At 38.3% G+C, this 144179-nt stretch overlaps 2 protein-coding genes across 13 annotated transcripts in view; one reads left to right on the top strand and one right to left on the bottom strand.

Moving 5' to 3' along the window:
* Ocrl (OCRL inositol polyphosphate-5-phosphatase) overlaps window positions 1–43131 on the bottom strand; it is a 58261-nt gene extending 15130 nt beyond the window's left edge. For both annotated transcript variants that reach the window (XM_028887347.2, XM_028887348.2), the window contains exons 1-18: window positions 42891–43131; window positions 42563–42642; window positions 38920–38999; window positions 34870–34908; window positions 23317–23427; window positions 22840–22926; window positions 22150–22270; window positions 21901–22062; window positions 20930–21031; window positions 19440–19554; window positions 17612–17728; window positions 17330–17517; window positions 15382–15493; window positions 12372–12481; window positions 10588–10723; window positions 5190–5300; window positions 4429–4594; window positions 3985–4220 (exon numbers count right to left, since the gene is read on the bottom strand). In XM_028887347.2, coding sequence (XP_028743180.1) covers window positions 3985–4220; window positions 4429–4594; window positions 5190–5300; window positions 10588–10723; window positions 12372–12481; window positions 15382–15493; window positions 17330–17517; window positions 17612–17728; window positions 19440–19554; window positions 20930–21031; window positions 21901–22062; window positions 22150–22270; window positions 22840–22926; window positions 23317–23427; window positions 34870–34908; window positions 38920–38999; window positions 42563–42642; window positions 42891–42929 — 2112 coding nt within the window. In that variant the 5' untranslated portion in view covers window positions 42930–43131. The remainder of the gene's footprint in view (window positions 1–3984; window positions 4221–4428; window positions 4595–5189; window positions 5301–10587; window positions 10724–12371; window positions 12482–15381; window positions 15494–17329; window positions 17518–17611; window positions 17729–19439; window positions 19555–20929; window positions 21032–21900; window positions 22063–22149; window positions 22271–22839; window positions 22927–23316; window positions 23428–34869; window positions 34909–38919; window positions 39000–42562; window positions 42643–42890) is intronic.
* A 19382-nt stretch (window positions 43132–62513) lies between these two features.
* On the top strand, window positions 62514–132448 carry Smarca1 (SWI/SNF related, matrix associated, actin dependent regulator of chromatin, subfamily a, member 1). Of its 11 annotated transcripts, none has more exons than XM_037198842.1 (26): window positions 62514–62609; window positions 62982–63240; window positions 67857–67958; window positions 70602–70768; window positions 71071–71171; window positions 71282–71382; window positions 74418–74597; window positions 77703–77858; window positions 78978–79109; window positions 80032–80100; window positions 84754–84863; window positions 85488–85714; window positions 86714–86835; window positions 89363–89398; window positions 90300–90452; window positions 92181–92313; window positions 93039–93187; window positions 95180–95299; window positions 103928–104038; window positions 104304–104417; window positions 113422–113544; window positions 115817–115949; window positions 118789–118907; window positions 119020–119232; window positions 130774–130884; window positions 131967–132448. In XM_037198842.1, the coding sequence occupies exons 2-26, from the start codon at window positions 63067–63069 to the stop codon at window positions 132036–132038; spliced, it is 3228 nt and encodes a 1075-aa protein (XP_037054737.1). In that variant the 5' UTR covers window positions 62514–62609; window positions 62982–63066; the 3' UTR covers window positions 132039–132448. The 11 variants fall into 11 exon arrangements, with proteins under 11 accessions (XP_037054737.1, XP_037054738.1, XP_028743175.1 ...); XM_037198843.1 differs by lacking the exon at window positions 62514–62609 and adding an exon at window positions 62759–62825; XM_028887345.2 differs by lacking the exon at window positions 62514–62609 and having other exon boundaries at window positions 62894–63240; window positions 67857–67943.
* Window positions 132449–144179: the final 11731 nt, after the last annotated feature.

The raw sequence follows: 144179 nt of genomic DNA, 5'->3' as shown, positions 1-144179 counted from the left end.
AAATTATCTCAAACAAAACTATTAACCATGACTTTGAACTTAGCTATATTTTGCAAGCAAGTATACTTTCCCGAACACTAAATTACAAAAACTCACATAATCTCCATACTACTTTATATCCAGCATGTAATAAATATTGATGATTATTTGCTAGTTAACTATGTTAGTTAATAAATCAGAGAAGTGTGTCTTTGTTCGGAAAAAGAATATAAATAATTACAACAGCAAATAATTCTCATCTGTTCCCTCTTAACCTAACCCCAACTACCCTAGGAGTTGTAGAATCTCTATTATTGAAAATGGTTGGAAGAACAAAAATATTCATGCCAATTATCTCATTTTGCATTTGGCAGGAAGCAGATGTAACATAAGAATCTTCTTGAAACAGTACATGGAGACAGAGCATACGCACTGAACTTGGTCCTGGCTTCACCCTGAATTTATAGCACACACTACAATAGAGGACATGTACCAGTACTAAGGGCACTGTCTCATGGGCTTGGAAAGAGCCCATTGGGTCCTGGAAAAGCGTGAATGAACATGACACCTAAAGAAGTATTTCAGAGTCAAAACAGGCAGAAAAGTGTTCAGAAAGGGAAGTGATTATTTTAGATTCCTGTTTACTGCCGCACAATAAGACGGATAATTTCCTTACTGATGAGATACAGTAATTTAATAACACTGAAATGCAATAAACCATGGAAAGAATAAGAACCCTAAAGTCTACAAGATAAGAACTTTCAAAAAGAACAAATGATCATGCACGCATAATGTAATAAAAAGTCATTAGGTAATTACAAATGACCAAGGTTCTATTTCTTTAACCCTGAGTCAATTATGTTCTAAAAGAGCACGGAAGGCCCTCTACAGAGCCACTGATTCCTCTAATGATTTTGTCTACTTTCTATTTATGGGTGTGGTCGACTTGCCTGATAATATATTTTATATACAGGAAGACCCTTTAAAGCTGGTTGAGCCTCCTAGTCACTCCCAGAATATGGAAAAATTATGGTCAGGGTACTATTATGCTGCCACTGATTTTGATAAAAATAAGCCATGGTCTAGTTGATAGGAAATAAAAAGTAAAGAGAGGGTATACAAGGATAAGTTAAAAATACCAAGAAGAATTGTCCAAATTTAGGAAATAATAGACCTATGCTTGGGCAACTAAACTAGACTCTTAAAAAGCAAATGACAATAAAGAATGGGAATAGGGGGTAGGTTGGGGGGAAGGCTGGGGGGTGGGAGGAGGAAGGACAGGGGAATCCGTGGTTGATATGTAAAATTAAATTAATTATAAAATATAAATATTTATTAAAAAGAAAAAAATGGAGAATTGCTCTACTATGAAAAATACAATAGAAACCTTAGCATATATATGAATATATGTATACACATATATGTACATATATACACATATGTTATACAGCATGAACCAAGATTGCATTTTTGTTTTTAAAAATCTATAAAAGACATTAATAGAACTGGAAAAATACGAATATAAATGAGATGCTACATGGCATTGTGGACTGCTGTTTTCTGAAGTACAATAATAGTGCTGTGTGTATGCAAAAGTTTGTCCTTTTTCTTAAGAGATACAGGCTGAAGTGTTTATAGTGTCGAGCTGATATAGAGCCACTTAATTTTAAATGGTACAAAAAAGTGTGTGTGTGTGTGTGTGTGTGTGTGTGTGTGTGTGTGTGTGTGTAAGTCATGTGGGAGTTCACTGTATTATTCTGTTTTTTTCTTACACATTTGACATTTTTCATAAAAGGAAGGAACAGGGGTAGAGAGATGGCTCAGCAGTTAAGAGCCTTTGTTGCTCTTGCAGAGGCCCTGAGTTTGGCTCCCATTACCCAGACAGTGGCTTACAACCACCCAGTTCCAGAGGAATCCAACACCCTCTTCTGGCCTCTGTGGGTAGGCATGGCACGCACATGGTTCACAGACATGTGTACAGGCAAAACACACGTCTGTGTGTGTGTGTGTGTGTGTGTGTAAAACAAAAAACGTTTTCAAAAAATTAAAAATAATAATAAAATAAAAAGCAGAAACAAAGAAAGCTAGGAAATAGTGTTTGGGATAAAGTAGAAAAAAATCATGCATAATCTATTTTAACAGGTGAAACACAAAATTTGAAAAATAAGGAATATGGTGGTAAGCTCCATGCCCAACAGGAAATGGCCAAAACAAAATGAACCAATGGTATTTTTGTAGACTTTTTGTCTCATATTGCTTTGTTTGGGCATTTTTTTGTCCTACTGGCCTTTTGCATGGTTTCCCATCTTGTGTTTTCATAGTTTTTGTTTACATGTGTGTGCGTGCCCGTGTGTGTTTCTTGTGATTTTTTTTTCCTTTAAAAAAATTCTAGTTTGTTTTTGTTTGCCTCTTTGTTTGCTTTCTACAATCAGAGAGAAAGAACGGGTGTGGAGTTGGTTGGGCGGGGCGGGCAGGCTCTGGGAGGAGTTGGGGGAGGGGAACTGTGATCAGACTACATTGTATAATTTTTTTTTTTCAATACAGAAAGGGAATATGGTGTTAGGAGAAAAACAATTACGAGAAATACCAGGCTGGCGGGATATAAATTTCTGTAGTAAATGGTTTTCTGTCAAGCACAGGTAAAACCTTCCATCATGAGAGCTCTATGGAAACAAATAAAATTCCAGTGCTGTAATTTGCTGTCTGAGTCACAGGTGCAACAGTTCCATGGCAACGGCACAGATACATGGGAGCAGGCGGCTGCTGCTGCTGCCGCAGCCGCCGCTGCCGCCGCTGCTCTAACCCTTCCTGCTGGATGCTGCAATCACTAGCTCTGCCCAGGCCTAAGCACCAGTGTGATTTTATACACATGATAACATTTGGCTCTTCATTACATTTGGTTAAAAAGAACAGATAAGAATAAACGTATAGTGCCAACCTGTACACAAATCCAACAATAGTTTCATTTATCGTAAGTGCCTTTTAATAGAATGAACTTGCTATTAAATCATGTTTCTACTGAAAATAATATACTTTTTCCTCTTAAGAATATAGATATTATATCATAACTTGGCTTGGGAAAGGGTGGGAAATATTTCTCTTTTCCTTTCTTGAGTCACATGAAGTGAACGAGCCTCAGTGTGCATTGTCTATGGACTGAGTTTGCCTCTCAGTTGGCAGAGTACCTGCCTAGCAGGTATGAAGAAGCCCTGGCTTTGATCCCCAGCACTGCATAAACCAGACATATGGCATAGACCTGTGACCCCACACTGGGGAGGTGGAGACAGGAAGATCAGAAGTTTAAAGTCACTCTAAGTTGAACAGGAAATTCAAGTCCAGCCTGGGCTACCAAAAAAAAAATGCTTCTGGAATGTTAGTAAAATGTAGATTCATAGGCTCCATATCTGAAGAGTCTGTTATCAATGTTGGATGGGGATAGAGACCTCTACATGTAGTAAGCACCCCTAGGGTCTATGATGCAAGTTCTTAAGTTTCCCTAACAGCTTGTGTTCTCAGCAGCAGCAAAGTTTGATTTGATATACTGTAGGGAGGGATATTGGAGGGGAAGTCAGAAAATCTGGGTGGTAGATCTGTCACTAACTTATTGGACTATGGGCAACTGAATGCCTCTGGGCCTCAATTTTCTTATAAGCATAATGAGAATAATACTGCATGGTGCACTTGCCACACCTAGCATACATGCCAATTTATGTGAAAGAGTGTGACGAGCCTAACAAGCATTATAGCTTTAAGAGAGCCTTTAATCTTATTTTAGAATTAGAATATATTATCTACTATAGTCGCAACAAGAGTTAACGACACATTAGCCTCTTCTCTTCCCTTTCCAGCTTAATTGAATTAAAGTAGTGCTAAGATAAAGTGACATTCTTCTGTATCATTTGTCAGTTCCCCTGATCCCAGAAGAAGAAAGACGGCACAGAAATAATGGGGACAAAATGTGCAAATTAAATGTGAAGATGGTTTATGTTTTAGGGTACTTCTCACCAAGTCTATGAGTTTGGTGACAGGAACTTCTCGGATTGGCCTTTTCATTCGACACAAAGCCTCTAAGGATGTACCAAAGCAACTTGGGAGGTAATTCCCACTGATGGTTAAGAAGTAATCTTTGCCGCGATCCAGATGAAGGACGAGAATATCTTCAATCTTATCTTCACCAGAGTTCAGGATGGTTACAGAGTCTTTGCTGACGTATACATCAAGGGAAATGTCCACTGTCTCATCTGAAATGAAAGAGATGGTGCATTGTAGCACAGAGCTTCCCAGTGGAAAATCGACTGGCTTCAAAAACCAAAACCAAACAACCACAGGGGAGAGATGGGACACAAAGAGCTATCACTAATATAAAGACAGCGAGAGTCAGGTGGTTAGAGAACTAGAAGTTAAGCCGAGGTGGCGGCAAGCAGAGGCAAGGGTAAAGGGAAAACTCACTTGGCTCCAAGTAGCCCTCAAAAGGTTCAGCTCGAAGCCATGGCTTGCAGTATTGGCTGTCATTAAGTTTAGGGATGAAAGAAAAATGGCAGGGAACCTGTCCATTGTTGCTGATCTGGAACTTCTCCTTTTGCAGCTGCCGAAACTTCACATTCTCAAACATAAACTGGGGAATAACAGACAGACACAACCATGCATCACTAGTAGGGGAAGTAAGTTGGATTATTCATAGACAATATGAATCAAGAATAAGGTAATTATTAATCAGATGTGTAACCACCACATGTATTCACAGACCAAGACAACTTCTTAGCATTGGCTTTCATACATTATTTGGCTAACACCAGCAGAGGAGGTGTTGGGTAACTTTTGACCTTGTTCAAGGCTCCTCTGATTGTTCCAGGGATCCTGAGATGAAATGATCATGGTCCAGCACGCCAATTCTGTGACTAGGCTCTGTTCCCTCAGACACATGAACTGAGCGCCAAACAAGAGCAACCAATATGAGGGCTTCCGAGCTGGGAGGTGCTGTTTTAAGAGCTTATCACGTATTAACTTGTGTCCAGAAAAGGGAGCTGTATCTCTGAGAGGGTAAGACACTTCATGTGCTCCTCCATCTACCAAACTGCAAAGCTGACACTGGAACAGAGACAGTCTGCCACCAGTGGAGATGTTAACCTTGATGCACCTTCAAGTGACACACTTTCCTTTGTGTTAACTCAAAATGGACAGCAAACAGGAAGCTGTGTAGCTCTGCTTACCTCTCTCCTGCTAAGTTCTAATGAAGGAAGGAAGTCATTTTCCATTCTGTCCATAATGCGTACGATATCTTCAAAGACCTTCCGATACCTCCGTTCATCCACAACTTTCACCTAATGGGAAAGAAGGCACCATTTTCAGTTCCACAGGCTCCTAGCTCAGCTCCATCAGAGAGTATCTAATAATTTCAAACTGGGCATTATAGGAACACCTTTAAACTAAACTGTACTATAATCAACATCCTCAAAAACTTTAATATCCTGCTTTATCCATAACTTTCACCTCAAAGGAAATAGATTTTTATTTAGTTTTAGGTAATCTCAACCTTTCTATCTTTAAGAGTCTCTAATAAAATATAAAAGCCACTAAAACAAACTAAAACAATAAGCATTATTAAAAAATACACTTTATGGAAAAGAAAGTCAATTGGCTAAATTTCTGGAAAAGTACAATATCCAAGATGCTTGATAACAGTACATATCTGGGAAGGATTTTTCCTTGCTCCATTATTAATTATCTAACAGTGGAGAAATGAGATAATTGTAGTAAAAATGATTTTTTGCAGTGTGTAAAATGACAGTGCTAAAATGCATCCTCTGCTATTTTTAACAAGCATAAAGTGGTGAAACTGTAGAAGATATGATCAAAGCATTTAAATCCATTAGTTGCTATGCACATTGGCAGGAATCAGATAATTGCTCAGATTACACACCAGGAAAGGTATAGTGTTAGTAAATGGAGCCAGTGACCATTTTAGAAAAAGGCCACCACAAAATGTCCTGGCATAAAACCATGACAACAGACAAGTCATTTGGACTAATGGGTCAAGAAAGTTTCCAGGTGACACAGCACTTCCAACTTCCTGTTATAGCTGTATTTTTTAAAAATATTAAAACTTCATGTAAACTAATGTTACTATTTAGCATAAGTAATATAACATATTATTGTTAAGTTTGAGGCATCAGTTTCCTTTTTATATAAAGTATAAAATTTCACAAAAATCCATGTTAAAAAAGATTCATGTATACAGCAAGGGCTCTGAGGCAGATGTGGAAAACAGCTGAGCTAAACAGACTAGGGAATTATTTTTTAAAACACATTGGAGCTCGGCCTGGTGTTTGGCTGTGGATCTCTGCATCTGTTTCCATCAGTTACTGGATGAAGGTTCTATGATGACAGTTAGGGTGTTCATCGATCTGATTACAGGGGAAGGCCAGTTCAGGTACCCTCTCCACTATTGCTAGTAGTCTAACCTAGGGTCATCCTTGTGGATTCCCCTATCACCTGGTTTCTCCCTATCCCCATGATGTCTCCCTCTATCATGGTATCTCTTTCATTGCTCTCCCACTCCATCCCTGTTCCAGCTTGACCATCCTGTTCCCTTATGTTCTCATCCCCCATCCCCTACCTTCTATTGCCTACCCCTCATCCCCAGTTTGCTCATGGAGAGATCATCTATTTCCCCTTCCCAGGACAATACATGTGTCCCTCTTAATTTAAATCAACAGCAGTGGAGCCTGTATGGGACTGGACTAGGCCCTCTGCATATAGCAAGACAGTTGTGTAGCTTGATCTGCTTAAGGGGCCCTGGCAGTAGGATCAAAATCCATCCCTGGTGCATGAGCAGGCTTTTTGGAGTCCACTACCTGTGATGGATGGGACACCTCGCACAGCCTTGAGGGAGGAGGAGGGGCTTGAACCTGCCTCTCTACTAAATGTACCTCCCCATGGGAGGCCTTACCTCCCTTCTTGTAGGAGGGAATGGGGGGTGGTTGGGAGGAGGAGGCTGGAGGGGCGAGAGGAGGGAAGAGGGGAATCTTTGATTGGTATGTAAAATGAATAAAAAACTTTTCTTAATTAAAAAAAAAACACATCGGACCCATAACTTAGAGAACTGAGATTGATCACTTAAGCCCCACAGTATATAAGCATTAGGTTAAGATGAATCTTAAATTCTTACAAAATTTTGTAACTTTTTCAGAACTTTCAAGGCCACAGAAGTAAGGAATATTCTGAGAGTTGTACAGTTCACCTAACTGGGTCTTTGGCAAGATCTAGACTACCATGTGGATCCTTCCAGAAAGATGAGGTAAGCAACAGACTCAACCTGGCTGAGGTTTGAAATTACAGGTGCCCAGGCCTATTAATCACAATCTTTGAGGTGTGGGGTTCATGGGTTCATCCTTTTTTCTCTTTAAAAGTTCTCTAGGAAATGGGTATTTCCAGTGAAGTCTGAGAGCCAGTGCAACAGATCACAGAACCCAGTGCCGGGTGGAACACTGTCTGGAAGAGCTTCATGTCAGATAGCCCACAGCAAGTCTCTGGAAATTAACTGACAACAGAACAGTTGGCTCCTTTGTTACAAGTCACTGGTGCCAGGGGTGGTGCACCAATGTGTAATGTAGTTTGTAAAGCCTCTAATCATAGCTAGCCCAAGGCTCTAAAGTATGAAGTAGTTACTCAATAAAAGCAAGCCTTTTCTCAGTGGATTAATACTACTTAATGGTCCATTAGGGTAATGGAGGGTGGTGGGGAGAATTTTACCACGTGATACACTAATTTCAGAAGAGGAAATTCCCAGCAAATTAGGAATGCAGTATAAAAGGAAAATCATAATGACGCAGAGAGAGATAATACTATATACCACAAGCAAATATCAGATCAGCACATAGTATGAGACCACTTATAATACACACACATACACACTATTAAGCATAAAGACATATACTGAAGCCTAGCATGGATACAGGACATTTCCATCATCACAGAAAGTGCAATGATGACACACGTCTAGAAAGACAAATACTCCTAAGTGGTGTTGGCCTGGCTAGGAAGTAGGGATTTAGGGGAAGTCTCAAGTGGGAGATGACAGTTACTAAAGAATCTCAGCCTTCTGTATAATTTCTGCTTAGATCTCTATTTTAAAGAAAATGCAATTTTAAGTTTGTTATTTGTATGTTTTGTGTGTGTGTGTGTGTGTGTGTGTGTGTGTGTGTGTGTGTGTATGTGTGAGCATGTGCCATGACACACATGTGGAGGTCAGAGGACTGCTTCCAGAAGTTGGCTGATGTAGTGGGTAGCCATTCCAGCTTTGGTCTGGAAGTTCCAACCCCCATTGAGACTTCGGTAACTATCACACCTACAAGACAGGGCCAAGGGAGGGCCCTGAAGACCTGAGATCGGGATGCGCCTGCGCTCTCTTGTTTCCTGGACCCTGGACGCTAGAGGTAGACTGAGGAGAGTTCTCCAGAGAACACCGCTGGACTGCGCTCTGTCTTTCCCAGAACCTGCAACCTACCTATCCCTTCATTTGTAAGTTACGCCACTAAATAAATCTCCCTTTTAACTACGTGGAGTGACTTTAATAATTTTCCCCAATAGGCTGATTCCCTCTTTTCACTGTGGGATCAAACTCAAGTCATCAGGCCTGGTGACAGGTGCCTTTACCTACTAAGCCACCTTGCCAGCCCCACAAAGAGCTCATTTAAATTGCTGTATGATTTTAAATCAGAAAGAGAGAACTCTATTAAAGATATACAGACATATCAAGAGGTCTTGTAAATTTAAAAATATCTAAGTGGGAGTCTAGCAGTGATGTGTAGTATGAAAAATATTCCAAGGTTCTGAAGGCAAACACAGCAAAAATCCAAGCATGGCTGATTAAACCAAGGAGGCAAGTATTTAAGAAGTGATGCCTTCTTTAAACAGATTTGGGAGATCCAAATGAGGAAAAGAGGATGTCCTGGAAGTATAAACTGGATTCCGATGGGGTAGCTTCTGAAGGCCCATTGAATCAGTACATTAGAACTATTAAAGCACTGTGGGGGTAGTGGAAAGACCACAGATGTAGGAGTTAAACAGACTTAAGATTTGAGTCTTAGCTCTCTTTCTAATTGAATACTTTCAAGGAAGTCGTTTTTAAGCTCCCTGGGTTTTTAGCTGCTCATCTGTAAAATGGGAAATATTTATGTGAGTACTGTTGTGGTAAGTAACCGACATGCACAAATTACCTAACACCATTTCTAGCACACAGATGCTAGCTGCTGTATGTGGGAGTGGGAGGGGGAAGGGGTGGGAGTGAGCACAGCTGAGTGATCTGGCATGTGTTTAGAAGGCACAAATCCCTGTGTATGATTCCTAGCATCACATTAAAACAGCTATGCACACTGGAAAGAGAGAACCAACTCCTAGCAAATTGTCACCTGACCTTTATACATCATACAGCACATGCCTCACCACTAAAAATGTAATAAGAAACAAAAACAACAACTGCAACCCAAAAATGGATAAAAAAATAAAGTTGTTGGTTGTTTGAAAAATTTTAAATATACTTTAAGACCAAGAACTAATTTTGTTTCTCAAGGAAATGCCCTAAAGTCATTCTTCTTTAAAAGAGGACTAGGGGATGGGGATGGGGGTGGAAAGATGGCTCAGTGGTCAGGAAAATTGGCTGCTCTTTCAGAAGACCCTGGTTCAATTCCCAGCACCCACATGACAGCTCACAACTGTCTGTAACTCCAGTTCCAGGGGATCTGACACCCTCACACGGACGTACATGCAGGCCAAATGCCAACCTACATAATATAAAGACAAGTAAAGAATTAAAAAAAAGAGGACTCAGGATAAGAGTAACCATAAAAGACATGGGTAACACCTATGTCAGCAGTTCCTGAAACTGACATAAACAAAAGTAACCTGTCCCACTCTGCTCTTCGCATGTTTGAACTCAATAACTCTTACAAGGCGGTCCCATTACTAGCATACTTCGTAAAGTAGACTGACACATAAGGATGTTAAATAAATTGTCCAGTCTCCACAATTACAAAGTGGCTGACCTGGAATGCAAAACCAAGTAGTAGGCTACCCAAGTCATCCTAATGAGAATCACACTAATTATATCCTGACAGGTTACAAGACCACAGATGTGGAAAATCCACAAGAAATAGTCAAAACACAAATCAGCAAGCCTATGGGATAATTCGCACACTCACAACACAGCTAAAAACGGGAAAATGCAATCACAATAGAGGCAAAACATTCAATAACTGGCTATAAATTCAGCCTAAGATGCAGCCAAGTACAAAACAACATAATATCTAAGCTGTTTGAGAGGAAGATGCCACTGTAGTGGACAGGACTCCCTCTCTTTAATAAGTAGATCTGGTCCTATTCTGATCAGTCTGTGCCTACATGGCATAAAATACCTGTACATCAGTAAAAAGATTGGACCACAAAGAGAACTAAGGATAGCATTTGGGAGGGCTGAGGAGGGTGTTAACCACCCAACCCTGCAAATAACTATTTGTTTAGAGAACGTTTATGGCATGCTGAATTATGAATTCACTATGTATCTGGAAATAGCTACTTAATATGGAAACGAATGAGCAATCAACTATTTACCCCAATGTGGAACAGGGCGCTAACAGGTTTGTGGTCACTAGTTTTGAGTTCCATGTGACTCCGGTAATGAAGTTGATTAATATTTATTCCTCTCCAAAGAATTCGGTCACACCAGGCTGGAACTCGGCATTTCCCACTGTAAAAAAAAAGAATGAGTCACACACAGAACATACCACACTAGACTGTAGAAACATATATTGGTTTAGAAATCACATTAGGCCTCTTTTTTTTTTTAATACGCTTCCAGCGAACCACATACTTCTCCTTCCCAGAGGACACTTATCATCTTCTTCTCTACATTGCAAGTCCTGAGAATGGCCTGTCTGCTTGTAAGCCACTGAACTCCAGCACTACTGCCCAGTACAAAGTATGTGCCTTATATCAACTAACGGATGGATGGTTTTCCTAAATTTAGGTCTGCATCTTAAACAATGTCACCACAGAGGAAGATAGAACAGCGCCTTCTTAAAATAGTCTTCTCAGGTTAGAGTTCCATTCTGAATATTTACTCTTCCTTTGCTCCACCTGACTGCAATGGTACTTCATAATAGACAACTACTCGAGTGGAAAACTGCCATCCTCTATTCCTAGACTGGGTTTAATCTCTGGAGAAGAGTAGAGCTTTCTCTTCTAAGCCTGGACTTTTATGGACACATCCAGCTTCTTTGATAGAGATGAACTAACATGCATGCATGCAAGCCTGAGAGTAGAACAGTCTATAGAATACCCAGGGCAAAAAAAATTTATTCATCGTTCATTAAAATAAGAAATGCCTTGTACACTTGATCTAGTAGGGAACTCAAATATTCCTGATCAGTGGCTCTGGAGCTGGCTCTTAAGTGGCAGACTCTGAGCAAAGTGAAAGAGGTCCCTCGGTGTCTCTTTTCAATTGCTGCATTGCTCCTTAGAAACACTGGACCTTCTCCCCCACCCCTAGAATCTCATCCAATGCGCACAGAGTGTAAAGCAGATGAGTATGCCCATGGATTCTTTTGTCTTTCAAGATTCTGAGCTACCCAGGAAACTAGAAAAAAGAAAGAAATGGTAGGTAGGGGACAAGCAGTTAAAGATTTACTGACAGGGCTACTCTGCTTGGGAAATGAGGAAATCAAAGGGACTCCAAGGAGTAGTTCTCTTTTTTCCAACAACAGCAGGTGTGGGTCCAGACATTAGGATTTCTAAGAGATCACCAATGGATTATTTTTTAAGACCTATTTTCAAATTTTCATTTATGTGTACATATAAAGGCCAGGAGAGGGTGTCAGATCCCTTGGAGCTGGAGTTATTGAACTTGGGTCCTCTGCAAGAGCACCAAGTATTCTAGCCACTGAGCAATCTCTCCAGGCCCTTACCAATGGCTTCTAATGTGTTCTGAGGACCAAGAATGACTATACTAGAAGAACTGCTTATGACTCTTTGTTCTCACCTTCTGGTATCCAAAGTTAAGTAGCAGAGAAGTAGTTTGGGAGAGGGGGCTAAGAGCATTAGGTAAGAAAGAAGGGTAAGATTAGAAAGGCAAAAATCTAAGCTAGTTTGCAGAGGTGACATAAACAGGGAACCAGAGGCAGCTCATAAAATGTCACCAGCCCTGACATCTAATTAATACTTTCCTAATATAAGCTCAGTTTGAAATACTCTTCTGTAATAACACTGAGCCATTAGATTTCCCTCTCTGCATATGGAATGATATTAAAAAAAAATCCTAGCTTGTCAGGAGGGACATGAAAGGACACAGAAAAGATCAAGTCTTAACCTTTTCTGTGAGAAGGTTCTTATCACTTTACCTGGAATCCCATCTGTCAGTTTTAGAATCATACTTGTAAGTGGGAATAAACTTGATTTCCCCTTCATTGAAATCCACAAAGGCTTTTTTCTGTGTGCGCTGAATGTTCAACTACAGATAGAAAGAAACACCACATAAGCACAGTAACACCACATCAACAGAGCTGATAATCAGGCTGATCTGCTCCCTTTCTAGGTATCCAGTTCCACAGCCTTTTCAATTGTGGAAAAATACACAGATAAGATGGCTTATCTTTTGAATTCAATGTCAATACTGCCATAGCTTTAGAACTCACCTTCTGACAACACTTGTTATTAGCACATTGCCATTTTATTGCCAACTATGGCCAGGATAAAATTGTGGAAACAAGAACTCCAAATAATCCTACAATGTTTAGAACTGGGTAGGCACAACCGAGCATAATTATAATTATAACATCAACAACAAAAAACCCCACATAAACCTTGAAAGGATAATTTCTGAAATCAATTTCAGTGACTAGTTAACATTTTTCTTTCTTTTTTTCTTTCTTTCTTTCTTTCTTTCTTTCTTTCTTTCTTTCTTTCTTTCTTTCTTTCTTTCTTTCTTTCTTTCTTCTCTCTCTCTCTCTCTCTCTCTCTCTCTCTCTCTCTCTCTCTCTCTCTCTTTCGTGGGTGGGTTGGGGTTATAGAGAGGGTCCAGTGGTTAAGAGAGTACACTGCTCTTCCAGAGGACCCAAATTTGTTGGATGCCTCCAAGAGATCCACAGCCTTCTTCTGGCCTTCATGGGTACTGCACACACATGCACCGACTTATACTCAAACACACATGCACATAGTGATCCTCCTGTCTCCACCTCCCCCTGTTAATGCTGGGGTTACAGGTACATGTGACCATGCTTGGCTTTTTATGTGGCTGTTGGAATCCAAATTTAGGTCCTCAGGCTTACAAGGCAAGTACTCATTTCTCTAGCCCTATAATGTATTGTTGTAAAAGTTATCCCCACTCAGATATTTTACCAAAGTTACACACGACTCATCATTTATCCCAACTGTACCCTTTCTGGAGGCAAGAAAGAGGAAGCAATACAAACAAATTAGCCATTCAACCTCAGTGTAAAGGAAGATAGCTAAGAAAGGCTCACTATAAAAACTATTGTACTGCAAAACACCTGAATTTTTACTGTGTCAAAAGGTTAAAAGATTCTCATAAGGATTTAAAGACATGTGAATCAAGTCAAAACTTTGTCTTTCTTCATTAAGAAACATTTACTTTCACTCGTGTATCATGATGTTCTGGGCACATAATCAAAGGAAGTGAAATCACCATACCAAGGAGATATGTGTACACATATGTTTACTGTGGCATTATTTATAATAGTCAAATATAAGAAACCAAGAAAAGTGCCTGTTAATAGTGACTAGATAACGAAAATATGACACATATATATATAATTCAGCCATAATGAATGAAATACTATCATTTGCAGGAAAATGGATGGGACTAGACATAATTAGTGTTAAATACACAGAAAGATGTATGTTATATTTCAGCTCTCAGGCATGAAAGCCAAAAGAAATCAACCTGAATGTAGAATAGTGATAATCAGAAGGTGGGATGTGAGGGGAGGTCACATACAAATAACCTGGGTGATTTTATGGTGCTATAGATTGTACACACAGCCTAACATAGATTATGCAAGTGTTCTACCACTGAGCTACATCCCCAGGTCCCAGAGTCTGGATTTGATTACTATACTCTGACTCTACATGCTGATACATCACAATAAACACAAAGACTGTGTGCAATTAATATGTATTAATCAAATATGAAATGACATGAAACATTCATTTTTATTGTCCAGTACCTATATTCCAAAAAAATTATTTTTATGATCAAGGTGTGCTGGCACATGCCTATAATATATCACTTAGGAGGTACAGGCAGGAGGATCACAAGTTCAAGGCCAGCCCTAGGCTATACAACTAGTTCCATGCTAGGATAGGCTTCATAGAGATATTCTAGCTCAAAAAGAAAAAAACATAAATGTATGAAAATAAAAATTCAACTTATTTACCAGGTTTATATACTAATATAGTGGCTTATATTCATAGAGACTGGTTTATTGAATATCAGGTTTTGTCTGATCGCTCCATAATCAGTCATTTTCCTATAAGGACTTTTGTTTTTCTTGCTTGTTTATATGTGGGTTGGCATCCATGTGGGAATGTGCAGAGGCCTGAGGGTGGTATCAGATGTTTTCTTCAATCACTTCTCTACCTTATATTTTGAGATTGGGCTCTTTCATTGAACCAGGAGCTTACTATTTGGACTAGGCTGGTAGGCCAGTAAGCCTTAGGATACACCTGTCTCCCTCAGAGCAGGGGTCACAGATACATGCTACTCTGCCTGGCTTTTACATGGGTGCTAAGGATCCTAACTCAAGTCCTGATGCTTGTGCAACAAACACTTTTATCTACTGAGCCGTCTTCCTAGCCCTTTCCACTGTTTTTAACATCAACAGCTAAATAACAGTCAACACTAACTTATCAGTCAGCTCCTATTAGAATATAGCTTATGCTATTATCCCAAACAAACTTCTTTTAGTAGTTTCCCAGTCTCTTTCATAGGGCCTCCCTCTCTCTTTTACCTCCAAACTGTTGCTCAGCCTGCCAAATAATCATAGAACAATTTCCCCCATTCCATCCTCTAAACCACACCAACATGGCAGAAGGCCATTTCCTCTAGGAAGTATTCTCCAATTAACCTCACCCATTCTGCAGCCCATGTATACAAATCTCTAAAATCTCTGCCTGATAAGGACTTACTGAATGAATTTTATATTTGCTTTTTGTCACCAACATTATGTCCCTTGAATCTTAGCACTTAATCAAGGTACTCCAAATCTCTATATCCCCAGCCACAATATCTTGCAAGATAGTAAAACTTGCCATTTCTTTCTAGCATAAGTCATGCCAACCATGTGTCTATCTCATAATCCTCACAATCTCTGCCACTGAAACTTCACTTACCTGGTCGAATTTCAAGAGCTTCTGAAGGTCATTTTTATTAATAAGAGTTTTCACCTCATTGGCATCAGGCATGCAAAGTCTGTAGTTCAAGTCTCCCAACCAAATGACAACACTGAGGACCAAGACATAGATTAGAATAGCAGTAATTAACATTAAAGTCAATCAGAGGAGAACAGAGAGAAGAAAATGGGCAGACTCCTTATAAGGATCTATTTATCACTGACAAGGGGTTTAAAGATGTAATTAATTCTTTAGGGGCAAGTACTACCAACACCTAAGAAAGATAATAGATTGTAAAATAGCTAGGAAAATAGGCACGCCACATAAAACGGACTAAAAATGGGGCAATGCAGTATACATATGGGATTTGGAAGACAAGGAGTTAATGGACTGAGAAGCATGCAGTTTATTTGCTGGATTAGCTTCAAAATTTTGTCTGGCTGCCTGCCAGGTCTCTAGGCGAAGAGAATCTTAATGCTTTTTGCCTCCCAGAGCCCTGAGGTTTTGTAGGTGCTCTGTTACGGTTTGGAGGGTGGGAAGGACTGACAGAACCCACTAGGAAAATTAAGCCTGGCTTTTCAGTGTAGCCAACCTGACTAAATCTGTTGAAGATCTGAAGTTCAAGTTCCAGGAAAGAAGCAAACTGGCACCTTAGTCCTCAGTCACAGAAGCAGGACTTGAGACGTGCTGAGAAGACCCTGAAATTACCACATCAAAATGGGTCCCTTTTGAGTCACCTCAGGTTCTCAAAGACAACAGGAAAGTTTGGACTCTTGGAAAATCAATTTGTGGAATTTCTGGGGACTTCATGATCATAAATTTTAAGGCCTTGACTTTGTCATCGTCAAACAGAATCCTATATGATCCTAACTGTTGAGACAGTACAGACACATTCAAGTATCACTATCTTTCCCTATTCTTTCCTTAGTTCCCCTAATATCCACTGCTTCTAATAATCCTAAATTATCTCTTGATTTACTACAATTCCCACCTCCTACTATTTCTTCCAAATCACCCTTAGAATTTCAAAGAGAAAGTCATCTCTTTACAACTCATTATTTTCTATCACCGCCCAACCCATCCCTCAGTGGATTTCTGCTCCCGTCCTTAGGAAATCCCATTCTTCACAGAACTGCCACTGCCACTCCTGTTTTTAATAATCGCAGCCAGTAAAAGGAATAATGTAGATCTGCAGACACAAAGCTGGAAAGATAAAGAGGGCACTATGTTCTCATACAACAAGTATGTGTGTCTGTATATGTATGGAGAAAAGTCGAAAAGAGACTGTTCAATAAAATGATGCATGCCTCCACATCCTTTCATTTTTTCTAGTAGCTGCACTTAAAATATAAAAGTAAAAATAACTTTTATTTCACCCAATACACCCAAATCATTAATGTGTGATTAATATTTTGCAAATTAAGGTATCCCACATTTCCCCCAAGTAATCTTCAAAATCCAATATAGCTTTTGCTTACAGACCTCTCAGTTTGAGGAATGACTTTCAAATACCAGCAGCCAGATGCTGGCTATCATATTAGACAGTGCAGCCATAGAAAGGTCTACACTCAAATGTTAAATAAAGATAATCTCCTTTGGAGAGACAGACTGGCTAGGGGGAAAAGGAGGGAAGTAAAGGGTTTTAAGCCATGCTTATTCATTTTATCTTTTCTTATCATCACACTTACAGTGAACATTTCTATTTCATTTTTTAAAAAATGATGCTAATGTGCAGATTCCTTCAGCATTATTTTAGAAGTTACCAACCTTTTTTTCCCCTAATGCCAAACCTAATTTCTCTGCCTCAGTGAATCTGCTATTTCAAAATAACATTCTCTTCTTTGTGGCCCCAATCCCCAAATGGTAACCCCTCCCTCTGCATAGCTCCATAGCGTCTCCCCCTATTTAATCACTGTTACATCTCAAAGGCCACGGAGAGGCCACTTACTCATGCTTCATGATGTTCAGTTGTGGCACAGCCTGATTGGGAACCACAAAACTCATTCTTGCACAGATGTCTTTGTAATCCTGATTCCTTCTTTCAAATTCTTCCACATGGGCGGCCAGGTGGGAATTGACAATGCAGAAGGTGGTGTTATGAAATACAAATCGTACAGCTACTCCACCTTTGTTTCCCTGTTAGCAAAAGTAATTATAAAGGTATGCAACACAAGGTATCATCGAATTTCACATAGATATAAACAATAAATGAATTGCCAAAGTAACTCACCATTTTCCCCATGATTCCCGTTCCCACTGTTTCTGTAGCAATATCACGGATATACCGACACTGATCTCTTCTGGCAAATATAAGAAGCATCATCCCCACAAGGCGGACTAGTTGAACCTATGAATTCCAGGGAGTTACAAACAGCTAATGTGAGCGTCACTCTGCTACATAGCTACCTTCCTAGAATGACCCACAAAGTGATTACTAATGTCCACATCTGGATCTGTATCCTCTAATTTCCTATTGGACCCCATAAATTGGAAACCAAGGTTCTCTGTGGAAGCTCTAGTCTGGATTTGACTAATGAAAGTTGGAATCCCAGACGACAGTGTATAAGTCTCTCTCTCTCTCTCTCTCTCTCTCTCTCTCTCTCTCTCTCTCTCTCTCTCTCTCTCTCTCTCTCTCTCTGTTTCTATTTGTCAGCGCTGAGGATCAAATAAAGGACCTTGAGCATGTTGTGCAGGCACTCGATCACTAAGTCATATTCCCAGTTTTAGCTCTCTTTTTAAGTCACCCTGTAGCCTACTGAGAGCACATGAAAAGTTCAAACAGTAAAGAACAAGCTATTGCCCCAGCTTGTTCTCCCTTCTCCTTCCTAGACTCTGGGTTCTAGTTGTCTCAGATATTTAAATCTACAAACATTGATCCTTTGAATTTTGAGTATTTTTAGTCTCAACTTGAGCCAGAGAGCTGTAACATCGTCACGATTGATGCCACGTGCATAAACTGTTCAAAAGCATAAAAGAACATTAGATTACTCCTTCTGAGATTAGGACAGTCATCTTCAAATGAAAACGACTCTCCTAGTAGCTAAATGCCTCTATCAGATATCTTCTAAAGACCAACAAATTGGACCACCTTGCTCAAGTCAACTTTATTATTATTATTATTATTATTATTATTATTATTATTTTTATAAATGGGTGTTGTGGTACTTACCTTTTGTCTTTTTTCCAGAGCTGAGGACCAAACCCAGGGCCTAGTGCTTGCTGGGCAAGTGCTGTACCACTGAGCTAAATCCCCAACCCCGGCACACACCTTTTAAAAAAAAAAATATTTATTTATTTTTATTTTATGTGCATTGGTGCTTTGCCTGCATGTATGTCTGTGTGAGGGTGTCAGATCTGAGAGTTACAGACAGTTGTGAGCTGCCATGTGGATGCTGGGAATTGAACCCAGATCCTCTGGAAGAGCAGCCAGTGCTCTTAACTGCTGAGCCATCTCTCCAGACCCTCAACTTTATTCTTGACCTACAAAAAAGTATAGAATTTGTTTAAATCCCACAATACTGCTATTCTTGTTTTGAATCTAAGGCATACTTTATGCACTCCATAAGCTTCATTCTGCTTTTCTTGTAGGCATTTAGTTCTGGCCATGTTGGAAGACAATCTTAAACTTTTATTACACAGACAGATCAGTTAGCTTATATGTAATTATTTTGACTTAACTATTAATGCAAAACCAATACATTGTTTTCTTTTAAAAGTGATAAAAAAGTATTAACCAAAGCTTATGCTTTTTTTTTGCCCTCAGAAGTAACTATGGTAGATCAGGTCCCCTTAGCACAATATTTCACATGGGCGAGAATTCAATTCTTTTTTTTTTGGTTTTTCGAGACAGGGGTTCTCTGTGTAGCTTTGCGCCTTTCTGGAGCTCACTTGGTAGCCAGCTGCTCGAACTCACAGAGATCCGCCTGGCTCTGCCTCCCGAGTGCTGGGATTAAAGGCGTGCGCCACCACCGCCCGGCGAGAATTCAATTCTTTAAGAAACCTTTTGGAAGAGGTTCAGGTAATGGAATAACTGAAAAGGAGAATCCAGTGCAGCTTACTTTTTTATACTTGGCCTTTGAAGGCAGACCCCTTTCCACAGCCATGGACCATTCTTGCTCTTTTACAGACTCAAAGTAGAAAAAGGCTTCTGTGCTCAAATCCAGCTCTTGGAATCTGAGGGAAAAAATGGATGCAGGAACTATACACAGCCCACATTTTTTTTGGCTACCTCCTTTCCCATTTGGTAAGACATTAGAGTAAAGGGGAAAAAAGAATGCAAGATAAATTTTATAAAAGACACATAGTTTTTGTTTTTTTTTTAAAAGAATCTCCACCGTTTAGTCATGGCCTATACAAAAACTAAATAATAACAATAAAAAAATCTCATAGGGACAGTAGTGAAACTTCTCTTTTATAACCTTTGAATAATCACTGTGAGAACTGATCTCATTTGTTTCTACAATGAGCAGTTTCCTATGGGTTTCATATTTTCTTTTGACCCACAAATTAGCCCTCACATATAGTCCACATCACATTTTTACCAAACAAGTTTTAGAAAAAACAGGAAGATCAAGGATGGGGAAATGGCTCAGTCAGTAAAGTGCTTGCTGTACAGGTGTGAGGACATGAGGTCAATCCTCAGCATCCATGTAAAAAAAGCTGGGTGTGTAGGCATATGTCTGCAATCCTTGCACTGGGGAGAAAGAGACCAGGATCTCTAGGCAAACCCCTGGTTCAGCGGAGAGACCTTGTCTCAAAAAAAAAAAAAAAAAAAAAATAAGGTATACAAGGCTTTATCGTAGAAGTGGGTGGCAGTTAATGTAGAACTCATAACTGGCCAAAGTGCTGAGAACCAGTGATGGTGGAGTGCTCTGCTACTATGGGACAGCTACGTCACACATTCCCAGGCTCAGGGAACATGTGAAAGAGGGTCTGGAAAGAATGTAAGAGCCAGAAGATGGGGACATGTACAGCAAAAGGACATCTTCTGAATGATATAGTCATTGCTCCTCTTGAACTCACTACAGCTGTGGTTATCTGCATAAGACTTGTACAAGATTGGGCCCATCAACCTTTCATCATGGATAGGGGAGGGGCCATGGGCAGGTAACGGTTGCTAGTGGAAAGGAAACTTTCTTGGGTGGAATAGCCACTGATAAGTTGCTCATGCTCCAGTACATAACCTCCGATCCATGCTCACATGAGAAACTCCAACTAAATGCAATGGGTCCCGTATATAAAGAAGACATGAATGTAGGAGGGGGCCTTGTTGGGAAGAAAGATTTCAACAGGAGAGAGAGAAGGTAACAGGGACTAGAAACAACTAAGATTCATTATATATATGAACGAAATGGTTAAAGAGGAACAAAATGGAAGGAAAGTAAGATGGAGAGTGATTGTGGAATCACCTAATGACCTGGTGCTCACATGTACACGTTAACACATTTACATACACAAACACATACACAAAGAAAGGTGAGAGAGAGGCCAAAGTCATGGTCCATTAATACCAAATATAGGAAAAGGAAGGTGCACAAGCGGTCTTTACCCAATGCAGTAAATATCAGGAGGATTTGGATCACAGTTCAGCCAAGGTTCTAAGCTGCTATCTGGAGACTGGCCATTCACATTCCAAGTTCCAACAAAAAATCTAATATAGTACAACAAAAAAAATTAATTTGAAAACAAAGATAACGTATGAACAAACATAATACTGCTTTTAAGACTTCTATGAAAGGGTATCTTGATTAACATAACTCTTCAAAGTGTTTTCCCAGTTACACAAGAAAAAAATTTTGCTCGTAGTATACAAAGGCATGGATTTATTTTCTCTACATTTTATATCAAGTGAATCAACAAAAAGGAACTAGGTCTGTATTTTAAACAAACACACTTAACTGTTTGCCAAATTTCCACTCAATTGAAGTTCATCCAAATTCATTAAGGGAGAGCTTTAGGTTAGGATGGGAAAGAGGTATCTTTGTGCTGGACACAGTCTAATATGGACAACTGTTCTGTAAAGAGCTATAGCTAAACTGAAAAAACCAACTTACTTCTCGAAGCTCATGAGGACAACTGTTTGGGAAACTTCGATGAGCAGATAGTACACTAAGCGGGAAGGCAGAAGGGATGACTCACATGACTGTCTTAATTGTTCACATGTAAGCATTGTGTAGAATGTGAGGAACTGCAGTTGTGATTGAATTCGAGGAAATGATGCATGCTAGGATAGCAGATGGGACTGGAGTCTTGGATTAGAAAGGCATATTCTGCCCATGAGTAACACACTGGGGATACATGCCACACCTCATCACCTCCCCTTTATACCACATATACCAGGGTCCAGAAAAGGGGATTTTACTGAGCCAAGGTGAAATGAAAACTAATAGGAAAGGATTCAGGATAGACCTCCCAATCAAGGGGACTAGGTGAAACTTTAATGAAGCTAATATTTTTATAAATAAAATTTATACCATTATACCTAAATTTTTAGACCCAGTGAGTAGAAGACGGACAAACCTGAAGGATTGGAGGTTGACATATTCTTTTTCTCGCTTTGCAAGGAGATGTTTGATGAGACCCTCTCGCTGGCCAGACTGGGTATTTGGTACAAATAGCTTCCGCATGGTGTTGGTCACCTTGGGCTGCTCCTTGTTTGAAGCTTCCTTTTCACGTGGAGGCCTAGCAAATCAAGCAGGGATTCAAGAGGCAAATTGGCGAAAATGTAAGCCTCTTATGGGGGCAAGCATGTCACAACATAGGACTTACATTCTATTCACTGAAGGAGGTGGAGGGGGCGGTTCCCGATGGATCGCTGTGGGGTGGTTTTGTGTGTTCATTTTTTTATCTAAATTCATAGATGAAAAATTATCCTCAAATCCAAGCAGCCCTGAAGGACACAAGATCCAAAGTCAAAGTGAAGATACAGAGACCCTCCAACATAGCCAGGAGAGGCAAGGCTTTTATTTGCTTATGACTGCATCAGTAATGCCGCTAAACAGAAGGGTACCCCAGGGGTACGCACTGACACACTAACTGTAATGACAGAAATTTATACCAATCTGGACCCTGAATAATACAGGCCGACATTTACAGAAGGGATTATATATCATTTGTCCTTACATTTCAATAACTCATAAGGTATGTGCCATTAAAAATCTTCCCACATGGTAGAGAAGGAAACAGAAGTTCAGAGTTGTTGAGTCACTCAAAGATGATGACGTAATTAGTAAGTTTCATGTCAGTATTTTACTGACTTGACATTCGAATCTAGGCTGTCTGGCTGTGGGGTTTGTACTTTTTAACCCCCCCCCCCCGCAAGTTGGCTTGTAAAGAGCTACTATACCACAGAGGGAAGCATTAGTCCATGACCATGGGGTCAATAAAGCCACTCCACACAATCAATTAATCTGAACTAATCATAGCAACCAGAGATAAAAGAGTCTTTCCAATAAATACCTGAATAAGCAGGTTTATCCTTAGTGTCTAATTTCTGGTACCAGCTAGATGATTCTTTTTGTTCTGGAACAAGAAGCTGTGACTGAGCTGGAAAGACAAGATTTAGGTCAGACACTGGGAAGACCATCACTAAACTACAACCCAAAGCCATTTGTTTATTCAAAGTCCTTGAGTGCACGGTCAGCACAATTCTGGAAAGGAATGGAAGAGACTAAGGCAATACCGACAGCTCTGAGTCATCTGGGGGCAGAAGGAGGGATTACAGGCTGCAGGAGACTGCATGCCATGCCACTGACTTTCTGTTTAGAGCTGGATAGACTTGGTCCTTAATCTATCCTGGCTTCATTCCTGAAGGAAAAAAAAATCAGTTATCAGGGCTCAAGGGGCTTTGTTAATGGCTACATTCCTCTGAAACAGCATGTCAGTATTTTACTCCCATTGAAACAGTGGAAAGAAAATTGCCGAGTCTTGAGTTACCTTCCTGAGCCGCAAGAACTTCTGAGAGGAACTTTAAGCAGTGTTCTTCATCAGGAATTTCAAAGTGGCGCTCTCTGGTCCAGTCTCCCTGCACCCGAATTTTGCAGCCACCTTTAAAAAGAATTAAATCCACAGATACCTAGCTATGGGATATACTGCTTTATTGAGATAACATTCTCATTTTTTTGCTCAGTAGGAGGTCCAGATTACAAATATTCTAGACACTTAATAAGGAGCACATGTCTAAGAGCAAGGACTCTGGTACTGCAGTGGTAGATGGGATGAAGCAGCGAAGAAACCCTACAGGAAGACAGTACTCACAGTGCTGATGAACTGTATCAGTGAGCAGACTGATCTAGCAATAGGCACACTAAATCATAGCTTCCTATGTCCCGATCTCTCAGATGTCAGTGCAGGGATTTCTAAGTTCTATCAAGAGATAAATTCATCAATCACCCTCTTCCTATTTCCACACTGGAAATTACTACCATTTCAAGTCCAGATCATATAGTATTCTAAAGCATGAAGGTAATATGGGAAATAACATGGTTAGGTTCAGAGTAAATTAAAAGTAGCAAGACTGGTTTGAAGTGTTCTGAAAAGATGTACCGATGTCTCATTAACACAAGTGAAAAATCCCACAAGTAAAAATGAGTATCTTGAAGAATCTTGAAAATGTAACATAATGATCTATTCCAAGAGTGGGTTGGTTCAAGAATAGTCAATTGAGAAAGAGTAGAATTAGAAGCAAATTTACTGGGGCTGGAGAGACGGCTTAGCAGCTGAGGGCACTTGATGCTCTTGCAGATGATTTGGTTCAATTCCCAACACCCACATGTTAAATCACAACCTTCTGGAAATCCAGTTCTAGGCGATCCAATGCCCCTTTCTGGACTCTACAGGCACCAGGCATGCACATGGTGCACATACATACATGCATGCAAAACACTTATACACATTAAAAATAGTAATACTTAAAAAAAGCAAATTTACAAATGGCTTAGCTTTAATTATTAAAAAATATTATTTTTATTTTATGAGTGTTTTTGCTTACATATATGTCTGTGCACTACATGTGTGTCTAGTGCCCTTGGAGGCCAGAAGAGGCATTGGGTCCCTCTAGAACTGTAGTTACAGACAGTTGTGAGCTACCATGAAGGTTCTGGAAATTGAACTCAGGTCGTCAGGATAAGCATTTGAGCCATGTCTCCAGCCCCAAGCTTAGACTTTTGAAGGGCACAACATACTCTCTCCTGTTTTTGGATGCCCTAAAATTACCATCTGACTCAACTATTCGGATTTTGTGATCCAGGGAGCCTATGTACTTGTTTATATTTTTATTCTAATTGGTTGATTACATACATTGCTTTCTCGTGTTCCTTATATACTCCATAGGCAGGAGGCAGGACATATATACACATCACCCAATGCTCTCCACAGTCGAGGGTAACCAACAGTTTCAGAGTTGTCTGAAACTTAAGGGCTTCCCATGTGTGCCACAAGACTTTTCAGATATGAGGATGGAGAAAGTCCTGAGTTAGCTGGTCATTCTCTTGGTGACAATGATGGCAGACTTCAAAGCTAGCAGGCATTTAACAGATGGCTGTGGAACAGGATTTTTCTACACTTATCAATAATACAGAAAGGGGAAAATGGAATTCATATCCCACGCCTCACCTTTGGTTCTGTTTTTGTCTTTTTAAAAAAATCTCTTTTTTTTCCATCTTCATAGAACACAGTGATTTTTTTTTTGAAAATAAAATTACTGGTCAGAAGAATAAAAAGGATGAAAATGGAGAAAATGAAAGACAACCAAGAGGGCCACAGATAAGATACTCAATGGGGGGTGGGTCCACTGTACGGAGGAGAACAAAGGCAGGGAGACATATGTCAATTAGGAGCAGCCTTAAAGCTCCTGGGCAAAGCTTCAGGACCCGAGTCCTCCCTGTCTCATGTCAGTTACAATCAGAATAGGTAAACAAAGCCATCTCTATCTGACACAAATTTAGTACAAGAACATTTTATCTCTTTCCTACAACTCTTGAAAGATAGAATTTAGCAAATATAAAATAGATCTATTTGATGGCCAGAAGATTCCAGAAACTGTTTGCAAATTATCATTGGATGTTCTCTTACCATATTGCTTAGAAAATCTAACCAATTATTTCAAGACCCATCCTTCTGTTCTCTTTTCGTCCACCCTGCCCCAACTCTCAGCCTTCTGTGGGCAACAAACATTCCTATATCTTCCACTTCATCTGAACAGTCTTTGTATCTCTTGGTAGTTCTCAACCATGGCTACATTACATTACCAGAGCTTTATTTATTAGTGTGCAGGTGTGTGTACCTATACATGTGTGCACATACAGGTGTGTACCTACACATGTGTGTACCTACACATGTGTGCACATATAGGTGTGTACCTACACATGTGTGCAACTACACGTGTGTGCACATATAGGTGTGTACCTACACAGGTGTGCACATACAGATGTGTACTTACACATGTGTGCACATACAGGTGGAGGACAGAGGTTAAACTCTAGCACTATGCCTCAGGAGCCATTCACTTTGTTTTTTGAAAAATACACAGGGTCTTTCATCGACCTTGGACTCGTAGGGTAGTATAGGCTAGTTGACCAGGGAGCCTCAGGGATCTACCTGTCTCTGCCTCCACACGTTTGCCATCATACCTGTTTTTTTAATTTTTTTAAAAACATGGGTTCTGGGGATCAAACCTGTGTCTTCATGCTTGCAGAGCAAGCGGTTTTCCAACCGAGTCATCTCCCCAGCTGTAGGGGTGGTTTTTAGAGCATACGGACATGTGGGCTCCACCCCAGGACAATAAAAAGAGAATATCTAGGGAAGAAGCCCAGAAATGTCTCACTGTGTAGCCCAGGCTGGTTTCAAACCTGCAACCCTGCCTCAGGCTCCCAAGTGCTGGAATTATAGGCACCTGCCACTACATTTGACTCCACTAGGAGTTTTAAGTGAAATACTTGCTAGGGAGTCCAACATACAACCACATTAAAAATCAGAGGCAAATGCAAACTGACTGGTTTCCAAGTGGGTTACTCTTCCACAGCCTGGTCTTGGATTCCTGGTCTCAAGTGATCCTTCTCCTTCAGTTTTTCATGTAGCTGATAGGTACTATCATGCCTGGCTTAAACATATGCAATTCAATACCACCTGTAGACTACTCCCTCTCCATCTCTTTCAGAAAACTCCTCCTTCCTGAGGCTTATCCATTGGGCTATACTGCATTCTCTTTGTTCCTCTATGAGAGCACCACTCTCTACAAACCTCAGAATTCAGGATCCAACACCTGATACATAAGACCTCCACTCAAATTCCTGTCATTATTCAGTCTTGTTTCAAAATTGGTGCAGAAAATCCAGTTAACACCTTCAATTTCTTCACCCAATGACCTTCCCATTCCACTTCAGCCACCATTTCCTCCCTCCCTACAGTGACTCCCTCAATAAGATCCTAGATTTTTCATCATGGAAACACCATCACCTAACACACATCAAACCAAACATCTTTCTGTGACCTATTATTCCTCCCAATTTACTTGCTTATTATCTTTTTACTGTAATTGTTCTGGACCTCACAGAACCTCGGCCCATTAATCAATCCCTTTCTATCCATGGATCCCTTCTTGCTTTCACTTCCCCTTTTCTCAAACAGATGTCATCATCACAGTCTGTTGCAAAAATCCACAATTGCCTTACCTCTGGTCTCCCACAGCACCTATTTGGCTAAATTCCAACCCACAAAAGTCCAACTAATTGCCTTCTCTGTACTTCTACCAGAGCAACCAGAGGAAATCAGCACACACATACACATACATATTGTGCTGGCTAGAGTTATGTCAACTTGACACAAATTATAGTCATCTGAGAGGAGGAAACCTCGATTGAGAGAATGCCTCCATAAGATCTGGCTGTGGGCCAGCCAGGAGAGCATTTTCTTAATTAGTGATTGAAGGGGGAGCAAGCCATGATGAGCAAGCCAGTTAGCAGCACCCCTCAATGGTCACTGCATCAGTGCCTGCCTCCAGGTTTCTGCCCTGTTTGAGTTCCTGTCCTGACTTCCTTTGATGATGAACAGTAATATGAAAACAAGCCAAGTAAACCTTTTCCCAGACAAACTTTCTTTTTGGTTATGGTGGTCCATCAAAGCAATATAAACCTGAACTGAGACACATATATATTCAGATTTGTTATCATAATAAAATTTTGATCACCAACCTCAAAGGGACCCTCTAGCCTAGAAAGCAATTGTTCCCCATAGTTAACTAGTTTCCTAATATTATCTGGAATAACTATTTCACATCTTCCCATGTATTCTCAGATTGTGGACTAATTCTTTCTCATGTCCTCCCACCTCAGCAGGTTGCTTAACCTAGACCTCAAAGAATGAGAACCTATCTGTTTGTACTCATCTCTTCTCCTATCTGATCCAAAGAAGAACCCTTCCACTAAGATCCCAATCACTCCTCACATGTCCCCCAGTTCTCTCAGGAATTGTACTTACTAAGATTCTTTGGGTAGATGTTCTCCATTCCAAATTTACAAAAATATTCATCCAGTTTGTCTACTATGGACATTAGTTGTTACTACTTTTTTGAAGTGGCTCCTCCCAAATGCAACTTTGAAGAAACAGAATTCTTTGAATTAACTCAAATTATTTTCTCATTCTATAGAGCACTGTCCCAAATTTTCTGTGATGATGTGCATGCTCTAGAGCTGGGCTACCCAGTATGACACATACAGCTAGTGAGTGCTTGGGAAGTGTGTGCTGAAATGGAGCAGGGAACTTTAAATTTTACTTCTAATTCATGGAAGGTATATGCATTAGAACCCACTGTGTGACACAGCACAGCTCTCGACATAATCACATCATTGCTCATGGTTTGTATATCATTCATGTGCTAGTGGTTTAGACTTCACTTCTGAGTGACATCGGTTTGGCTGCCAATTTGTCATCCACACACAAGTGTCTCAGAGAAATCTCAGTCAAACAATGGCAAACACTGCATTCACTGTTACTGTAAGTCTAGCCATAAACACTTGGTGGGGGCACTCAAAAGCCCTAGGGGTACACCTACTGCTATTACTCCACTAAATAGACACAGTATCAACCTCCCTTAAAGCTCTCACTCAGCCTTTATCCAAAAGTTTGTGCAGTGGATAGTGGTTAAGGAAGCAACTCACAACTTGTCAAAATGCAAAGGGTAAGTGTCAGTGGCATGCTTGGCCACAAATGGGACTTTTACATCACACGCCTTTCCCAAGGCTCAGGAACCATCTGAAGGAGAGGATAGAAGGACAGTAAGAGCCAGAGGCTGAGGAAGATGGAAACAAAACTGTCTTCCTGACATGACAGGACCACATTGCCCTCGAGCTCACAGCAGCTGTGATTATGTGCACAGCACCTGCCCCAAATCAGCCAATCAACATTCTAGCATCAAGTGTAAAGGAGTTCATGAGCCCTTACACCTAACTGAAGAGCTATGGACAGTTGATGGCTTCAAGGGGAGGGAGAGTCAGTTTGCTTTAAGAGTGTGGCTCCTGGTAGGTTAACCACCCTGTAGTGGATGACTCCATGCCCAGGAGTAGGTAAAAACAATCAAAATGTATTGGTGATGGGATGGCCAAACACCCTAATTGTCGTGCTAGAAACCCCGTCCAATGACTGAGGGAACTGGATGCAGAGATCCACGGCTAGGCCCCGGGTGGAGCTCCAGGAGTCTAATTAGCGAGAAACAGGAGGGTTTATATTAGCGAGAATTGTTGAAACCAAGGTTGGATAAAGCACAGGGACAAATGGCCAAACGAATGGAAACACATGAACTATGAACCAAAGGCTGAGGGGCCCCCAACTCGATCAGGCCCTCTGAATAGGTGAGACAGTTGATTGGCTTGATCTGTTTGGGAGGCATCTAGGCAGTGGGACCAGGTCCTGTGCTCATTGCATGAGTTGGCTGTTTGAAACCTGGGGCTTATGCAGGGACACTTGGCTCAGTCTGGGAGGAGGGGACTGGACCTGCCTGGACTGAGTCTATCAGGTTGATCTCAGTCCTCGGGGGAGGCTTTGCCCTGGAGGAGGTGGGAATGGGAGGTGGGCTGGGGGAAAGGGGAGGGGGGAGAACAAGGGAATCCATGGCTGATATGTAGAACTGAATTGTATTGTAAAATAAAATAAAATTAAATTAAAAAAATTGGCAAACAAATAAAATCTATTTTAAAAGATGAATTTTTTTGTTTTGTTTTGTTTGTTTTTTTGTTTTTTCGAGACAGGGTTTCTCTGTGTAGCTTTGCGCCTTTCCTGGGACTCACTTGGTAGTCCAGGCTGGCCTTGAACTCACAAAGATCCGCCTGGCTCTGCCTCCCGAGTGCTGGGATTAAAGGCGTGCGCCACCACTGCCCTGCTTAAAAAGTGATTCTTGACGGTCCTCTCAAAGGAAAACTCATTCTATCTCCAATGTCATTATGTGAATGGGCATTATCATCTAGGTTCAGGTTAGAAAGCCTGTATTCATCCTTGACACTTCTCTTCCTCCCACTCCCCACACCCAAGCCAATTCTTCTTGATCTCACCTCCAAATTCATCTATCGAATCTGCTCACTTCTCTCCATTTCTATCACCACCATACTCTGCAGCATATGCAACCAAAGCAGCCTCCGAAGAGGTCTTTCTGCTTCCAGGCAAATGATGCTATATCAGCATAAAATCCTTAACTTCTCATTTTAAAAATCTAGAAATGCAGATTCAACACTGTGGCTTACAAGATTCTACTGGATGGGGCCATAGCCCTTCTTACCTTGGTATTCAAGCCCTATTCCAGGCACCCTAGCTTTTATTTCCCAGAAAGTGTCAGGGTACTTCTAAGTTTGGAGTCTCTTGGAATATTCTTTCCCCCCTCCAGTTGTTACCGTCTCTTAGTCCCACTGTTCCCAATCAAAATGTCTCTTCTTTGTAAATGCCTTGCCTGAATGAATACACTGCCCAATTTAGTAACCCTTCTTGCTTTTTCTTGTGTTTTTAAGAGCATAGCACAGTGCATACACCCAAAATGTACTCAGATGTTTATTGAATAAATTTGTGAATTATAGGCATCTCTGTGGTTCTAGCAACAAAAATCACAGAAGGAAAAACCAAAGCAACAGCAGGACTATTATCTCTGTTGTGCTTGGATGATTTTGTGGGATTTACAACCAGGTTTGACAAATAGAAGGCACTCAACAAATATTTGTGGAATAATGAATAGACTAGGTAGGGTAATATTTAAAAATTAGCATAATAGAGTTCATCTAAAGGTCATAAAGATATAAAGGAAAGAAAAAGGAAAAATATATTCATCTCCATGAATGGGGAGAAAATTTAATAAAATTCAGCATATATTCACAATGTTAAAGAACAGCAAAAACTAAACGCCTTTTTTGCTGTTGGTTTTGTTTTTTGGTAGGTGACAAGAGTTTTGCTAGGTGGCTCAGGCTGGTCTTGAACTTGCCATATAGCCCTAACCTTGAATTCATCACCATCTTGCTTAAGTCCTCCAAGTATTCTGACTACTGGAACATGCCATGTCTGGTTTAAATACAGTTTCTTAATTTTTGAAAAAAGAACCAGCAAGTCATTGAGCAAGAATGTCTTTAACTGGGAAATGCCACTTGAGGCATCCTCACTGAACCCCAGAGCCACCCAAGGATTAACACCATTACTTAACATTGGTCCCCAAATTCTCATTGGTCCAGTAAGGCATGAAAGACAGCAATGGCTGCAGCAATTAGATATAAGGCAGAGTAGTTATTTGAAGATAATTAAGGTTATCTAGCTACCAAAATGAAAAAAAAAACAGCAAAAAATATTAAAAATAAATGAAGTGGCTGGATAAAATATCCATGACTTATTAGTTACTCTATATGTGAGTAATAAGCAATCAGAAGGTAACAGAAACCCCCCCACAATATCAGCAAATCAAATCACCATTACATTCTTAACCTAAAAATCTGATGTACATAAAGAAACTACATGGTTTTACAGAGAGCTATAAAAGAGGACCCAAACATAGAGATGCATTATGTCCCCTCAAGATGATTTAATTTTATAAAGAAACTAATTTAATAAAACTATGACAAAATAGCTATGGTGAACTATTGGTTATTAAAATAATGTTTCAACAACCAGGCATGGTGGAGGAAGACATTAATCCCAGCACTGGGTAGAGGGTCAGTGTCATCTTTGATTAGAGTTTGACGCTTACCTAGCTTATACAGAATTCTGTCTCAAACGAAGAAGCAGAAGAAGAACAACAACATTCTGTTTAAAATGATGTGAAATGACATAGCGGACATGTCATGGTAAAGTGGTAAGTGAAAATCCATAATAAAAACTGTCAATAACGCAGTAGGGGCAAAGCTCAGCTCCTCTGGGGTCAAAGCTCAGCCTGAGAACCCTCCCACAAAAACTATGTAGAAGGATTCCAATTAAATGGAGATAACATCTAAACAGTAGGAAACACATATAAATGTTAGCTAGAGTATAACTTCAAGATGATAGGATAATTTTCAAAGATTTTATATTTAATTATGTGTGTACATTTGTGCACACAGAGCGCAGGTGTCTGTGGAGTCTAGAAGAGGGCACTGGATCCCTTGGAGTGGGAGTTGCAGGCAGTTGTGAGCCGCCTGAAGTGGGTGCTGGGAACTGAACCTGGGTTCTCTGCAAGTGCACTACTTACTCGTAACTGCCAAGCCATCTCTCCCATTCTACCTAATCATTTTCATTTGATTCTTCAGAACCTTTGGATGGTCACCCATTATACATAATCCAGATGTATGAACTTTACAACCAGAAGGACTATTTCCAAGCTGTTTACTAGTAGTATCTAGACAATACATATTTACACTAAAATCAGTCTTGCCCAGTAACAAAGGGTACTATTTTCTAGGCGTTGAGCTCAGGTTGTCAGTCTTGTGCAGGAAGTGCTTTTACTCACTGAGACTTTCTCCCTGACTCTATATTCCTCAACAACAACAAAGACAACCACAACAAAACAAAAACAAAAAAAAAAAAAACCCTGTTTTGAAGACAGGAAGGGTTTCATGTAGCCCAGGCTACCTCGGAACTCAATGTGTAACTAAGGATAGACTTGAAATCCTGATCCTCCTGCCTGCACTTCAAGCACTGAGGTTACAGATGTGCGCCACCACACCCGGTTTATGTCGTGCTGGGAATGGAACCAGGGCTTTTTGGATGCTAGGCAAACATTCTATCAACTGAGCTACATTTCCAACCTGGTGCTGTTTTTGCCTTCTCTTGTCTAGTTACAATGAAACACCGATTCTGAGTTAATTTCTCTTCAGGATACCTGCAACAGAAGCTAGCAGCTAGGTTTACATAGCATGTTAGGACTAGCCTTTACGATGTCCATATTCTATGATTAAAGAAAGGAATAATGAACCCAAACTAGAAAACCATTCAGTACAAATGAATAGCGTCAAGGGCACAGACTGTCTCCAAACAAAATTCTGTGCAACCTGTAGCCCCAAGCTAAATGGCAAGTTCTACTTATCCAAGGACTCAAGCAAGAGATAAGGCAAGCCATTTGATTTAGATTTATGTGGTCAGATACACTTTCCATAGCAACCACACAGTAGTCACAGTAGCAATTAAGTGCCCCCATTTTCTCCTCTCCAGAGCACAGTACAATTAGATGATAAACAAAGAACATCTTGCACAGAAAGTCAGTGATTTGCATCAAACTGATAAAAATGAAAGCACAGAAACAGCAAAAAGAAGAACATGTTCCCTTTGATGAATGGAGGCCTTGAGGGAACAGGGCTTTAAGTAGGACACAAATTATTTCAACAAAGAAAAGAGAATGCTCAAACAAGTAATTTAATGGACTCTGTGCCTTTCAACATAATATAAGGAACAGGGGAAAATATTGTCAATTTACACAAAAACATAAAAAGAAGGTGGGAGAAAAGTCTACGGTATAATAGCAGTCGAAAGATGAACATTTATTCAGCCACAAAGAAAACCAGAATCGTGACATTTGCAGGAAAATGGGTGTAACCAAATTACAATGACAGTGTTAACCAAGTATCTCAGACTCAGAAAGACAAACGCTGCATGCTTTCCTTCATATGCAGAGCCTAAATTTTAATATGTTTACAGGTGCATCTGTATGTGTGGGGGGTACAGAGTATGAGACTGGAAAGGGGATCACGAGAGAGATCTTAAGGGAAAGTGGGGGAGAGGAAGACAGGGTAAAAGAATATATGTGACATGCAGGCAGGAGGATCAGTGAGGTGAAGAAAGGGGTCAGCAGGAAGGAGGCAGGCTGGTGGGGGAGGAAAATCAATAAAACCAAAGTAATTTGGTTAGAAAATGTTTGTTTGAAAAGGCCACGATGAAATCTATTACTTTGTATGCTAACAACAACAACAACAACAACAAAAGAAAAGGCAACTAGTGACTATTGAGAGGGGGAGAATTAGCCTCACCCAGGGATGAGCCCCTAATTTGTTATCCAATAAAAAGTGGTCACCTCTGAACCCATATACACACAAACAACAGAAACATATTCAGCAGGTTGTATTTATATATGTAAAAATAATAATAAAAAAGAGGCTATCAATTTGAGAGTAGGGGTCCATGGAAGGAATTGGAAGGAAAGGACTTCAGAGGGGCGAGGGGGAGGATAAAGAAGAAGGATAAGAACGTAATCATATTAAAAAAAAAATAATATGGCCGGGTAGCTTAGTCAGTGTCTGACATTTAAGCTTGAGGACCTGAGTTTGGTCTTCAGAACCTACATAAAAAAGCTCAAAATGGTGGTGGATACGTGTAACCTGTGTTGGTGAAGCAGAACTAGGTAGATTCCTGGTACTTGCTGGCCAGCCAGCCTAGGTTAATTGGTGAACTCCAAGATGGTGAATCCCTGTCTCAAAAACAAAGGTGGAAAACATCTAAAAAATGTTACTTACTGTCACTGACCCAAGGTCTCAACACAAACAAATGCACACACATGTACATGTACACACACATGCATGCTCATCTGCATACACACAAATATAAAACACATGTGAACGTGGGTCCGTGTACACACACACACACACACACACACACACACACACACACACACACACACACCAATAAAAAGAAAAAAAATGACCTGTAAACCTTACGTGCTTTAAGCGTCTTTCTAGCTCTTCTTTATAATTAATCAGTCCTACAGCAGTGATGCACTTGGTAGCGACAACACTTGGAGCTTCAAGTGGCTTAAAGCTCTTCAGCAGCAGAAGAGCTGATCACATTTCAGGTTTGCAAGGATTCTTAGCAGCTACCTGTGTTTTCGCAGGCTCAGATGGAATGGTTTTGAGAGATGAGGATAATTTGTGCGGTAGCCTTAAGAAAATGGCGACTACAGAATGAGATGGCAAAATACAAGATATACCCCTGAAAGTTTCTTAAATATAGAGTAATAAAGTCAGTATATATAGAATGAAAATCAACTCCATTCAGAAAGATACTCACTGTTTGAAGCAATATCAATCAAAAGAGTTTCTTCTGCTTCTAAGGGAAGGAAAAAAACACAACAGAATCACAGAGGAGAAGAAAACCACTCATTACCACCAAAGCACTATTTCATAACTAAATAAGAACATCGCTCAGTCACCTCTCTTGAGTCTTAGAACACATTAAAGAATTCTTTGATTGTTTTTGTTTGGCATATTTTGAAAAGGAATTTTAATAGGCTCAGGTTATAAAGACTATGTACAATTCAACTTAAAAAAATTCTGATCAAGGACCCAACTGGAGCTCCTCAATGAATAGTAAGGGAGAGTGATTTAGTAGTACGAAACATGATAACATGTTCATGCAAGTGAAGGAAAGTTTAGCTGTGTTCTTTAGATCTTACAGAAAGTCAGGGAAGTGACTAGATGCCCCAGAACAGAATTATTCTCAGAACGATTCTCTCAACTCAGACATAGTCTCTGAAAATTTGTCAATGATCTCATTATCTCTGCTTTTGCCCTGTCTAAGAGTAGAGTATACTTAAAGTTCTTTTCTCTTAGGCTTCAGTGAATGTCTGTGGGTAAAACCTATCATACCCAATAAGAAGTTTCAGACTCTTACAGTACCATCTCAATTGGCGCACTAGTCACAAGAGCCACTTACTGAAGTGATCACAGACAGATGAATAAAGAAGATCTAGTGCATAACACACAGTGGAATACTATTTAAGGACAAAAAGAATGAAATCCAGTCCTTTGGGCCATTGGATGGAACTGAAGGACATTATGAAATAAACCAGTCACAGAAGGACAAATATTGCATGTTCTCACTTACACGTGGAAGTTTAAAAATGTAATCTCATAGAATCACAGAGTAGAAGCACTAAAGACTAGGATGGAGTAGTGGGTGAAGGGATCACAAGAGTGAATAATGGATATCAAAGTACAGTTAGACAGGAGGACTAAGTTCTAGTGTTCCATGGTGTAGCAGGAAAACTACAGTATATCACATATGGCTACAGCTCTTAGAATAACTAGATGACTTTGAGGGTTCCCAATAGAAAGAAACGTTATTACTTCAATTTGATCATAACATGTTTCAAATTGTTACACTGTACTCCCTATTGCTGTGGGATGATCTGTATGTCCTGTGGGAGCCCTTCTTGGGTTCTTTGTGGCTTTACCCACCAGGTCCGTATAGAGGATGATTAGGACCATGGGCCTGAGTGCAGGTGTTTGAGATGGTCTGCACTTGGCTGTGCTGGGGGATGGTCTGTATATCAAGTTGTTCTGATTGATCAATAAATAAAACCTGATCGGCTGTGGCTAGGCAGGAAGGATAGGCGGGACTAACAGAGAGGAGAAATAAAAGGACAGGAAGGCAGAAGGACTGGCTGCAGCCGCCGCCATGACCAGCAGCATGTGAAGACGCCGATAAGCCACCAGCCACGTGGCAAGGTATAGATTTGTAGAAATGCGTTACTTTAAGATGTAAGAATAGTTAACAAGAAGCCTGCCACGGCCATACAGTTTTGTAAGCAATATAAGTCTCTGTGTTTACTTGGTTGGGTCTGAGCTGCTGTGGGACTGGCGGGTGACAGAGATTTGTCCTGACTGTGGGCAAGGCAGAAAAACTCAAGCTACACCCTATAATATGCAGAGAAGTTATGTGTCAATGGGAAAAAAAAAGACAGCATAAGCTGTTTGCAAGTTTAGAGTTCTCTTTTCTCTCGCTGGTTTTCCTGGACTTCCTTCTTTTGCCCGAGTATCTGAACTTGACCTATCTTTTCCTCTTAGACTTCCCTAGATTTGAGCACAGGCTATTGCCTCAGGGCTGACCCTTGGTTCTGAGAGTTGGAATCAACCAGGACCTCTGTTGATCAGATGGGAAACCACACATTTTTCTAGCTCCTTCACCATACTAGATTCAACACCAGGTTCTACTATTCAGGTGCAAAGAAGCAATTAGTAAGGAACTAGCTGTCTAGTAGCAGAATGTAGTCTCGCTACTCTCTGTGCAGGGTGACTGACGTAAGTAGGAAATGAAGACATAGTCTATATTCACCATTGTTCTGTAGCACCCTTTGGTTCCACAGAACTCTGAGTGATTAGTTTTCCAAATAGAAACACAAGTCAGGAAATGGAAAGGAAGTGAAAACTCAAGGGCATAACATTTCAATTTGTCATGGGGGAAACAATGGCATACATGTTTTCCACTGCAATATAGCAACTGGCCATCTACTTCTTATTAAAAATAATAGAAATGAGCCGAGCGGTGGTGGCACACACCTTTAATCCCAGTACTCGGGAGGCAGAGCCAGGTGGATCTCTGTGGGTTCGAGGCCAGCCTGGTCTACAGAGTGAGATCCAGGACAGGCTCCAAAACTACACAGAGAAACCCTGTCTCGAAAAAAAACCAATAATAATAATAATAATAATAATAATAATAATAATAATAATAGAAACAAGACCCTAGAAGTAGTAGGAAAGGCCAAAACCATGCTAGGACACCAAAACCTTTGGCTCTTTTGTGTTAGGCTACCACTTACAAAGTAAGGTGAGTGCAGTAACCTGTTACAGCATGCAGGTGCCTTGTTTAGAAGGTCTCCCACATGGGGCAGACTCAACAGCTGACTTGCTTTTTGCCACACTGTAGACACTACTCCTGTAGGTATTTCAATTTACCCCCTCCCTTTTCTCTTCCTCCTTCCCCCTTTCCTCTCCTCTCCTCGTTCCTTCTGCTTTTTGTTGTTGGAGGGAGGGTCTCACTACATGGTCAAGTCTAGCCTGGAACTCTTCCTTGGCCTCTAATTTACAACCCTGCTGCTTTAGCCTTCCTCTGGGATAATAGGTATGAGCCACTATGGCCAGCTCAGTATTTTTTAGTTCTTAATACTGTGTTTTCTTTTCAGCATACTGTCTTAAAAGTCATACACACTTTACAGGGATAAATCCTGAGCAAATAATAAATATGTGGGAAGATTTATGTACAGAGATGTTCACTCCATTACTATTTATACCAGTGAACAGTAATCCAAATGTCAACCAGAGGGAATACTTAGATGATGAGCTATTCATAAAATGGAACAGCATATAGCCATCGACAGCATGGACAACACTCATAATACAGTAGCAAGTGGATGAGAAAAAAAATGTTGAACAGGATGAGTCCTGCTTAAATGATTTCTCTGTGTTATGTGCACAGAGAAAAATAAATGCTAGGTGTCTCTAAAGGATGAGAATGTAGGTGACTTGTTTTCTTCGTGCATTGCTGCTCTTTTAACCCTTTTACAGCATGCATGTTACTGTTGTGAAAAGATAAAGTTCAGTGCAGAAAGCACCCGTGCAAGGTGGAACTCAAGTTCTCAAGAGCCTACACTGAATATAGAATGCTTCTCCCTGAAAGAAACCCTGGACCTGGACCTTTGGGAGACATAATATATTTGTTCTCTAGAACAAATCAGTTTCCTTTCTAGAGCAATGTGAAGTTGCAGAAGCAATAACTCCTACACAGCTCTCCCAGGCTTTGAGTTTCATTGTAGCAAATGAAATAAGATTTTTCTATGCTCAGTCCTCAAATGTGAGGGCAGAAAGCCAAGTATTCCCTCCTCAGAGTTATGATTCACCAATGTCAAGGCTTAAGAACCAACATAACTGAGTATGAGACATTACAATCTGATACTTCATGTTGCCAAGGCAACTTAAATCCAGTACTTTGGAAACAAAGTGCCGAATGTGTGAATCCTTTACAATGGACAGAATGTTGGTTTAACTCAAGGTAGTCATTTAAATCCACATATATGTCAGTCAGCATAAAAGATTACTTACACATATCTCCAACCCTACTCAGGGAAGCAGGTTATATATGTATCTTAAAATATAATTCTTCAGTATTTTAAACATAGCACTTATCTTTTCTATGGCAGGTTAGAAGTGTTAACTTTTTCTGTGAAAAGCGATATAATTCATTTTACATGCAGTGACAAATTTGAATATGTATGACATTATACACTGCATTAATGACCGAGGCGAAGTCTTATAAAACTAGCTAAGTCATTAAAGCAAGTACCTTGAACACATCTGAAGTGGCTATTTATAGGGATGATATCTTGAACATGCTGTTCCTTCCCATGCAACTGGATTATTAACCTAGAACATAGAAGAATGTATTAACGAATAGCTACTGAAAATGCCAAATCTTCAGCAACAAAACACCTGTTGTCTTGCTACACAAATATAATCTGTGTTTATTAGACTTGCTGCATTTAGTCCACTCAATCTGAGCATCATGGTTGGTAGATGTTGCTCAAGGGCTAGAAGGATAATAGGGTAATCAACATCTGAACATCCAAACTGGCTTACAGGCCTAAAGAATGTATAATAGTCTATCTCCTAAAATCGGTCTTAAGAGCATGCATTGCAAGTTACACACCTTCAGTGTATAAACATCAGACTGAAGAACTTACAGCTTTAAGGGAATTCGTTGATGGCAGGGACTATGGCTATCTTTTTGTCATGGTATTTCTAGTGCTTGGCCCAGAGCCTGGCATGTCACAGACACTTACATGCATTGAATCAATGAATTAGACAACTTGTTCATTAGCTTTTCACATTCAGTTTCATGTATTTGACCAAAGAAGGGTTCTGTCTCTTTCACACATAAATGTAGGTTGCTGGAGGAATAAGAACAGTCATTCCTGGAACTGTCAAAATACACTAGCAACCAAAAAGGTAGCCAAAACCATAAGTGGGTTGTTTTCACACCCTTTGTGTATGTCCTCTGGTTTCTAACTTCAGGCTGGTATTTTTATGAAAACACAAATGAATCTGACCCGCAAGTATGAAGTGCAAGACTTCTAAATTCACATATACTCACTCCTTACATTGTTGAGACAGGATTTCACTACTGTAGTTCTGGCTGGCCTATAACTCAGTATATAGCTCAGGCTGATCTCAATCTCATTATCTTCCTGCCCAGACTCCAGAGTACAGGGATTACAGATGAATACCACCATGTTTTTTTTTTTTTAACTTCTTCTTAGTGGTACAGAATCAAGGTATAACCTAATTGGTAAACGGCCATTCTAAACATCAACTGGCTCTTCCACATCAAGTACTCTTCAGTTTTTTTTTTTTCAAGAATACCTCTTTTCTTCTTGAGCCCCAGTTGAAATATGACCTCCTCTGTGAAGCCTTTTCCAAATACTTCCAAGCAGAACCCCTTAGCCTGGCTCTCCAATAGAACACTTAAACAGCAGTTATTTATATTTCCCCTCATTGAATGGAGCTCCTTGAGAGCAAAGAACCTATTCAGTTTTGTCTACAGTCTACAGATACTCAATGACTACTGGTTGAAAAAGTGAACAACTTTAATTAGACTATAAGCAGAGGTAAACTTTTAAATGAAACTCTCTGAAGAAATAAGTTGTTTTTTTTTCTCCCCGAGACAAGGTTTCTCTGTGTAGTTTTGGTGCCTATCCTGGATCTCACTCTGTAGACCAGGCTGGCCTTGAACTCACAGAGATCCGCCTGGCTCTGCCTCCCAAGTGCTGGGATTAAAGGCATGCACCACCACCACTGCCCGGCCAGAAATAAGTAATTGTAACATCTGATTTTCTCCCAAACCTCCATATTTTTATTTTTCATTTTGGTCTCTCAAGCGAAGCCCTTCTATATTCAGAACCACAGAGCAAAATATGGAGATAGGCTTCAAGTTCTAAGACAAAAAGGCCAAAAGTAAAAACTTCTAGACATCTAGGTCAAAGAAGACATTAAGGGAAGAAAAACTTTTGAGGCTTATAGATGGTATTACAGTTTTAGGTGCCTCCAGTGAATGTTTTCAAAAGAAATTTCCCGGCTGCATCTTTAATCCCAGCACTCTGGAGGCAGAAGCAGGCAGTTCTCTGAGTTTGAGGCCAGCCTGGTCTACAGAGTGAGCTCCAGGACAGCCAGAGCTACACCGAGAAATCCTGTCTACAAAACAAAACAAAATACGAAATTTCTCAGTGGAATTCTGAATTATACTGCATAGGTTTAGATCTTAGCTATGCAATGTTGTAACTCAATGCTTAACTTAATCTCAATTTCTATATCTGTAAAGAGGCATGATAAGTGCTTAGAGCCATCATCAAGCCATCACACAGTAGCTGCTGCTACACCCTTATCATTTATATAGACTCAGAGCACAAGGATTTGATTTCTCTGTGGGGAAATAGTCAAGAGTGCTCCCCTTGCCAAGTTTAAAAGTTCTTCTAGTACAAGAGACTAGACAGAACAAATTACTTATCCCCAGACCTGTTGCTGGCTCCCTTACTAGAGTTTTAAACCCACTAAACAGGGGCGACCAATTCCTGTGCTGTGCTTATTTCAACAATGTAGCTATTCCACTCATTATAATTTTTTTTTATATAGAAGAGGAAACCAAGATACATAGAATCTACTGGTTTGTGCACTACTGGTTACACTTCTACACACCATTTCCACCTCTCGACATGGTAGTGGAATTGCATCTTTCAATTCCCTGCTCCATTGAATGTAGTTTAATAAAACTAGTCTTCTTGGATTTTATAAAGTCTAGGGAAAATAGCATGAATGTTTCATATCAATACAACCAAGCAAGTAGGATCTAGGAAATAGCTACTTTGCAGATCTAGTTGACAATCAGCACCCATAGTTACATGTGGTGTAACAATGGCACCCATAGGCTCAGGTAAGTTCAGGCCAGGATAGTGATACTTTTTTTCTGTGTGAATTAGACAGCTTGAGGCAGAGGATTTAAACATAGGGCCCGAGACAGTTTTTCATGCAGAATCCAATGTTAAGAGATGGTAGGATTTACGTGATCAACAATTGTTAAATGGGGAGGAAAACCGATACCCAGAAACCAGTGAACCAAGGGAAGTAGCTTGTACATATACAGTGACAGGGTGTTGTGATATATAATGGTAACCATGGAAACTTAAGATGAGTCATTAGTAGCAAGGGGGCAAGGTTAGCAGCTGTTCGACAGCTTATCAATATAATCTTTTGCTCAATCAGTCAACAGTATTTACTGAGCTCCTATCATCCAAGGAGGTGACATGCACTGATAAAATGTCAAATGTTGCTTTATTTCTATATATTTCCATTAGCTTTTCTTTCCAACAGTCCAGTCCAGTGAGACAGCTGCTGCCCTACGCCAACACATTAGTGAATTAATGAATATGCCTTCAAGCAAATGGAAAAAGAGGATCCAGGAACTGGAAGGGCCAGTCGAATGAAGAAAAGACAAGTCTGGAACATTAACAATACAGCATTTCCATAGCACTTTTACTTTGTAAGCCACTTTTTCATTTATGATCCCCCAGTCATACCTCCAAAAGCCACAAGTCAGTTTATGCTTTTATTCAACTTAAGAGGAAAGAAACCAAGGCTCAGAAAGCCTTATTAACTTGGTTACACAACACATGTCAGTTACAGGGTGTAGGAACTAAGAACCCAGTCTTCCTGCTTCCCTGTGCATTGCGCCCTTCCACTGAGCCACAGGGCCTGGAGTTATCTAGCAGCTTAGAAGTTGGTGATGGGAGGCATCTGCTCAGGAAGAGCTCACTCTTCACACCTGGCTGTGAACCTGTTGCCCGCTTGGCCAAGGTGGGTGGCTCCTTGTGGTTTTGGACTCAAGGAAGCTTATGGAAGAAAGCTCTCTCCTCCGTGGGAGTCAGGTGGTTACTTACTCATATTGCCCGTTCCTCTGGGCTAGGGTCAGGGCGCAGGGCTCCCGGAAGGGACCCTTCATCTCCAAACCCTCCACCACATGCAGGCACTGGTCAAGGGTCTCTCTCTTTCTCTCTCTCTATTTTTTTTTTTTTTTTTTGCAAACTCAGCCAAGGAGGGGTGACACGGGGCCGGGCGCATACCAGCCGCCCTCCTTGGTTTCCCCAGTGTCCCCTCCCGAGCCGACCCCATTCCCCTGCTCCGCTCGCCCCGGGACGTGCGGCACCCCGGCCCGCGCCCCCACCCGTGTGGCCTCCCTTCCCCTTCCCCCTTTTCTCAGACGGATACTGCCAGGGGCTGAGCTCCGATCGGGAGCTGTGGCTCCATCAGGGCGGCCTCCAGGCTCTGCGGGGTTGCGGACTGCCGGCGGATTCCACGACACCGCCTCCTGCGGCCTGCCGCCCACCCGCCTCGGCTAGGCGGACAGAAAGGGCTCCGGCGCCACCGGGCGCTGCAAGCCTGGGCGCCCGGGAGCCCGGGAGCCTGGGAGCCAGCCGGGGAGCTGGGGAGCTGGGAAGAGAGAGTCTGACCCGAGAGAGAGCGGCGCCTCCCGCCCCCGCCTGCCTGCCAGGCCGCCGCAGATTTCGCCCCCTGCGACCAACCTGGGGAACTGCAGTCAGACACCCGAAGGACTTCAGGACTCCATAGCTGGGCCAGCAGAAGGCGGGCTTCAGAATGCTTATCTGCAACACACCAGAAGGGTTCAGAGGACTTTGAAGACTGTCAGAGAAAAGAAACAGTCATACCAGATGAGCTGGGCTGATGGGAGCCACAGCATGCTGAAAAAAAAAAAAAATCCTTAAGGTTATGAAACCTTCTGTTGGTCATCCTCTAAGGTTTTTTCTTTTTCTGTATTTTTCTTCCATCCCCTAAATTGGGAAATTATCCATAGTTCAGCCCTCTGGCCCACCCCTATCCCTGCATTTCGTGCTCCTCAGGTGACTTCTAAGTATGTGAACTTCAAGCACACCGGCCTAGTCTAGGCCTCTTACTTAATATTGGGAAAATACTACTCACTGACAAACTAGCTCATCATTTCACTCAGCCATTAGCCCTGAAAACTCAAAGCTACATGCTTTCTTCCTCTCTCCTGGTCTTTTTATCCAAATAAACCTTATTTATATTTTCTTTGGAATGACTTTTTCAATTCCTTGTTTTCTCTCCTTTCACACAGCCCTATAAGCTTTTGTGATATCCGATCTGGGGTACTGAATCTCCCCTGACCCACCACCACCAAAGAAATTCTGTTCGTTTCAATCTCTCCTTTAATTTTTCCAGTCTGTTGATAGTCACCAAAAAGTACTACCACTGCAGTTGTGTTATTCATTTACTCCAGAGTCTATATTTGACTAGATATCAAGACTTACTTTAAAGCTATGCTAGTTAGGACTATAGTATGAACACAGACCAATGGAACAGAATATACAGCTCTCAAATAGACGCATACACGAATAGAAGATTGATACTCAGTATATATGCCATTTCATAGCAGTGAAGAAAGAATAGATTCTTCACTAAATACCACTAGGGATATTGATTTTTTTCCACGTGGAAAATTATAAAATTAGACCCTTTCCTCACACCATGGATGAAAAAAAAAAATCGAGCCGGGCGTTGGTGGCACACGCCTTTAATCCCAGCACTTGGGAGACAGAGGCAGGCGGATCTCTGTGAGTTCGAGGCCAGCCTGGGCTACCAAGTGAGCTCCAGGAAAGGCGCAAAGCTACACAGAGAAACCCTGTCTCGAAAAAACAAAAAAAAATTGATTTCAGGAGGTATTATAGTTAGGAGACAGCCTGAGCCCACCAGACAAGCTGTGCATGCTCCGGAGAGCGGAGCTGGGAGGCCAGGTTAACCAAGCACGTTAGAGCCCCGAGGATCACAAGTGAGTCCCAGATAGCTGACATTAAGCTTTTCACAGTGTTAGGCGTTTGCTTTTCCTTGACCTGACTTTAACTGTGTCCAGATTCTTCTCTCTGGCATACATAGATATGTAACTTGTTTTCAATTTTATAAGAGCCTATAGTTAAGAGACATTAGATCTTTAAAAAGAACGTAGGCTCGTAAAATAATTGGTATTTTTAAAAGACTGAAACTTTTGTTTTTGTTTTTCAAGACCAGGTTTCTCTGTGTAACAGTCCTGGCTATCCTGGAACTCACTCTGTACACCAGGCTGGCCTTGAACTCACAGAGATCCACCTGCCTCTGCCTCCCGAGTGCTGGGATTAAAGACGTGCACCACCACTGCTCGGCTAAGACTGAAACTTTTAAAAAGTTGTATTGAGATTAACATGAGATCCCAGAGAAAAGAAATAAAAAAAAAGAATGGTTTAAAATTGTTTAGGTATCAAAATTGACAAAGGGTGGAATGCTGTAGGTTTTGTAAGCTCAGCACAATTAGACATACCTAGGAGGAAGGAATCTCAGCTGGGAATTGCCTTTTATTAGATTGGCCTATGGAGTCATTGTTATGATTTCTGATTGATGTGGCAGAGTCCAGTCCACTGAGCAGATAGGCCTATGCTGTATACAAAAGAGAGCTAAGCAAGCCAAGGGAAATGAGCCAGTAGGCAGTATTCCTCTATGATTCCTGCTCTAGCTTCTGTTGATGGTTGATTCTAACCTGTAAGATGAAATAAGCCCCTTCCCTCCTCAAATTGGTTTTGGTCAGTGTTTTATCACTGCAGCGGAGAACAGACTAAGATCAGTAGATTAAAAATCAAACAGTGAAAAGCAAAACTTTGCAACTTTCAGAAGAAAGTGGGAGAGTAGGGGTGAGGGAGCTATGGGTCAGTGGTAGCACATATATTTAGCATGCACAAGTCACTGCAACCCCCAGCACCAAAATTATTATCTTAAAATAGAATGAGAATGGCACCTTTAGTTACACTATTTTTCACAATGTATATACTTTAAGACAATAGAGTGAGGCATGATGATATGTGCCTGATACTCAGTACTCAGCAGCTGAAGCAGGTGGATTGTGAATCTGAGGCTAGCCTGGGTAACACAACAAGTTTAAGGCTAGTTGAAGTTATATAATGAGAGCTTATTCCAAGGGAAACAAGGAGATGGAACTCATCTTAGTGGTAAAATGCTTGTTTACCACGTGCCAGGCTCTGGGTTTATTACCTAACAATATACATGCTCACACACATACACGTACACATGCAAACACGCACACATGCATGCATGCACACACACACCATCTAGTAGAAAATGACAAAATATATGAATATATATATGAATGAAATAATTACTTGTCAAGTTTACTTTAGTGACTGATAAAATATAAAAGGATGCACAACTTTATTACTATTCAGGGAAACTAAACTATAAAACCATGAAATAATGCTTCACAATCATTTGTTTGACAAAACACTGAAAAGTTGGGTAGCATCTGTTTGGTCTCAGGCCCGCCATATGTCTAGGAATAATCTCAAGCTGGACTATAGAAGGATTTCTGGTGGTTAGATAAAAGCCAGCATTCCTCAGAAACTTGTGAAACGTTGTTTTCCACCCCCCAAATGAATCCCTCCCTCCAGCTACCTCACAATCTGCACGGTTTGTCTACCCCCACGGTCTCTTGCTGCTCTCTTATTCTCTGCTCTCTCCCGCTCTCTCACTGTGCCCTACCTCTCCTGCTTCCTTAGCCCTGGCCAGTCCAGTCTGCTTTCTTTTCTCTCTGCGCTGGACTCTTCCAGATGCCTCTGGATATTTTCTTTGTTTTCCTCACAATAAAAACCTTCCCCCTCATGAAGCTGTCCTGTTGGCAATTTCTTTACTGCATTCCCTCGGATGCAGCACCAAGTGTCTTTGAGAATGTAGAACACAGAGAACTTGGACGGAATTTATACTAGATTTCTAAGTTGGTAAAGAACAATTGACAATATCTAATAAAAACGAGAACACACCCTGTGGTAGTTTGATTGTAATTGGTCCCCCTAATTTCATAGGGAATGACACTCTTAAGGAGGTGTGGCTTTGTTGGAGTGGGTATGGCCTTGTTGGAGGAAGCATGTCACTGTGGGGGTGGGCTTTGAGGTTTCCCAAGTGCAGGATAACACCTAGTGTCTCAGTTGACTTCTTGTGGTCTTCAAGATGTAGAACTCTCAGCTATTCCTCCAGCACTATGTCTGCCTGCCTGTTACCATGCTCCTCGCCATGATGATAATGGACTGAACCTCTAAAACTGTAAGCCAGCCCCCTCAATTAAATGTTTTCCTTATAAGAGTTGCCATGGTCATGGTGTCTCTTCACAGCAATAGAAGAAACCCTAACTAAGACACACCCTCAAACCCAGAGATTAATTTCTAGGTACAGACACTGGCAAAACTAAACTTTCTGAACAAAGAAATAAATGAATAATTTATTTTCCATTCTTTGTAACAGATGGAAGCAAATCAAATGCCTGTTGGAAGGTGAATGGCTAAATTATTGTTTTCGTGAAGGTAATACTACTATTTGAAATTAAAATGAATGAATTTGAGCTTTAAGTAGTAACAGAATTAAATTTCAGAACTATGAAGTTAAGCAAAATATGTGTCATATAATATTTATGCAAAGCCTGAAAATTGCAAAAGCATAATGTGTAAGTCACAAAGGGGCATGACCACAAAATTATAAGGGAGGAAGAGCTCTGAAGAGGATCATGGGACAAGTGTGAATGTTATTATCTTTTTCTTTTCTTTTCTTTTCTTTTCTTTCCTTTCCCTTTCTTTCTTTCTTTCTTTCTTTCTTTCTTTCTTTCTTTCTTTCTTTCTTTCTTTCTTTCTTTCTTTCTTTCTTTCTTTCTTTCTTTCTTTCTTTCTTTCTTTCTTTTAAGACAGGGCATGCGTAGCTCTGGCTGGTTTGGAACATACTATGTAAAGCATGCTGTCCTTGAACTTGTGATGATCTTGCCTCCTCTCAAGTACTGGGATCACAGGTATATGCTCTCATACTCAGTTTTTAATATTTATTTCTTAAAACACAAAATGAAAGTTGCTGCTGCAAGATTAGTTAAAACTATGTGGTGGGTGTGTATATTTGTTCTATTGTTCGCATTTTCCTGTATTGGCAATCATTTGCAATCAATGAAAATGAAAAGGGAACAATCTGTAGGAGAGGGTGAACAATTCCAGGTGCTAAAATTAAGCCAAGGAAAATGAAGGCCATGAGGCTTTCTTTGAATGTTGCAAGGAGTTCACTAGTGAACACCAAATGTGTGGTTTCAATTAGAGGTGAGGATAGAAACAAGATTACAGAGAATGCAAGGAGGGAGCTCTGTCTTTAGAAAGTGGAGACAAGAGACCACAAATTGAAGAACTTTGAAAATAAAAAGGAGAAAAGAAATTAATGTAACTAGAACTGTAAAATAGGCTTTTGACAGCGCCCAAGGGCACTTTAAAGCCAATGGAAAGGAGGCAGCACATGGTAGATTGAGTAGGCTGCAAGATCGCATGCAAATTCCCTCAGTAATTGGGAAGGACGAGGATCCAAGCTGGAGGTGGAGGAATCAACTTTGGAGAAAAGGCAAGATCCTCTTTCTTCCCAGTTTATAGACTCCTCTGAACCTTAACATAGTGCCTAGCAGACAGTGGATTTTGAGGTAACTCTTGGTTGGATAAAACATTAAGGGATTGCACAGATGTTGATGTAAGGACTCTAAAAGCTAAATCATCCATAAAGGTAATGATAGCTGCATAGAAAAGACATTCAGGGGCCGGGGATAGAGCTTAGCGGTGGAGTGCTTGCCTAGGAAGGTGTGAGAGTCCCATAAGGAGTTAAATGGTCATGGAACAAAGTTCAAGCAAATGTATTTTTTAGCTTTAAGGAAACACAAATCTCACCAGCATCCCAGTGTGACTGACTTCTCAGTGTGTATCTTTGATCTATCACACAGTGTCAATTAGAATGCACGGGATTTTCAGAGACAAAATGAAAACTTGAGATCTTAGGCAGAGCTCTTGGCTAGCATGTGAGACACCCAGGATTTCGTCCCTCATACTGAAAAAAGAAAATTGAAATCTTAAGGCTATAAAATACGAAATGAAAGCAGTAAACAAAAATGAAATAATTTATACTCGAGTAGTTACAATGTAACAATATAGTATGTTCTATCAAGTACACCAATTGTTATTTTTATCCAAAGCTCATTATATTTTGTTCTTGCTCTGTTTGGGCTTCCGTGTACTAGTTTAATCTCTCCCCCAGAGTGTCTAATCTGTGCTCCTAGCCCGGAAGCCCATGATATCTGAACTTGTTTTTAGGTTGGATCTCCCTGCTTCCCAAGTCGGCTTAATTATTATGGAGAAATCACAGCCATCATAAATTAAATTAGTTATGCACAGACAATTTCAAAAGCAAAATTGCAAAAGTCCTTTCAAAAATTTATAGTAAAATATAAATGTTTAATGTAGGAGGAGATGCATTTTAATATGTTTAATTTGATGCTGGCTAGAGCTTCCACAAGTGAGAGTACTTAGGGTCTGTGAAGGCAGAAACAGGTCTGCCTGACACAGATGAGGCCAGGAGGAAAGATTGCACGTAGGTGAGTCAGCAGCCAGAGGCTGGAAGGCAGGCAGAACCGAGGCATAAATGATTCATTGATTTTTAAATTACCACTAGTTGAAAAGCCTTGCTTTTCACACACAGAAGTCCAACTACTGGTATTGCTTTCCACACAGCGCTGCACGAAGAGCTCATTCTTATTTACATATTTCTGTTTTACATTTCTGTGATGTATTTCTAGTTAGGCATTTCGAGTTTGTTTACATATATTTTCCTTCTGGGTAGAATTTGCACCGAGAAAGGTTTGTTACCTGGGGTCACATATACTCTAGAGAAACGGTGAGAGGCCCAGCAAGCAGACACAACTAGCTCTCTTTCGAACATAATGCCCTCCAGACTCTCCTTTCTCACTAAGCCTCACCTCCCATTTCGTATTTCCTCCTTTCCTGGCTAAGTTCTCCATTTTCTGCATGCACAGTTCTCGTCTTTGGCCTTTCTTTCCCACATAATGAATCCCAAAGTCAGGCGTTATCCAGACCCACTTGTCTCCTCCTTCTCCTGGAAGCTAGAGAGATCCAACTGAAACAATATGGAATCAACTTGTCTTTCTAGAATCCAAGGATCTGTTTATGTTGCATTTTTGTTTGTTGGTTGGTTACATTTTTTCTTTATTTTTTTTAAAATTGTATTTGTGTGTGTGTGTGTGTGTGTGTCTGTGTGTGTGTGTGTGTGTCTATGTGTGTGTGTGTGCCTGTGTGACATGAGTGGTGAGCAGAGGACAATTTGCAGGAAGGCCTTCTTTCCTTCCAGCATGTGGGTTCCAGGAATTGAATTTAGGTTGTCAAGCTTGCCAGTAGATGCCTTTACACTTTAAGCCACCTCCTTGGCCCTGACTTTTGTTTTGTTTTTGAGACAGGATCTCTCATTCTACAGGTCAGGCTCTCTTCAAACTCACTATATAGAGCAGGCTGGTCTCAAAATCATAACCCTCCTCCCTCAAATTCACAACAACAACACTTGCTAGGATTACAAATGTGCATCACCACACCTGGCTCTGAATGTATTTTTTCTTCAGTTATATAAGGAAGAACCTTGAATCTTGCACATGCTAGGTCAGTGTTGTACCACTGAGCTTCATCCACAGTCCCTGAATATGTCTTTTCAGGGTTATTGCTTAAGGTTCCTCTTTACAGACTTTATGTTGTAGCCATCATGCCTTTGGAATTGAACATGCGCAGTAGTTTGACTCAACAAGATAGGATGATGGTGCCAGTCTTTGTTTATCCTCTTGAACACTGCTAACTTTCCATCTTGGTTTTGACCTTTATAGAAGGTTAAATTTTAAAAGTGATTTTAAAATACTCAATATCTTTCCAAAGAATATGAGAGATTGTGATGTTGAAATACAGAACATAAAATCAATAAAGGCTTCTGCAATTTGTCAAGATGATACTCATCAAATCCATAAGCTGATCAAAATTCTTAGATTGCATATTAAATTTTCTTGAGTACTTTGAAAAAGCCTAAGGAAAAAACAGAGTTATGGCTACATTCCAAATTGGTACCTCATTTATTGGTAATAAAATCATCCACTTTTGTAAAGTTAAGATCTCTAATTTCATGTACAAACAAAAAAATTTATCAAAGTGAGCAAGTTGGTATTTTTTTAAACCACAGAATTAAATAATTCTAGGTAGATTTTTTTTAGGGGGAGACATTTTATTCATCTATTACTATTATATTTTTATCCTTTAGTAATAGTACATTAGATACTTGAGCCAGGAATTTAACCCAGTGACTGGGGAAGTACCCACAAACCTAAAGTGTATAAGATCATATACCATGCAAAGTCACCACTGAGGGGCATTAGTTATGAGTTATAAACATCAGATGTTTTATTATTAGTTTTTAGTGTTAGTATGCAAAGTAATGGGTTTCATCGTGGCATTTTCACGCCTATGTGTCATCATACTTGGTTCTTAGTTACTCTCTTACCTGGCTCCCCTCCCTTATGTCATCACTAGCTGATTCTCTTCTTTTCCCAGGTCAGTCCTACCTTCTGTTTTGTTATCACAAAACACTATATTTTGAAAGCAGTTTCTGTTTGTGAAGGCTGCAAGGTCAAGTAATATTTAATCAACACTGTGATGAATACAGTAAGATGATCTATGAAGACTGCCTGAGTGCACCTACCCTCACCCTCATGACTTCTTGATGCAGGCAGTATGGTATGAGACTGGTCTCACATCCAATGTAGGTGTCATGGAGGGAGAGAACAATGTATTCTTGGCCTCCATTTTAAGTCTCAGTCCAGGGTTTAAGAAACAGATTTGGGAAGAATTCCGGCTGATAAATACATGTTACATCCCTCACTTCTATTTCTTTCACTCCAACAAGCAAAAGCCAAGGAAGTGATAAGAACATGAATGGGAAGAGAAGAGAAATTAGGAGTGGAGGTCTTGTGGGAATGATGAGATGAAACTGTGTTGGGGAGGAGAGGCCCTGCCCTTAGAGGCCTAGTAGAAAGATGGCTCCCTCAATGGATGGCAGTATGTGGGGATAACTGTACACCTCTGGGAAGGCCTGTGAAAACGACAGCCAGAACCCAAGAAATGGGCTCATCCCCTCCCCTCCAAATGATATTTCAGTCTTATTTTTTATAAACTCTGGAGTTCAAAATCAATATGATTGTCCTGAAGGAAGGAGAATAAATCCTAAATTTGATTGAGTCTAAGTAGGAAATGACTGAAAGAGTCCCCAAATAATGAATCGACTGAGTTTTAAATGGTTAACCTAATCATTGCTCTCAGGAAGAATGGTGCCTCCAGGAAGAAATCATGTCCAGATACAGGCAGTGTGAAGTCCAGAATTTAGTCTCTCTTGCTATGGAAGTATACTCAGGACTAAGTACCCCACACAATAGCACTTTCACTGGCATCTATAAAACATACAGTATTTTCATAGAGATCTGTTAAACGTTCCTTACAGAAAAAGATGAATGACTTAGAATTTTCCTTTGGGGGTTAAACATCAAAACAAATGGCAAAATGCTGTCTCATTTCTTGAGCACATACTCCTTACTTCAATGTCAGTATTAATTTAGCTTTATCTATTCTCCATCTCCTCTGTTATTTTACCCCATGGAACCCTCAATTCTTCAATGCTTACCTTAGGGCCTTCCTCTTTGAAGCTCTTCTCCCGTTACTGCTCAGCTGGAAAGGAATGCTCCCTCTTCTGATCAACAGTGCCTCTTTGTACCTTTTATAGAACTTCTTGGAACTCTTCAAGGTCTGTTTTGTATCATATTGTCGCAGAACGAAGGAGCACATGATGGCCTCTATTCATTCTTATCTCCACTCACCATTTTCTCAGGACTTTATAGTCACACTTTTTTAAAGTAAATGCTTGTAGGATTTCTGTTTATATTTTTCTATGGCTTTTTCCTTCTTTTAATGTTCATAAAATAGACAAGCACAACTAACAATAATTATAAATTAAATGCCCATGTAAATTCTACCTGGTAGAAACAGGACATTGAACACAGTTAGCACTTGGGACAATACCTCTAGAGTAAGCATCTCTCTCTTATCATGCCCCCCGCAACCCAGGATTAAATCTGGGCCAGTTGCTGAGACAGAATTCTCTGAAGTATAGAAATTTCTGTTTATTTTCATTTGTCAAAGTTTGTGCCATACTGTATGTTGAAAAAAATCTGAAGATTGGGCTATGAGAGTAGCTTAATGGTGACAGGCTTCCTTAGCATATTCAGGGCTGCAGACTTGATGCCCAGCATACCAACAATTTTCATATCACCGCTTTACATAAGCCACTGTCTTGATTTTTGTGATAATCTTTTCCTTGTTTTAATTTTTACTTTATAACATATGAATATGTGATACCGTATTCATATGAATATATTTGCCTGTTTGGGATTATACAGTATATACTTTATATTTTGTTAATTCATCTAATATTATGTCATGAAGGTTGATGTATATAGATGTTGTACATTTTCATTGATGTACAGGATATTGTATTGTATAGTGACTATATCACAATTCATTCTCTCTGATGAAAGACATTAAATGGTGTCTTGTGGCTGTCTTTTTCAAGCCAATGCTGTTAAGAATATTCTTGCATAGTTATTTTTTTCTGATGCACATAGATATGATAAATGATTTTTCTAGGGTATATTATCCTAGTGGATTTAGTGGTCAATAAGAAACAAAGATGCATAGATGGTGTATTATGTGCAACATTTTTGTTAGAGATCAATACCTGTGAAAGAGAGAAGAAGAAGAAGGAAAAGAAGAAGAAGAAGAAGAAGAAGAAGAAGAAGAAGAAGAAGAAGAAGAAGAAGAAGAAGAAGAAGAAGAAGAAGAAGAAGAAGAAGGTTTGGGAAGGCGAGATGAAAAGCAATATAAGAATGAAACTTGAACCAATCTTTGGAACAAGTAAAGCCCACTGGTATATTTTCTGTGTGGCTGAAATGATCTTTTTCATCCCTTCCTTCCTTATTCACCTTAGATGTGCAAGACCTTGGCCCAATAATCTCTCTGCAGCTGAGACAGACCCAGGAATCTATTAATTGAAGGCTATCCATTTACTTTGCTTTCCAAATCTGAACAGAATGCACTTCCTTGAAGGAGAATCTAGGTGACAAATCTGTCTCTACCACAATATATGTCTTCGACTCTAGTAACATAATGTAATGCTAGACTGGTTTCTAAAGTAGCTGCTGCCCTGCTCTTCATCCTTTTCGATTATTGTTAGTTTTGAAGGATTTCAGCCATTCTAGTTGCTGTATAGCAGGTCTATATTATATTTTTAGTTTGCCTTTCTCCCAGTGACTGTAGAGGTTAAACACCTTACATGACTTTTGCTTTGTTATGTCTTTGTTCTTCCAGTTGTGCTTGCTTTGCCTTCCTTAAATCCTAAATGGATATTGTTCAGGCAGGGTCTGCAAACCCTGATCAAAGGTCAAAGGCCACTCTTGACTTGATCATTTGTCCTTTGTTTGTTTGTTTAAACAGGATCTTGCTGTGTAGACCAGGTCGTCCTGGAACTTTCAACTCACAATCTTCTACCTCTCAAGTGCTGGGATTACAGTTGTGTGCTGCCACACCTGACTGTTTATCTTTTTTTTTTATTTTTTAAATAATTCCTTCAGGTGATGCTGATTTGCAAGCATGAAGAAACCCACTTATTTGGAGAAGACTTATTTTTTTGTTTTGGCCACCTTCCATGCGTAGTTTAAAAGGATATTTATTTAATGGGCTGCTGCGGAGAAGAATCTAACCGTGTTGACTATTGGAGGAATGTGGGAGTAAATGGAACTTTTGCCTAAAAGAATGCTTGAATTTTGAATCAGAGCTAGAGACCATTCCTGTAGGATTTTGGCAAAGAATCTGGTTGCCTTCCTGCTCTAAGAAGTTTCTTAAGGCTATATTAAAAAGTAACACTAATTTTGTTGGTAGAGAAAATTTCAAGGCACCCTAATGTTAAATCTGTGGCCTGGTTGTTACTGATAACGCTTATGTAGGTATACAATGAAAACGAGCAAGCAGGGCAGAGGAAAATACGAAATGCATATGTAGAGAGAAAAACAACACCAAGAAACTTAATATTCCACTCAAGGCATGTGATTGAAGAGAGACTGTAATTGTTAGTATTAGCACCATTAAGAAGAAGCTTCCTGCTGTATACTGGAACAAAGAGATGGGTGCCCTCAGAGTAACACCTCACCCAGCTAAGCTTCCACTTTGTGAAAAAACTGCCTAAAGAGTTTTTGCTCCTAGAAAGCAACTGAATAAAGAGGCTATTGCTCTTGTGATTCAAAAAGGCCATAGTCCATTCTAAGATGGCAGCCAAACTTGGCAGTGTTTATCTGATGCTAACTTTAGAGGGATGGAGGATGCAAGAGTAGTGGGCTCATGGATTCTTCTTTCTTGGTTTTCAAAGGGCCACTGAGGCCAGACTGTGTGTAGCAGGGTGGTCCCTGTGTTGAGGCTCTGAGACTGCAGGAGACCATTGGGTGAAGCTGTTAAAGTGAAGCCTAGGTTGCAGTAGAGATCCCAAGATTACAGAAATGCTGAGAGTGAAGCCATCTCAAGAGAGAGAGAGAGAGAGAGAGAGAGAGAGAGAGAGAGAGAGAGAGAGAGAGAGAGAGAGATGAGTGCTGGAGCCATCTAAGTCTTTTTGACAATGGATATGAGGCTACAGGATTTGCTGTTTGCCCTGATAGGTTCTGGTATTGTTTTGGTCCAGAATTTCTTCACTATATTCCCAATCTTCTCTTTGGGAATGGTGATACATATTCTGTACCATCATATGTTGTGTGTGGTTTGAATAGAAATGGCCCCCATAGACTTATAGATTTGAATGCTTGGTCACTAGGGAGTGGCACTATTAGGAGGTATGGCCTTGTTGGAGTAGGTGTGGCCTCGTTAGAGGAAGTGTGTCACTGGGGGTGGGCTTGAGGTTTCAAATGCTCAACCCAGGCCCAGTGTCGTTCTCTCTCTTTCTCTTTCTGTTATCTACTGATACAGATGTAGAACTCTCAGTTACTTCTCCAGTACGTCTGCCTGCATGCTTCCATGTTTGCCACAACAATGACAATGGACTAAATCTCTGAACTATAAGCCACCCCAATTAAATGTTTTCCTTTGTAAGAGTTGCCATGGTTATGGTGTCTCTTCACAGCAATAAACAAGTACTAAGACATTTTGGAAGTATGTAATTTGCTTTTGAGGATTTTACAGGGTGTTACAATTAAGAGTTTGCCTTTAGTCTCAGAAGAGATTTTGGACCTTTAAACAATGTTTAGACTGAGAAAGGCTATGGCCACTTTTCAAGTTAGTCTGAGTACATTTTGCATTGTGATATAGCCATAAGTCTATGGGAGCCTAGGAGTGGAATGTGGTGGTTTGAATGAGAAATTTCCCACATAGGCTCAGGTATTTGAACATTTGATTCCCAGTTGGTGGCACTGTTTGGGATGGTTTGGGAGGCATGGCCTTGCTGGAGAAAGTGTGTCACTGTGGGGAGGGGGGAGGCTTTGATATTTTCATTCTCATAGCATTTCCAATTTACTTTCTTTGCTTTGTGCTTGGGTTTAAAGATAAGAGCTCTTAGCTTCCCTTTCCAGCTACCGAGTCTGACACTTGCTGCCATGCCTCCCCACCATGATGGACTCTTATCACTCTAGAACTATAAGCCAAATTAAAAATCTTCCTTCTAAAAGTTACCTTGGTTGTCATATTTTATCCCAACAACAGAAAAAGTAACTGATACATAGTGTAAAGGAGCCCTGAAAATGTTATATGCATAGCTCTTTCTCTTTGCTGCTCCTAGGCTCTGAGTTTGGATTCTGTGTCCCAGAAGCTGTAATTCCCAAGTTTTATATGTTTTTTCAATAATAAAGAGAATGAATCCATCATCTGTGTAGTCATTGTCATTTGAGGATATGAATGTGAATATTCCCTGGGACAAATGGCATGGCCTGGATAATTACTCAAAAGATTCTGTGCAGGGACATGATGTTACAGAGAAATCTATAGCATTTTACTGTATTTATGGGAAATGGTACTAGATCTGAAGTGATCTTCAAACAAGCAAGAATCATGCTGGTAGACGGTTGAAGATATTCACAGTTTCCCACATGTCTAGAAAACGAATGGCCGACATTAAAATGTACCATGACATCTGAAACAAACGGTTGTGGTAACTTGTCATTACAGATAGCAACACGTCAACCAATGAGAACATTCATCCAAAGTAAAGATGTAAATTGAACTCAAACTGTATTTCGATGTGTTATAAGTAGTAGAAACTAGAGATGATGCCTGACTAATTGAATCATGTATTGTTTGTTATGCATGTGACATCTGGTAAAACTGGACACCTAGGATAAGATAGAAAAAGGGAAATGGGAGAAACAGGAGGAGCCAACCTAGAAGTCCAAAGGTATGTGCAGAGGGCGAAGGACCGAATGTAGTGGTTCAGTTAGTTCTTGGACTGAATACTCCTATGCCATTTTCAAAAAGTGAATCATTTCATTATAGTATTTGATATGTAAATTGTACTGTCATACACAAAGTATATTTTTATCAGATGTTTCCTGCTTTCAGGTAGGTGTCAGTCCAAGTTGGGAAGTGTCTTGATTCTCTTTTGCCTAATTTACTGCCTTTCTTTGAAACTTGCCTTTGGAAAAGTGCAATTGCACTAAATTGCTGACCCTTAAAATGATAATAGACTCAATTAACTTGGCAACTGTTTAGGGCTGACTTCCAGCCAGTTTTTTTTATATCCTTGGCTCAATCTGAAGCTTGAAGTGTTACCTTGAGTTTTGTCCTTTGGTTAATTAGCATTCACTGACTGCATTTTACACACTGAGATCATGGAAAACGTTTTTCATTAAGTTTTTAAAAAATATTTTTTCATCCATTTTCATGTTGCAGCTTTATTAACCACTTTAATTTACATATTATCTTATCTGTTTTACAGATGCAAATCTGAGGGCAGAGTTTGAACTCCAAGCTTTTGGACTACAGTGTCAAAGCCAATTACTATTCTGCCAGAAATAATTTTAACCATGCATGATATTATGCATTTAATAATCCCAGTTTGTATAATTTATCATGTTTCATGTTTTAGGGTATTATGGATGGATTGAATGTCAGGATTAGAAAGCACCTGAAGAACTTGTTATAGTTTTTTCTTGGACTATGTTTTACATGATAATTTCTAAAAGTAGAAAAATCTTTATACACATACAGCTTAAAATGGTTACAGTTAAAAGTAATTCCTCATCTAGCTCACATTACTGTAACCAGTAAAATAATTTCTATTGCTTCTGCTACTTTACCCACCATGGTTTCTTTAGGATAAAATGCTGTTGTTCTCATTATGTAACCCAGATTGGCCTTAATCTCTACAACTTTTAGCCTCACACTCCAGTGTGATTATTGGGGTATGCTACCATACTCTTGTTATCCTTTCCAGTTTTTGACTCATTCTACTAGCTCATACTTCTAGCTTTGAGGAATGTTTTGATTTTCATCCTTTATCATTTTCTTTATTCCTTTATACCTAAAGAAGCAACTTCATCAAGGAAAACTGATAAAATATAAAGTTAAAAAACCTAAATATAATAGAAAAAAATGGTCTCCCATAATCCTAGCAATTGCTGCAACTACTGCTAACATTTGGAGCAGGACTTTTCACTATTTACATAAATTCTTTCTTTGCTTTTTTTTCCTCTAAAATAAGAACTTTTATTCTTGACTTTCCTTTATATTAAAGTGAATATTAAGGGCATATTTTTGTGTCAACAAATACCTATTTACATAATCATTCTTTTAAAAATGTTATTTATTTATTTATTTATTTATTCATTCATTCATTTATTTATATTTTATATTTATGAGTGCTTTGCCTGCATATAAGTTTGTGCACCATATGAATGCAGTGCCCATGGAGACCAGAAGGGGGCATCAGATCCCTTAGAACTGTAGTTACAGATGGTTGTGAGTCACCATGTGGATTTTGGGAGTTGAACTGGGTCCTCTGAACAGCAGCTAGTACTCCTAAGTGCTGAACCATTTCTCCAGGCCCCACACACTCATTCTAATGTTTGTTTAGTATTCCATTTATGAATGTGCTTTGCACTTGTTTTCCAATCCCTTTTTGAATACATAAGTTGTTTCCCTTAGGGTTTCTCCTCTCAGCAGTAACTGTCCTAAGAATCATTACTGTTTGGGTAATTTAGAGGAAACACTAGGGAAAAAATCATTTTTTTTAAAAAAAATTATGTGCATTGGTGTTTTGCCTGCATGAGAGTGTTGGGTCCCCTACAACTGGAGTTACAAACAGCTGTGAGCTGCCATATGGGTGCTGGGAATTGAACACAGGTCCTCTGGAAGAACAGCTAGTGCTCTTACCTGCTGAGCCATCTCTCCAGCCCTCAATATAATTTACATTATCAAGGAGGAAGCCCCATGAAGAATAGGGAACTTAATAAAGATGAAATGGGAAAAAATGAGATGTTGAATGAGTTTGGAATTTGAATCTGGCTTATGACACTTGCTAGCTATGGAATCTTAGATGAATTATTTAACCTCCTTAAATTTCCATGATCTCATCTGTAAAACAGATGTGCTGATTTTTATTTGATGGAATTATTAGGAGCATAAGCAGTATCAGATAGTAAAAATGTAGCATACCAAGGCTCAGGGAACATTGGAGAAGAGGAAAAAAAGGATAAAAGAGCCAAAGGATGGGGAGCTGTGCAGCAGAAAGATGTCTTCAGGACATGTCATAGGCATTGCACGGAGGCTGTGGCTACATGCACAAGACCTGCACAAGACTGAGCCCATTAAACTTTTGTCATGGGTGGAAGATGGGTCCACCAGGCCCCTTCTTTTGGGGTGGGAGTGTCATTTTCTTCAGTTAGGTAAGCCACTGGCAAGTCACCCTTGCTTCACTAAATAACCTCCTACGTATGCGTGGGTAAAATTTCTAATTCAACTCAGTGGGTCACACACAAAAGGGAAAGTGAAACGAGCCGTGCTGAGAGGAAGGGTTCCAGTAGGATGAGGGATATAAGACAGGAGAATGGAGGTGAACATGACTCAAATTCATTATATAGATATACCAAACTGTCAAGCAATACAAAATAAATTTACTGTAGAAAAACTTTAAATAGTAAAAAGAATGTTGTACACTACCTTTTACAGTATTAAGTAATTAGGAAGTATCTCTGTTCAATAGGACCATTAGCTTTTCCTTAACATTGTCAGCATCAAGGACATATGGCTTTAAAAATGCCACTACCATGAATTAAAAAAAAAAATAGATGAAAAAGACTGTTGGTTCAAGCAGACTGGTATCATAGTTGCAACCAAGACACTATGACGAGAATTCTGTGTACTAGCTTCTAAAAGTAATGATGTTGTCTGAAGCCACCATGTGGGGCCCATGACAAATTTCAGATACAGGATAAGAGAAGGAACACCAGGCCCTTGAAGTGGCCTTTAGGGACTTAGTTAAACAGTTGAGCAACTGTGTGATCGTGCATTCTGGTAGTTCCTGGACAAGTATCAACTGCACAACTTCTACAATGTTCAAATCTGCCAAAATAGACATTTAGCACAGGAGGTGAGATTCATTTGGAGATTCCTACATTCGCATGGCTTCCATTTTTATAAACATTTGCCTTGTTCTCCAACCCCAATGGAGCAGTGCAATTAACGACCATTTCAGAAGACACGTTCACATTAGGGTGGAGTAGAAGCTGATAGAGCAGAGAATCCTAAGTGAGGGGACTTGAACAAAGTCTACAGGTCATGAATTCTAGGCAGATTCACAAATAGGAGGGTACACGCTCTGTAAACACCAGCTGTTGCCATAAGCCAAAGGCCAATATTTACACGAATCCCGTGGCAAAGTCTATTTACTAAGCATCGACCTTTCCAGGCAAATTTGTATACTTGAATGCACTTTCAGCCACACTGTCTTTAAAAGGAAGGATCACCTTATACATATGTGAGAAATTGCCAAAGTACAAATACATTCTATCTCTCAATCCCAAATCAATTCCCAAGTTCTTCCCTTGGAATGTGGAATGCATATTCACACAGAAAAAAAATGTCCCGATCAAAGTGCCTTTAATGCATGGTGTACCAGAACATTGGATGGTAGCAATAACCAATATGGTACCTTAAAAGCAGGGCCACAGCAAAAGATAGCAAATATTTCTTGGGCCTTTCTACTGTTACTACAAGCTGCAGGCAGCAAAAAGGGGGATTCTATTTTTTTTTCTCAGTTGCAGTTTGAATGAAAAGAGAGAGAGAGAAAAAAGAGAAAAATCCTCTACTTCCTCTGTTTGACAAGTATGTGTGTATATATCCTACTTTCCCCTTTCAGGTCTTCTGTAATTTGTCTACCAAGGGACATTATTGATTGATTGAGGAGATTGTACTGGCAGTGGGAAAGGGAATAAGAATTCACATTCCTTAGTGTATCTGTATATTTTAATAGAAAATTCATATTTTAGCGGTCAGTTAGTCCATTAATTCCCTTCTCCTTTAATGAAATCTGATGCTTCAGGAATACCAGCTGTTTTTATACTGAGACACACCATGTCCATTGGGTAGTGCATGTCTGTACTTCAGTAAGAAACATCAACAGTGGACTTGGATGGAGGGATCCACACATAATGAAGGTAAATGAGAAGATGCTATCATGAGATTCTTCTTCCATTTCTTTGGCACACCCATTCAGTCACTAGCTCACTAGCTTCTTCTCTGCCTCTTTTCCTGTGTTTAAAATCAGACCAAGGAATGGAGCATGGTTGCTTGTGCCTGTAATCCTAGGGATTGAGAGGTTGAGACAGGAGAATTGCTGCAAGGTAAAGGTCAGCTTGAGCTACAGAGCAAGATCCTCCCTCAAAAGAGATAGGTGGGAGACAGGAAGGGTAAGAGGGAAAGAGAGAAAGAGGCACAGAGAAACACACACACACACACACACACACACACACACACACACACACACACAGAGAGAGAGACAGAGACAGAGACAGAGAGAAACACACACACAGTGCGAAGGACAGAGAAACAAGACCTAGTTTAGGGACAGAATCTTACATCCACATCCATTCACACTAAGGCATCGGTGACCAGTAATAGTATTATTTGGGGTCACCCGACTGCTATGGCACTATTTACACAAACCACACTTTATTTTAGATGGGTTGTTTAGGAAGGTATGCTGATGGAAGTTAACCATGTGACAATTAATTTGGAAAACAGTTGCTTCATTTTGGAAACAGTATGCTTTGTGATTGTTTGGTGTACTGTTTCTTACATGTCTTGTTGTCTGTCATCTCTAATGCCTGAACTTTAAAGGGTAGGCTATCAATCTTTCCATTGTTGATAAATAATGAGGGGACACAGAAGCAATAATTAATAGTTGTGTGTATACACATTTGTCCCTTTCACAAAATTCATTCAGCGATCATTGATTAATAACAAGGATATGGACAGATCATAAGCAAAAAAAAAAAAAACAAAACAAAAAACCAAAAGCATAGCTGTTTAATTCAATGACCAATATAAGATAACCTATCGCAACTTGCCCTAGGTTTTGTGGAAGACTTTGGCATTGTCCCCTTTGAATTTTAAAATTCAGGGGTGCAGTCAAAAGAAGGACTCCTGAGTACTGGCCATCTGAGAAAACCAGAGACACATATTTCTAAAACCCGAGTCAGGTTTTGCCTTCTAAGGGAATATTTGTCATCAAGTGACTCAGTTCTTTTTCAGCAGAGTTTCTGAAGGTGAGTGTACACTGTCAATCTAACTCTTCCAGAAGCCTGCAAAAGGGCAATCCCCAGAGGGATTCTGGGCTTTCCAAAGAAAAACTGTATACTGAGAAAGACCTTTTATGGTGCACTCATAAGCAGAGGAGTTCTTTGTGCAAGAAGGGAAGAACACCCTGAGGCACAGAGGTGCAGAATAGGTAGAGCAGATTTGAGGGAAAGGGAATTTCTTCTGCACACATCTGTGAGGGGGAACTCAGCTCTCTGTTGGGGGCATATGGAGAAGTAGAATTTTTAAGGAGCCATGAGCTGTGTGGGTTTCGTCCTCCACCCCTGAGTTCACCCCACATTCAGGCAACAGTTGGTCGTGTGGGACCAGCCCGGGCTCTGGATGGGGAGGGGGAGTCTCGCGATTGGTGAGGGGGGGCGGAGGGGGGAGGGTGATAGGGGGGAGGCCATGACGTAGGGTGGGTGGACGGAAGTGGGGCAGGCAGGGTTGAGGGTTATTTAAAGAAGGTGGGGGGCGAGCGAAGGGGTTGGAAGCTAGTATTCTCTACCCCTGCTCTATCTAGCTCTTTCCAGTGCAGCCACTGTTGCCGCCCAGGAGCCTCCCTTCTCCCCTTCCTCGTCCCCCCTCATCTTTCCCGCTCCAACGCCATGGAGCCGGACACGGCCACAGAGGCAGCCACCGTGGCAGCCTCGGATACCAGAGCCACAATCGTGGTCATAGAGGATGAGCAGCCCGGGCCGTCCACCTTTAAGGAGGAGGGAGCGGCTGCCGCCGCCACGGAAGCCACCACGGCCACTGAGAAGGGCGAGAAGAAGAAGGAGGTAAATAGGAAAGGGGTGTGTGCGCGCGCTCTGTGTGTGCTGGTCACATCCTGTGCCTGGCCCCTCATAGGGGCCCAAATCCTGACCTTTTGGCGCCGACAGGTACCCGCGATCACTGCAGGGATGGGGGCAGCGGGGCGGCAGAACCAGCTAGCATTCCCTCCCCTCCCCCTTTCCTGCCGGCTGCCTGCTGGGCGGGGGCGGGGCAGGGCGAGGGCGCGGCAGGGTGGCGGGGTGTCCGATCGGGAGCCCCAAGTCTCTTCTAGCCCCGGGCCCCCCCACCTTCCCGGAACTGGGGGAACGCTATGGGGGATGGGGCTGTGCAGGAAAAAGCCTCTGCCTCTCCCTTTCCTTGCTTATTCTCCTACCCCCTTCTTCCCGTGGGCCTCTGCCTGGGAAATCTGGGCCCTTCAGTCCCACCATCGCTGAAGGGGGTTTGACTGGGGCTTATTTTTGTAATTTAAATTTCAAGGTGCTGGTGATAGGGGGAGCAAGACGGGGAAGAGGAAGAATGGTTGGAAGATAATGCTTGCTTTGATTGGCAATGTCTGTCTTTGGGATTACAGAAAAAAAAAATCTTCCTTGTTCCTTTGATCCCCGCCTCATGGTGAGGAGGGGTTGTCATGTCAAGAAAAAAAACCTCTCCGCGGTTTACCTTATAATCCTCACACTGAGGAACCATGCTTGCTGTCTTAGGAAAATGTCCAATCTTTGCACCCTCACTCTCTCCTGCCCTGCCCCGATGGTATAGTGTTTCACTCCAGGCCACCCAGATGATCCCCCCCCCCCCCCGCCCCTCCCACATCTGGTCTCTGGTCTTCTAGCCTTTCACTTCCCTTGCCTACTGGGGCACCATTCACTCCTTGACACAGGCAATTTTTTGTCAATGTTGTAAAGTCATAGTCTGTAGGATGAACTACTTCTGATACATAAGAAGGAATCACTGTCACACCCATTACAGACAAATCCAGGAAGTAGGTATTAATTCACATTAATGTGCAAGTAAAACTATACAATGCTTTCAAAATTTATATTAAAGGATAGGATGGAGCATAAGAAGTTTTGATGTCTAATAAAATTGCAGAACAGATCGTTTATAGGTGGATTTTTTTCCGTTTACGACACACATGATGATTTTAAAAGTGGTGGGTAATTGCAATTATGCTTTAGAGATCTCAAGTGGGTTTGTATGAATCATTGTACAACGCTATATGACTAAATGGACAGCTTTGGGAGGAAATTAACAGCCTTTGCTTTGTATTGGAAGAGTGGTGCTAAATCCAGCAGTTACTTAAGTCACATAGTTAACTGTTCCAAAGTTGACTCAAGAGAAGACAACTGTAGTACTAAGTGAAAACCATGGAAAACACTGGATGTAAGATGTGTGTAATACTTGGATCAGTAAGACAACATTGATGATTAAAGCTGGGCCAGATATCAAGTATCAGTATAAATTGGTTGAGAAATTCAACAATGTATCTAGTGCCTTTTATTCCCTGGACTGGGCGAATGTAAGTGCTAAGTAATTTTTCTCCTTCTTCTTTGGCAAGCTAGTCAATGTTGAATTTTGAAATTGTATAAGTTTTTGGATTTCCATTGTGAAAAGACTGGGGATCAATAAAAAATACATTTAACAAACATGAAATGTATTGCTGTATGTTCAGGAACTCTATATACTGCTCTGGTGGAACCTCATTTGTCCACTCAAGTTAGAAGCTGCATTTCCTGGGTCTCCAACATTTCCTATTTTGGTCAATCTTTTTTTTTTTTTTTTTCAATTTTCAGTTGTCCTTAAAAGCTTAGTTTGGGATGGGATGGGAGACAAGGTTAAGAGCCCTTGACACACAATCAGAACTAGAATTTGGGTTCCACCAACCAGGTAACACACTAGGCCTGCACACACCTGACAGCCTCAATTTTGAGCATGACAAAATGAGGAGGATTGCTGCGCGGGGGGCCTTGGTGGCTCTGAGTCTCGTGGGAAAATGGCAGCCCTGGGTTGAGGGAGAGACACTGCCTCAGAGGACGAAGTAGAAAGCAAAAGAGGAGGACGCTTGATGTTCTCTTTTGTCCCCTATACTTGATGCATGGAATCTTCACACTCCTATGTGCACACACCCAAACAAATGTATAGAAAACACACACACACACACACACACACACACACACACACACACACACATCCTTTAAAAACATTAAGTATATTTTGAATTACCTTGAATCTGTAAGAAGTACACATTTATCCTTCCCTTGTAGTCATTGGTTAGTATACTTTAACAGTGATACAAAGCCTGTTGACATTAAGCAGGTTGTTTCCTTTCAACTAAATAACCATTTCTCAGACTTTTTTTTAAAGTAATAATAGCTTCTTATTATTTCTGCTTCTAATAATTCTTGTCTCCTCAATAGCAGGGTATTTACTTTCACTTTTGAAAGAGTTCATCTACCTTCATCACAAAGAATGTATCTATCATACAGGACATAGATATAACAAAGGCATATGATCATTTAAAGCCTCTGTAAAATACAAAAATATCGGTGATGCTCAGCCCAAGGATAAAGGATGCTAATACAGAGAACAGGATGTCAGTTATGGAGTTCTGCCATCTCTTCCTGGTGTCATGCTAATACCTTGTTTTAGTAGTCGTTACTATGTCATTTAGTAATGCTTTCATTCCCTTGGGTGTGCAAAGCTGGACTATCAAATGAAATAGAATTGGATAGAGCTATTAGTCAACTGATTGTGACAGCCTACACAGGAGTATTGTTTCTTGCCTTCTGGTTCTTGAAAGAATTAAAAAATTTGTTGTGGATAGTAGTGTCAATGAAGTGATTACCCATATATTTTAATAGTACTGCTCAGGATGAGGGATTCAAGTAGTGTGTGATTAGATTTTTAAGCACAGAAGTAATGAATAGAATTTTTTCTGAGATCTAATCTTCTGATAGTGAAGTTTATTTCCATATATATATATATATATATATATATACATATATATATATATATATGATGAGGTAATTGTTAGTGTTTTAAAACTTGAAAACTCCATCTCATTAACCTTTTAAGATGATAGTGTGATTTTTTAAAGATTTATTTATTCATGTACTTTATGTATATTTTGATATCTAAGATTCTGTTGCTTTGAAAATGAGACTTGTAGTATATGTGACTTATTTTTTCTGAAACAGGATTTCTCTGTGTATCTCTGACTTTCCTAGAACTCACTCTGTAGACCAGGCTGGCCTCAAATTCAGAGTTCTTTCTGCCTCTGCCTCAATGCTGGGTTGAAAGCGTGAGCCATGACTCCCAGCAAATGTGACATGTTGAAAGTATGTTCTTCAAAGTGTCTTTCTCAGTTTCTATTCCAATACATCCAGAATTACATTCAAGACATCTCATACAGTTGATCAGATCACTATACCTGAGATGCTGTAAATCAACATAGTTGTTATGCGATCAGTGCTCCATAGTAGGACTCTGACTAAGGTCAAGTTCCATACTCTTTGTTTGAATTTCCTCAAAATAAAACTTTTAGCAAATGTTGGAAGATAGTAATTAATTATTGGAGGTATTTTGTTTTCTTGTTTAAGGTCCTATTCTGGTGCTGAATTATTATGGAAGATTTCAGAGACAGGTTGACAAAAGCTGTGATAAAAGTGACCTCATTTCTTTTGTTTTCACAGAAAAGATTTGTGCTTTAATTTCTGCAAAGTCTGTGTTCAAATTCAAATATTCTTGGTATTGATCTTAGTGAATAGATTTTTGTTTTGTTATTTTTATCTCTTGATTTCTCCCAGAGAAGGGTATTTACTCTATGTATGTTCTGATATTTAAATCAATAGGTTTGTTTTTATGTAAGACATTAACCATGTATTGGCAAGTTATTTTCAACTTCTCGTTACTAATTGATGCTAGTGTTCACTAAATTACAGCTTTAAAAACACCAACAGTTAATAGAGAATAGCTCTGACGAATCACTTGTATAAAATGTTTTTGTAACATGAATAGAATAGTTTTCTTTCCAGAGGAAATAAAGTGACCAGTTTGAAGCTGTACTATTGGATTATTTTAAGTGTATGAGATCATGTCACACTGCATAAAAATGTACATGCTTTAATTAGTCTAGGAAAACAAATTTCAAAAGTGTCGTTTCAGGAACAGAAGCCAGAGTCTTTTCTTCTGAAAGTCTGGCTGGTTTCCAGTACATAAAGAAGTGTTTGGGAGGGTTATTATTTACATTTCTTGAATTCTTTGGGTTGTGGTTGAGCATTGGCCTGTTCAGGATTTCTAAGTCTGCTATTTTATGATTGCACATTTCTTCTGCTTTAATTAAAAATAGACAAAAGGGCTTAGTGTTTTATTTTTGGTTTTTATTCTAATTAATGCCATCTCTCTGATATTTCAGTTTTTTTTTTTATTGGACCTCAGGTGCACAGAACTGGATTAATCATAAGCCCTGCTTTATAACATGCTCTCATCATTGCTCTGTGTATGTCCCTCAGTGATTTATTTATCAAGTTATTTAATTACTTTGGCTTTCTTTAAGGGAGAACATTGACCAGCTTAAAAACCTTGCTTTGCAATTGGCTGATATTTATTTCCTTTGAAATTCTAGAAAATCACTTCTCCATTTCAACTCAAACTTGCTGCTAAAGCTTCCAAGTCTGAAAAGGAAATGGACCCAGAATATGAAGAGAAAATGGTAAATATACCCTTGGTAAGGTAGTGAACACTGTAATTCTCTTGTTTGTTTGTTTGTTTGTTTGTTTGTTTGTAGACAGGTTAAAGATTTGTCTGTTTCTGACACATAATCAGATTTCAGAGTACAAATGTAATTTAATAATTCAATTGTCACAAGTGTGTGTGTATATGTATATGTATGTGTATGTATGTATGTATGTATGTACGTGTGTGTGTGTGTGTGTGTAGGCCAGAAGTGGATGCCAGTTATCTTCCTCAATCACTGCCTACCTTATTATTAATATTTTTTTTAAAATTCTGGCTTCCTTAACCTGAGGAAGGGTTTGGGTGGGTTTCTTCCTTAATCACTTTCCATCTTACTTGATATTTTTTTCCCACTGGCTTAACAAAGAGCTCATAAATTTGATGAAGCTGAATGGCCAGTGAGCTCTAGAGATCCAACTCTCCTTCCTGTCAATGCTGGGAGTATAACGTGTGTGCTGTTGTACCCGACATTTTATGTGGTGCTAGGCATCTGAACTCAGGATGTTATACTGTTGTGACAAGCACTTTAACCACTGAGCCAATAAATACTTTTTATTGCATAAATTCATGTCATTTCCAAAGGAGAACATTAAGGATCATGGAAACTATGTGGAATAGTTGAGATGAGAAGCTATGTCTCACTTTTGCTCAGTGTTCTTTAACCAATACTAAGATGATGTAAGGCAAAAATATTTTGTGTACTCAGTGATGAAGGTGTCAGTGGTGGTATCTTTATGGCTTTGTACCTTGAGCGTAATGCAGTCATGATGCCAGATCAGTATGTAGCCTTCTTAATTCGTATATAAATGAATGCTATACATTAAGGAAATATGTAGTATGGTAATTCATCTTTGGAGGCATATTCAGGTTTCTTTGCCCAATGCATGAAAGTATTACATACTTAAGTAGTGTAATCTTAGTTGAGCACCATATATTGCTTTATGATTTGTTTAAGTTTCAGTCACTGAGAACTGGATAGGTAGTTGGAACTGATTTTTCCCCCTGAAGGACTATTTTTGCAGTTTTAAAAATAAGGAGAGAGGAAATACATGTTTTAGTTGCTGATAGCTATTTTACAAGAGTCTGTGCCTTGATGTTTAAGACCACATCTAAGGAGACAGTTAATGTTTTAACAGTTCTAAAAACAACATTCCAGAGAGGATAACATGAAGTGGAAAACATTTGGCCTCCTTCCAGCTCGTCATCTGAATGTATTTTTTTTCTAAGTCTTGTATCTGTGCTAATGAATGTTCCTGTAAGTTTCTAGTGTTGTTATTAATTTTTCACCATTAATCAATTATTCTCTGCTGAATGGTCAGAAAGCGACTCAAAAAAATTAACTTCATTAATTCCTTTGCCTAGGATGAGGTATAAGTCTTTTGATCTTTTAAGGTTTCATAGTGAACATGTTTATTTTTTAAGGTTTTCCTAATTTTTTTTATTAAAAATAGATTTTTTACTGTATTCTGAATATGGTTTCCCTTCCCCTTATTCCTTAGATTATCCCCAACTTGCCTCCCATCCAAACCCATAACCCTTTTTTCTCTCTCTTATTGGAAGACAAATGGGCATCTAAAAAATATAGAGCTTATTGAAATTTTAGACTACAGATCAACATTCAGTGATTAACTGTATCACATATGTGTGTGCCTATATTTTTTTCTCTGAGTTCTATTCCTTTGGGTAGAAACCTTACATACTAATAGCATAAAATATAATTTTCCAGATCACCATAATTCAAAGCAATGTTCATTGCATTATTGTACCATGACACTGAAAATATTTTTGAGAACAGCTGATATTTGTATTCTTAGATTTCAGTTATTTCTAGGTGCAACTTCGTTATCCTAAAAGTTAAGTTTATAGTATATTTGTATCACAACTTATATGTGTTTTATTTATTTATTTATTTATTTATCTATATCTATCTATCTATCTATCTATCTATCTATTTATTTATTTATTTTGAGAAAAAGTCTTTCTGTGTAATCCTGGTTGTACTGAAGCTTACTATATGGATGGGTATGACTTTGATCTCATAGAAATCCTCCTGTCTCTGCCTTCTGAGTGCTGGAATTAAATGTGTTTGCCACATCTGGTTCCAATTTATATGTGTTTCTATGTTCAGGACATAATAACTGATATTTAATTTTATATTGTTAAGGAAGAGAGAATAATATTTTAGAGAGATGAATAAATAATATTTTCCAATTTTGATTTTTGATCCTTTTTTGTCATATTGGGCACTGGGAATTAAACTCTGGGCCTTGGCACATCCTCTACCACTGCATTACACCTCCAATCCCAAGAGTATAATTATTTGGGGGGGGCATTTAATAAATCGTTCAGGTCATTTTTCTTCTGTTCAAACTATTGGAAACAGCATTTTGAAATTTGGTTACTTACAAGCTGTGGAAGCTTGGGAATGTTCCTTGCCCATTCTGTGCCTCCATTTTATCAACTGTAAAATGGATATGACACTAGTGGCTACCTCATGGATTTCTGAAGGGAATTTGATAGACTAGTATGTTAAAAGCACTGAGGATATTGCATAAATTAAGTGGAATGTTTGCTAAATAACCTTGCATGAGTATAAAAAGAATATCCTTTTTTCCCCTCTCCTTTTGTAAATTAGAAAGCAGACCGAGCAAAGAGATTTGAGTTTTTACTGAAGCAGACAGAACTTTTTGCACATTTTATTCAACCTTCAGCACAGAAGTCTCCAACATCTCCTCTCACCATGAAACTGGGGCGTCCTCGAGTAAAGAAAGATGACAAGCAGAGCTTGATTTCTGCTGGAGAGTATGCATCCTTCTCTCTGCTTACTTCCCCTCTCTTTCTGCCTCCCCCTTCTCATTCCATTTGCTCAGTATAACTGTTTATAAATATGATTGTTGGCAATTTAAATATGTCTCGGAAACAACAATATTTGCTTTTTCCTTACCAGAACTTAATTAGTTAAAAATGCAGACTGCTTTTAGCATATCCTATGCCAGACAGTAGATAACACATTCCTTTTTCATAAAAGATGTTAACAAACCTAACTTAGTTGGTGCCTCAGCATTGACGTTGAATGTGAAAGGTTTTTTTTTTTTCTGCTTTAGCTATCGCCACAGGCGCACAGAACAAGAAGAAGATGAAGAACTGCTGTCAGAGAGTAGGAAAACATCTAATGTGTGTGTTAGATTTGAGGTTTCACCTTCCTGTGAGTACTTTTTCACAGTCATGTTGCTTTTACAGTTCAGTTTGAGAAAAACAAATTTCCTTGAGTATACTAGAGGAAGTACGAGAGGTTCTTCATTTCTTATTTTTCAGATGTGAAAGGAGGACCCCTGAGAGATTATCAGATTCGAGGACTAAACTGGTTGATCTCTTTGTATGAAAATGGAGTCAATGGTATTTTAGCTGATGAAATGGTAAGGTGCTGGTATTTAAAGTATGTTCTGAGTTACTAGAAGTTTTTAATGTAAATTTGAACCACCTGTGCCGGAGTTCGCTCAAACTCTATGTCTAGAAACTACATTTAGTGGTAAAATGATTCACCTTTTAGAGTTATTTATTTTACTTTATGTGTGTAAAGTATGCCTGCCTGTATGTGTACCATGTGTTTGCAGTGCCCAGGGAGGTGAGAAGAGGCATAGGATCCCCTGAAACTGGAGTTATGGATGGTTGTGAGCCACCACATAAGTGCCAGGAATGAAACCCAGGTCCTCTGTCAGAGCAACAAGTGCTCTTAACCTCTGAACTATGTCTCCAGCCTGCAAAAGAATGTTTGTAGTCTACAACTGTTCAAATAACCTCTAGAATATAGCCCTTTGCACAGCACAAAGATCAACGGAGATTTCCTGATGTGGTACAACACCTCTTTTTGCTTTTGCTTTTGTTTGCACTTTGGCTTCTAGGAAGCCCAGAGAAAAGTGCAATGTCAGAAGGAGCATCTCTTCACCCTTTAAGGTCTGCCCTTAGTGGTTTATTTCTTTTTCTTTTCTTAGGCTTTACCTTCTAGTATAATTTTCCTCGATAACTTTTCATTTCTGTTTTGCCATTAATTTATGTTCCATGTTTTATAATAGGCAACCTGGCATCTTCTTGGGAATGAGGTAGGATATATAAATGAAGCAATAAGTAAATGAATGAATGAAGGAATTCATACATAAATGAGTGTTGTCCTGTAATTCACTATGATAGGCCACTATTATATGGCCACAGACTAATGGGTTTCAATTCTTTTGCCTTAGCCTTCTGAGTGTTGGGATTATAGGCATAGCCACGATGTTCAGCTTCATTGTGGAGTCTCCATAAGAGTAGAGTGCCAAATGGCAGTCTTTTGATAAGCTAATGAATCATGGTTCATGCGTGTAAAATAACTGAAGAAAAAGTGAGATCATACAAGATGCTAATTGAGTAGATGAAGGGATTATATGAAGGCTCAGATTTGTATTTTAAGATAAAACTAATAAAATTAAAGAGATGACAGAGAGAGTTATAGACCTATTAACCCAGTATTATAGTATTTATAAGACTCAGGAGCCATGTTTTCAATCATTATTCCCCAGAAGGCCAAGTGACGAAACGCATTTTATGACATTTAGTCAATTCCATAGGCACTCATCATTGGCTGAGCAGCTATTAGTTGTGTGGCAGAGCATATTTCTTTTAAAGAAGGGTCAGTAACTCCTTACATTTACATTATTCTGTTGAGGGCCATATTCAGTTCAAAGGGCCTTGGTTTGTCTCTCACCAGAAGGACCAGGATTATTCACCCCAAGAATTTCTTGGCTACAACCTGTCTAAGACAAATAATGTAAAGATCCTTCAAGATTCTGCTGATGCCAGATTTGTTTTAATTCTATCTTATATTTTATTGTCTTTTTAAATTTCCTTTTCCTTTCCAGGACTGGAACTTAGACCTAGGGCCTTGTGTGTACTAGGCAAGCAGTCTATCACCATGTTACACACCAATCCCTTTTATATGTTTTGTTTTGAGATAAGGTCCCATTATGTGGCTCAAGTTTTGAACTTGTGATTCTCCTGCTTCCATCTCCCTAGTAGCTGAGATTACAGGTGTATACCCTCATGTCCAACTTGTTTTAATTAACAAAAGAGAGGAAGACATTTTTGAGAATATATGCAATTTAGAAAATAAAAAAAAATTTTTAAATTAAGAAATCAAGTAATAGTAATTCTGCCACTGAGAAATAACTACAGCTGACATTTTGGCATGTTTCTTTTTAAACTGTTTTTTTTCTAGATGTATAGTTGAGATCATATTGTATGTATAATTTGGCATTCTGACTTCCCATTCATATGTATTTTTCATATCATTAAAACATTTTGTCAAAGTAACTTTTTACTGTCTAATGGTCGTCAGGAGGTACCATTGTTTCTGCCCACACTTCTCTTGCTGCTGCTGCCCTTTGGATTGTTAGCTGCGCAGCAGAAATAGAGCTACTGTGACAATCTTGTCCTCAGTTTTTCTGTTCCTCTCAGATTGTTCTTATAGGCCTTCTGGAAGTGGCATTATTTTCTTAAACATTTTAAGGTTTTGGTGGATATTGTCCATAACAATCCATCTTAAGTGACTTGCCAGATAAGATATAGCCCATAAAAGTGACATTTAGTTTAGATTTATAAAGTGAAGTTCCGTGCTTTGCTTAGAGATAAAGGCAACAAGCTGCTTAATTATTTAGTGTTTACTTTTACTCATGAGGCTGGGATCAAACCCAGGACTTCATACTAAGCAGGGGTTCCCCACTGAGCCGCATCCCAACTCTTGTTTTAAAAAGCTGACTTTAAAAGGCTGGACAGCATACTGCATAGTTACCTTTCCCATGGGCTCGATGGCAGGTTCACGGGTGTTTGATATATTACTTTAAAAAAGCACACTGTACTAGGTGATCTCTAAGGTCTTTTCTCACTGCAGTGCTCTGTTCCCTTTTCATTCCTAAGGCCATTAAAGGTGTGAGGTGTAAGTAGACAGCTGTGAGCCTCTTGAGATGCACAGTCTGAATATTTAATACCTGGGCTGGAGTAATGTTGGGGACAATAGGAAAGAAAGGTCACTATCTCAGCAGGTTCTAGAAAGAAGTCTATTTTTGTGAAACATACACCTCAAAATTCCTAGTTCTGCATCTACCAGAAGAGATTACATAATCAGTTTACTTGATCCTAAACAGAGTCAACATATCCCAAATGGAAAGGTAATTTATTACACAATAATTTGACTACAGATTGTTGGTTCTTTTACTCCCTACTCACGACAAATACTGAATTGAAATGGTTTTCTGTCTTTCTTCTTTAAAAAAAAAAGTCCATTCTTACTTTTCGTTGGTGGGAACCTAATTCCCAATGTGAGGTAGTTGGCAACTATTTTTTTGAATGTTGTTTCTAACAAATGATTTCATTAACAAAGTGTATTTGTGTGTCTTTCCCCCTTGTGACGATGATGCAGGGTCTTGGGAAGACTTTACAAACCATTGCTTTGCTTGGTTACCTGAAGCACTACAGAAACATTCCGGGACCCCACATGGTTTTAGTTCCAAAGTCTACGTTACACAACTGGATGAATGAATTTAAAAGATGGGTTCCGTCTCTCCGTGTTATTTGTTTTGTTGGAGACAAAGATGTAAGAGTAAGTTGAGAAACAGCTTTCAAAGGGCTGTCAAGAATACCATTTCTAGACAGCAGTTGCATAATATGTCTGTTAAAGACACTTAAGTCAGCTTACTAACTAACACTCCGGTTGTACTGACTTTGAGCTAGGTTCTGTTGTATTGTGCACATATTAACTTATTTAGTTTCCACACTTGTGAACCGTGTTTATTTTTAGATAGTATGTACTATTAGTAACCCCATCATTTGTCCTGTTTTGGAGGCAGGAATTGGAATGAATTAAATCTTGCTGAAGTTTTGGCTCACTTGGTGCATTCACACACTCATCCACACACAGAAATCTTCTGTGGCTGCAGAGAACCTTACCATTCTCGGTTTAATCAAGACTTTGTAACACGTCTGTATATATTCTCAGATAATACCAGACATTGGGATTTTGGCAGGGGAGGGAGAGGTTATTTAAATTAGCTATTTGTCCAGTTAGTAAGCTATAATTATTTTAGGACTGTAGAATCAATCAAAAAGTAATAAATTATGCAAAAACACAAAAAGAATAATTTGCTTAGAAAGCATATTACTGAACTTTGTCTTTATTTTGCCCCCAGAGAACACAGTTTAAAAGAAAAGTTTATACTATTTTACATATTTAGATTAGATGGATTGTCAAGAGACACTCTCAGTGGAACAGAACCATAATGAATTATGTAATTTTATCATTATCATTTTGCTTGAAGAAAATTTACTTCAATTTATTTAAATTTAACTTATAAATAATTTAAATATTGAAATACTGAGTTCATAAATTTAGAATCACAAGGTTGATTCCTCCCTAAATCTACTATTTCTCCATAGCAAATTGGTCACTTCGAACTCTTTTCTGATTATTGCTATTACTTAATGTAGTACTATTGCTTACAAAATTGCATTTCTAAGATATTGATACTTTATTAAAATTATTTATTGAAGATTATAAGTAAAAGAGCAACATCTAGGCTTGGCCTTTCATAGTACAATAGTAAGATTGTATTTTTTTGAGATAGGCTCTTACTATTTAGGCCTGCCTGGCCTGGAATTCACTATGTAGACCAGGCTGGCCTCAAATTCACCTCCACCTACCTCAGCCTCCAGAGTACTGAGATTAAAACTGTGACCCACCATGCCCAGTATATAAAAATATAAATCAATGGCTTTTAATATGACACATAGAACCTAATTGTTTCATGAAATACCACTGGGAGTTTTAAAGAGATGGGGGGGGTACGTTAATTATAACTTCTCTGCCTCTTGGGAGGCTGGGATTGTGCTAACTTGAACAATCTCTTAGTCTATTAGCCAGTCTATAAAGTCAGTATTTTACAGATTGTGAGTCATCATCCATGAATAGGTTGTGGTTTCATTTTAGTTGATCGTGTCAACAATTTTCAAAACACCAGGAGGGAATAGCAGAGCAAGCAAGCAGAGTTTCATACCACGGCAAACAAAAGTGTTGCTTTAATAAATTGTTTCAGTTGCTTTTTGGATACACACACTCAAACATCTATCCATATGTTGGGTCACAAGTAAAATGCAGTTTATTATGGTTCATCATTAAAATTTTCAAAACCAGGAATTATCAATCACATAAGTAATTAATGTGCTAAATTCAGTTCTTAGAGATTGATGCTGATGTATCTAAAATTCCAGATGATCATTGTAGACCCATTTGAACCTTGGAATCATATGGGATACATGTGCTGACCCTCCTATTTTTGTGGCTTTCTGTAAATAACTTAGGAGGCCAATATTTGATAATGAAAAATTTAATTTCTATAAAGGCTTTTGAATTGTGAAGTTGTTAGAGATATCCTTCATCCTGTCTATGCAAAGAGAGATGCTCTTGATCCTGACTGATATAAAGTCATCTTGAAGTCTATTGCTTTTTCTTTGTGTATCACAGAGGAATCCATATCTACTGGACATGGAAACAGATATGGTCCTAATTCCAACATCACTACTGATTGTGAAGTTATGAATGAGTTTCAATGTGCATCATTTTATTTTTGGTTTTTGTCGAGACAGGGTTTCTCTGTGTAGCTTTGCACCTTTTCTGGAACTCGCTTTGGAGACCAGGCTGGCCTCGAACTCACAGAGATCCGCCTGGCTCTGCCTCCTGAGTGCTGAGATTAAAGGCGTGCGCCACCACCGCCCGGCACATTATTTTTAATACTAACAAAAGGAGAGCTTTTGGGTCATGTGGCTTTTAATATTTTATCAAAATATCTAACTCTGAATCTGCAATAATTTTGTAAGTTATAAACGTGAGTTAAGCTAAATAAAAATAAATCCCAATTTGACGGAACTCTTGAGAAACCATGAAATGGAATCTTTCAGTCAATGAAACAAGGATAAGTTGTTAGCAGGAATCAATGAGATCTAGTATCCAGCCCACCCCCACTAATGTTCTAATATTTTAATTGCCTTTTAAAATGTGACAGCTTCTCAGCATATGACTGAGGTGGCTACAAAGCTATTTTTCTGTCCTCTGTGTTAGTCTAGGAAACCTTTTAATACATACTGAAAACTTGTAAATGTCGTTGAATGAATCAAAAATGTGTTTGGTGCATATTTATGAATTATGAAGTAGAGACTTTGCTATAACCCATTGATTTTGATTTACACTACCAAATTGGTCCTTTTTTCATAGATTTTTTTTCTGCTTCATTTAACATGTTGTCATTTTACTTTGGCCTATAACATCTGGAATGAAGTTTGTACTAGTTAAAGATGTTTTCAGTCAAGGTGGCTACCATGTTGGTCACTGCCTGTGAATATTTAAAAATTGTTGTAGTGTCACTGTTTTTACTGCTTCCTTTACCACGTAGAGAAGAGTCCCTTTATGAAACCATATCTGTAGCCTTATAATAACATTTGGGACTTCACAAAAATATTAAGGAGCTTCTGGGACTCCTTACTAAAATACACAGTTCTTTTCTACTGGGAAATGACAGAATTTGTAAGATGTTGCCAAAGGTGGGAACTGTTACTATATGTTAAGTACTTTCTGTTCAGTAAATTAGATTATGTCAGTAGTGCTTGAATCTTTGTAACACTAAGGTGTTCAGTTATTTCATCCATGTCCTTTTAGGCTGCTTTTATTCGTGATGAAATGATGCCAGGAGAGTGGGATGTTTGTGTGACTTCTTATGAGATGGTAATTAAAGAAAAATCTGTGTTTAAAAAGTTTCATTGGAGATACTTAGTCATCGATGAAGCTCACAGAATAAAAAATGAAAAATCTAAGGTAAGTTCTTAATATCGTTATTCAAGTTTTCATTTACTTCGTAGGCTCATTTGTTCACTTTTCTGTGTTTAAAATAAAAACAAAGCACTAGAAGATTGTGGTTTTTTTCACAGAATGTGAATGATAATCATTTTTTTTAAAGTGCCCATAAAGGCTAAATTATTGAGTAAAGGACCAATAATAGTTGAGCATCGATTTTAATGCAAATTAAGTTATTTCTTTGCAATCTCTCCTGTTGCAGCCTAACTTTGCCATGCTACATTATTTTAATATTGCTGAGACTATTTGGTGTACAAATATCATTTGCATTGACTTATTTTTTATTGAGGAATTATGTGTATTCCTATGGATTAGAAAAAAATTTCCTGGAATTATCTGACTTGTGGGAATTAGAGTCTGGTGTTAACATTGGAAAGTATCAATTATTTGTTACCATTCAACTTCATTGACAGTAGGAAAAACCTCACTTTTAATGATGAACCTATCTTTGGATCGCTGGGCTACTTTGGGAGAAACAGGGACAGAACTGGAGCATAACCACCAGGTGGAGCATACTAATTTCACATTGGAACTAATACTTGAAAAGAGGACTCATGTTAAAGCATAATTGCTTCATTAAGAGCATTATCAAAATAGGAATTTTCTAAAATTACTGATTTTTATGTTTTTGTCATTGTTTTGTGATCTTAAACTTGAAACGTTAATACACAGTACCAGGGAAAATGAGCTCAATTCTGTTGCTGAATAATTGTGGCCATGTCGAGCTAGAGCTTAGCTATACATGTAGATGAATATGTTTGGTGGGCAGATTTTTTATATAAAGTGGTAGCTTGGACTCCATGAAAGAAGTTTGATTTTCTGAGACCCCATTGGAGAAACCAAATGTTTCATGATGGAGGAGGCATCTCAGATATAAATATGATTTGTATTCTTTCAGATCTGAAAATGTCTAGGATGCAATGCTACTTGAACTAGGATATTTTTTCCATAGGAAGTTAATTTTCAAGGCTTAGTGTATCACAAACGTGTTTAGTGAAGTATATAACTGAATGTTGAGCATACTAAGAACCAGAACAATGCTTATGTAACTACGATATGTATATACATTTTTTTTTTTAGCTTTCAGAGATTGTTCGTGAGTTCAAGTCCACTAATCGCTTACTTCTAACTGGGACACCTTTGCAGAATAACCTGCATGAACTCTGGGCTTTACTTAACTTTCTATTGCCGGATGTCTTTAATTCTGCAGACGTAAGTTTAAAACAGAGTATTTGTGTGAGGTGTAGTGGTGCTCAGGGTTGTACCCAGGGTGCTTAGCTGATACTTTACTACTGATCTCCAATCCCAGCTCCAAATCATACATCTTAATGTATTTTCCTAATGTTCAGAATCATTTGTGCTCACCTCCTCACTCTCTCCCCCCTCCTTACTTCTCTCTTCTTTATTATCATTGTTGTGTGTGCATAATGTGTATATGTGTGGATATGAGTATGTGTGGATATGAGTATGTGTGGATATGAGTATGTGTGGATATGAGAAGATAACTTGATCAAGTCACTTCGCTCTTTGTACCTTTATGTGTGTTCTCAGATCAAATTCATGTTGTTATGCTGACCCTGTGAGGCATCTGTTTTCAAAAATTTACACTTTTTTTTTCATTTGTGATTCTTCATTTGTGTGTTTTAGTTTTCTCAAGAAAGAACAAGAAAGCCCCAAAATTTTAGAGTAAGCATATTTTGGGAAATAGTGTATTTCTATTCTTTCTAATTCTTCTGTCATTTTGCCTACATCATGTTGTTACCACACTTATAAGACAGACTGAATCTAGAGTAGTATGTTCAACCTCTTCATTAAATTTGAAAGACTTATTCAAGGGTTTTAAGGCTTAATTTTTATATCCTATTCTTCTTAACTAGATGTAATGTTGTGTGATATAGTGAAGACCACTATTTTCTAAGGTGATTGTGATCCTTTATATTGTCATTAAAATTTTGTCAACAGTTGCAGTGTTCCCACCAATGATAAAAGTAAAACATACAACTATCACAATGACATGTTTTGAAAGTAATTTTAAAGTGGATTATTTCTATGTTGGTTGTACACAAATATATAGAGTATTGAGTTTATTTTTAAAAATGTATGTATTTATTGTAGAATTTTCACCCCTCCACAGGACTTTGATTCTTGGTTTGACACTAAAAATTGCCTTGGTGATCAAAAACTTGTGGAAAGACTCCATGCAGTAAGTAATAGTAGTCAAAAAATCAATAATACATTTAATGGAATATAATTGAGCAAGAAAATAAACATTCATAGAATCCGAGCTTGTGGGCTTCCTGCTGGTTTCAGTCTCCTTGGTTCCTCTTGTAGCCCTTTTAAGAGCCCTGTGGTCAGCAAAGCTCTCTTAGGTCTCTCCAGAATAACTTTTTCTTTTGGTCTCCGTGATTCTGTGGTCCTTCCTTGTGGGACTTCTTTACTCTCTCATCCTCAAATCCTCCAGATGGCATCAGTATTCTTGCTTCCCAGGGAGCCTTCTGAGCCACCGCTGCTCCGCTGTATGTATGAACCTCTGCTATAGAGTCCTGAGCGCTCTCTGGGTCCATCTCCCACACACTGTCTTCTCTGTCATCTGTTCATCTACAGATTCCCCATATTTATTGGTCAACATTTTCAATTCGTTGATAAACACTTAGATCCATATATTACTCATCCCATTTCTTCTGTAGCATGACAGAGACCTCCTGTCCCCGGATTCCTACTTCTTCAGTGTATCAATCTGAAAAACCATTTTCTATCACTCAGATCACACTTTTGTTAGTACTGTCAGGCCTTTTTGCACCATTTTCCCTCTGCTACCCCTGTCCTGACAACTCCAAACTGTAATAAAGTAATGCTCTCTGTCTCCTGCATTTCAGTTTTGCTGTTGCCCTGTATGAGCATAATGAGTGTTTTTGTTGTACTGGGACTTCTCAGTACTGACAAAGACAACTCTACAATTCTACAGGTAGGAACTACTGTGATTTCATGTTACTTAGGATAAGCTGGAAATCCACGGTACTGATTTCTTTAATATGACCTTATCCAGCCTTCTTTCCCCTTTCTTCTAACAGCTGATTCAGATCTCTCCAACCTTGAGACTTCTATCTCAGGTATCTCTTGCCCTCTACCTCTCAGTAGGTAGCACTATTCTTTTCGGAATGGCAAAATGGAAGTCATTAGGTAGGAATTCATTCATGTAGGCCTGTCTGTCAAAGCTAAGTACATTTTGATTAATCAGCTGCTTGAGTGAAGCATGATCTTTTCTCTGCTCAATGGCAAATTCTTCCATGTGAACTCTGAATATCATCATTTCTTATTTCCTTATGGACTTTACCCCATAGTTTTATTCTTATAACTGGTTAAATTTTCTACTTGTCCCTCTGTATTGTCTCCTATTCCTCAATACATAAACATGCTTAGGTAGCTACCTTGAGGTTCTTGAGAAGATGTTTTTCAGCTATAAAAGATAACAAAAGGGTTACAGCCCATTGTGCAAGGGTTCTGATTTTCCAAACCCATACCTATCTGACCTAATGCGCACGCACACAGGAGAGAGAGAGATTATCTATCTATCTATCTATCTATCTATCTATCTATCTATCTATCTATCTATCTATCAATCATCTATCCATCTGTGGGAGGTCCCTGCAGGATTTACAGCTGTCAGGGAAAATGATCCAGATGAGGGAAGAATGAAACTCGGTTCAGCCCGATTTAGGTAACTGGTGCTAGGTCAAGAATTCTTAGAGTCTGACATCAGCTTGTTTATTTTTACCATATTTAAGCATAACACAATTTTGGAAAAAAATTTTGATAGCAATTAACTCAGCTCCATGAGTACAACAAAGCTTAAGACACATTTACATTGAAGCTCTTTACAAAGTACATATGGCTTTGCCTGTAAGATGGGTTCTTCTGACTCAGAAACAGTGCTCAAGAAAAGGGTCTAGGGAATGACTGATGTAATCATAATCCCTGTGGGAGTCAGGATTTGGTCTGGCCCTGAGATAACAGAAATCACTTAGGCTGTTGTAAAGTACAAATGACATCTCCCACAAGGATGAATTTTATGGCCTAGAAGTAATGCTCAAGGTTTTAAGGGTCTGAGATAAGTAAAACATAATTCTAGAAGATATGGGCAGAGCCTGACTCATCAGACAGCAAAGGATTACCAGATTGTAAACTGCATGCATTCCCAGCATTCTTGGAGGAGGAGGATAGGTTAAACATCTGTTTCTTTTAAAGGATGCCTATGAATTTAGCTTCCTGGCTTCTTCAGTGTTTATCTGTGTACAAAAATACTTTTTGCCCCATCCATCCATCCATCCATCCATCCATCCATCCATCCACCCACCCACCCATCCATCCATCCATCCATCCATCCATCCATCCATCCATCCATCCATCCATCCATCAATGCTCCCTCAACTTTGGGTTCTTAACTATGATTTTCTTTTCTTGACAGCCAACTTTCTTGAAAGAGCAGTTTACCGCTACATCTTCACTGTCTAACCTATTTGCTCATAAAGGCACTGATCATTGATGTCTCTCCATTCCTTATGCGTGAAACCTATTTTACGTAGTTTTCAATGAATTTTCAGTTGCTAAATTCAGGATATACCAGTGGTAATTAGCACTAATAATCAATATTGGAAACAACTTGGTTTCTCTGGAGATCCACTCTAAGTGTCAAGTTCACTTCTCCCAACTATCTTGTAAAATCTATATAGTACCTCTCCTTTAGCTACCATTTTGCTTTCTACATTTCAGTTATCCATAGTCAATCATAGTCCAAAAATATAGAAAACCATAGAAGTAAAAACAATGATTAATCTCTATGCATGAACTACCACTAGTTTCTGTACCAATCTTGGAAGTATTATTATCCTTAATACAAAATACTTTCTGCTATTGAAAGAGAACATAGTCATATGACTTATATTGCTGTATTATATTTGTTCTATTTTATTATTATTATTTTTCCATATTTCTGTGCTGTATTTATAAATTAAATTTATCATAGATATACATGTATGAGACATCATATTATACACACACACATATATATACATATATATATATATGTATGATTCTATATAATTTGCTATTTTGAGAATCTTCTAGGGATCTTGGACTCTGTTTCCAATGGGACAATGGGAGACTATTGACCTTTAACTTTCTACTGCATTCTGTTTTTTTTTTTTTTTTTTGCCTCAAAATCTTACAGACAGCTTAAATGCTTAATAAACTTTTAGATAACTTAAGATGCTCAAATCAGAAACCAACAGTCTTATATATAGATATCTAATAATAATGGCTACGGCTTATTGCACGTCAACCACAAATAATCTCTTTACATGAACTACCACAAATTTCTATAGCAGCCTTGGAAATAGGTATTATTATTTTCAGTGCAAAATACATTAAAATATACATGCTGAAATATTTTTAGATAAAAGAAGAAATAAACTTGAAAAAAATTCAAGTCTGAGTGTTTAATTCTGCTTCTACTTGTTAGCATAGTGGGTTTGGTGAACTTACTGAAATAGAAATGATCATATTCAGCCAGGTGGTGATGGCACAGGCCTTTAATCTCAGCACCCAGGAAGCAGAAGCAGGAGGATCTCTGAGTTAGAGGCCAGCCTGATCTACAGAGTGAGTTCCAGGACAGAGGAACCCTGTCTTGAAAAACCCAAAAGCCAAAACAAAAACTAAAACAAACAAATAAACAAAAAAAGCCCCCAAACCCAACAACAAGGAATAATCATATTTAGCACTGGAGAGATGGCTAAGCAGTTAAGAGTACTTGTTCTCATGTAGAGAGGACTTGGGTTCAGTTCCCTACATGGTAGCTCACAAGCGTCCATAACTCCATTTCCAGGGTTATGTGATGCCCTCTTCTGGCCTCCATGGGCACCAGGCACACACATGTTGCACATATATTCATAAAGACAAAACACGCATATTAAATAAGATAAATAAATCTGAAAAAATCGAGAAAGAAATAATCATATTCCCTTCAATGATTTACTCTAAGGATTTAACTGCTACCTATGAAGTTAATGGTGCGGTATGTGGCACGTTGCTGGTAGGTACTCCATGAATTGCAACACCATTATTTTCCTGTGACAAAAATCTGTGTTTCTGGTCTACACTAATTACCTTTTATCTGTATTCATTCGTGTCTTAAAAAACCATTGAATTCTTTTCTTTTCATTCATTTAATTATTTTAAATGACCTGAATTTTAATTTTATTTTGAGGGAAACTGAAACTCTCATTTTCTATTTTCCCTGTGTTAAAAAGTCTTGTATTAAAAGCAGTATTTAAAGCAAGACTTCTTCATTGATTATTCAACAGACAATGGCCTTGTCTTAATTTTTAGCTTAATTTCTCCTGTCAACTAATGATTGTTTAATTTTCCTCCCTCATTTTTAGAGGGTCTGGGAATTGAGCCCAGTCTTGTGAATGCTGAACATCTACTCCTTTTTTTTTTTTTTTTTTTTTGAGCAACCCCAACCTCCATTTTGATGTTTTTTTCTTCCAAGACAGGGTTTCTTTGTGTAGCCTTGGCTGTCCTGGAACCTGCTCTGTAGACCAGGCTGGCCTTGAACTCACAGAGATTCCACCTGCCTCTGCCTCCCCAGTGCTGGGATTAAAGGTGTGTCATTCCTATTTTCTAAGGAGCCATTTTTTGGTGGTTATTTACTGAGAATTTAGGCTACTGTTGGTTTTTGTTATTGTTTGTTAGATTATGTATTAGGATGAAAGTTTTAACAGTTGATTAGTATTAGTGAAATACACAATTTGAAACTGTGAATGCTTTATGTGCTTTTATAATAAACATTGCTTTTTAGGTTTTAAAGCCATTTTTGTTACGTCGTATAAAAACTGATGTAGAGAAGAGTCTGCCTCCCAAAAAGGAAATAAAGATTTACTTGGGACTGAGTAAAATGCAACGAGAATGGTGAGATATTTTATATCCATTAATATTGATTTATATATAAGAATTTATTAAAATCACATTTGTTGATTGTTCAATATGATAATTACATTTTATACTGAAATGGTAAGTTATGCTGTTCAAATATTCTATTAGAAAACTGTTGTGTTTTATTTAAAACTTAAGTTGAGATTGCTTTTAGCTTCAACATGAATATAGCTCAAACAAGTCTGCTGTAAACTTTCTGCAAATATTATAATTAGTGGATAATTGTCAGATGTAGTTACATTAATAGTTGATGACAATTTCTAATAATGGATGTAGTATAGGGACATATGTTCATAAGCAATATATAAGTAAGTAGCATGCCAAACAAAATGTTCAAATCTTTAATTTCTTGTTTTTTTTCAGATTATATTTTCTTCCAAATCCAAAACTTTTTTTTTTTATTCTTTTCGGATTGAACCCGGGGCACTGTGCATATTAGGCATGCACTTTACCATTGAACAATACCTCCAGCCCTCACACCAAATCTGCTTTTATGTGCTTTATTCCTATTTAATAGGAATCTAACTGCAATGCTAGTAGAACATTCATTTATGGCATTAAGTGTTCTTAAAATTGATTAATTATGATTTAACATTTTAGGTATACAAAAATTCTGATGAAAGATATTGATGTTTTAAACTCTTCTGGCAAGATGGACAAGATGCGACTCTTGAATATTCTGATGCAGCTCCGAAAGTGTTGTAATCACCCTTATCTATTCGATGGTGCAGAGCCTGGTCCACCTTATACGACAGATGAACACATTGTCAGCAACAGTGGTAAAATGGTAGCTCTGGATAAGCTATTGGCAAAAATTAAAGAACAAGGTGAGTGTGGAATTTTTTTTTATTAGCATGGGATAAATTAACAATAATAGTTTGTGTGTGAATAAAATGTTTTGTATTCATTCATCTACTTGGTTAGTAGACATTGTTGATTACTTACTGTTTGTCAGGAACGGTCCCACTGGCTAGGAATGCAAAGATGAATATGATAATGGCCTTGCTTTGAAGAGGCTCGCAGTGTAGTGAGGAAGAGGAGCTGCAATTCATTGTCCTAAGTGTACTTCATTAGGCTGTTGAGAAACTGGGGGTTGGGAATGTCTTCACAGTGATGATGTTTGAAGTGAAGACTGGGGAACGCAGGTAGGTGTGGGCCATTGATAATAGGTGGGGAGTGCTTTTCTAGGGCAATACAAGAGGTGTGAAAGAAGGGAACACAGCAGAGGAGTTTATGGTATGTGAGGTAGAAGGGCATTTGGTGAAGTTGATGAGGATAGATGGTGCCAAATTATGGAAGGTCTTTAAAACCATGCTTCAAAAATTGTTTAGACTTTTACTTTGGATACATAGGAGCTACAGAGGACTTAGTGGCAGGAAGTAACATGATCAGGATTGTATGTCAGGAAGATACTGTTGGAAACATTTTGTGGGAAATTTACTGGAAATGAGAGAGTAAAGCCAGGAGACAAGATGGAAGACAGTTGCAGTAGTAGTCCAGTGAGAGATTATATGGACCATTATAGATCCTTGGGATAAAGACAAGGCAAGAATCTTAGTCTCGGTAGTGTGTGTGTGGAAGATTTTTGAAGACTGAATGGAAACCTTGTAGTTCAACAAATACACAATTATGTGTAACATTCTTTGTTTTTGTGTGTGCGTGCTTCTGTGTTCATGTGTCATATTATTTAGATTGTTTATGATGCTTTATTTTGTTTTTGACTTTCAAGTTAGCATATATTATTTGCACAAAGATAATGTGTTTCATTATGGCATTTCATACTTTACACAAGTCATGTAACTCAGTTTTCTAATGAAACATTTCAGGGTCAAGAGTTCTCATTTTTAGCCAGATGACTCGGCTGCTAGACATTCTGGAGGATTACTGTATGTGGCGTGGTTATGAGTATTGTCGACTGGACGGACAAACCCCACATGAAGAGAGAGAGGTGAGGACAAGAAATGAAGCAAGACATTGAAAATCAGAGTTGAGTTGTATAATACTTTAGCAAGTTGTTTTAAGCTTTGGTCTGGTCTACTTCTAGGTGGTACTGAATTTCTCACTGACATCATGATCTTTCTTCCATATTTATCTTCCATTCCACCAATTTTTCCAAATCATCCCAAGCTCTTCAAAGATATTCTTTCCTAAGAACACTATCTGATTCCATCTTCATCTCTTTTAGCCACTGCCCCATTGGTTACTGTTTGTCAACTTTTACCTTGCAACTTCTAACTGTGTTCTTTTCTTTTCTTGTCTCCCACTGTAGACCCTTGCCATTTATGGAGTTTAATGGTGGACATTTTGCTAATTTATGATTAACTAACTTTAATATTGAATTAAGGAACAGTTTTGGCTTTGGTGGGCTTTTGTAAAAATGAAGTGAGATAAAATAGGTGTAGGTACTTATGAGTTTGGCATTTTAGGACACTAAAATGTTGGTTTGTAAGCATGAGTAAGCACACCTACCTATCACCCAATGTCTTCTTCAGACTTGGAAATCCTTGTAAGTCTTTATTATTATTATTATCCATCACAAATGAAATGGTTTGAAGGCATTTAAAACTCATTACATCACTTTGTTGATGGCTTTGCTAATTCTTTTTCTCTTTTCTGCAATCCTTAAGGTCTCTGTCTTTGGTTTCTTTTTTAAGTCAATACTCATGCTCTGGCCCAAAGAACAAGATTTTATGATACAGTGGAAAATACATAGAACTTCGTTTGAAGACCTGATTTTTAGCAATAACACCACCACTTTCTTGTGTATACAGGTCATTTAATTCTGTGGGCCTCAATATCTTTCATATCATAAAAATAAAATTAATACTAAATGCTTATTCCCGATGACACTGTGAACACTGGTGGATATAATAGGTACAAACAGTTTAAAAATACACAGTGCACTATATATTGTGAGCCTTGAAATTGCACACAGGTCCTTGTATCTGTTCAGGGCACCTTCTTAGGCTGTAGGAATCTCAGCCCATGTCCCTCTCCTTCCACAGCTGCTTCCTTTGCCTCTTATGCACACCCTCCCTGAAGCCTGGCTATCACACAGTATAGTGTTGCCAGCAGCACACAGACCTCTGTGTTAAGGGGTTTCTGCTACCTGTTGAAAGGAAACAGTTGTGATAACCTTTACACATGAAAGAATGTTTAAATGCTTCAATTATTTCCCACTTTATAGTTTTAAGTCCTCTATGACAGTTACTTGAAACTTTTGTTGATTTAGTCCTGAGAACCTAGTCTTTCATTAAGCATGGCACCTCTAGTACAGTTCAAGATGGTTGACTCTTCTTGCTAGAATGAAGAGGATACCATGGCAGAATTTAGTAGGCATTATCTGACCTCAAAATGCCAGTTGTCACTTCTGACCTATCTCCCTGTTCATTACCTAGTGATGTGGAACAACAACAACTTCCTCTTTTCGCTCTTCTTCTTCCTCCTCCTCTTCTTCTTCTCCTCTCCAAATTGTTCTCCATTCAAAGATTTTGAATTATGTGCATCAAATTTAAATACTGAGAAGTCAGAGCCATTCTTTCTTTTCCCTGGGAGATGTCCCACTTATGTTTTCATTCATATAGTAATTTCAAGTCTTTCCTAATACATTTTGTTCTTTACTCTGTGTACCAGCCATAGAGATTCCCCCACCCCCACCATTAATAGTTCTGGATTCACCCTTTCCCTATGGTTAAATTAAGCTATCCAGGCCTCTAGTCATCCTCTGACTTAATTGGCCTCACTTTTATAGGGAAAGGGGTTAACATTTATAAGCAGCTATTTTATGTCAGACACTTTGAGGTCCCAAATGATTCTCCCAGTAGTCTGGGTAAGGTACTGATAGGATTTTTGTCACATGAAATTGTGTCTCAGAGAAGTTAAAGGCTGGTGTCTCAGATGTATACACATGGCTAAGTTGTGCTTCACTCCCAGGCTTTTGCTATTTCCTCTACACCAGGTTGCCTGTCACCAACCTTATTAATACTACACAGTTTTATGCTCTACTGATTGTGGTAATGCTGGTCACCTTGTCTATTGAGGACTTAGATTATATTTGCATTTAGCAAATATATTGCATTTAATGCAATGTCTATTGCATTAAAAATATATGTGCATTTTGTGAGTACTGAGGGAGATTTGCAAAATCAATTTTCTCTGGGAAATTTTTATGAGAAATAATATGTAAGAAATTGATACCATAATATATATATATATATATATATATATATATATATATATATGCTCTATATAAAATCCAGTATCCTAGTACTTTTAATCAGGATTATATTGTGCTTTGTCAGTAAGAATATCATTATAGTTTTAGGAAAATATTTAACCTTAATGATGTACTCTATGTAATGTGTCTCCTTATTGTTGATGATTTAGGTTGTTTCTAGTTTTTCACTGTTGTAAATAATGCTACAGTGAAAGTCCTTGTACATAAATCTTGTGCACATCTCTGATTATTTCCTTAGGATAAGTTCCTGGAAGTGGAATTACTGGGTCAAAGGGTATGAACATTATTAAGGCTCTTGGTGCATGTTGCCAAATTGCTTTCCAGAAAGATTGTTCCAATTTACACCCCCAGAAGCAATATCCCTCTGCTCCCTCATCAACATTGAGTATTATCATTTTTTTTATCATTAAAAATGTCATTATATTATTTGTTGCATCTATTTGATTACTAGTGAGAAATGAACATTATTCTTGTTATATATATATTTGTATATATATATATTTGTATATATATATATGCATTTATTCTGAGTTGAAGTTGCTCACTTTTCAGGTTCCTTTTTCTACTGGAGTCAGCATTTTCCTAATTAATTTCTATCAGATCTTTGTATAGAGGATATTAACAATATATTAATTTTTAAGTTTCTTTACTAAATATCCCTGAACATGTCATTCTGATTTTCCTGATTATTTACTCATTTTCCCTATCATTATAGTGATATTGATCATCTTACTCTCATTTGCATTTCTCAACTTTTCTCTCTTGATTGATCTTTGCCACATCTTGTTTATCTGTCCTCAGAATGATATTGATGTTTCTGTCATTTTACTTGAAGACATATTTCAGCTCCTAATCAATTAGAACAGTTTTAGTATTGTTTTCAAAGAATGCAAATGAATTATTATTTGTTTAATTAAACTTGTTTGTATGATTGCTCTATATTTGTCTGTATTGGTTAACATTTACAAACTTCATTTATAAAAACATCTTTTCTCCAGCTACTTATACAAATGCAGTATATAGCTTTGAAGAATATTATAAAGTATTAGGTTATGGAGAATATTATATATAAAGTATAAAAATATTTTCTGTGAGCATGTTAACTTTTCTATTTCTTAAGATTTGTAATATAATCCAGTTTTTCTCTTTTTATATTCCTTTGTTAATTAAAAAAGGGAGCAATCGAAGCCTTCAATGCTCCTAATAGCAGCAAATTCATCTTTATGCTGAGTACAAGGGCTGGAGGTCTTGGAATTAACTTGGCAAGTGCTGATGTGGTTATCCTATATGATTCAGACTGGAATCCACAGGTTGATCTACAAGCTATGGTTAGTAATGTTTAACAATACCAGGAAATTATTGAAGCTCAGAATACTATTGTTCATATAGCACAAAGTTAATGAATGATTAAAGGGTAACAATTTTGGAGTGATTTTGTAGAAGTTAGAATTAAAGTTTCTGAGTTTATATATATATATATTTGCTTTCGTCATAGAATAGAAATGTCAGCTTTTTCCTATTCTTGAATATTGAGGAGACTTCCTGAGTTTGTTTTAATGAGAAGAATTTTGTCTCATTATTTTGTGTAACAAGAACATATTAAAATTAGGCCAGGTGTGGTGGCATGTGCCTTTAATCTCAGCATTCAGGAAACAGAGGCGGGGGAATCTGAGTTTGAGGTGAACCTGATCTACATAATGAGTTCCAGGCCAGCTGGGGCTGCATGGTTTCACCCTGTTAAAAAATCTTTAGTACTGAAATTAGAAAAGGTCAGACTGTAACTTTTGTGATAAAATAATTGGGAAGAGAAGGTAAAAATGTCAGGAAAATGTGCTGTTTGAGGACATCATCTGAAAATTGTGTGTGTGTGTGTGTGTGTGTGTGTGTGTGTGTGTGTTCCTGAGAGGGCGTATTTGAAAGCCAGAGACTGCCATGAGGATTTCTTCCTCAATTGCTTCTTCTTATTTTTGAGACAGGTTCTCTTACTGAGCCTGCAGCTTGCCACTTTGGATTGACAGCTTGGTCAGTGCGCCCGCCCCCTCTGCCCGAATCCGCTTGTCTCAGCCTCCCCGTTGTGGAGTTGCCAGAGTGCAGCACCATGGCTGGCTTCTATGTGGGTGCTAGAGATCCAAACTTAGGTCCTTATGCTTGAGCAGTAAACACTTTACTCCCCGAGCATATTTCCAAACCTGCAAATAATTTTGTGTGTGTGCATGCAGACACACACACACACACACACACACACACACACACACACACACACACGAAACTGTTTCTCTTACCATTTATCACAGTCTGGTCATTCAGGGATTATTGTTTGGAGTTTAAATTTTTAGATATTTGTAGAGCATTAAATTCTCTTTGAATGTGCTTTATTTAAAAATTGGTTATTGGGTTGTAGAGTTTTTATATTTATGGCAAGGACTGTTTTCAACGTTCTTTCTTTGTTCCTCCCCACCTTCTCGCTGTTCCCATTTGCTCTGTTAGTTTCTGCATTTTAAATACACTCTCCTCACATGCTTACATTTTACCAGAATTTGCCACCTGCCACCTTTGCTAATTATAAACCATTGGAGCAATTCTAGTGTAGTAAAATTATGAATATCTCATTAATATTTATGAGCCTTTACTATGTATCCCAGAATTGCCTTGGTAAGCAGAAAGAACTGCTTGATGGATGATGAGATAAAGCAGAATTTTGTCAATATAGCAGCCCTTGCTAACTACGTTGTTCCTTACTTCAAAAACTCCTTGCTTGTCCTAGAGATATTTGTGTTTAGTGAGTTAAAGTTACTTAGTAGCTTTATTTGTCCTCATCTTAAATGGGATTTGCCTTATGAAATTCTGGAAGTTTCCCAGTAGTAGCACAGCACTTTGTTCCAGAAGTTCCCAGAAGTCTTTGGACATCTTTAACATCCACCATCCACCTTTTACAAGTGACAGGTATAGAGAGATTGAAGTCTGAATTTTATTTTCGGGTATTTATAGCATTGTAGCTATATGTCTAAGCCTTGTCTACAGTCTCCGGCATCTTACAGTTGGACTCTTTCTGCTAGGATCGGGCCCATCGCATTGGTCAGAAGAAGCCAGTACGAGTCTTCCGTCTCATTACTGACAACACAGTGGAAGAACGGATTGTAGAGAGAGCTGAGATAAAACTAAGACTTGATTCAATTGTTATACAGCAAGGTATTTCTATGTGGAAACTTCATTAATTGGGAGAGGGGCAAAACACATTCAGTTTCCTTCAAAGGAGATCACTTTTCAATAATCTTTTCTCCCTTTCATTTTTTAGCTTATAACATAATTCCATCATTTTTTTCTTCCCCTTTCTCCCTCCAAATCCTCCCATATATATACCCATCCTACTCTTTTGAATTAATAACCTCTTTTTAAATTGATTGTTATTACATGCATATATGTATGTGTGTATTCCTAAATATAACCTGCTCAGCCTGTATAATGTTACTTGTATGTAAATGATCTTTAAAAAGATGTTTGCAATCTTTCTTATTTAAGCGTATGCCTTTAGTATGTGAAATAAACTCACTAGGTTAGTTGAATGCCAACGACATGACCTTTGCAGTGCCTTATACTATTTAGCAGAAAATATTGGCTTCTGAAAAATTCAACAAATATACACCAGAGAATCATTTCCATAAGGAGAATTTATCTGAAAAATTAAATTAGAACACAAAAAAGCATTTCCGACTTGGATTTTTAACTGAAATAATGAACTAAAAAATGTGGTAGAAAAACTGGCAGTCATTTATTAAATAAATAACATTAAACTCACCAATGTTTTTTATAAAACTACTCTATGTATGATTTAATTCAATCGTGTCTGATCAGAACCATTATACTATACTTTCTTTGAAATAGAATTGAATGTATTTCCTTTTAACTGTTATTAGGAAGACTCATTGACCAACAATCTAACAAACTGGCAAAAGAGGAAATGTTACAGATGATACGCCATGGAGCCACCCATGTTTTTGCCTGTAAAGAAAGTGAGCTGACAGATGAAGATATTACAACTATTCTGGAAAGAGGGGAAAAGAAGGTTAGTTCAAAATAGCATTGTATTTTCAAGATGGCTTATTTACAATCCCCACATTTACATTTCCACATACATGTATTGGTGCTGAACTGCATGTTTAAGATAACTTAAGTTCCTAAGAACTTGTAGAATTATGTTTGCAGGCATAGGGTAGGTTTTTACTTTTATTAGCTCAGCAACACTGGGCACATCATTTAAAATTAAGCAATTTATGTCTTCTTGAAAATACTGTACTTGAACACTCCACATTTTGTATGTAATTGCATATGGAAGGACTGCATTTTGTGATTTTTTTTGCATTGTATTAAAATACAGTATACTAATTGAAAGTGTTTTATAAACATTATGTGAAACATTAAATCATTCTTTGTCAAATCACCCTAAGTAGTTTTACAGTATTGCAATTTTGTGTCTAATGTGCCCCTTTCCTCACAAATTATAGTTTCAAACTTAAGAAAAGGTAGATAGAATGGTATAATGAGTTTCCACGTGCTTATCATCATTTACACTAAAAATAAAAAAACATAACCATCACAGTTTTGTCTCACCTGAAACCACCTTAGTATTTTTAATAATACAAGATATTTAATATCCAGTAACTACTCAAACTTCTAAGTGTTTCATAGCTAGGTAGTTGTACTTAAAGAAATATTTTCCCTTTTTTAAAAAGTGCACATAAAGTCTGTACATTGCAAATGATGGGTAGATTGTCCATTTACCTACCCTCTGTATGTGTATTTCCCCCTTAATTTATGTGGTAAAAAAACTAGTTTGCTTGCCTTTTGACTTAATCATTGTATAGATTTTGTGGATTACATATCTTCAGTCCTTTTTAAATATTTTCAGGATTGTCTCAGTTCTTTTGATCTTTCTACAACAAAATACCTGAGACAGGGAAAAAAGATTTTTGTAAGTCCAAGAGCCTGGTGCTATTAGCTTTGTCTTCTAGTGAGGGCCTTATGGAGGACAGCAGTGTATGGTGGGCACATGTGTATACAAGAGAGAGGAAGCAAGAGAACTTCAGAAGCAGCTTTCATAATTTTATAACAACCCACTGTCATGGCAATTAGTCCAGTCTCACAAGAGCTAGAGAGCAACCCTATGAGACCTAAGTTACTCCTGAGGGAAAACTCTTAATCTCTCTTAAAGACATAATCAACATCTCTTGACATTCTACCAATTTGATACCATTACAATGGGGACTAAATTTGCAGCTCATGAACCTTGGGGGAATAAAAAACTACTGAATTTTTTATTTGATTCTCAAAAGCAGTTTGATTCTCAAAATGCTTTTGTTTTAAAGGTTATAGAACAATCTTATGTTACTACTTTTTATATCAATATACAAAAAGTGTTTTAGTTTTACTTTGGTTTTATGATAGTATTAGCTATTTCTCTCATTAATATTATACAATAGAAATTATGATATGGCTACACCTTTAGTGATAAATGTCCTTTAAAGAAGCCCCAAGTGAAAATATTTGGGAATAAAACATTTAATTTTTTCTAAATACTCAAGACAAGTTAAATTTCAGGGTGTGTATGTGTGTGTGTGTGTGTGTGTGTGTGTGTGTGTGTGTGTGTGTGACTAGAGGTAGAATGTAGGGCCTTGCATGTTGTATGTAAGTACTCTGTCACCACCATCTCAAGAGAAGTATTTTCTCTTTCCTCTCCTCTCTCAGCATTGAATTCTTTAAAATTATTTTATGTGTATGGGTATTTTCCTGCATGTGTCCCTGGAGGAAGAAGAGGGTGTCTAGTAAACTTGAACTGGAGTTATGGATGGTTGTGAGGCACCATTTGGTTGCTGGGAATTGAACTCTAGTCTTCTACAAGAGCAAGAAGGACTCTAGTCCCTAATACTTTATTCTTCCCCTGTAAATTAGCGGAGTAGATACTTCATGGCAAACCTGGCTTCCAGAAAAATAGAAAATTCACATTTTTTTGCAAGTTGATTCATTGATAATTTTCTCCTTTCAATATATTCAATTTTAGACTGCAGAGATGAATGAACGCATGCAAAAAATGGGAGAATCATCTCTAAGAAATTTTAGAATGGACCTTGAACAAAGTTTGTACAAGTTTGAAGGAGAGGATTATAGAGAAAAACAGAAGGTAACTTTATATTTGTAGTCATTAAGTGGTTGAATTTTTATTTTCCTTGTAAAATTTATAAAATAATGCAGGAATTTATGCAGTGCAAGGACAATCTTTAATATATTTTGCTGTTGTCAATGCAGGTGAATACTTTTTCCCCAAAGTTTGGATCAGAAGTGTTTCATGTTTTGGAATTTTTTAGGTTTTTGAATATTTGCAGAAACATTACTGATCTGCCAATTTGAAATTGGAAATATTACAAAACTTATGTTACAATTTGGAATTTTGTAGCATTTTGGATTTCAGATTGATGTGCTCAAGCTGTACTACTACTTTGTTAGTTAACATGGGATACAGGAATGTGGTTGAGTCCTGAAACTTAACCTGAAATCTGATCTCTATTGTTAGGTAAATGACTTTGGGTACTCAGCTTGTTCATGTACCAAAGGGAGAATGTAGTAAGTATACAGATTGATTTTCATAAGGAAATGGGCTAATATTTTAAAGTAATTAGAACCATACCTGGCAGCAAGTGCCTTAGTTGCTTTTCCTGTTGGTGTTATAAAATACACCAACAAAAGCACCTTAAGTGGGGCTGGAGAGACAGCTCAACGGTTAAGAGCATGTATTTTCCTTTCAGAGGACCTGGGTTCGAGTCCCAGCACCTGTGTCTGGTGGATCACAATCTCTTATAACTCCAGCTCTAGCCATCTGTCACCTCTGTCATCTGTATACACACACATACACAGACCCCTAATTTCAATAATAAAATGTCTACAAAAAGAAACGTAAATAAGGGATAGTTGTTTATTTTGGCTTTCAGTGCAAGGAACAATAAGTACACGAGGGCAGGTGGATCAAGGTAGTAAGTAGGATCCTGAAGCCACTGATCATATTGCATTCACAGTCAGGAAGAAGACAATGCTAAATGCTTTTGTCAGCAAGCCTTTTCCTTTAAATAAGTATTTTTTAATAAGAATTATGTGTCTATGTGTGTAGGTCAGAGGATAACTTGTGGGAGTCGGTTCTCTCTTCTACCATGTGGTTCCCTGGTACTGGACTCAGATTTTCAGGTTTGAAGGCATGTGATTTTATGGGATGAACCTTCTCACTGCTTCCCTTCCTCCTTTTTATGCAGTCCAGGATCCCATCCCAGGGAATGATACCACCCACAACGGGCCTTCTCACCAACATACTGCACCCCCAAAGGTTGATCTTCTCACCAACATACTACATCTCCAAGCCTGTCCAGAGGCCTGTCCCCAAGTGATTCTAGATCTCATCCAGATAAAAATTGAGACTAATGATCACAGCTAATATTAACTAAATATAAGGAATAATGTCATATTAGCAGTTAATTGCCCCAAGGGCTTTATTATATGTGGTCTCTTGAAAAGGAATACTTTGTGATATAGTGCATAGATATTAGTGTTGAAGAAGTGAAAGCCTAATGTTATGTATGCTTAAACTGGAATTTAGGTGGTAATTTTTAATTTTTATTTTGAAATGACTTTAGATGAATAGAACAACAGCAAAAATAGTACAGAGTTTAATGCTAATAATATATGCACAGGGAGAGGCAGAGGGAGAGGGAGAAGGAGAGGGAGAGGCAGAGGGAGAGCCAGAGGGAGAGGGAGAGGCAGAGGCAGTTGGATCTCTCACAGATGCAGATGGATCTCTTTGAGGACAGCCTGTTCTACATAGTGAGTTCCAGGACAGCCAAGGCTACATAATAGACAGACTCTGTCTCGAAAACTTCAAACTAAACCAAACCAAGCCAAAAAACAAACTAGACTTTACTTTAAGGGGAATTTTAGGTTCCCAACAAAATCAAATGGAAAGAACATATACCCCTTGTCTGACATACACCCCTCCTCTACAATCAGTATCCTGAGCCAAAGTGGTACATGGGTTACAATCATGAATGTACATTAACACATCATTGTCACCCCAAACCCATCATTTGCAACAGGGTTCTCTTTCTTAGGATGGCACATTCTATGGTTTTTAATAAATGCATAGACATCTACCATTATAATATCATAAAGTATTTTCACAGCCTTAAAACCCCCCTGCCTTTTTCTTCTCGGCGTCTTGCAAGGATTCATCTTTTTATTACTTTTTTCATAGTTTTTTCATTTTTCAGAATGTCATACCATTAAATGAAGTCTTTTTAGATTGATGTCCTTGATTTAGTAATATGTGTTTCAGTTTCCTCTGTCTTTCTTCATGGGTCAATAGCTCATTTTGTTTTTTAGCACTGAGAGACAGTCCACATTCTGAATGTGCTGCTGTTTATCTATTCACCCACTAAGGACTATCTTGGTTGTTTCCAAGTGTTTATGGTTATGGATAAATCTACTGTATACATCTGTTTGTAGAATTTTTTAAAAACAACGGTTTTTTTTTTTTATTCCTTTGGGAATACCAGGGAATACGCCTGTTTGGTCCTATGATAAAAGTATGTTTAGATTTACAGGAAACTGGCAGATTTTCTTCCAAAGTGGCGATGCTATTTCACATTCTCCCAGCAGTGAAAGAAAACTTAGTCCACATCTTTACCAGTAGTTGGTGGTGTTGAAATATTGGATTTTCACTTTCCTAATAGGTGCATAGTGGCTTCTTGTTATTTTAATTGAAAAAAATTTTGAGATTATAATATACTTATGTCATTTCCCCTCCCCTTCCTACCCCCAATATACTCCACCTTGCTCTCTTTAAAATTAATTTATTAAATATATAAATACAACCTACTCAGTCTATACAAAGTAACTATTTATGATTTCAGGACTGACCATTTGGTATTGGGTAATCAATCCATGTGCCTGGGCAAGACTGTTTCTCCTGCTGTCAGCATCCCTTAATTGCTTGTAGTTCTTTGTGTAGGGTTGAGGCCACATGAGCTTTCCCCCTGCCTACATAGCATGCTTATTGGTGTTATCATTGTTCAGCTTGTATTTAGGCAGTCATGTCAGTGAATCTTCATGGATGTAGCATCTCTGCCATTTCTAGGAGACACAATCTCACAACACACTTTTTACTCCTGTGGCCCTTAGAATATTTTCTTTCTCTCTTCTGAAATGATCCCCGAGTCTTAGGTGCAGGAGTTGTACTGTACATATATCAGTTGGGACTAGGCCCCACAACTCTTCAATTTGATTGGTTGTGATTTTCTGTAATGGTCTATGTCTGTTGAGACATTTCCTTGATGCAGGGTGATAGCTGCTGTGGTCCAGCCTTGGTTTGGGTTTGCATTGTATTTTTTTCTTCTTGGAGCATATCAGAACCTACCACTGATTCTATTTGCTTGGTGTCCAGGGAACTTACTCTCAACAGTTGGCACTATGTATATTCCTGAGGCTCTTTCCCCATTTTGTGTATGCATGCCTTACACTCCTTTCTAGAACTCTGAGACACGGTTAATATTCCATGTGTTTTCTTATATGTACCTAACGGTCTCTACTGAGTCAGTAAAGTTCCCAGGATTAGGAGTTGTAGTTAGTAACTACAGATAAGAGATGTAAGAAGCAATAGCCTACAGAATCTTAGGGGTAAACATTTGAGAAAGAACAGAATTTCCAGGGAAAATTACAGCTGTTGCATGTGTGACTGACAAAGTAAAACAGAAAACTGCGCAAAGAATCAACAATATAATGGGAGAGAAAAGAGCCTGCAAGCTGCACGAATTTGCAGATTCCTATGCTGTTCCGTGGTCTGCTGGTCTTTGCCAAGTGAGAATCCAAGGAAACCCATTGGATGGGTAGTCATATGCTGAAGCAAGACTAGGCTGCATGGCTCTTGACAGATACCTACACTTTTATCTGTGGGTATAAGGATAAATATTCAGAATGCAGTTAAAACTCGTGCTGGTTTAGTAAAGTGGTGTTTGTAGGGTCTCTGCAAAGATCAATGACTCCACTAGCCCTGGGTAGTTGGCTGAGTTTCTAATACCAGGCATGATTTTTCTCTCTTTGAGTGTGTCTTATGTCCAATTAAAGAGATGTTAGTTACTGCCAAGGTATGCGTACCACTACTGTACCCTTAGGGTTATGGTGCCATGCTGGTCATCATTGTAGTTCGTAAGTGTCATAGCTGGGTAGGAATGTTGATTACTTCCCTCCTCTGGCACCATGAAAGTTAGTCCTCTGGGAAGAGACATTCAGGTTAGTTGCAACTCAAGAATCTTTGGGCCTTGTGTCTGAAAGTGCGTGGTATCTTCAGCAATAGGGGCTTACCTTTCACTTCTGGGGAGCAACCAAGGTTAGTAACAATACCCTGCAATGTTTTGGGAATCTTTTGGGCCCCTCTGAGCAGCAACTCAAAAGAGGGATTCTCATGCCGGAGGCTGGGGATTTTATTAGGTAGCTTATGCCTCTTTGGGGGAACATTGCCATCTGAGATGGGAATCTATTAAATTATCTATGTATATTTATACAGAGATGTACCATGTATTATAGGTATTTTTTGGTAGACATCCTTACTGTTATTTTATCCTCCTCCCTCCCCCTCCATAGTTAGGGACCCCTCCATTTTTTCCCACTTCTTTCTACCCATCACTTATACTCTGCTATTCCCTTCTCTATTTCTAACAGGTATAGAGGGATTTTTCCTTATTTTAATCTGAAATTTCTTGATGACATATTGAACATATTTTCCATATACTTAACCATCTCTTTGTCTTTTTTAAGTCTTTTGTCCATTTTATTTTTTCAACTGAATTGTTTTGTTTGTTTTTGTACTGTCACTATTTGGGTACTTACTTTATTTTTGATAATGGTCCTTCAATCAATTTTGTCTTTTGCTGATATTTTTTCCCCATCTGTAGTATATTTTTCATTCTCTTAGCCTACATTACTTTTTTTTTTGCTGTGCATGTTCTTAGTCTCTTCTAGTCTGTGTGAATTCTCTAGGTTTTGTTTTCTTTCATGATATGGATACTTATTTGTAACTTGTCTCTTGCTTTGTGTTTTTTTGGACGGTTTTTCATGATTTTACTGAGATTATGCATTTTTGGCAAGAATATCCCAGAAGGGATGTTGTGTCCTGTACAGAGTATCAGAGCATCAATGATCTTAACCATTCTTTTTATGGGTGATATTAACCTTTTCACTTAGTGGTTGGGGATGGCATCTGCCAAGTTTCTCTCCTATGAATTTAGTATTTTTGACTTTTGTAATTGATAACTCTCTTGGGAAGGATGTTTTTAAACTTGTATGTGATGATCTTATTATCTGTTGGGGGAGTTATTGTTATGATGTGTGCCTGAGGGCAATTCCATCTATAATTCCTGCTTGGGAATTTCTGTAAGAAGAAGCTGCCCCTTCTCTGTCAATTATTTCTGTCCTTATTTATTTATATCACTGTAGACTCATGTCTGTTTATTTTTGACTTACAATATAGTTTATTATTATTATTGCTCAAATTGTTCCATAAAACATATTTTTGATCTGATAGAAATGATGTCTTATTAGAGTGAAACTCTTTTTTTTGATCTTGGTTTTACTTATGAGAGCTGAACCATTTTAAATTGCATCATACCCACTATACTGACAATACTTTCTTGCCGTTATTTGCCTCTGATGGGTTTTGTTCCTTGACTTATATTTGTCTATTTTATTTGCAATCTTAACTCAGACGCTTTGTGTTTTATCCTGCTTAGATGGAGGTGATGGCCTTTCTGCACAGGGTAGAAATTGCTTGCCTAATATGCTTTTTAGATCTAATTATATGATACGAATTTTATTTACTCTCCAATTATTCCTATGGATTATTGGTACTAAGAGTGTTTTATAAAGTGGAAAAATATTAATAGAACCTAAATATCATTGGAACTTTTTTTCAGTGCTGGGACTCCCTCATGCTCAGCACATCCTATACTATTGAACTACATCTCTAGACCCATTCACAGAGTAAGATTAGGCTAGTTAAATACTTGTATGTGTACGGCTTTCCTATGCTTCGATTTCTAGCAGAAATGATAATTTGCAGATAAGAAATATTTGAATGATTATGATGATTCCTATAATTGAATGTCTACTATTAACAGTAATATTTAAAATCAGAATTTTTTAGTATTCTCAGTTGAGATTATATTTTATTTCTGTGCATTCATGTTTTCTACATAGGGTCATAAATTAGGTTCATATTGTTTCTGAAGAGAATTGAAAATCTGAAGGTATATTATTCAAAAATCTTAGAAATTATATGTTAGGGTAGATTTTTCACATATGATTTGTTAAATCAGTTACATTATTTTACTAGCATGCCTAGTCAATTTAATCATGGTAGCTGACATTAATCCTTGATAAATTAACTTGAATAAGTTAGTGTTAATATGCTTTTGTCTAAAACAAGCCAATTCAGTATAATTAATTCTGTTTTTGAAAGTTCAAGAATTGGCCTTTAACACTTACTTCAAATTTCAACATCTAGACTTTCAAACATATGCAGATTGGATGGCCAAATACATTACCTCTAAAAAGTTAGTTTCAAGTATACATTTTTACTTCAATTTAGAAAGATTAAATTACATGTTATTTTAAAAATCTTTTTGTGAGTGTGTATATGTGTGTATGTATGTTCACATCAATGTCGGTGCACATGTATGTTCACATGTGTATGGAGGCCAGAGGTTGATATCTGATGTCTGCCTTATATATTGAGGCAGGGTTTCTCACTTGAACCCAGAGTTCACTGATTGGGCTAGCCTAGCTAGCCAGCATCCTCTGGGGAATCCTCTGGTGCCACCTCCTGAGCTATTTATGAAATCTTTCCCCCCCATTACTGTTACCTCACACACTAACTCATTTGATATAAGAAACACAATTCATCTCCCTCTTTATTGTATTCCTTTCCTCCCTCCCTGTCTCCCACTGTTCTTTCCTTTCTTTGTTTGGTATCGAACCCGGGGCTTCTTACATACCAGGCACGTTCTCTACCACTGATATACATCTCTAGCCCTAGATGTGGATCTTTATTTTATTTAAGTATCCCATTTTAATTTCTTATAACTTCTTAGAATTAGAAGACATTGAAGGTCATTTACTCTAACCTTTCTTGTAATGAAGAAATCTCACTTTATAGGGTGAGCAAGATGACTCAGTGAAAGGTGCTTGCCACCAAGCCTGACAACCTGAGTTCAATCCTTGGAATCCGTATGGTGGAGAGAACCGACTCCTAAAAGTTGTTCTCTGATCTTCGCAGGTGCGACATGGCATGAACATGCATGCACACATACACACATATGCACACGCAAATAAATACATAAATGTGATTTAAAAAGAAATCTCATTCACAGCATCTACAACAGATGATGGCTTGTGTTTGAATTCTGCAGTGCTGGGAATCCTACCTCTCTCAGGGTAGTTACTTTCACTGTTTGCCATCTTGCCCTTGTGTAGTCTAGGCAAACAGTCTACCACTGAGCTACACCCCCAGCCCTGTTAAATTATATTGCATAATGGTATTGTTTCTTGTAACTTTACACATTGGTTTGAATCTTATGAATCAACAAAAAACTATTCTTTGTTATTGTGTAGACTTTGACTTATGAGCCTTAACTTCAGGATTTATTTCTCTAGATATTGTGAGTACTTATAGATCTCTAATCACCTTCATTATTTTAGCTTATTATCCATGTTTTTCTTAAGTGGTTTTGGGAGTTGAACCAAGGGCCTTGTGCATGTTAAACATTTATTCTATCACTGAGCTACACATGCATCCTTGACATCCACTCTTTGCCTATGATGAAATATTGAAATCAACCTTAAGATGATAAGCGATTGATTTCACTAGTGAAATGGAGAAACACCACAAAATGGAGAAAAACAGAGGAATGTGAAAAAATTTCCTTGGACTCCAGAACTTTATGTTGTCAATTTTGCTTGTTGACTATTAAAATGCATTTCCTAGCTCTTAATGGGGTAAGTTTTGCAATGCGACAAGTCAATGGTAATATTAATTTCCATGTGTGATAATACCTTAACATTTAACTGTTGGCTAGTTAGCTAATGCTTTCAGATATAAATCACTATGTTTGATGTTGCGGTTCCAACCCAGGACTTTGCACAAGTTAATCATACAGGGTACTACTGAGCTAGATTCCCAGATCCTTTGTGGTTGTATTTAACCTTCAAGGTGAGTATTAATTGTTCTCATTTTACAGAAAGTAGAAATAATCCTCAAAGAAGTATGACCAGTGAAATGATAGGATTCAGATTCAGTGACTTTTGCCCACTCCACTACAGCTTACCTTTCTAGAAAGTTCCCTTTGATTTGAAGGAGGTGTGCTGTCATGCTGCTGCTTATCATTTACTCCTCTGACCTATTATATGTATAAAGTTACCAGAATCAACACTTCTTTTACTTTTATGACAATTCCTCCTTATTTACTCAAATTGCCATCAGATTCTAAGCAGTTAGTGCATATTATTCTCAATTAAGGAAGAAATAATTTTAAAATTATTTTCAAAAATGTGAAAAAAATCTTTACTCCTAAACTTGATTTATAGCAATGTTACAGAACTTTGTAGGTAGAAGTAGGATTTATGAAGCAAGTTTTAATTGCTTCTAATTACTACCTTATTGCATGTGGTACTGAGAAAATAGTTCAGAGTAATTAAACCTCTTGTTCTTTCTTGTGTGTAGCTTGGTGTGGTGGAATGGATTGAACCTCCTAAACGAGAACGCAAGGCCAACTATGCAGTGGATGCCTACTTTAGAGAGGCTTTGCGTGTCAGTGAGCCAAAGATCCCAAAGGTAAAACTGTACAGGGCCAGTTTTCACATGCTGTTGTAGAATTCTCTTATAACATAGTTTGTGATTCAGATTTTCTTATATATTGCCAAGTCATAGTTCCTAAAATATAACAATACAGTAAGCACTTGCTATGGGCCAGCCACATGAATGGTTTCTGTTGTATTTGTTTTTCCATATGTAGAAATCAGTAGAGTTACTTGTATCAGCTTTGTGCTTCATGAAAACAAGTATGTATGTGTGTATGTAACATATTTTTTCCTCATAGGCTCCTCGGCCTCCAAAACAGCCAAATGTTCAGGATTTTCAGTTTTTTCCACCACGCTTATTTGAGCTCCTGGAAAAGGAAATTCTTTATTATCGGAAGACTATAGGGTATAAGGTAATTTTCAAATTAGTGTGATATAATCTTTTTAAACTGTTTTATTTGTATGAGTGTTTTTCCTGCATGTGCTCCATGTGACTGCCTGGTGTCCTTAGAGGCTAGAAGAGGGTGTTAGATCCCCTGGAACTAAAGTTACAGGTGGTTGTGAGCCACCATGTTTGGGTTAGGGTTTGAACCTGGGTCCTCTAGAATAGCATTAAGTTCTCTCAACTACTGAATCATGTCTTCTAGTCTCAATAATATTTTATGTGCTGTTGTAGAATTCTCTTATAACATGGTTTGTTATTCCAATTTTCTTATATTATTGCCAAATCATAGTTCCTAAAATATAACAATACAGTAAACACTAGTTAAAATAGGCTGTCCTCTATTTAATATTAAAGAATATAAGAGCATATAATAATGTTTTAAACTAGTAGTAATTATGAAACTATTAAGTCACTAAAAAGTGCCATCAATGAAACAATTGGTTTCCAATATTTCAAAACAGTAACATCTGTAATAATGTTATTTCAATAGATTTAGTATTTGGATTGTCAAAGAACATGTAGAAAAAATAACTATGGATTAGAAATGAATTTTGACATATGATTTTTAAATAATTTTCCTTAGTAGAACTAAGAAACAGTATTTTTGTGTTTATTGCTCACAGGTTAGTAAAGACCTTGGTAGTGGTTAATGGTCACTTAGATGTTAAAGATAACAATACACATGATAATTAGTCAAAATTCTTTTTTGCATATGTAGATACAAATTTTAGTAATTAAAATTTAGTGGCTATAATACTACATCTATCTATATTAAGAGATTAAGAATACAAAGTTATTTCTGTATGTGGAAATTGACTTCCTAGTCAATAGAGATGGTTGACTAAAAGTATAAGAATCACTAACTTAGCCAGGCGGTGATGGTACACACCTTTAATCCCAGCACTCAGGAGGCAGAGCCAGGCAGATCTCTGTGAGTTCGAGGCCAATCTGGTCTACAGGGCGAAATCCAGGACAGGCACTAAAACTACACAGAGAAACCCTGTCTCGAAAAACCAAAAAAAAAAAAAAAAAAAAAAAAAAAATCACTAACATAAAGTATCAGCAGACTTGCAATCTTATGAAATTTTCTGTTTTATGAATTGGAAGTTATATTTCAAAATTTATTTTGTTGCAGCTTTATTAGAGTTGGAACTTTGATCAATTATATTGATTAGTAGCTAGAATGTACCTAGAGAAACTATGTAAGCTAGAATGTACCTAGAGAAACTATGTATTTGTGATAATTAATTTGTATTTCAGAATGTACATGGGCTAGTTAAAATATTGTTAGATAAATATGGTTAGATTTGGGCATAATTAAACTGTCAAGACCAGAAAGAATCATTTTCAAGAAAGTGTAGCAGAATAAAGTAACCATGTTTGACTGCTCAGATTATACATAAGAAAGTAAAGACAATGTAGAAACAAAATACAAAATTCAAGATGTTAGTTATTAAATAGTTAATTTTGTGGGGTAAACAGACATATAGCACTTCACTGAGGTTTATAGTCATTCTTAGTTATAGAACATTATTTTCAGCTTCTTTTATCAACTGTTATCAGTAAGACTCGAAAGGAGAATTAATTGAAATACTAGATCTTGAGTACTAAACAAAATAGTAGTGTAGGACATTTTATAATTTATACAATGCTTTACCATATATTTCATTTGATCCTAACAACCTCATTATATAGATTTGATTGTCTGCTTGTAATTGGTAAGGGAACTGGAGTTCAGAAAGGTTCAGTTACTTTGTGCAAGGTCACATAGATAATGAGGTTGCCCTGCTGTCTCAAACCTACTTATTAGACTTTAAATACTGTGCTCTTTCTATGCAGACATTCTCGGCTATTTCTGCATGTGATATAACCCCTTTTGTTTCTGCAGTCCTAAATAAGGACTGTGTTTATTAGTAGTGTGACATGTCATTTGGGAGGTGAGCCAAGTGGTAGTCAAGTAGCAGCAATAAAAAAAATCTCAGATGATGGAACTGTTTATTTTCCTTCTTTGGAGATAGTGTGATTTTGTTCCCTGTGAGAATTCCAGTGCCCACTCCATTCGGGCCACAAATTCAGTTAGAATGTAAACAGTGCCTTTCATTACAGGCAGTTTGTGGTGAGGAGCCAGGCCTCAGAATGATTGTTTGGGTGGTGGCCAGCTGGAAGAACATGGAGGAGGAAAGAAACCTTATAAGACAGGGTAATAAATGGACAGCTGCAAGGGGTAAGAGAAAGGAAGAGGGAGGAGGTGTAAGAAGAGAGGAAATGAGTGAGTGGGAAGAGGAAAGATGCTATGGAGTTCGCATTCTTGCACTTCACTATTTTATCTCCCTCACCTCCCAGAAAGTGTTAGAGAAAGAGCAGAGTGTAAGGAGGAAGGACTCCATTTAATACCCGTTCACTGAGCACTGCTTTGTGTTAGGTGCTGTGATAGGCACTTGGGAGAAAGATAAACACGCTTGGCTGCTGGACTGTTTCCATGATGGGACACATACATGCTCCTGGAAAAAGCCTGTTCTTGTTAACTGTCCCTTTGCTACGGTGTCTCTACTGAATGAAGTTGACATCTGCCCATGTGAAGCAAACTGATGGAGAAGGGTCTGACTCCTTCAGCTCAGAATGATCTTTAGAGGTTCACATGGTGTCACACAGTACCTGTTGGGATGGATAATAAAATCATGGGAATCCATAAGTCTAAAGGACTTACTCCCTATCTTCCTGAAGATCATTATTATTTAACTAAGGAAATAGTTACTGAAAGGATAAGAGTACTAAATTCCATCTGATTCTGATAGACAAAATTCATTCATTAACATGATATTATCAAGACCACCACTATCCATTAAAAATATAATTAATTCACAACCTCTACCCTAGTGGCTTAAGCTCATCTATGTACTCAAGTGGGTAAAATCATTGTAATAGTAGTAGTAGTAATAGTAGTAGTAGTAGTAGTAGTAGTAGTAATAGTAATAGTAACTAATAATAATGATAATGACAAGACTGAAAATTTAGACACCAGAGACATACATTAAACAGATACCACAATGCAGAGGTATTATTTGCACTCCCAAAGGGTGCTGCCAGGAAGTATAATTGGCATGCAAAGTAGTCTGGAAGATGAAGGCATGCTCCCTGAAGAAGTATCACTTAAGCTGAGATCTAAAAGATGATAGGATTGAGGCTGCATATTTTGATTGAGCCACTATATTTTCTGTGTCAAGCAGATCCTTGAGGTAGGAAAGAGGAGGCACTTTCTCAGAGATGGAGTGTGTTCATGTGGAAATGTATATTGGTCATAAAGAGGCAGAAATTTGGCTTCGGAGTAAAGGAACCCACTCAGATGCCTTTAAAGCAGCGATGTGAGTGGGTGACAAATTGATATTGATCTAAGCTTTCCTTGTGTTTCATGATGTTCCATGTTCTGTATAAATATTAACTTGGCATCCTCATTATAGGAACGGCATCTTTATTTTACAAGGAAGAACTGAGGCATAGTTTAGTTTTCTCAGACTTGTAGGACTTGTAAGTGGTAAAGGATGATCAGATTTACATTTTGCAGAATGATTTAAATTTGTGTGCATGTATTCTTGTACATGCTTGTGCTTTCTGGAGTTGGTTCTCTCCTTTCACCATGTGGGATCCAAGAACTGAACTTACATTATCAGACTTCTGTGGCAAGCACCTTTACATGCTAAGTCATCTCATTAACACTTGATTTATATTTTCAAATTATTACCTGGATGTGAAACTGGGGATATTTATTAGTAAAACCTCCCAGAAACTGTTGAAATATGAAAACAAAGAGATGGTGGTGACAACACAGACTACAGCTGTGGTGGGCATAGAGCTGTGGTGGGCATACAGCTGTGGTGGGAATGGTGTTGGTGATGGCAGAAGAGCCATTTCCCTGCCGCTCTCTTTCTCGCTTTGTGTTCTCTTCAGCCCCATCTTGGGTTGCCACTGTGCTATCTAAAGATTTGCTGTGAGTCTCCTTAGGACTTCCTAGCTGAGGATTTAGCAAACGAACACCGCATTCTGGAGGCTGACTCTTTCTAAACTTTGTTTCTTCCATTCTTTCCTAAGAACTATGGGTCTGAGCTAAGGTGGATTATCTGATTGGAAGGTTTTCATGTTTGAGTTCAGAGTACAGATAGATCACATGGCATGTTAATCATCTGTAGGATTTCAAAGATAATGTTATATGGCTTGCCTTCTCAAGAAATACCTAGGATATTGGCTTGTGTAGCAGGAATCTTAAAAGTTCTTATTAATAAAATCAAACCCGAGGCGAGTTATTGGGGTCCATGCTGGTAGATCAGAGAGACAGAACAAGCCACAGCTATCTCACCTCGCCGGATCCTCAGCTGGTCTTGTCTCCTCAGACTGGAGGCTTCTGAGTCCTCATCCGGAATGGGTCTCAGCTGAATTACTGCTCAAAAGCCTGAATGCTTAACCAGCCAAAATGCTTCTAGTTTCTGGTCCTCACACCTTACATATCTTTCTGCTTTCTACCACCACTCCCTGGGATTAAAGGCTGGCTTTCTGGGATTAAAGGTGTGTGTCACCATGCTTGGCTATTTCCAATGTGGCCTTGAACTCACAGAGATTCAGAGGGATTTCTATCTCTGGAATGCTAGGATTAAAGGTGTGAGTGCCACCATTTTCTAGCCTTTGTATTTAGTGGCTGTCTGTTCTCTGACCCCAGATAAATTTATTAGAGTACACAATATTTTGGGGAACACAATACTACCACAGGCTTGGACAGATGGCTCAGCTGGCAAAGGCACTTGCTGTCAAGCCTAGTGAGTTCCTGAGTTTAATCTCTGGAACTCACATGGTGGAAGAAGAGAACTGAATTTCTCAAGTTGTTCCTGATACCCACACCCATGCCATGGCATGTACTCACCCTTTCATGAACACAAACAAAATCAATGTATATAAAATTAAAAAATAATTATTTAGTATTGATTTCTATCCTATCCATCTAGAAAACCCATTAAAGCTACAAGGTGAGTGGAGCAATGGTTTATTTTTACATGAACAAAGCTGATATAGTGGATCGCCTGATGTTTTCTATACACAGGTTCTCAAAAAATAGAACTCCTTCCTCTTTTTCTGTTTAAATTGATAATCATTCAAAGGTGTCTAATGTTTTGACATTGCAACATGACTCTGTCATCTAAAAGTTCACTCTCAAGACCCATACAATTGAGTTGTAAAAAATAACATGTAATCTGTGTTTTAAATAAGTTTATGATCTTGGGTTGGGCTGTATTCGTAGCTCCCCTTGGCCACACATGGTACATAACTACAGGTTAGACTGTGGGCTAAGAGGAAATAGGCATTGTCCATAGCTGGGCACACTGTAGCTAATGGAGAGAGATGAGTTCTCTATTTTGAGTCTCCTAGCCTAGTGCAATTGAGGAGAGAGCTAGTGAGGGGGTCACTAGTTTATGTTTTTGTTTTGACACAGGGTCGCACTTTGCAATGCTAGCTGGCCTGGAACTCTCTGTGTCAATCAGACTAGCCTCAAACCCAGAGAGATCTGTCTGCCTTTGCCTCTTTCGTCCTGAGATTAAAGGTGTGCACTACCACACCTGGGATGGGCTCACTAGTTCTGAAACAGTTGGTAACACACGTTTGTGAGCACCTGCTTATTACTAGCTATTAGCATTTTTATTTCCTATTTGTCCCTCCTTCCATATTCAGTACACCAAGGCCACGGCAGTAGTTTAGCTAGTAGGATTTGTAGTTATTTCACTTGGGGCTGGGAGAAGCATTTGTTTGCTTTACTGTAATCCCTTTGTGGCTGGCAGTGTCGATTCTTCCTAAGCTTTGACCTTGCTGTGAATGAGACATCTTCAGAGGTTTTTTTTACTCTCTAAAATGAAAAGAGTTGATATTTAATATACTTTCTTGTTCATCACAGTCTTATCAGCAGGCGAGGGTGACAAGTGAAATTTTAACTGCAGAATAAAAAAGTCCAGGTTACCTGGAAGTTGCAGTTGATCTAAGAGCGTGAGTGAAAGAATTTTGCCACATTTGAAGCTGAAGGAAGCTTTAGGACATTCCAATGTCTATCTCCAAAAAAGATTCCTGTAGGGACAAATATAAACATTTGACAAATGGACAAAGTTCCATACACTTTGTGAGCTTTGTTAAAGTGTCATTCTGGGCTGCCTGTTAAACTATGGGGAGCTGATTTCAGGTGACAGCTCTCATTTTTTGCTCTGCGACGTTTAATTTTGCAAGCCATATTTCTATGAAATCTTGCTGGACTCCTAAGCGATAAAAGTTTTTTTTACTACCTCATGGAATCTAACTCTTTTTTCATTCATTCATTCATTCATTCATTCATTCATTCATTCATTTATTGAGAGAGAGAGAGAGAGAGAGAGAGAGAGAGAGAGAGAGAGAGAGAGAGAGGATGAGAGAACACTACTGTGTGGAGTCTTAGGATAACTTGTGGGAGTCATTTCTTTCCTTCCCTATCTGAGTTACAGGGATTGAACCCAGGCAAGTGCCTTTATCTGCTCAGCCATTTTTGGAAGGAGACTACCATCTCATCAGCCTCTACATTTCATTTTTAGTTTATACTTTTTCTATTTCTTTGTCACCATACTTCATTTCCAAGTTATAATGGCTCAGAAAGTTCTCTGCCTCTGGTAGCTTCTTTACTTTACTCTATCTAATGGAAGAATTACAGCGAAAATACTGCATTTTGATACTTTATTTCCTTGATCAAAAGTCTCCTGTGGAGTTTGGGGCTCTCTGAATCTGTCTACCTGCTTTTGTTTTTTGGTCCTTTTCTCAATATTAGTCCTAACATTCCCCCCCCCCCCGCCCCCCCCCCGGGTGCTTGTGATAGAACCCAAGCTTTCACACATAGTAGGTAAGTGTCCTACCACTTAGCACGCCCCGTGCCTAATGTAATGCCTGTGTATCCCAGTGCATTTCTGCCTTCATGCCTTTGCTCACACTGCTCCATTTTAGATAGTCATTGCCTCCCATCTCCTCAGAACTTTCAGATTTTGATCATTGTCCAGTCTTTTCATTTCATTTCCTCCCGCCTTTTCTTCCTCTCCCTACTATTCTTTTCTCTTCCCTTCCTGCCACTGCCTCCCTCTCTTTTACCCCCTCCCCTTTCCCTGCCACTGTTTCCTTGTCTCTGTCTCTGATCTGTCTGTCTGTCTTACTGGTAAGCCATTCTCCTGCTTCAGCACCCCCAACTGGTAAGATAAGAGGAAGTGTGCTACCACAGTCCTTCCTTTCTGTTTATGAGATAACTCTTGTCATGTAACCCAACTCTCCTTGAACTCACAAGGTAGACCAAGTTGGCCTCAAACTTGCAGTCTTCCTACTTTGGCCTCTAAGTGCTAAGATCATAGTTGTGTGTCATCACTCTGGTGAAACCAGGATGCTTAAGATAAAGGTCACAATCACAGAACTGGTTTGGGAATTTCTTGTGTGCAAGGCTGTGTCCAGTAACCCAGTCCATACTAATTTTAGTATTACTAATATAATAGACAATACATTCTGACTTGGTTATCTGATACTGATGGTTACAAATTAATCTGCTCTTTAATATACGATATTTCTTTTAAAATATATATTTGATAAGTTTTTATCTGAAGAACTATTGAATACAACACTTTTAAAATGTTCACCTTTAAGTTATAATGATACAGGTTTTTTCTTTTTTCTGAGAAGAGAAAGAGTTCCTGTGTGTAACAGCCCTGGCTGTCCTAGAACTCTCTTTGTAAACCATACTGACCTCGAACTCACAGAGATATGGGATTAAAAGTGTGCACCACCATGCCTGGCTATGATACAGCTTTAAATGCTTTAAAATATGTATAACAATGAGAAAAATACCCTCTAATAAATGTTAGAATTTTATTGTAGTATGTCTATTTGACATTTCTAGGGAATGAGTCATTTATATCATGCATGCATTCCAAACAGTAGAAGATTTTCTGCCAAGCCTTTCATTTTCATGTTTAATGGAATGCTATAAAATGTACTACACATGTTCTATATCTGTTCTCTGGAATCACCGAGCTGTGTCGTGGCTCCAGATGTTTGTAGTTGATGACAGAAGACTCCAAAGCTGGAAACCGGATTTGTCCTTTCATACAAAGAATGCTGTCTAATGCTGAACCACAGTGGACTCTGTGCACACTGTGATGCACTGAGGGCTTCTGAGCTACCGTTTTGAGATGCACATAACTGCTGGCTTCCTCCGAGATCTGAGCTTCTGTCCTCAGTGGTTCCAGTTCATGCTTTCTTCTCAGTTGTCAGTGGTTTTACAGTTCTGTACTTTGAAGAGCATCATTGTTCTCTCTGCTGGTCACTGTCAATGCACGAGTTTTCTCCCGTGAATGGTGATTCCACCACAGCTGTTTGTGTGCTCTACCATACACTCCCTTTACACACACTTCTTAAATTCTATGTTGCTTTGTATCTTTTTCTTGCCACTCTCTCTAGATTACCCATTTTATACCAAATACTCCGCCTTTACAGACCTATGGCAGGGAATACAAGCACTCTATTGTTTTCCCACCTTAAGATGTCCAGAACATCAGATATTGTCTTTAGGAGCAGTGTTGCCCACCCTGCTGTATACTGCCAGGAGGCTTTAGACTCTTTAAATGCCAAACTGTGTGCTTATTCTACATATCATATTATAAAGATTTATTTTGTTCTATAGCATAGTGAGACTTAGAATACAATGTGGCATTCATTTACCAATGGACTTTAATCTTAAAATATTATACCATGCAGTATAAGAATGATTTTTACTAGGGTAATACTATACTGGTAAACATGTAGAGAGGACCGTGTGTCATCTGCTTCTGAGGTTCCACTGTTTACTGTTGAAATGACTCTCCTGATTGATATTTATATGTAAACTCTTCTTAATCATTATTTTCTCATCAGCTTATTCACCATTTCTCTCTTGATCTTAGGTTCCAAGGAATCCTGAGATCCCTAATCCAGCTGTAGCTCAAAGAGAAGAGCAAAAAAAGATCGACGGAGCTGAACCTCTTACTCCACAAGAGACTGAAGAGAAGGATAAACTTCTTACACAAGTAAACTATTTTAAGTGAATGAACTACTTCTAGGCAACAGATAGAAAAAAGTACAAGTAATACCTGCCTTTTAGTGTATAGATCCAGTGGTCCTGATTCTACATACCCATAAACACACATTTTGACTATGTATCTTTATTTTTTAGAAAATTCCCTTTGTAGAACATGCTCTTTTGGAAACATTGGGGCAACATATACATGGAAAAAAGAAGTGTCAATTATTAAAATTAAGATACATTTTTAACCAATTATATTAAGGACAGTGAGTCCAGATTTGAATTTTGATAAAAATTTCCAACATATACCTGAAAATTAATTTGATTGACTTGACCCCTGAAACCAATTTTTTTGTTTATGAAAAATTCCCTTTGAAAGAAATTAGAGTTTTCAGGAAAGAACTTGAATACAATGAGAAATGCCTGAAGCATTTTAATGTGATCATTGTGTAATTAAAAGCTAACATTAAATAGGGAAGGTTTCTAACTTAAAGCTTTCAAGTTATTGTTGCTTTCATAAATTTTGTATCACACTTCTGAAATGCGTTTTGGCAAAATAAGCCAATTGTGAAGTTATGACACTGCCTTAGCCAGCTATATTTCTTTCGTCAACACTTTCTGGAAGGGTGTGCCTGGCACAACAGGAGGCAGTCAGTTCTCCAGTGTAATTGTTAACTGAGAGTTTGGGATATTTCCCGAACAAAGGAAGGATTCCTGCTTGAGGTGATGTATACACCAATTGTAGAATGTGTTTTACAATATCACACTGTGTCCCAGAAACATGTGTTAATAAAAGTCAAATAAGAGTTTTATACTTATATGTTGATACAGGCCTTTTCCTTTTAATAGCATATAATTTTGCTGAGTGAAATATTTTCATAAGTTCTTGAACAAATGCCTGGAAGTCACCAAGTTTAGCTTGAAAGTATAATTGCAGTTGGCAGAGTTTTAAGAAGTACCACAGAATAAAACATTTAAATATTCATGTTTGCTTTTATTTTAATTTCAAAACTTATTTCCTGAGCACAAAAATAAAGTTATGCCCTTTGAATACTACACTGCTTATAATATATTCTGAATATACAGTATAATGTGAATATGTAATCTCGATTGAGATAATTGAGTTTATAATTAGAAGCATAATCAAGTTTTTTGTCACTAAGAGTTGAATTTAAGCCATCTTTTTCTGATGCTACAAATTTAATGCTTAATTTTTTTTAGTTTTTTATGTTTTCCGTGATGGTCTTGAATTTACTCTGTAGGTGAGAAGATGACCTTGAACTTCTGATCCTCCTGCCTTCATCTCCTGAGTGTTGGAATTACAGGCATATGCTACCATGTCTGGTTTATGTGCAGTCAGGAATTGAACTCAGGGCTTTTCCCATGCTAGGCAAGCTCTCCACCAACTGAGCTACATTACCATTGATGGAATAACAATTGTGAAATGACTTAAAGCAGTGGTTGTTGTACATTTTGGTAAAAAAGGTCAGATGCCTGAGTAATGTTCTGTTTACAGAAATTTCATTTATTTATAAAGATTATATTCATTTTGCTTAGTAATATAATCTCTAAAAAGTCACTTTATTATTATTGGGAGAGACACATGCATGTTGAGGCATGTATGTAGAGGTCATAAGACAACTTTAGAGACTCAGTTCTCTGCTTCCACAGTGGGATACAGGGGTGGACCTCAGGGTACCAGGCTTGCATGGTAAGCATTTGCAACTGTTGTTCTATCTTGCAAGCTCTTATGAATACAATTTTGAACAGAAACTACTTATTCTCTGTAGTTTGGAATTATCTAGAAAACTACAAAAGTTTTACTGCATTCTTTCTGGATTTTCTCTCAGTGTTCTTTCAATTCAATACATCCACATCGCTCTCTCTTAATTTACGTGAGAACAGATCTGTGGAAGAAAGTCACTGAGACACTGAGATATCAGAACTTAAGCATTTACATTAGAATTTATATGAGAATGGTATTTTAATGTTATAGGCATCTGAAAAATATGGAATTAAGACTATGCAATGTCTTAGAATTATAAATCAACTTAAAGTACTTGAAAAGCTCATTTCTTTTAAAATAGAAAAGCAGTTATTTCTCTAACAACTCAAACTCAGCTTTTGATTCTACATTAAAGAAATGAGCTTTATAAAGGGGCACATGTTAAGTGTTTTAAACTGCTTCTATTACAGCCTTGTAGAGATATAAGTAGGATAATAACTGAATTTATTAATTTAACATCTACTGATGATGCTTAACTTTTTATCCATAGGGCTTCACAAACTGGACTAAACGAGATTTTAACCAGTTTATTAAAGCCAATGAGAAGTATGGGAGAGATGACATTGATAATATCGCTCGAGAGGTAGAGGGCAAATCCCCTGAGGAGGTCATGGAGTATTCAGGTTTGTATGTCATTTCAATCATAATGCTTTATTTTCAATGTATGCATTTCTTTGAAAAAAGATTTATTCACTTTTAATTGTGTGTGTGTGTATGTGCATGTATGTATGTAGGTCCATGTGGATGTATGCTATGTATGTGCAGGTGCCTATGGAGGACAGAAGAATACATCACATGCCCTGGAGCTGGAGTTATAGGTGGCTGTGAGCTGCCTGATGTGGTTGCTGGGAACCAAACCTGGGTCGTCTGGAAGAGCAGCAAGTGCTCTTAACCACTGAGCCATCTGTCTAGCCCCTGTTTCTTTGTCATTAACTTAGTTGTGTCTTTGTTCAGAGATGTTAAAACTTTTGTGAATGAGATGTAAGTAAAGATATAAGATATGGCTGCATTTGTACCCTGCTGTCTCTGGGAGACAACTAAGGAAGCTGGGTAAAGCTCTGCATAAACAAAAGTGAAAAACTCTGCATGAGTTTTTCATTCTCTCACTTCCCGGGTTTGGTCTTTTTAAGGTCTAGTCCCGAGGCTTCTGGTTTAGTGGTTTGAAATAGTCATTGTAGGTCATCCTTGAAGTAGAGAGTTCTTATCAGGCCCATTTAGAGACTCAACTGCCCTCGAGGAATTCAATCAGGTAGTGGCGGGCCCTATTAACTTAAGGCAATTTAGAATAGATCTAAAAAGATTTCTTGGTTAAATCTGTTCAGTGGTCCTTGAATCATTTCCCTCTCCTACTCAGCTGTGTCTTTAGCCTCAATTGGAATCAGAATAGCTGCACAGAAGCATGTGGAGTTAATATTAATTCCTGTGTCAGCGCATATCTAAACTCGGGCTTCTGAAAAGAAATTGTATTAAAATCACTTAATCTATCTGTTTTCTATGTGTGCTTAAATTTCAAATAGGCTGAACTTTTAAATTTTAGTCTGAATAGCAAGTATTTAGAATTGAGAGTGTTTTCCACAAGGAAGCAATGTTAAAAAGTAATTGTATGATTTCTTTGCCTCCTTCCCTTCCACCCCAGTTATTTGAAATAACTACTGAAATTCTGTGTTTACTAGGACAAAAGATTACAAAACTCATAAATAAATCCAAGTTTAATATTACTAGGGGTAGTTTTTAATTTATCTAGAGTACTAGTTAGTGCTTGAAGAAAATGATTTGTAACTAGAGAACAGCTACTTTGTTTTTCCTTCTGGAAATCTAAAAGGGAATTTTGAAGTTAATTGTGACTGGACATTATTTCATATAACATTGGATTCATGAGTTTCTTTTCCTTTTTACATTAGCATGACACTAATATTTGTCTTAGTGTTAAACATAGCTCTAGGACATTTGGGGGGCAATAGATGGGAGAGATCTAATTTCATGAAAGTAGAATGAAAACAATGTAAAGGACATGCACCCCGAGGGACGGAGCGTTGGTGTGGGGCAAGCTGCAAGTCGTAACAGTGTTTCTGAAGACATCAGGTAGCCAGGCATGACGATTCATGCCTGCAGTCCCAGCATTCAGAGTCTGAGGTAGGAGAATCAGGAGTTTGAGGGCAGCCTAGTCTGGATGGCATGTTTGAGGACAGCCTGGGTGTAGTGAGAGCATGTTTCAAAAATATAAGGACTAATGTAAGCATGGCTAGGGCCCTAGGTTCCACTCACTGCACTGAAATAAAGAAGGGAGGAAATAGAGGAAGAAAGAGAAAATGTAAGAAGAAAGAAATATGCTGAGTTGGGGTTTTACTTCAGTGGTAGAACTGAAGGTCCTAGGTCTGATTCCCAACACCATGAAAACAAAAATGACAATGACAAAAAGACTTTTTGTCAGATTTCCCTTAAGTTTGTCACTAAAGCAAGGACCATGAAATGAGTGTCAAAGACACGTACAGTGAGCTTTTCTGAAGAATTTTCTTTCTTCTTTTCTGAAGTTCTGTGGAGCAAGCCCAGGGCCTTTAAGTCCAGGCAAGTGCTCTACCCTGGCTCTACATATACTATTAGCCTTTCTGAAGAATTTTCTTCAGAATACAGGGAGATGGTAGGACTATTTAACTATTGGTTATCAGATTGGAGGCCATGTCAGAGGGTGGGGAGATTTGAGTGGGCTTATTTGACTAGTTGGAGAAGAATTGTACACAATTGGATGTTTAGGAGTATACTGTATCTTAACATAAGAAGTTGTGTGCGTGTGTGCGTGTGTGTGCATGTGTGTGTGTGTATGTGTGTGTGTGTGTGTGTGTGTGTGTAATAAGTGGGGGAATTCATAAATGAACATAAGTACTTATACAAACCATAAAATGCTAACATACCTTTCTTGCTATGCTATAAAAATGAAGAATTCAAGAAGGTAGATAATGTCATTAGAAGGCTTTTCACTGAAGTCATAGATGTGACTTATTAATGCATCAGATTATTTGGCTCATCTGTAAAATTTGATGGGGTGGCTCAGTAATTTAAATATTCTTCTGTATGTATCCAGTTAAAAAATCCCTCATCTTTAAAGAAACTGTAGGTGACTGGGAGTAAAAGATTAGTGAATGATTGCAGATATAACCAACAGTTTCTGTAGAAATCGCCACTTCATAGGAAAAAGGTGAATGATCTGGTAATGGGTTTATTTTCATTTTTCCTTACTAGAAAGCTATATTTACATTTATATGCTTCCCGCTACTATTTCACTTTATGCATTTGGTTTCTTTTGTAGAACATTTGGGTAAAATGATAACTTAAGAGCATTTAACAATTGATCATATTATACACAAACAGATGATACCATAGCTGTCTGTTAATTCTTTATTCTATAATTCCTTGTATTCATTTGCTTAAATGATAGTAATTTCAAGTAATAACTTTCTTTTTCAGCTGTGTTTTGGGAACGCTGCAATGAATTACAGGACATTGAGAAAATTATGGCTCAAATTGAACGTGGAGAAGCAAGAATTCAGCGAAGGATCAGTATTAAGAAAGCATTGGATGCCAAAGTACTATATTCTATTTCAGTTTATTCGTAGATTATTTGATTTGCTGTAGTGATTAGTTTGGACTTGTTATTGCACATTCAGTTAAGAAGTGCCATTTTGTTGAAACTTGCAGATTGCAAGATACAAGGCTCCATTTCATCAGTTGCGTATTCAGTATGGAACCAGTAAAGGAAAGAACTATACGGAGGAAGAAGACAGATTCTTGATCTGTATGTTACACAAAATGGGCTTTGACAGAGAAAACGTGTATGAAGAATTAAGACAGTGTGTACGGAATGCTCCCCAGTTTCGATTTGACTGGTTTATCAAGTCTAGAACTGCCATGGTATGTATTCCTTTTGTTGCTTATTTTGAAAAAGTCACATTTCTAGTCTTCTCCTTCACTTAGCTCTTCCAACTGTTAACACTACTTGCGATGCTAAGTCACTTGGTTTCTGCTATGATTCCCAGGGCTTACCACTTTGTGGTACATATTCCCTTTGTAACTAACCAAGTGAATTTTGAGAATGTCCTGCCAGCTAGCTCCCAAATCATGACATGGAGACTTGAATGCTCAGCCTTAGCTTAGGCTTGTTTCTACCTACCTATTTTTAAACTTAAATTAACCCATTTCTATTAATCTATGTGCTGCCTTGAGGCTCATTTACCTCATCTATATACTGTCCATCTTGCTTTCCTGCTTCCTCCATGTTTCCTTGCATCTCCACCCTTCTTCTTCCCAGCGTCCTCTCTGCCAGGAAACCCTGCCTAGCTATTGGCTGTTTAGCTTTTCATTTAACCAATCAGAGTGGCACTTCTTCACAGTGTACAAAAAGATTGTTCCACAATTAGATGTAGGGACAGAACAGTTGTTTGACGGGGTTCTCCAGATCATTGAAGTATATTGTTGAAGAGCAATGTAGACTTGCTTTTTTTAATTCTCTTTTGGAAATGAGATTTTATTTTGACTGTCATCAGACTTTGGCAGTGAGTTGGTTTTCTATCTTGCTAAGGGTATCTATGACCACATTTAATAGGTAACTCCTTTCAAAGCCATGCATTTAGATTTCTAGCCACTTGGGTTTTTATGCATATAAAGATATAATTTAGGGCAGCATCAATAGTTTGTAAAAGAAAAATGCTTAACTGCATTTTCCTGGAAATCACATTTTGGAACATATGTGCCCTTTTATGTGATGAAACATTTATTGAGTTCTGTGATATTTCAGTGATATTTTACTAATTTTTAAAAGGTTGAGAGCTTGATATTGGGTCTAGTTTCTGTAGTTATTAAACTAAGGCAGTAGGATGAAAGGGATTTAAAGTGCAAGAAAAGACTTAAGCTGTTTGCAATAAGATGATTGCAGAACTCTATAGCTTTCTTACTCAGTTACCAAGGGAAAAAAACTCCACTATATTAACAACCACTAGATGTCTCTGAACTCCCTTGCAAAAATTCTTATTTTTCCTCCATCTTCTTATTTTTTCAAAACATTTACCTCCATGCTCGTTCTTTCCTTAGATATTTAAATCTTCAGAGCATGTTTGCCAAAAGGCACATATTAATTATATACGTAATCACAATTTGGAACCATATTTTGTATATTAAAATTGGATACATCCTTTTATTAGCATTTAGAAGGCAAAATTTCTAATTTTTGCAGAATCTTTTAAAAACATAGTCATTTATTTTATACTTCAATATGTTAATTTAAGGGTATTTTTTAGGTAAAGTTTTTTATTATGCTAAAGTTTGATTTCCCTTCTAGCTAGTGGATAAATTTTACTTATATTTCTTGAATTAGAATGTGAGTTATATATTAAAAATATGTAGATATTTATGTAGTCTTTTAAGATTATGTTAATATCAATAATTATGGAGCTATAGAAATGGATTATTAATATTTATAGATCATCTTCTTCCCTTTGTTTCTAAAATAACTTCCTTTTTAGTGAATCATTTTCATAGTCTAGGGAGAGAAACTACCCTCTCGAGAGAAGCAGCTGTGATTTCTGTAATAAAAAATCATTGGTTTCATTGAAAAATCCTATCTTTGAAATAGAGGATGCAATTTGATTCATTTTGTGACTGTAGCTGTGTTCAAATTAGAATCTTTCTAATGATTGAACTTGGCTTACTAAAAGATTCTTCTTTCCCAGACACATCAACAAATAGTGTGAAATCTTTCTTAGAAAAAAATGTAAGAGCCCTAATGGCTATATTTTATGCACAAATCTCAAAGTACTGAATTCATGACATCTGACTTAAGTAACACCCAAAAAGTGCTTAAAGGAGTGAATCTCCACTTTCATATATGCCTCACTTTGAAAGGCTTCAGCTAAAGGTTGAAGATTTCGAGGCTCTTCTTCATTTAAAACTGCTGGCTGTACAAAAGAGAAAATAAGATTCAATTCCATCTCTCTGTGCTAAAAAGATTGTGAATTTTTCTTGGAGAAATTGTATGGTCTTTAAGTAAGTAATCAGCCTCTATTGAACTCCATAAACAAGCAGGAAGCATATGCTGAACTCGGGGTTTTAAGCTCAGAATTCAGAGCATATGAATTGCCTTACCACTTTCGTCCTGGGGCTGGGGGATCTTAGAATAGGGCCTAGTGTTTGGTCATTCCCAACTATCCCAAGTAAAAGGCTCTTTATGAAATGACTATGAGAAGAAATGATACTATACTGTATTAAATGTAATATCTCTTACATGATGCTGACTTGTCCCTTTATCAACATTAGCTCATTAAGTTTCTTGCCATCTTTGTTCATTTATTAGTGACTGATGTGACATAGCAATTTGAGGAGAATCTGAGAGTTCCAAAGGCAGTAACACATTAGTCAGTTCATTGGACAATACACATGGGGAAAGTACCTAGCCTCCAATCAGTTTCCTTTTAAGTACTTAAAGAAGAAAAAGTAAAATTTAATTCTCAGAAATAAACATTCATTGATTAAATGCTTATCATTTCCTCTATAGGATGGCTTCAGTTCTTGATTTTAGTGAAAAAATTCTTACATGTCAATTGCTGAAGAGCATTGTTTTTCTCTTTAGCTAGCTCAGGAAACTGTGCATTGCTTTGCCCATAGCCAAGAACATTACAGTTGAAACTGAGTATTAGTAGTTAGTCATTACAATTACCCTGTCTTTTGTAGTAGTTTAAATGAGTTTTGGCGATAGCATCTCAGAGAATCACATACTGTTGAATACTGGGTGATAAAATTTTCATGTTATTAGTTTGTTTTCAAATCACAACTTTATTATTAATGAAATTGTGCCTTATTTAAAAGTAATAAAATGACATTTCTCATTAGAACTGTAGGAGAAAAAAACTGCTTCCTAGAAAATATTACTATAGCTTTTATGAACTTGCTTCCCACTTTATATGGTTATCACAGTGGCTAGTAAATGATAATTAGGTTACTGGTTCCACACAGAGTATTTTATAAATATTCAATCTAGTCGGAAAAGATATTTCTTTTTAGATACTTTAGAGGAATAAGAGGGAAATAGAATTTTTTCTGGCTGTTCTATAACCACAATGATGCTTTGTTGCTTATGACTTTATATTTTAGGTTAGTACTTAACTGCATGTTGACAGCTAACATATTTGAGGACATTACACTCTTAATTAAATATAAGAAAGATTAATAATACATTGGCAACATTGATAACCAGTAAAATGTTCTGACTGGTTCTTCTTGAGAATGGCGTTTTATGTGACCTGAAAAAGGAAAGAAAGCTTCTAGGAGTAGGAGGGCAGAAGAAAAGAAAAGCATTTGGGAAAGATGTGAGGGCAGAGAAAAATGGCAAAGACATTAAACCTAATTCTTTGTAAGTCAAGTACATTTTAACTCATAGGAACCTGTTTCTTACCCTGTGCTTGAAAGACGAAAATGTTCCCTCTCTGCCTTAATTTTGAAAACATCCTATAATAGAGGAGGTAGTGGTTAACTTTGCTATATGGCAAAGGAATCAAGGAAATAGCTTTCACAGAGAAGGCACGTTTCCAGTTGTGGAAGCAGGATTATGCAAAAGGGATAAATAAGCCCAGTATATTCCAAAAGTAGTGATATGTGCATGGGGAAGTGATAGAAGAGGATGTAACTGGCCGCTGAGTGATGAAGGAAACCGCTGCATTGAGGTCATTAGTGTGTAGGAAGTAGGGGAGTCAAAGACAGATTTTAGCAGGGCAATGGTATGATCAGATTTATGTATTTTAAATACTGCTCTGGTGGAAGTAGATTGATGTATGCCTCACTTAGCAGTTGTAGTAAAAACTCTCTAATTCCTATCTTGTTTCCCATCTTATTTTGCTTCCTTTGACTAATGTGCCACTGTCTGTCCTGGAGCCAGTTTTCCTACCACATTTTTAACCTTGAAGTGAAGTTGGTTGTATTCAAGGAGATCAGCATAGGATCTTACCCAGAGGAGGCAATAGGTCAGGAAATCAACACAGGATGTTTGGACTTCAGTTCGTTCCAACCTCTTCAGTTGGAAGGAACTGCACCAATATGCTACAATTTATTTCTGATCCTTTCTTCTGGACATTTGATTGTAATTCTTGCAGCTTTTATTTATTGGTAAGTTTGTGTATCAGTCGTAAATGCCATGTGTGCTTCACATGTAGCTACAGTGTTTCATTTGTAAGCCTAAACTCTTGGAACAATTAGAAATACAGTTGTACCCTAGTAGGGATCCATTTTGGGTATTTATACTAGTGCATCATTATGTGAAAAGGTAACATAATATTTTATGAAATAAGTTTTAAGTGAAAATACTTACGTAAAAGCATCATAACATTCAAAACTTGTTTGGGAAATGTAGACTACTTTTATTTGAACTTGAATTTCCATTGAGCTGCCGATATCATTGGACTATGAGAGTCTAGTATAACCTGCTGTTGTTTTTTGTTAGTATTATAGAGGTTCAAAAGTGATTCCAAATCTGGGATATAGTGCAGGCTTTGCAGATTAAGATATTGATTTCAAAAAAATAGGTTTTGAGGGGATAATATATAGGGAATTTATAAAAGAACAAAGGAGAAAATATACCCATTTTGTGATACTGAAAATTCTAGAACAAAATTCTGACCTTACAGAATTTCATCTACAAATTCAAAGACACACATGTGGAGTGTAGCTGTTTCCTTTATTTTCCTTTTTTGGTCTCTTATTCATTCATTCACTTTTGTCTTTCAACCCTAACAGTCAAACTGTATCCCATTCTTGTTTCAAATGGCATATGGGCTAAGAATTATTTTTTTACATTTTATAAAGAAATTCAAAGAACAGTATTTTGACATGTGAAAATTATAGTATAAAATTCCAGGGTTAGTATTTGTAACTAGGGTTTTATTTGAACCTAGGTTCATGCTCAGTTACATATGTTCAGTGACTAATTACACGCTACAATGGAAGAGATTAATAGTGTGACAGAGACTATCATTTGCAAAATTGAAAGTATTTGCCACCTATTCAATCTAGTTAAGTTTCTATTGTTGTGATATGATGCCATTACCAAACACAACTTGGGGAGGAAAAGGTTGATGTCTTTGGCTTACATATCCTGATTCACAGTCCATTGAGGGATGCCAAGACAGAAAGTCAAAGCATGAACCTGGAGGCAGGAACTGAAGCACAGACCATGGAGCAACACTGTGTACTGGCTTGTTCTTCATGGGTTGCTCACCCTGCTTTATTATATAACCCAGGACCACCTTCCCAGGGCATTACCTATGGTGTGCTGGGCCTTTCATATCAATCATTAATGTCCTACAGACTTGCCTACAGGCAATCTGATAAAGGCATTTCCTTAATCAGGGTTCTTCTTCCCAGATAACTACAATTTATGTCAAGTTGACAAAAAACCCACCAGGATACTGTTCTTCTCCTTTTTGTTCACAATCCTCAATGTAAGTTTTGCAAAACACAGGCAGCAATAGCCACATTGTATTGGCTAAATGTTATGCTGCCTTGAAATTTTCTTAATAGATAAATTAGTCCATGAATTAACCTTTACTGGAAGTTTTAGGGAAAGAACAAAGTGTATTAAGGTCTTTGCCAAGGTATAACACATGACCTCTAGTCCAAGTTTTAATAGAATCCTCATTCTCACTTGAAACTCCAATGATCACAGTCTTTATTTTCTTTATACCTACTGGCATTCTGGTCTTTGGGGCTCCCACAGGAATCATTCATAAATTTCTCTTTACAGCATTCTTTTCTACCCATCTTCCAACTTTTCCAAATCCCTCCAATAAGCTGTTTCCAAAGGCATCTGAGCCACAACATCTGGTAGTCATAGCATTACTACATTTTTGTGGTACCAGTTTTCTTGGTTATGCTTTTCATTGTGATGACAAATACATTAGAAAAACAAGGCAGTAAAGATACATTAATGAGAAGGGTTTCAGAGGTTTCATCTCATCAAGGTAGGAAGGTGTATGTGTGTGTGGTGGAGCAGAGTATCTTCCTTTATTATGGCCAGGAAGCAGAGATAATTAGTGGACTTTCTCCCTTCCCCACTGTCATTCCATCTGGATCCCCAGCTTATGGAATAGTTGTGTGCACATTCAGGCTAGGTTTTCCTGTTTAATCCTCTCTGGAAACCCCCTCACAGGCAGACCGAGGGCTCTGCTTTACTAATCTGTGTAGTTCTCAACTCAATCAAGTTGACAGTCTACATTAACCATCACAAGTAGATTTATTTGTTAACGCAGTCTTCCAAGAAACATTTTACATGAGTTATGGGTAAAAGAGAGGATATTTACTCTAAAAACAAAGGGTTTGTGGTTCAGCAGATGATTCTGGTTGAGGCATGGAGGCTGCCTTGAAACAGGATTGTTTGGTGGGGGAGGAGATTGGCTTGTTCTCTTTGACGACACAAGTTAGGTAGGGAACCAGTTGTTAGATACCACAAGGTAACAAATAGCAGTGTTGTACAAGGAAAGGTGTTCATGTTGTTCAGAGTTGGAATAGCTAGGCTTAGAAGGTAGCAAGTACTCTGACTTTGGATGGTCAGGCTGCATGACTCATTAGCAAGGATCTAGTACTGGGGATTCATGATAAAAAAATTTTTAATGTTAACCCCTTTCTAATTTTGAGTCTAAGATTTTTATGGAGCGACAATCTGTATAAAGGGGTTTCCGAGCACAAAATGCACATTTAATTGTGTCCTGCTCAAAAATTGTCAGTTAAATTACATGAAAACCATCAAGTTTTTTTGCTGAATTGTTTATAACTTAGCCTTAGCCATTGCTGTTACCTTGTGTATGATTTGCCAAGTTGGCTTCTATTAAACAGTATTTCAGAACCAGAAAAATGTTTTGTGCTGAAATAGATTTGGGGCATGCTGACATTGAATCTTGCCACCAAGACTTCCAATCTACATTAGAATGCTAACAGCTCTGAGAAGTCCTGCCATGGATGTTTGTTTGCCCCTTTGAATTTCCCACACTTGTGAACACAGAATACTTAAAACATTTCCCACAGCTTTCAACACAGCAGAACAGTTTCTCAATTTGTCATTTTTTTATTGTCTTCTGTCGCCCTTAATTGCTTTGGCATCTCTTTTTCTGACTCCCCTGTGTTATTTCTTCTTTTTCTAAATTCATTCCTAAATCAAGAGTGGGGAAATGGCGAAAGAGGTAATTAGACTACAGAATTACAGAAGTTGACACTCCATGAACCATTCCCTTCACCTCAGAAAAACAGGAAGCTACATTGGAAGACAAGAAACAGAGAAATTTAAGCGAACAAAAGTGCTTGTCCTTTCTTTGATGCCTTTCTGTAGAGTTTGTTTTCTGTGTTTGGAGTAGTTAAGAGATAGGTTCAAAGGAATGAAGGTGAGAGCTTATTATTGTAGTTTATTTTGAATCATTTTGAGATATTCTATTTCCTTATATATAAGACTGTCTGAAAGTATTAGTATTTGTCCCTGAATCATTCATATGAACCATGACTATACGTCTAATGATATCTGCAGTCACAGGCAGCTATTACTTATTGAGAATAATAATAGCCAGAGGGTACAGCTTAATGATTCAAGAATCAGCTTTATAGAAAGAATCTATGTAGTCTCCCTAGAAACCAAGGATCAGATCTCATCAGGGTCAACTTAGCCCTTTCTATAATAGATAAATTGAATAACATGCTGTTTAATTTGTATGTGTATGCATTATTGAATAAAACTATGAAGAATATTTGGTCTGCATATTAAACGTATCACCATTACTTTGGTAAGTAATGGAAATTACAGTGTTATTGTTATCAGTTTATTTAACCTTCGGTAATTATGGACGTCACCAAGAAACTGGTGCTACATAAGATTGTTTTTAATTGGAAAACACAAATTTGTTAATGTACAGTATCATTCTGGCTAGGCTCTCTTTTCTGTTTCTTTGGTGGCTTGAATTAGAGAGTAGAAAATGTTTGGATAGTTGATAATATATCCAATTCAACATTTCCTGTGTTGTGTGTCAGTTTTCTAGGTCTTACTTAGAAAGATAAAACTGTGTTTCAAAAAAACACTTGCCATTTCTTACAACTTTATAAATTTCTCAAGACCTAAATGCTTATTTTGAAAATTTGGAAATACAGATATGTATAAAGAAGAAAATATTAGGTACTAGTTTAGCTACATGAGTTGCTGTGGCAAAAGCTCTTTCGAACTTTGGTACAAATGCATCCTCTACGGAACAAACAGACCCCATTTTTAAAAGAAAAAAAAAACACCACTGATCCTACTTTCAGAGCTAGCTGGTAGTAACTACTAGTTAGCATTCCATCAGCTACTTATAGTGTCTGTATCTCTTGTTACCAAGTACCCAAAATTAAGTTTCTAGGATTTCCCTGCTTTCAGTGTTCTAAATACTTTCTTGAAATATTTTATATATCTCTTTATTATAGTAAGTGTCTAAGAATGGGATTGTTAAGACAGAGGATGTGAAATTTAAAAACAATATTTCTTTGCTATTTCCAATTCATTTTTTGAAAGGTAGTGCATTAGTTTGCTGCTCAATGCTGTAACATAATACCACAGACTTAATAGGATAGACAACACTTCTTTTTTGTTGTCTTGTTCTGGAGACTGGAATCCAAGATTAAGGTGCCAACAAGGGTAGTCTGTTGGATAGATGGCAACCTTTTGCACATGATGAGGTGATGGGAGAATTAGTACCCTACCCTCTTTGGACTCATTCAACTTTAATTATTGCCATAAATCACCCCTCTCTAAATATAGTCAGAAGATGGCATTGAACGTCTTGGATCCCCTAAATATGAGAGTTAGGGCTTTAATAGATGGATTTTGGGGAGAAAGCTTAGTTTATAATAAGCAACATTGCCATTCAACATCAATGAATGAACGTTCTCATTTACATCTTACTGAAATAAGTATACATGCTACACCTATATAAGCACAAAGCATGGACATTATGAAAATGGTAGAAATGGCATTGTTTTTCTCCCAGTTCTTTAAGCCTTGGTTTCAGAGATCAAATTTTTTTTGTATGTGTGTATGCATGCACACATGTTGTAGACAGGTTGGACAAGTGCTTTACCACTGAACTACATGATCAGCTCTTGAAACTTAAAAAAAAGTCTTGTACCAGGGATGGAGAGTTGAAGCAGTGAAAAATAGCACTGGCTGTTCTTCCAGGGGAGTTGGATCCAGTTCTCAGAATCCACATGGTAGGGTGGTTCACAACTGTCTATAATTCCAGTTCCAAGGAATTTGGTGCTCTCTTCTGGTGTATCAGGCACACATGTTGTGTACAAACATACATGCAAGCAAACACTCATACACATAAAATTAAAATAAATCCTTAATTTTTTTGAAATTATGCTGAGTTTTTATTCTCATACTTTGATCATTTTTCTTTTTCTTGAGTTTGTTTTTAATTGCCAGAAAGATATATTTTGATTTGAATGTTTAACTGTTTCATGTTTTGTCAGGCATTTCTTCTTACATAGAAAAGAAATCATATATTTAAACATTATTTATCCTTTGGCATTAATTCATTATTTACCTTTAAATACAGCAAAGTGTAAAGGGTTAATAATAAACGAGTTTCCATATTAATGAATTATATGTTTAATGCTCACCATACGTTCATAAAATCTGTTTATAGTTTGAATGCATTGATTTGCTGGCAGTAAAATATAGTAGTGGCAAGGTTAATGCAAAAATCTTTTCAGATAGTGTTTACTCTGAATTAGCAAGTCCAGCCCTGATTCCCAGAACTTAAATCCCATAAGATGTGTGGCGAGAGACTTCTGTTGGCTAAGAAGCTTTGGGAACAGCTGCATCTTATATCCCGGCCTAGTGGTTCATGGTGAGCATCAGGAGCTGGAAGGTTCCATAAAGCCTTATAAAAAAGAAATCTATTTTAGCAAACTGCAACCAACCAAAATGCAGAGTTGAGGAGCCCAGTCTCAGTGGCTACATCTACAAAATACTCTCACACCTAAGGCTCAGGGAACATTGCAAAAGAGGGAGCAGCAAGATTGTAAGAGCCAGAGGGTCAGGGAGCTTTCTGTGAGACTGTGTCTCCTAGGAATGTCGGAAGTTACAGCCATGAGCTGAACAAGGAAAACAACAATGGACATGACAAAGTGGACAGGGAAAAGCCAACAAGGCCTCCATCCTACACAAAGAACTACAGGCATCCAAGAAAAGCCGAAGGGGAGGAAGAGCACAGTAATTGGCTTTCCAGTGCCAATGGTCAGCCTTGAAAACTAGAGCAGGTTATAATTAAGAGTATGTATGCATGTAATAACAGTGAAAAAGAGGTCATGGATTGAAAGAGAGCAAGGAGGGGTACATGGAAGGGTTTAGAGGGAGGAAAAGGGAGAGGGAAATGATGTAATTGTCCTATAAAAATATATTATAAAACGTATCTCAAAAAGAAAAAGAAAAAAAGGAAATCTGTTTTAACTTGTATGACCTCCATGTTTCCAAAACCTATCTTAGCCGTACAATATTCATTTATTCTTTATTTGATTTACATTACCATTTATTCTGCAGCATTTATAGAGTAACAGGAAGTTATAAGGTAATGTACAGGGAGATGAAATTCACCCTTCACACAGTTCTCCTCAGTGGTAACAACTTGAGTAGCTATAGTGTAACATTGCAATATGAAAATTCATATTAGTATAATCCACAGAACTTGTTGCAATATCATCTGTACAGGCATTGTGTGTGTGTGTGTGTGTGGCGCTGATGTAGTGTTACCATTTGAAGATTTGTGGAACCACTGTTTTCACAAGAGTCACTTGCACTATCTCTAGCCACACCCATTCTGCTAGTCTCTGTAGCATTTGGCAACCATTGACTTGTTCTTCACGTCTCTAATTCTGTCCTTTTAAAGGTGTTCTATAGCCACGCAGGGTGGCACATGCCCAATATCCTAGAACTAAGGAGGCTGAGACAGGAAGATTGCTGCAAATTTAAAGCTAGCCTGATTACACAGTGAATTCCAGTCTAGCACCATGCCTCAAAAACATATTATATAAGCGGAAGCACACTAGGCATAAACTTTGTGATTGGATTTTTCACTCAGAATAATTCTCCGGACTCCATGATGTTTTGTATATCATTTGTTCCTTCCATTTTATTGTTGTGTAGTGTTCCATGATAAAATGGAGCAGCAGCTTGTTTAACCTGTCATCCATTGAATGACACTTACCCCCCCCTCCTATTAATACCCTGTACCCTAGAACAAATGGTGTTGTAAAGACTACTGGTTTGGTGAGGGGATGGAGAAAAAAAAATACAAATTTTGGAAACTTTCTTCTACAGAAATGATACAGTTAAAGAAGTATCTTATCTTAAAGGATCAAATAAGTTTTAGAAATTAAGTTCTTTATTCTTTTGTTTAGGAATTCCAGAGACGCTGTAACACTTTAATTTCATTGATTGAAAAAGAAAATATGGAAATTGAGGAAAGAGAGAGAGCAGAAAAGAAGAAACGGGCAACTAAAACTCCAATGGTAAAATTTTCAGCATTTTCCTAACTTTTAGGTAGATTTCCCTTTTTTTACATCTTTACAAATGTTTATACTATGTTTAATGCCATAATGATACCCGTTACCAAGCTGGGTTTTATGAACTGCTAATTGGTTTTAGACAGAAGAAAAATCACACCACAAACATATTTCCTTTTTGTTTGAAGAACTTGTGGTTAGAAACTCCCTTGTTACAGGACTCCATATTTAAGAAATCCCTCACAAATCTAAGCAGAAGCATAATGCAAGCGAGATCATATGAATTGAGGCTAGGTCGCCACGAGAGTAGGGAAGGTTTAGAGTTGGGATGGGATGGTGTGGAGATTGAAACCTGGAGTTCTTAGTTGATCAAATAAGTCATTTGATCTTTGTGGAACTGTGTGTGTAAATGGGAACCCTGATCAGACAAGAAAGCTTTTTTTGACAATAAGTTAACTGCTGGATAAAAATGTGATTTTAATCCTGTCTGGTTGCTGTGTATATCTATGAGTCAAAATGTTCTTTAGAAGATCATCCTGTTTGAGTGTGCTAAGTAGACCACCATATTTTATCAAATCTAAGATGCTTTCTGTTGTGAGACACAGCATTTTTGTGCCACTGAGAGATATGATGCCAAGTATCATCTGTTATCAGTTGTAAGATACATCCTGATGTCAGAGATGCTAAAAGGGGAAAATGTGCATCATAGAAGATATGAAATATGGTGTGTTAACATCTATCTTAAGGTTATAAAATAACACTCATACATAAAAATTTCCCCAGAAATTTAAATATTAAGTAGTTCTTTAAGATAAGAGTACATTTATAAGCCATGTGTAAGTAGATACTTGATGACTATTTTTGATGGATATTTTATGTCTTTTCATAAAAAGAAACACCTTTAAAAGTTATTTTACATTGGGTTACATAGTTTGTTGGGCTATGTAGAACATTAACTATGAGTGTAACACTGAAGTGAATATTCATGTTAAAATTTCTTTAATGCATTTGCATCCTAGATTTAACATTGTTGGGCCATTTAAAAGTGTGCATATTGGAGCAGAACATTAAATCTGTTTCCATTTTAGTCACAGAAAAGAAAAGCAGAGTCAGCTACTGAGAGCTCTGGAAAGAAGGATGTCAAGAAGGTGAAATCCTAAAGCCTAGAAATAAAGTTTTAAATGGGAAACTGCTATTTTCTTGTTCCCATCTTCAAATGCTAATTACCAGTTCCAGTGTACTCATGGTACTCTAAGGAAAAAAAAATCTCTTTGGTTTTGATTTCTTGCATATTTTATATATTTTACAATACTTTCTACCTAAAATGTGTAGCTTTCTATTTTATGCTTTCTAGTATTTTGTGTACTGTATTTTGTGCATTTCATGTCTTCATCAAATTCTTCTCAGTCCTTGTTGTTTTGAAGCTTGTGCTGAGGTTTTAGCTTTTCTATGTTTTATATGCCGCTGCTTTGAAAGAGAACCTAGATTCTATAGCTGTATTATTGTTGTTTCCGACTTGAAATTTCTATGGCTGTGGAAAAACGAATTAAAATGATTTGAGGAGAAAGACCTTTTCACTGCTTTGTTGCTTTCTTTTCTACTGAGTCTGGCTTGTATGTGTTACTGCATACTATGATTAGCATAAAAATTGTTTCTTTGAGGTCATCTCAATATTTTTTTCCTAAAGAAATAAAGGGTGAGAAAAGAAAGATATTAAAAAAGCCTAATATTTGATACTGTGCTTGCTGTCAGTATGCGTTACATTTAAATTATTCTCTAAATATGCAAGTGGGAAAATATAATAAAGAAATGCCTATAAGAAATGTAATTATTTCCTGTTTTTTTGTGCAGTAGAAAGCAATTGTATTTACTGAATTGTACTCCTCACTACTATGTATTTTTGTTGAAAGCTAAATCTTTGCTTGCTGATTTGTGCATGATCTTCTGTTCCATAGAGCCAACACAGAGGACTCTAGGTGTAACACATAGATTTAGTTAAAACGAAATTATGAGATGATGAAATGAGTGTTGTGCATTGCAGAAGAAGACAAGCTGTTTTCATTAGGAATGCAGTTATGCTCAGGTAGCATCCTCAGAGCATCAGGAGTTTTGAACGCTAACAATTTGTTTCTTGCTCACACTACAAATCCCATCTAGGTAGAAAAATAGTATGGGAGGGAGTCTGCTCCACGCAGTCACTCAAGGTTCTACACTGACTGAAGTTCTGCTGTTTTATTATTTAATCGTCTATTTTCATCTATCACTATAAGAAAAGTATTTTCATCTGTCACTATAAGAAAAGGATGAGAGAATGGAGAATTTCATACAGGTTCTTTACTGTTTTAGTCCAGAAGTGACACATATCACACTTACTTAGATTACATTGTCCCCAACTAGTCCCATGGCCCTGTGTATTTCCAAGAGAATAAGCAAATGTAGAGGAACAAATGGAATGTCCTACATTACTGCCTTCACTAAGTTGGGTTATGACCCCCAAATTGCAATCTAGAGCTATTAAGCTTCAACTCAGATTTTGGGATTTTCTACTCAAGTGAGTTGAAAAGCTCCCATCAGTCGCTGGACCTGGAGAAAAACGATACCTGGAAGAAATTTACTGATGCCCTCAAGTTTTTTCACTAGAGAAACATGTGTTTTTTTGGGGCGGGGAGTGTGAAGAGTGAAGATGAAGGGTGGGAGCATGCACAGTTGGAAATTCAAGTCTTTACTTCTTATCCTTTCTCTGTTAACTGGAAGTGGTTAATGGCTGAGCTGTATGTGTCTGCTATAAGGGAGAGAATTTGCAGGTAAGTTCCTCAAGCTTTTCATGAGTCTCTTTCCTTGATGCATTGCATGACTCTTAAAGTTCTTTCTTGGACCAAAGAGTTGTACCATCCAGCTCTCGAAGACTCAATGAAATCTTGAGATGTCATCCTTAGAAACTTGTGAAATGGTTTTATGTAAGACCTGGAAACCACACACTATAGATGGTGAAACATGTCTTTTGTATGTAAAGATAGGCAGTTGCATTACCAAATCAAGTCTTCTAAGAAGACCACCTATACAGTGATCATGGGATGATGGCACAGTGTAAGTGATGCCATTTTGAGGGTACAAGATGCCCTAAGTCTGACTGTGAGACTCTTTTTTGTTGCCAAATTTTTACAGAGAAATTAAACTGGCATAGAAGATTTAAAAATTCCAGGGAAGAAATAACATTTCAAACAAGAAATCTAGAATTATGGGATCATATCCCTAGAGCTGGCTGCCATGTTGCAGAGAGAAAAAATGATAGACAGTTTATCACATCAGCTGCTTGAAGGCCAGAGGAAGAGGATCAGAATGCCGCATATTTGTATGGAATTTTGTAAGAGCATAATGACTCCGCACTCTGCTCTCTAGCAGCACCATTCTAATTGATGGCACTGAAATCTGGCCCAACCTGATCCTCTGTTTGGAAAGTGTGCAACAGGGAAATGGGGTAAAGAAACTGGGACTCTGAGGAGTCACCTTCACTCAACCTGTATTCAATCTGTGTTGAAGATAAGGGGTGATTTGGCTTCCCAGTAACAGCAAGGATTCTACAGAATCCCTCATAAAGTATCCATCTTAATCTTGGGCCTTAATTTCCTTATATTCAAATGATGGTGCTATGTCATCACCCTCTCATTGTCACTATTTGTATCTCTTTGGTGCACAGTCTGATTATATAATTTTTCTATGAAAAATGTTCACAAAAATTTATCCTTTGAGACCCTCTGTGTAAGACAGTTTATTGAGTAGAATATTTGTGGCTACATTGCTTGCTATGATAAATGTTTTGGTTTGAAAAGCTTCTATTCAATTGGTGGAATTATGCACTATTATCAAAATAAAATGGCATTTCCCCAAGTTTTGTCAAAGGTTTGTAATTGTGGCCTAATTGTTTCTCCTCTTAGCAGTAGTTAAGAGTCCCTGCCTGGTGTCCAGGTCTGTGATTGGTGCTTAAATCCACATTGCTTTCTATCCATGTGTTTTACCAGCTCCAAAACCCCTCAACTTGCCACCAGATTTCTATTTTCTTGTATCACTTACCACTTTGCTCCTCCTCAGTGTATGTTTTCTCAGGTCAACTTTTTCTTTTGCTCGTTCATATTCCCCCTTCTTTTACTGAGTTTAGTTGTGTAGCTCAGGCTTTCCTCCAACTTATGTCCCTACTCTTTCAGCATCCCTTGTGCTAGGATTACCCACTATGTGTGCCAGAACAACTGGCTCTGGGATTGGTTCTTAAACACATTGTCTTGTATTAGAATTGCTGTCTTAGGCTTCACTTCTGAGAAAATTCACAATAAGACATCTTACATGCATTGATCTTCTTTGGTCTTAGTGAATTCATGAAAAGGTAGAAGATGTGTAAGAGTAAGGAAAGTAATGACCAGATACTGAATCACAGATCTGTTCTTATAAGCATTGTACTCTGAGAAAAAGTTAGTAGGTGGTATGACTGGATTGGGACTGGTCAATCATATTGGGTGCTAATTTATCTCCATTGACAAAATTTCTCATATTACCAATATCTATAATATTACTAGGTATGGGTTACAAGATACCCAATGGTTTGGTAAAGCCAAAGCTGGTGTCCAGGCTAGTGGTTCATTAAGGTAATTGGATCAGGTCTTGGCCTTTCTTACTGTGGTATGGTATATAAACAGCACGGAAATATTGTGACACCTGATCTTTTTCATCTATTGATCTGGTGGATCAATCATTTGCTTTTCTGTTGGGAAAAATTATTTAGGCTATTATAGTCAGAGCCAACCTAAATTTTAAAATTGGTTTTAAACCTTGCTTTCCATATTTCCTCCAAGGCCTGCCTTTTGCATCTTTGTTTTTTTCCCTGTCATATAGATATTATAATTCAATAATATGCTAGACTAGTGAATGATGTGGCCTACTTTTGAGGGTCTCTGTACAGCTATAGTATGCTGATACTAAACACTGGACATCTCGCTGTTTAACTCACATCATAAATACAGTTTTGAATTAATGTATCTCCTTCAATAGTGGAGACAAAACTTGCTTGCTATATCTAAGAGAACAGATCTTTGCATAAGGTCAATCTTTACTAGACTATTTGGTATGTTACTAACTAGTGACTTTGGCACCTTAGTTATTTCTGTTTGTTTTTTGCTAGCCATTTAGTTTGGTATTAACAATCAGCATTGCCAGAATATGACCATTAGTATTTCTTTTACTAAGATGTCCATGGCATTCCACCTGCTGTTTCCTGGAATGTGTTAGCTGTATTGTTTACAACTGAGTAAATGGCATCCATTAATTACAATTAAGTTTGATATCTGAGTGTATCTTTCTGAGTATATCCCCTACTCTTTTCATATGTCTTTTTTGGTTTCTAAGATCTCAAGCTTTCTTCTTTTTCTCCATTTCCTAATTCTTTTCTGGTTTGTCTCATCACTTCTAAAACTGAAATATCTCCTGGACAGACATTTTTGCTCATTTAATATATCCTGCAGTTACTGCTTGCTAATCAAGGGTCTTTAAGGGTCTCTAAGCCTACCCAATTCTCAAAGCAAAAGCATTCTGGGTCCCAGCCATTATTTACTGTCTTTCTTGCTTTGGTCTTGTTTATTCTTTCATTAAGTTTCTTTCTCATCTCAATCCATGAACAATCTCCCTTTTCTATGTAGTAATTGCAGAGCTTAGTCCATTTTGGTACGGAACTCACTCTACCTCCCCTCAGTGGTTTCACTTAGGCTTTGAAATACATAACCATTAGACAGTTGGCCAAGATTCTTGGTCAAGAAGAAATTATAAGGAATCTGTTGTCAACTGGATAGTCTTTGCAGTTCAATAGAGGTTGTTTCTTGGTATTCTCTTCAGAAATGTGAAGATTAAGGGTTGTCCAATGTCCAAATTGAAACCAACATGAGAACATATTCTGGGGAAAGGACTCAGAAGACTGTAAAAGTCCATGACACCCCAGGATTTTATCACAATGTCAGTTTTTCCTTATCTCTGAGCATAGTTTAAAGGAGAGCAAGAAGAACAACCTGAATTTGCCATCTAGTTAGCTGACTGAGTACATGAACCTTATGATCTAATACACTAATGTGTGAGAGACACTTATTTTATTTATGTGAGAGATAGTTAGCTTATATGGAACCTTATTGCTTTTGCAGGTTGAAGTCATGGCCAAACCAATATTAACTTCTAAACTGCATGTTTTCACAAAAACTAGCACCTGTCAGCTACACACAGGAGATTACATCCTAGAATTTCAGCACCGGTGATTCACGTATGATAGCTGTTTATTCTCTGTAACCTTATTTCCCAAATTCAGTGCCAGGGAAAATATTTGCTGTTAACCTTCTTAGATCAAGTATGTGGTATGGATGGAGATGAGTTCCAGATGTTGTTAAGGGATAAATCATGGTGATAATCAGCCAGGGAATATTTGAATTCTGCGTTAGTCCTACCATCCATTTGTATTCCACATGGGATGCATGTGCCCAAAGGGTGACACAAGAAGCACATATATTTTACTAAGTGGGACATTAGCCCCAAACCGTAGTTCAGATCTAGTCTTTATCATAAGGGGGCTTAGGAGAGAGGCAACTTGGAACTCAAAACTGAAACAGGATGAGTGGTTGAGTATTTCCTTTAAACCAAAAATCAACTTTCAGGATTTGCTGTTCCAGCAAGAAAAGTAGTCACAGCTACCATCCCAGAAAAGAGCCATCTTATCTATATAGGGTTGCTTATATTCTCAAGGTTCTATACACTACGAATTGTTCTTCAGTGCCCAAAGATATTACCAATCATTTCAGTACTCTTCTGCTGCTTAGAGGGTAGCTAGAGAGTATATCAGAGAGGATCTTTAACGTTTTGCCTTTGGAATCAATGTGGTCACCATGTTTAGACTGCTCAGATTCTGTAATGGGGTCAGTTCCTACAGATCATGGTTGATTATGTGTTCACATGTGACTAGAACATTGAGTAACAGAAAGTATGACAAGAGGTGCTATGATACATAAGTCCAACACTTAGGATTTAATCCAGGGCTTTGTACATGCTCAGCAAGTGCTCTACCACTGAGTTACACCCACAGCCCCAAACTTCATAACTTGTAATGAGAACGCTATTCTCTGCATGAGATTTCTTACTACCTACTGTGTGTGTGTGTGTGTGTGTGTGTGTGTGTGTGTGTGTGTGTGTGTGTTGGTAAGACTCATTGAACTTGAGTTCTTGAGAACAATATTTTGGAGTCTTCTGAGAGATGGCAATGACTTCTGGTCACTGCACAAGTAGAAAACGAGCTCCTTTTATTTTACTTTTTTGCTTTTTTAAATTAATTTTTAAAATTTATTTTACATACCAACCACAGTTTCCTCTCCCTCCTCTCCTCCAGTTCCCTCCTCCAACTCCTTTCTACCCCTACCCCCATCCACTCTTCAGAAAGGGTAAGGCCTCCCATTGGAGTCAACAAAGCATGGCATACCAAGTTGAGGCAGCACCAAGCTCCTCCCCGCCCTGCATCAAGGCTGAGCAAGGCATCCCACCATAGGGAATAGGTTCCAAAAAGCCAGCTCACGTACCATGGACAGATTCTGGTACCACTGCTAGGCCCCACAAACAGACCAAGCTACACAACTGTTGTTCACATGCAGAGGGCCTAGGTTGGTCCCATGAAGGCTCCCCAACTGCTTGGTCTAGAGTCTGTGAGCTCCCACGAGCTCAGGTCAGCTGTCTCTGTGGGTTCCCTCATCATGATCTGACCCCTGTTGCTCATGTAATTCCCCCTCCCTCTCTTCAACTGGACTCCACGAGCTCTGCCTAGTGCTTGGCTGTGGATCTCTTCATCTGCTTCCATCAGTTACTGGATGATGGCTCTATGATGATAATTAGGATAGTCACCAATCTGATTATAGGAGAAGGCCAGTTCAGGCACCCTCTCCACTATTGCTAGGGGTCTAATCTGGGGTCATCCTTGTGGATTCCTGGGAGTTTCTCTGGCACCAAGTTTCTCCATAACCCCACAATGTCTCCCTCTATGAAGATATCTCTTTCATTGCTGTCTTTCTCCATCCCTCCCCCAACTCAACCATCCCAATCCCTCATGTTTCCATTCCCCATTCCATCCCCTTTACCCCCCACCCCGAGTTTACTCAAGAGATCTCATCTGTTTCCCCTTCCTGGGGCCCTCCCTGCATCCCTCTTACGGCCCTCCTTGTTACCTAGCTTCTGTGGGGCTGTGGATTGTAGCCGGTTATCCTTTGACAAGCTCATTTTATAAGCTACAATAAACACATCTGCTGCCCTTTGAATATGCCTGGGCTTTAAAATAGATTGTTTTGTAGTATTTTAAAAAAGCACTCTAAACTATACTCGCATAATTTGCATGGCATACTTTTTTCCCTGTGGTAATCCCCCACCCCCACCCCCCGCCAGTGCTAGGTAAATGCTATGAAATGACGAGCTGCACTGGGTCTGACCCCTGGGACTGGAACCTGGGATTGTGTTGCAGGAGGAAGGGGTTTGGCCTTGCTATGCTGAAAGCAAACATTCTGAGTTGTATTCAGAATTGTTAACCAGAGGCTTTGACAAGAGCTGTGTTTGCTTTGGCTTTACTGTAGACTCTGTATCCGATTGTGTTGCGTAGCAAACCACCCTAAAACCTAGTGCCTCAAAACAACACTATTTACCTTGCAATTGGGTTAGGTGGGCAGTTTGGGTTAAACACAGTATCTCACGTGTTCAGTTGCTTAAGTTGTCAAATCCCTGCTTATGCAGCCAAAGAAATACTTATCCCTGAAATGGGGTATTACACGAAGCTCCAAATAAAGCTGAATTATTACAACTCAAGTGGGCTGTATTTTGAGTGGAGGAAAATGCAAAATGCAGAACAAAAATGTCCCTGCAGTCATAATGGCAGAGTCAAACTAGGCTCTCCTATTTTGTCTGAGCAGGCCCTGAGGTCCAGAGATGGCCCTACTGCTCTATTACTGCTGTCGCCAGGCCAGCACCCAGGTAATCCTTTTTGAGGCATGAGACTTCCCACTCTGGTATCCAAGGTGTTTACTTCAAAACAAGCTTTCATACCTCCCCATGTCTGCCACCCAAATTGTTACGGTCTGCAATCCCTTGATTGCCATTTTGTTGTTGCTATTGCTGCTGCTTCATTGTCGCCCGTTATAACTAAATTGATGTGTTCGGGGCCAAATGTCCCTCTCATCTCACTGGCCCCCAAGTGAGATTCTAAGGAGGCCACCGTTGAGCACAGGTGCTGTAGCAAAGTCAGCTCTTCAGAGACACTAATCTTGTGGAGTATGCCACCTCATAGACAAAGGGGCTGCGGCAAGGACTGGATCATTGCTGCCTTTCCTTTCTTTTTTGAGATTTTTTCCTTTTATTCTTTTCTCATACATTACATCCTGACCAGTTTCCCTTCCCCCCACTCACCCTAGTCTGCCCCCACAATTCCCCCTCCCCAGCTCCAGATCCACTCTCCCACTGCCATTCCTTTACTTACTGTTATTTGATAATCACAAGCTCTGCTGTGCTGTATGCCCTGGCCAAAGCCACCTCTGTCCACCCTGATGAACGTTGCTGCCTTTGCCACTCATTCAAATGATTTACACATCTGTCATTCATGCATTTCTTCGTTCTTTCATGCATTAATTTCCATCTTGACCTTAGATTAGGCCTCTTAAAAGAAGTTGTGGCTACGACCACTTATCCCACAGAATGCTTTCCAAGCTTTGAAGCCACAGAGAGGAACTGTTTGTCTCAGTTTCATGTTTCTATTTGTCTGTGTTTCTTATTGGTTGTCTCTGTATACTTAAAGCAGATGCTTAAAGTAAATGGTGCCCCCTGCAGACATTCTAGTAACTTACTTGGACTACATAAAGAAAGTGGGTATTAGAAGGATCTCAGGCATCAGGAATATAGACAGGTAATCATAGGTAACATGATTATATATAATAAATATATATATATATATATATATATATATATTTCCCTGTCATTGCCTTTCTCTCCTTGTATTTCTATCTATATATGTCTAATAGCTTACGGCAGTTGTTCTCAACCTTCCTAATCCTATGGCCTTTTAATACAGTTCCTCATATTTTGGAGACTCCCCCACCCTAAAATTATTTTGTTGCTACTTCATAACTGTACATTTGCTACTGTTATGAATCATAATGTAAATATCTGATATGCAGAATATCTGATATGTGACCCCCAAAGGGGTCACAACCCACAGGTTGGTTTAATTTGGGGGCCCATGGTTTTAGAGTGTTAGAGTCTATGACCATCATGGAGGAGAACATGGCAACAGGCAGGCAGGCATGGCCCTGAAGCAGTAGATGAGCGCTTACATGTTGAGACAACAATCACAAGGTAAAGAGAGAGAGGTATTTGGGGATGTATTGGACTTTTGCAACATCAGCCTTCTCAAACAGTGCCATACCCCCTACTCTATCACAAATAATTCCACTAACTGGGACCCAAGTATTCAAATATATGAGCCTATGGGACCATTTTCATTCAAGGCATCATGGGTACTGAATCCACCTTAGGGATGATGTCAGGATGGCTTTGTGGAGGTAGTAATGTCTGAGTTAAACATCAGATAACTAATAGAGCAATCCTAACAAGGATGGTAGTTGTGGATAGAGAATAGTATGTTTTATGTAGAAACATGCCAGGCAAAAGAATTTGACTCAACTGTTAGTGGAGTGAATATTTAAAGCATCTATCTTCCTTCCCTAGTACATTACATGAGTATGCCTTCTGGCAAAGAACTACCCATCTTCACCTCTGCCTTAAGGGACAGCCTAACAATTTTATTTCTTGGAATTCCATGTTGGGTAATACATTTTGATTCTACTGTATTATGATTTGCCATGTTTCTTCTGACCTCACAGTATATTTTTGTAAACCTTTGCCCTTATTTCTAACTGCTAGGATTTTCAAATTCTGAGTAGGAGAATCATACAGGGAGAGATTATCTCCTATGTAAGGCCACTATAGATAAGTGACTCTGCGGACTTGGCTATATGTACGACAGAGGCCACAATATATGGCTAAAAGGTGAAACAATATAATATAAAACGTCATTATAAGCAACAGGTTGCAGGAAAATAGTGTAATGTCAGGCCACTATTGACACCTCCCTCAAGTCTGTTTCTTGCCAATTAGTTCACTAAGAATCTCCTCGATGCAAGAACAATGTTGGCTTTGCCCAACCCCATTCAGTTGTTGCACCTTAACCACAAAACCTGTCTTTCAGGAGAAAGACAAGCCAGTTTCATTTAGAAGCAATGCCAAAGGAATGTGTTAAAAACTGTCTGTCAGGTGCAATGTCTATGATCATTTAAGGGACAGCTCCATAGTTCCAGTTTTCTAGGCCTGCCAGTTCCTGGAGTACACATTACATCATGTAGTTACTTGGAGCTGGATAATTATCAGCTGGAGGCAATAAGCATTATTGTATTGCAGAGAAGTGAATTCTTCATCAGCATTTCTGAGGAACTGGGGAGTATGCCTTGCAGGGGTGTTGCCTCTGAGATGCTCAAAGGGCAGAAACAGTCTGCTTCTAGGAATTTTGGAACCCTGGGCAAAGCCAGCTTACAGATTTGGTTCTCAATTTGCATTTTTATTCAGAACACCTGGATGACTTGTTTAAACTGTGACTGCTGAAGTTCACCCTCAGGACTTCCAAATCAGTGGGAATTTGCATTCCTGACAAATTCCCAGGTAGTGTTCATGTTGTTGAGCAACTACATTTTGAGAATTAAATGGATGCTGCCTTGAATCAGGCCTTTGGTGGCTGAGGAGAAGTGAGTGTTTACTGTATTGTTGGTAAGTTCCATCCAGAAGAAATTTGGTAGGTTGTCTGCTACTTGCATTTCTCTGAAGCCTTCATTTGCTAAACCCCAGACAGGTCCCTTGAGTTCTGGTCCTCTTGGCAGCTGGTGGCCACTCTTCCCCGTGTGCTGATTGTTGGAGCTGCAGCTACTTTTATAATTAACTGCTGCCACTTGGGGAGATCTCCAGCTCTTGTCATTCACTGTGTATTTAGCGACACTATTGTCAGCACTTCTCCTGCTAGGAAAGGACTAACCTCTATGGACATTAGTCTCTTCATATTTCCTAACTCAAATTCCCAAGACTAGGGATGTGGTCAGCTGATCACGTTATCTTTCTGAACCAGCCACTTAAGGTCTGATTCTAATTGTCAGTCCATCCTGAATTTCACAGTGGCTAGTACAGACCAGACTCATATGGTAAATAACAGAGCTGACTAGGCAGTAGGTGCGAAGAGTAGTTGGACCAAGGGTTGGTGTTTTGAAAGTAGTAATGGACATTTTGAGTACTAGATTGACTGGCAGGGTTAATTTTTCAGATGGAATCCAACATAGTGATGATTTTAATAATGTTAAAAATAAAATGTACTATTGAACTTAACATCAATTACAATATAATACTGACAATTATTTAATAACTGATCTAAGTCCCAAGTGATCTGATCCATTCCTGCAACTCTGAATAACTTATGAATAGCCAGCAACTACAGATTTGTTTGTGTTCTGCCTTAGGGTTAAGGTTAGCTTCCATTTTGATTTGCTGATTTCTGTGTCATACCAATTACTAAATATTTTGAATGCCACTCCCATGACTTAGATAGAAAGAAGATCCAAAACTACATTGCAAAGAAAAATACTCATATTCATAAAATATGTTCTATGCATAGTTCTTTTGGTATAGTTGTAAATGATGTATTTAATGCTTTGGCTGATTTTTTTCTAAAGCAATTTTAGCATTTCCTATTTTTAATTAAGCATTCACCATTACAGTTGTAAGAAAAAAGTACAAGAGGAGAAATCATGTGTTGAAATTGTTTTAAACTGATAATCTTTACTTAGGTTCATTTTCTTTTGCCTGAAAAATAAAATTTGGCCCTAAATTGGATTGATGAGACTGTCTGTGGATCAATATGACATTTCAACAAAGCTGAGCTAAGGAAAAAATTCTTCTATTCTTTACAGAGAAGAACAGATTTCACAGCAGAAACAAATCTATTAGAATGTTCTACAGGGCTGTAATGGAAAACAACATCAGAGTAAACCAAATATTGTTGAAAGTTTTTATTCCTAGAAGGGATTCTATATGATGTGCAATGTCTGGCCACAGTGGTATGCAAAATGGCTGATTGAAGGATTCAATAAATAATCATGTCCCCAAATGGGTATATAATGATTCCTTGGACACACAATCCTTTGAAACAATGTAGAATTTAT

This window comes from Peromyscus leucopus, chromosome X, assembly GCF_004664715.2.
Source record: "Peromyscus leucopus breed LL Stock chromosome X, UCI_PerLeu_2.1, whole genome shotgun sequence".
Classification (NCBI taxonomy): domain Eukaryota; kingdom Metazoa; phylum Chordata; class Mammalia; order Rodentia; family Cricetidae; genus Peromyscus; species Peromyscus leucopus.
This window is presented reverse-complemented; position numbering and strand designations above follow the sequence as displayed.

Bases quoted from the DNA above. Each gene is read 5' to 3' on its own strand.
- Smarca1 (XM_037198842.1), top strand. From the start codon at position 63,067: ATGGAGCCGGACACGGCCACAGAGGCAGCCACCGTGGCAGCCTCGGAT. The intron at 74,598-77,702 runs GTAAGTTGAGAA...ATGTCCTTTTAG, and splicing joins TTGGAGACAAAGATGTAAGA to GCTGCTTTTATTCGTGATGA. The intron at 104,418-113,421 runs GTAATTTTCAAA...TCTTGATCTTAG, and splicing joins GGAAGACTATAGGGTATAAG to GTTCCAAGGAATCCTGAGAT.